Raw genomic sequence first — 144,179 nt, forward strand, 5'->3', positions numbered from 1 at the left:
AGGGAAGGAGTGACAGAGCGAGGTATCATGGGAATTTAGGCTGATAGTCACAGTCAATAGACTCTAGGGTAGGAGTGACAGAGGTGCCATGGGTGTTTAGGCTGAGAGTCACATACAGTCAATAGACTCTAAGGTAGGAGTGACAGCAAGGTGTCTTGGGAGTTTAGGCTGAGAGTCACAGTCAATAGACTCTAGAGTGCGAGTGACAGAGGTGTCATGGGAGTTTAGGCTGAGATTCACAGTCAATAGACTCTAAAGTAGGAGTAACAGATCTAGGTGTCATGGGAGTTTAGGCTGAGAGTCACAGTCAATAGACTTTAGGGTAGGAGTTACAGAGCTAGGTGTCATGGGAGTTTAGGCTGAAAGTCACAGTGAATAGACTCTAGGGTAGGAGTGACAGAGGTGTTTTGGGAGTTTAGGCTAAGAATCACAATCAATAGTCTCTCGGGTAGGTGTCATGGGAGTTTAGGCTGAGAGTCACAGTCAATAGAGTCTAGGATAGGAGTGATAGAGCTAGGTATCATGGAAGTTTAGGCTGAGAGTCACAGTCAATAGACACTAGAGTAGATGTAACAGAAGCGTCATGGGAGTTTAGGCTGAGAGTCACAGTCAATAGACTCTGGGGGTGAGAGTGACAGAGTTGTCATGGGAGTTTAGGCCGCGAATCACAGTCAATAGGCTGTCGGGTAGGATTAACAGAAGTGTCATGGGAGTTTAGGCTAAGAGTCACAGTGAATAGACTCTGGGTGAGAATGACAGAGGTGTCATGGGACTTTAGGCAGCGAATCACAGTCAATAGGCTGTCGGATAAGAGTAACAGAAAAGTCATGGGAGTTTAGGCTAAGAATCACAGTCAATAGTCTCTCGGGTTGGAGTTACAGAGCTAGGTGTCATGGGAGTTTAGGCTGAGAGTAACAGTCAATAGATTCTGGGATAGGAGTGATAGAGCTAGGTATCATGGGAGTTTAGGCTGAGAGTCACAGTGAATAGACTCTAGGGATGGAGTGACAGAGCTAGGTGTCATGGGAGTTTAGGCTGAGAGTAACAGTCAATAGATTCTGGGATAGGAGTGATAGAGCTAGGTATCATGGGAGTTTAGGCTGAGAGTCACAGTGAATAGACTCTAGGGATGGAGTGATAGAGCTAGGTGTCATGGGAGTTTAGGCTAAGAATCACAGTCAATAGAGTCTGGGATAGAAGTGATAGAGCTAGGTATCATTGAAGTTTAGGCTGAGAGTCACAGTCAATAGACTCTAGGGTAGATGTAACAGAAGTGTCATGGGAGTTTAGGCTGAGAGTCACAGTCAATAGACTCTCGGGTAGATGTAACAGAAGTGTCATGGGTGTTTAGGCTAAGAGTCACAGTGAATATACTCTGGGTGGGAGTGACAGAGGTGTCATGGGACTTTAGGATGCGAATCACAGTCAATAGGCTGTCTGGTAAGAGTAACAGAAGTGTCTTGGGAGTTTAGGCTAAGAGTCACAGTGAATAGACTCTGGGTGAGAATGACAGAGGTGTCATGGGACTTTAGGCTGCGAATCACAGTCAATAGGCTGTCGGATAAGAGTAACAGAGGTGTCATGGGAGTTTAGGCTAAGAATCACAGTCAATAGTCTCTCGGGTTGGAGTTACAGAGCTAGGTGTCATGGGAGTTTAGGCTGAGAGTTACAGTCAATAGATTCTGGGATAGGAGTGATAGAGCTAGGTATCATGGAAGTTTAGCTGAGAGTCACAGTCAATAGACTCTAGGGTAGATGTAACAGAAGTGTCATGGGAGTTTAGGCTGAGAGTCACAGTCAATAGACTATAGGGTAGGAGTGACAGAGGTGTCATGAGAATTTAGGCTGAGAGTCACAGTCAATAGACTCTAGGGTGAGAGTGACAGGTGTCATGGGAGTTTAGGCTGAGAGTCACAGTCAATAGACTCTAGGGTAGGAGTGACAGAGGTGTCATGGGAGTTTAGGCTGATATTCACAGTCAATAGACTCTAAAGTAGGAGTGACAGAGGTGTTATGGGAGTTTAGGCTAAGAATCAGTCAATAGTCTCTCTGGTAGGTGTCATGGGAGTTTAGGCTGAGAGTCACAGTCAATAGAGTCTGGAATAGGAGTGATAGAGCTAGGTATCATTGGAGTTTAGGCTGAGAGTCACAGTCAATAGACTCTCGGGTAGGATTGACAGAGCTAGGTGTCACAGGAGTTTAGGGTGAGAGTTACAGTCAATAGCCTATGGGGTGGGAGTGACAGAGTTGTCATGGGAGTTTATTCCGCGAATCACAGTCAATAGGCTGTCAAGTAGGATTAACAGAAGTGTGATGGGAGTTTAGGCTAATAGTCACAGTGAATAGACTCTGGGTGGGAGTGACAGACGTGTCATGGGGCTTTAGGCTGAGAGTCACAGTCAATAGATTCTGGGATAGGAGTGATAGAGCTAGGTATCATGGAAGTTTAGCTGAGAGTCACAGTCAATAGACTATAGGGTAGATGTAACAGAAGTGCCATGGGAGTTTAGGCTGAGAGTCACTGTCAATAGACTCTAGAGTAGGAGAGACAGAGGTGTCATGGGAGTTTAGGCTGAGAGTCACAGTCAATAGACTCTAGGGTGGGAGTGACAGGTGTCATGGGAGTTTAGGCTGAGAGTCACAGTCAATAGACTCTAGGGTAGGAGTGACAGAGGTGTCATGGGAGTTTAGGCTGATATTCACAGTCAATAGACTCTAAAGTAGGAGTGACAGAGGTGTTATGGGAGTTTAGGCTAAGAATCACAGTCAATAGTCTCTCGGGTTGGTGTCATGGGAGTTTAGGCAGAGAGTCACAGTCAATAGAGTCTGGAATAGGAGTGATAGAGCTAGGTATCATTGAAGTTTAGGCTGAGAGTCACAGTCAATAGACTCTAGGGTAGATGTAACAGAAGTGTCATGGGAGTTTAGGCTGAGAGTCACAGTCAATAGCCTCTGGGGTGGGAGTGACAGAGTTGTCATGGGAGTTTAGGCTGCGAATCACAGTCAATAGGCTGTCGGGTAGGATTAACAGAAGTGTCATGGGAGTTTAGGCTAAGAGTCACAGTGAATAGACTCTGGGTGGGAGTGACAGACGTGTCATGGGACTTTAGGCTGAGAGTCACAGTCAATAGATTCTGGGATAGGAGTGATAGAGCTAGGTATCATGGAAGTTTAGCTGAGAGTCACAGTCAATAGACTATAGGGTAGATGTAACAGAAGTGCCATGGGAGTTTAGGCTGAGAGTCACAGTCAATAGACTCTAGGGTAGGAGAGACAGAAGTGTCATGGGAGTTTAGGCTGAGAGTCACAGTCAATAGACTCTAGGGTGGGAGTGACAGATGTCACGGGAGTTTAGGCTGAGATTCATAGTCAATAGACTTTAGGGTAGGAGTGACAGAGCTAGGTGTCATGGGAGTTTAGGCTGAGAGTCACAGTGAATAGACTCTCGGGTAGGAGTGACAGAGGTGTCATGGGAGTTTAGGCTGAGAGTCACAGTGAATAGACTCTAGGGTAGAAGTGACAGGTGTCACGCGAGTTTAGGCTGAGATTCACAGTCAATAGACTCTAGGGTGGGAGTGACAGGTGTCATGGGAGTTTTGGCTGAGAGTCACAGTCAATAGACTCTAGGGTAGGAGTGACAGAGGTGTCATGGGAGATATTAACAGTCAATAGACTCTAAAGTAGGAGTGACAGAGGTGTTTTGGGAGTTTAGGCTAAGAATCACAGTCAATAGTCTCTCGGGTTGGTGTCATGGGAGTTTAGGCAGAGAGTCACAGTCAATAGAGTCTGGAATAGGAGTGATAGAGCTAGGTATCATTGAAGTTTAGGCTGAGAGTCACAGTCAATAGACTCTAGGGATGGAGTGATAGAGCTAGGTATCATTGAAGTTTAGCTGAGAGTCACAGTGAATAGACTCTGGGTGGGAGTGACAGACGTGTCATGGGACTTTAGGCTGAGAGTCACAGTCAATAGATTCTGGGACAGGAGTGGTAGAGCTAGGTATCATGGAAGTTTAGCTGAGAGTCACATTCAATAGACTCTAGAGTAGATGTAACATAAGTGTCATGGGAGTTTAGGCTGAGAGTCACAGTCAATAGATTATAGGGTAGGAGTGACAGAGGTGTCATGGGAGTTTAGGCTGAGAGTCACAGTCAATAGACTCTAGGGTAGGAGTGACAGAGGTGTCATGGGTGTTTAGGCTGATAGTCAAATACAGTCAATAGACTCTAAGGTAGGAGTGACAGCTAGGTGTCATGGGAGTTTAGGCTGAGAGTCACAGTCAATAGACTCTAGGGTAGGAGTGACAGAGGTGTCATGGGAGTTTAGGCTAAGAATCACAGTCAATAGTCTCTCGGGTAGGTGTCATGTGAGTTTAGGCTGAGAGTCACAGTCAATAGAGTCTGGAATAGGAGTGATAGAGCTAGGTATCATTGAAGTTTAGGCTGAGAGTCACAGTCAATAGACTCTAGGGTAGATGTAACAGAAGTGCCATGGGAGTTTAGGCTGAGAGTCACAGTCAATAGACTCTCGGGTAGGATTGACAGAGCTAGGTGTCACGAGAGTTTAGGCTGAGAGTTACAGACAATAGACTCTGGGGTGGGAGTGACAGAGTATGTCATGAGTGTTTAGGCCGCGAATCACAGTCAATAGGCTGTCGGGTAGGATTAACAGGAGTGTCATGGGAGTTTAGGCTAAGAGTCACAGTGAATAGACTCTGGGTGGGAGTGACTGAGGTGTCATGGGACTTTAGGCTGAGAATCACAGTCAATAGGCTGTCGGGTAAGAGTAACAGAAAAGTCATGGGAGTTTAGGCTAAGAGTCACAGTGAATAGACTCTGGGTGGGAGTGACAGAGGTGTCATGGGACTTTAGGCTGCGAATCACAGTCAATAGGCTGCCGGGTAAGAGTAACAGAGGTGTCATGGGAGTTTAGGCTAAGAATCACAGTCAATAGTCTCTCGGTAGGAGTTACAGAGCTAGGTGTCATGGGAGTTTAGGCTGAGAGTCACAATCAATAGATTCTGAGATAGGAGTGATAGAGCTAGGTATCATGGAAGTTTAGGCTGAGTGTCACAGTCAATAGACTCTAGGGTAGATGTAACAGAAGTGTAATGGGAGTTTAGGCTGAGAGTCACAGTCAATAGACTCTAGAGTGGGAGTGACAGGTGTCATGGGAGTTTAGCCTGAGAGTCACAGTGAATAGACTCCAGGGTAGGAGTGACAGAGGTGTCATGGGAGTTTAGGCTGAGAGTCACAGTGAATAGACTATAGGGTAGAAGTGACAGGTGTCACGCAAGTTTAGGCTGAGAGTCACAGTCAATAGACTCTGGGGGTGAGAGTGACAGAGTTGTCATGGGAGTTTAGGCCGCGAATCACAGTCAATTGGCTGTCGGGTAGGATTAACAGAAGTGTCATGGGAGTTTAGGCTAAGAGTCACAGTGAATAGACTCGTGGTGGGAGTGACAGACGTGTCATGGGACTTTAGGCTGCGAATCACAGTCAATAGGCTGTCAGTAAGAGTAACAGAAAAGTCATGGGAGTTTAGGCTAAGAGTCACAGTGAATAGACTCTGAGTGGGAGTGATAGAGGTGTCATGGGACTTTAGGCTGCGAATCACAGTCAATAGGTTGTTGGATAAGAGTAACAGACGTGTCATGGGAGTTTAGGCTAAGAATCACAGTCAATAGATTCTGAGATAGGAGTGATATAGCTAGGTATCATGGAAGTTTAGGCTGAGTGTCACAGTCAATAGACTCTAGGGTAGATGTAACAGAAGTGTCATGGGAGTTTAGGCTGAGAGTCACAGTCAATAGACTCTAGAGTGGGAGTGACAGGTGTCATGGGTGTTTAGGCTGAGAGTCACAGTGAATAGACTCCAGGGTAGGAGTGACAGAGGTGTCTTGGGAGTTTAGGCTGAGAGTCACAGTGAATAGACTATAAGGTAGAAGTGACAGGTGTCACGCAAGTTTAGGCTGAGAGTCACAGTCAATAGACTCTGGGGGTGAGAGTGACAGAGTTGTCATGGCAGTTTAGGCCGCGAATCACAGTCAATTGGCTGTTGGATAGGATTAACAGAAGTGTCATGGGAGTTTAGGCTAAGAGTCACAGTGAATAGACTCGTGGTGGGAGTAACAGACGTGTCATGGGACTTTAGGCTGAGAGTCACAGTCAATAGATTCTGGGATAGGAGTGATAGAGCTAGGTATCATGGAAGTTTAGCTGAGAGTCACAGTCAATAGACTATAGGGTAGATGTAACAGAAGTGCCATGGGAGTTTAGGCTGAGAGTCACAGTCAATAGACTCTAGGGTAGGAGAGACAAAGGTGTCATGGGAGTTTAGGCTGAGAGTCACAGTCAATAGACTCTAGGGTGGGAGTGACAGATGTCACGGGAGTTTAGGCTGAGATTCATAGTCAATAGACTTTAGGGTAGGAGTGACAGAGCTAGGTGTCATGGAAGTTTAGGCTGAGAGTCACAGTAAATAGACTATAGGGTAGGAGTGACAGGTGTCATGGGAGTTTAGGCTGAGAGTCACAGTGAATAGACTCTCGGGTAGGAGTGACAGAGGTGTCATGGGAGTTTAGGTTGAGAGTCACAGTGAATAGACTCTAGGGTAGAAGTGACAGGTGTCACGCGAGTTTAGGCTGAGATTCACAGTCAATAGACTCTAGGGTGGGAGTGACAGGTGTCATGGGAGTTTAGGCTGAGAGTCACAGTCAATAGACTCTAGGGTAGGAGTGACAGAGGTGTCATGGGAGATATTAACAGTCAATAGACTCTAAAGTAGGAGTGACAGAGGTGTTTTGGGAGTTTAGGCTAAGAATCACAGTCAATAGTCTCTCGGGTTGGTGTCATGGGAGTTTAGGCTGAGAGTCACAGTCAATAGAGTCTGGAATAGGAGTGATAGAGCTAGGTATCATTGAAGTTTAGGCTGAGAGTCACAGTCAATAGACTCTAGGGTAGATGTAACAGAAGTGCCATGGGAGTTTAGGCTGAGAGTCACAGTGAATAGACTCTAGGGATGGAGTGATAGAGTTGTCATGGGAGTTTAGGCTGAGAGTCACAGTCAATAGACTCTAGGGTAGGAGTGACAGAGGTGTTTTGGGAGTTTAGGCTAAGAATCACAGTCAATAGTCTCTCGGGTAGGTGTCATGGGACTTTAGGCTGAGAGTCACAGTCAATAGATTCTGGGACAGGAGTGGTAGAGCTAGGTATCATGGAAGTTTAGCTGAGAGTCACATTCAATAGACTCTAGAGTAGATGTAACATAAGTGTCATGGGAGTTTAGGCTGAGAGTCACAGTCAATAGATTATAGGGTAGGAGTGACAGAGGTGTCATGGGAGTTTAGGCTGAGAGTCACAGTCAATAGACTCTAGGGTAGGAGTGACAGAGGTGTCATGGGTGTTTAGGCTGATAGTCAAATACAGTCAATAGACTCTAAGGTAGGAGTGACAGCTAGGTGTCATGGGAGTTTAGGCTGAGAGTCACAGTCAATAGACTCTAGGGTAGGAGTGACAGAGGTGTCATGGGAGTTTAGGCTAAGAATCACAGTCAATAGTCTCTCGGGTAGGTGTCATGTGAGTTTAGGCTGAGAGTCACAGTAAATAGACTATAGGGTAGGAGTGACAGGTGTCATGGGAGTTTAGGCTGAGAGTCACAGTGAATAGACTCTCGGGTAGGAGTGACAGAGGTGTCATGGGAGTTTAGGCTGAGAGTCACAGTGAATAGACTCTAGGGTAGAAGTGACAGGTGTCACGCGAGTTTAGGCTGAGATTCACAGTCAATAGACTCTAGGGTGGGAGTGACAGGTGTCATGGGAGTTTAGGCTGAGAGTCACAGTCAATAGACTCTAGGGTAGGAGTGACAGAGGTGTCATGGGAGATATTAACAGTCAATAGACTCTAAAGTAGGAGTGACAGAGGTGTTTTGGGAGTTTAGGCTAAGAATCACAGTCAATAGTCTCTCGGGTTGGTGTCATGGGAGTTTAGGCTGAGAGTCACAGTCAATAGAGTCTGGAATAGGAGTGATAGAGCTAGGTATCATTGAAGTTTAGGCTGAGAGTCACAGTCAATAGACTCTAGGGATGGAGTGATAGAGCTAGGTATCATGGAAGTTTAGCTGAGAGTCACAGTCAATAGACTCTAGAGTAGATGTAACATAAGTGTCATGGGAGTTTAGGCTGAGAGTCACAGTCAATAGATTATAGGGTAGGAGTGACAGAGGTGTCATGGGAGTTTAGGCTGAGAGTCACAGTCAATAGACTCTAGGGTAGGAGTGACAGAGGTGTCATGGGTGTTTAGGCTGATAGTCTAATACAGTCAATAGACTCTAAGGTAGGAGTGACAGCTAGGTGTCATGGGAGTTTAGGCTGAGAGTCACAGTCAATAGACTCTAGGGTAGGAGTGACAGAGGTGTCATGGGAGTTTAGGCTAAGAATCACAGTCAATAGTCTCTCGGGTAGGTGTCATGTGAGTTTAGGCTGAGAGTCACAGTCAATAGAGTCTGGAATAGGAGTGATAGAGCTAGGTATCATTGAAGTTTAGGCTGAGAGTCACAGTCAATAGACTCTAGGGTAGATGTAACAGAAGTGCCATGGGAGTTTAGGCTGAGAGTCACAGTCAATAGACTCTCGGGTAGGATTGACAGAGCTAGGTGTCACGAGAGTTTAGGCTGAGAGTTACAGTCAATAGACTCTGGGGTGGGAGTGACAGAGTATGTCATGAGTGTTTAGGCCGCGAATCACAGTCAATAGGCTGTCGGGTAGGATTAACAGGAGTGTCATGGGAGTTTAGGCTAAGAGTCACAGTGAATAGACTCTGGGTGGGAGTGACTGAGGTGTCATGGGACTTTAGGCTGAGAATCACAGTCAATAGGCTGTCGGGTAAGAGTAACAGAAAAGTCATGGGAGTTTAGGCTAAGAGTCACAGTGAATAGACTCTGGGTGGGAGTGACAGAGGTGTCATGGGACTTTAGGCTGCGAATCACAGTCAATAGGCTGCCGGGTAAGAGTAACAGAAGTGTCATGGGAGTTTAGGCTAAGAATCACAGTCAATAGTCTCTCGGTAGGAGTTACAGAGCTAGGTGTCATGGGAGTTTAGGCTGAGAGTCACAATCAATAGATTCTGAGATAGGAGTGATAGAGCTAGGTATCATGGAAGTTTAGGCTGAGTGTCACAGTCAATAGACTCTAGGGTAGATGTAACAGAAGTGTAATGGGAGTTTAGGCTGAGAGTCACAGTCAATAGACTCTAGAGTGGGAGTGACAGGTGTCATGGGAGTTTAGCCTGAGAGTCACAGTGAATAGACTCCAGGGTAGGAGTGACAGAGGTGTCATGGGAGTTTAGGCTGAGAGTCACAGTGAATAGACTATAGGGTAGAAGTGACAGGTGTCACGCAAGTTTAGGCTGAGAGTCACAGTCAATAGACTCTGGGGGTGAGAGTGACAGAGTTGTCATGGGAGTTTAGGCCGCGAATCACAGTCAATTGGCTGTCGGGTGGGATTAACAGAAGTGTCATGGGAGTTTAGGCTAAGAGTCACAGTGAATAGACTCGTGGTGGGAGTGACAGACGTGTCATGGGACTTTAGGCTGCGAATCACAGTCAATAGGCTGTCAGTAAGAGTAACAGAAAAGTCATGGGAGTTTAGGCTAAGAGTCACAGTGAATAGACTCTGAGTGGGAGTGATAGAGGTGTCATGGGACTTTAGGCTGCGAATCACAGTCAATAGGTTGTTGGATAAGAGTAACAGAGGTGTCATGGGAGTTTAGGCTAAGAATCACAGTCAATAGATTCTGAGATAGGAGTGATATAGCTAGGTATCATGGAAGTTTAGGCTGAGTGTCACAGTCAATAGACTCTAGGGTAGATGTAACAGAAGTGTCATGGGAGTTTAGGCTGAGAGTCACAGTCAATAGACTCTAGAGTGGGAGTGACAGGTGTCATGGGAGTTTAGGCTGAGAGTCACAGTGAATAGACTCCAGGGTAGGAGTGACAGAGGTGTCTTGGGAGTTTAGGCTGAGAGTCACAGTGAATAGACTATAGGGTAGAAGTGACAGGTGTCACGCAAGTTTAGGCTGAGAGTCACAGTCAATAGACTCTGGGGGTGAGAGTGACAGAGTTGTCATGGGAGTTTAGGCCGCGAATCACAGTCAATTGGCTGTCGGATAGGATTAACAGAAGTGTCATGGGAGTTTAGGCTAAGAGTCACAGTGAATAGACTCGTGGTGGGAGTAACAGACGTGTCATGGGACTTTAGGATGCGAATCACAGTCAATAGGCTGTCGGTAAGAGTAACAGAAAATGTCATGGGAGTTTAGGCTAAGAGTCACAGTGAATAGACTCTGGGTGGGAGTGATAGAGGTGTCATGGGACTTTAGGCTGCGAATCACAGTCAATAGGTTGTCGGATAAGAGTAACAGAGGTGTCATGGGAGTTTAGGCTAAGAATCACAGTCAATAGTCTCTCGGGTAGGAGTTACAGAGCTAGGTGTCATGGGAGTTTAGGCTGAGAGTCACATTCAATAGATTCTGGGATAGGAGTGATAGAGCTAGGTATCATGGAAGTTTAGCTGAGAGTCACAGTCAATAGACTCTAGGGTAGATGTAACAGAAGTGTCATGGGAGTTTAGGCTGAGAGTCACAGTCAATAGACTATAGGGTAGGAGTGACAGAGGTGTCATGGGAGTTTAGGCTGAGAGTCACAGTCAATAGACTCTAGGGTAGATGTAACATAAGTGTCATGGGAGTTTAGGCTGAGAGTCACAGTCAATAGACTATAGGGTAGGCGTGACAGAGGTGTCATGGGAGTTTAGGCTGAGAGTCACAGTCAATAGACTCTAGGGTGGGAGTGACAGATGTCACGGGAGTTTAGGCTGAGATTCATAGTCAATAGACTTTAGGGTAGGAGTGACAGAGCTAGGTGTCATGGAAGTTTAGGCTGAGAGTCACAGTAAATAGACTCACGGGTAGGAGTGACAGAGGTGTCATGGGAGTTTAGGCTGAGAGTCACAGTGAATAGACTCTAGGGTAGAAGTGACAGGTGTCATGGGAGTTTAGGCTGAGAGTCACAGTGAATAGACTATAGGGTAGGAGTGACAGGTGTCATGGGAGTTTAGGCTGAGAGTCACAGTGAATAGACTCACGGGTAGGAGTGACAGAGGTGTCATGGGAGTTTAGGCTGAGAGTCACAGTGAATAGACTCTAGGGTAGAAGTGACAGGTGTCACGCGTGTTTAGGCTGAGATTCACAGTCAATAGACTCTAGGGTAGGAGTGACGGGTGTCATGGGAGTTTAGGCTGATAGTCACAGTAGAGTCAAGGGGTCCTTAGGGTGGGAGTAAAATTCTTGTCACTGTAAATGTCCTGGAGTTACTGCAATGATGGATAACAGAATATCATATTAAGTGATTATCTTAGACATCACATCTTAGACATTCTCTGCAAATTCATAATTTGAAAGTATTTAACATAACACATATAGAGTATCACTTGGTTTTCATTGTATAGTACAAAGGAACACACACAGAAATTGTATTCAAAACAAGTAGCTCTTCAAAATACACCAGTTATGTATAACAGTGATAACTATCTTATTTTTGTGCAGTTGCCTCAAGAGACTTTAGGCAGAGAGTGACAACACAGTCGCATGATTTTAGGAGTCACAGTAGAGTTAGAGGAATTTAGGCTAGGGGGTCACAATGAAGTCAAGGTATTTTAAGCTGAGAGACAAAGAAATATTAAATAGTGTTGAGGAGATTTTAGACTGGACCACACACTGGAGTCAGGAAACTTTGGGAGTTAAGAAAAGGATTTCAGAGGACTTCAACTGAATCAATGGGGATTTTAGGCTGATAGTCACATCATAGTTGAGGTATATAGGCTACGAGTCACAGTGAAGTTAAGAGACACAGTGGAGTCTGAGACTTTAGGGTGGGAGTCACAACAGAGTCAAGTGATTTTAGGCTGAAAGTCAGCAAAGTCAAGAGAGTCTGGGAGTAAAATGTTGGAGTAGAGACTTTAGGCTGGAAGTCAGGGACTTTAGAATGGGGGTCAGAGTCCGAGGATTTGAGTGGAGTCATGAGGAAAACAGTGGAGTCAGGTGAATTTCAGGGTACTTCTATAGCCTCTATATCCAGGCTTTCAAATAATATTTGATAAATGAGAGAATAGAGAATCTCTTTAAAAAAGTCGTAACACCCTTGCTGCTTCCTTATGGCAGTGGAGTTCAGGAAACTTTTGGCTAAGAATCAGAAAAGTCAGATATGTGTATATTCTACTGTACTGCACACAGAATTTAATGACATTATGGATCGAGTCATAAATATACCTCTTCATAACAAAACTCCAATATCCATGCATATGCTTCAAGCATTGAGGGAATATAATTGTTGGCCGAAAATCTCCTGATTGAGAATTATGGGTAATTTGTAGTACAGTGCAATATAAGCCTTACTACTGTAAAATACTTTATTTTAGCTAGAATTAATTTTTGCTTTGTTTTGTATGGAATTTATTTTCACTGATTTTTGAGGAGATGAATGTAAAATATAGGAAAAAAAGAATATTCGCTCGATTTTATTTTCACTGAATCATTCCTTCAGCGAAAATAAAGTATTTTACAGTATTCTAATTGGCACACATACAAACGTTTCATTTAATATCAACACACACTCTAAACCAAACAATAAATATGTACATTACCATATGCAGATAACCATTTGCATACAGACATTTTATTGGAAGATGGATGGAATCATTGGAATTGTACAAGTCTACTAAATCCCCAGTAAATTATATTTACCCACAATTCAATAAGATGTACATGAAATATCTTTTGTAAAGCAAGACATTAACAGTAAACAGACTATTGGCAGGAGTGAGTGTCTCAATATTTACAGATACAAGAAAAGAATATGTACAATATTTCCATGGTGGAATGTGAATATTGACTTAATTTGTATTTGTCAAGTAATTGGAATGAAGGTCTATTGCTGGGTATATGTGATAACAAAGTTAGTATTTATTAATTTGGATGGATCACTGAAAATATGCTTTTTTTAATCAGAAAATAAAGATTATCTTGTGGTAGAAACTTTATTACCAGTCACCACTAATATATAAATCTAATGAATGTAGTCTCAAAATTTAAAGTTTATTAAACGGTTAGGTCAGGATGATAGTTTGCATAACATCACAAATATGTTTATAGCCACACTAATAACAGACATATGCTGGTTATTAAGGTCAGCAAGCAGCAGGTGAAATATTACAACCTTTGCTCACTGTGTAGTATTATGGTACATGACCACTACAAAGGTTTTCTTTACATATTCCAATGTCAGTGCAGAGTTTACTACTACTGATTAATTGAATATTATTTCATACATGGGTTGACAAGTAAAACAAACACATGTATGGCAGGAAAATAACTACAGAATACAACACTTAATGATGCTACTAAAGAGCCAGATAACAACATGACTTGTTAATTTCCAAAAATTTTGTCTTCAAGAATAGTTAAATCATGAAATTCCTAGCAGGAAAAATTAAGCAGTTCACAGTACTTATTGCCAAGTTCAGTACTTGTCATGCTGAATTGAGACAATACCTCATTTGATATTTAGGCCAAACAAAAGTTGATTGGTTTCTGGTCTGCGCATGTGTCAGCTCCAAAGGCTGTGACCGCTTAAGTTTTTTATTTTGTTTTGAGAATGGAATCCGCTGGTGGTGCAACATTCTTTGAGGTTTCATCACACGTTTTTTTTTTTTATGAAACTTTGGACCATAAACAGATTATTTTATCTTGTACACTACATATAAATCAGAACAAGCACATACAAATTTTCATAAGTAATTTACACTTACAATAGTGGACCATATGCTAGACACTGCCACACATTGTACAAACTTGGTATGTCAAAGCTGATACATTATAAGAGTGGTTGACAAGTACAATATATAAAGGTATGAATAAGTAAATCAGTGCAGTAATTACAGTAACAACATAACTACATGTATGCATCATTTCAACTTAGAAAAGCAAACCAACAAATAACTAGCAATTTCAAAATTCTTGGACAGTGAGACAGAAGATTTTATTAGATGGAATAAGATTATTGTAAATATTCATGTCAAAAGTTTGCACAAGACAGATGAAATGGATGGAACAGATTCAATAATTGGATCATAAATGTTTTGTTTTGACAATCTACAAAAGCTGAAAATTGGTGGCTGCTGATGACTGCCAATTACACAAATGTTATACCTGTAGTTAACCAAGAGATACCTCAACCTCTCCTAAAATCTCACCACTACACATCTCTGCTTCTGTTAAAATACCATTAATCATGATTTTGTGAATAATTTTTGTGTGATACAAGTTAAATAAGTCAAACAATTTGTTTGGAAGTGAAAGCCTTTGGATTTCAACATTAATGATGAAAGTAAATGATACGGAAGACTGCATTTGAAGTTGGGGAAGGTCAACAATCAGTTCCGCGACATAACAAAGAGGCTACAGTATATGACAGTTTAATAACATAACAGCTAGAATATCAACAATGTACATGGTACAGAATGCGACAGTATTAGGAAAGTAAGCGATCAGTTCAATGACAGCTAGGCTATGGTACTTGATAGTTTAATTTAAATATATTTAATGCATGTCTGAATATAAAACTTGTGCCATGTTTAAAAGTGTTTCCACATGTACTTGTATTGGGTGCTTGCACACTGGATTATCTACTCACTTCCAAGCAAGCTCAATAAAATTGACAAGAAAAAATAACCATAGAAAGTTAAAATTGTTTCACACTGTACTGTCAATACTATTACATACTATATTTGGGCTGGTGTATAAACAAGTCTACAGTAATGTTACTGCCCTTGTTTTTATAGCAAAAATGTTCTTGCATCTTTATGCGATTTCCCACAATTTTTTGGATAATTTTGGACCAAATAGAGATAGTTTCACATTGGTTACAAGTTGATCAACAAGTTTAAAAAAATTATGCGAGTTTGTTTTATGAAAAGTTGATTTCAGCATTTAAAAGAATTAAATGTTATGTATACATGGCATGGACTGGGGAATCTTGAAACTAATATTACTATTTATGTCACACTGCCAATCAAATAGCGGATTATACCTGGCATGGACTGGGGAATCTTGAAACTGATATTACAGTTTATGTCACATTGCCAATCAAATACCAGTTGTACAATCCTGTGACAAATAACAAATAAATTTGATCCAATAACTGATGGAACTGCAGCCAATAAAATAGGATAATATAATCACATGACTTAAATTAGCCAATCAGTGAGAAGTAAATATATATATAACCTGTACTATTTATGACAATCATAAATAAAATATACTCTCTCTGTTCATAAGTAACAAAGCGATCAAAATATGGTAACAATAAAAAAATGCTATTTTTTTTTCTTCAAATTACTCGTTTGTATTCTAAAACTTCAGCATAATGTTTTGTTATCTAATTTCAGAATAATAACAAAAAGAAAAGACATTTTTGTATGAATGCAATATACATCGTCTTGGTGTCTGCTTTGCTGAAAATAAGCAATAAATGCCAAACAGTTGTAATTTGGTAAAGTGTAATAAGAGATTTATAGCACTCCAAGTAACGACTCAGAAACGCATATACCGTATTTTCTCTAATATAATAGAAGCACATCTCCAATAGAAATGACAAAAATCAAAAATTGTAAACTGGACATTAAAATATATAACCATCAACACACCTCTGTCATTTATGTACAGGGGTAGAAATTAAGACCCGTCCACCTGTCCTAGACAGGCATATTTTATTTTGAATAATTCATCAATTAAGACCAGTTTAATGAAGAGGCAACATTAATTGTTAATTTCAACCTCTGATGTAAGTACATGTGCTACTAGTAAAGTAAACAAGGTAATATTTTAATATGTCATTTATTAGGAGCTAAATAAATGACTCATCAGTTAGATAACAACTTTTGTATGTGTCTTTACAATTCACACATGTATCAAAGTATCTTTGTATTCATGTACCTCTACAATCTCCAAGCATTAGACAGGAATACAAACCAACAATGCTCTACTGTAGGCAAATAACAACTGTTATTAAAGCTTTGGATTAAATTCCAAATGAAAATTCAAGGTGGGTATGGAATAAAAACCTGTTTTTTTTTTTTGCAGTCTCACATCATAAATGTTTTGTCATTGCATATTTTTTGCAAATGTTGATGCATGAAATCAAAAAAAACATGACCCCAAAATGTTCGTCCCAGTAAATTCACATTTGTGAGAGTCCCACAAAAATGTTTAATTTTGTTCGTCAAGATGGTAGTCACTTCATTTCCTTGATAACATTGCATCAGGCATACAAGGATTCAAAGATGTACTTATAATAGAACAAATATTGTATGCATAGATAATTTCTGTTAAATTCTGGAAACATGAAATCAGTTGGATAGCTGGCTAACTTATATATAAGAGTCTAGCATGAGTGCAATACAAAGTACCAAAGAAACAGCACACTATTAAAATAACACTAATAAATGAAATACACAAATGAGGACATGTGGACAGTGAGGTGGAGTCAAAGCCTACTACTTACATCTAAACAACGATATGGCAGTTTGAAAACAAACAGGTTACATTCCTCATTTTTTTATCCGAATAAAACTCAAACATTTACTACATAAATGGACCTGTATAAAAACAAATAATATTATGACTTGAAAAAATAAATGAAATCCCATAAAAATTACACCAAAGAGTACATTTGTAAGCCCATTCAGTACCCCTTAATTTGGTCAAGACTCCCAATATCAGACCCTGGTGAGCTACCCTCATTGGTTGGCTGACCTTGGAAGATATAAGCAATTTTAAAATTCAGTAAGTTAAAGAGTCATCTACTTAATGTGATCCAAGCGGTTGTCTTGTTACATTTTTCTTGTTAGTTGTTGGTTTGGACGTAACCGTTGAAGACTTTGGTGATGATGGTTTGCCTCCACTCCCAGTTTTACCTGTGCTTTTGGAGTTGGGAGTGCCTGTCATTGCTGTTGCACGAGGACGTGATGATGTTTTCTGAGTTGCAGGCACTGCAGTTGAACTTGAACGACCAGGATTCTTGGGGGGTCCATTTGAAGCCTGTTTAAAAATAATGACATTTAGGACATATTAGTGGAGACACATACTCACAAGAATTTAGTAGATTTTGTCCAACAAAAAACAAGATATTCCCAAGTGACCGACTGATTCAACACCAATCCATAAACTACTATCAATGTGAATTGTCACATGACTTTTAAAAGAAAGACATGTTCAGTACTAATAACATATATTTAGCAGCCATATGACGTAATTATGGTTGACATCAGTGTCATCAATGCTTACAGAGAATGTTGCAATTTTTCTTGTTCCTTAAAGGTCTATTACACCCTTAAGTGATAAAGGTGGATAATGTACTATATGTATGTCATTCATAGTAATCACATATTACCAGAGTTTGAAATTTCTCAAAATTGTGTACCACAGTCAAAAAGTTATCAGCCCTGCATTTACACACAATAGATATCTGTGACTATCTGGTTTTCAGAGATCTATGTGTTAAAAATTATAAAATTGTTATGTTCCTATTCCTAGTAAACCCCACTGATACTTTTTGCAGGCACACAAAATGTCAAAGTTACCATTTTAAACAGTTGCATTCTTTGTATAACTAGTTTCATACTAGCTATCAGAGGAGAATGGCATTCAGCCAGTAATATTATTTATCAAAATTGCATTTTCGAAATTGTTACTGAAGCAGACTATAGGAAAATGTTACCAGATTACCAGGCATGTCAGTTTTAATTTTCATCCTATCCTAACCCAACTGGACAGTTACCTGTCTTGGGCATGTTCCTATAGTTGACATAATTAATACAAGAATAACTTACCCCAGACTTGGTAGTTGTAGATGTATGTTTTCCTGATATTTTCTTGCTTCCTGTCAATGATCCTTTTCTTGTATCACTTGATGTACTTGGACTCTTGGTACCAGTCTGTTTAATCTAAACATGAACACAATCAAATTCACTGAATACATGCTTTCTAGTTCGTTCGCAATTTTTATGTATTTTTCAATAATTTTTTGTTGATAATATTGGACCAAACGAACATAATCTCTAATTGGCTACAAGTTTTGATCAAAATTTTAGAAAAGTTATGAAGAAATTATGTAATATGTGAATTTAAAATTTGTTCATAGTGACTTTGGTAATCAAAGGTTAAACACAAATTGCTGAAACTTACATACAAAATTAAATTTAACAATTTTAGCATGGCCCTGTAACATGTATAGAAGAATAAGAATACCTTATCTGTTTTAGCATGGCCATTAGCATCAGCACTTTTCTGTGGATTATTGTTATTTTCTCCATTTACTTGACCTTCTTTTTCCAATCTCATCTCTTCCTTGAACTGATTCATGAGATCTAGGACATTGAGACGAGCGGTTCCCTCCCCCGTAATCCAATGATGATCAAGGATTTCCCAGGCACCTTTTCTATGAGCTGTGTCTACAGTCAACATAGACTGAATTGCATCTTTAGCTGTAATGTAGAACACAGATCAAGTGTTGTCATCGGGAACAAAAATCAAAATTTGTTCCCAAAATGCATTGCTATAACGTGTGATCCTCATAACTAACAACTTTTCATGTTACTGTTTATAGTAGTTTTATTTTATTCAGAAATTTTGTTTAAATTTCAGTTGTAAAAAAGTTCAACATTTGTTGAAAAAATGTTCTTGTTTTTCCCCATCACAATAGTATTATGCAGTGAATAATTCAATTTGACACACATACACTTGCATTTTGTTATGAGTAAATGTCTATGACTGTTTGTAAAGGTAACCGCATATACTGCTGGGAAGCAACAGAATGCTAATAATATGGCATTCCCAATACAGGCATCTATGTCAATTTAACACCAATGTGGTTGTTATGACACATCCCATTTGATATGCTGTATAGAACCCATGTAAAATACAAAATTTAATTTAATAAGAAATGATTACTACCGTGTTAAGGCATTTTCCTTACCTGCATCGCTTACACTTGGCCACACTCCCTGGCTGAAGTCTAATTCTCCTTTTTTAATATTGTCATACAATGAGTCTTCATCATTACCAGTGAATGGAGGTGAACCACACATGCTGTGATTACATAGATGGTATGGCAATTAGTGATAGTAACAAACTGTTAACACATATATTACACTGTTACGTATTTCTGTGTTTTTTTTAGTGTTATTTGGTTTTGGTTTTTGTGAATGGGAACGCCTTTGCCATTGAGCTACTAGTAGGGAAGCACCCATGTGTTGTCTATAAAGGGGTCATTGGACTTGGATATTCATTACAATACTTCGCGTAGTCGACAGGTGTGTCAGGGTTCTTGTGTCACCACGTGGAGTGTAGGACAATTGGGTTCCGGTTTACGGTATGGGTTTTGACGCTGTTGCGGCCGGTCGTACGTTACCAATGCTGAAGGTCTGCTATGCCGTTATGTGTGTTTCTACAACGCCGTTCCAGCATTTGTGTATTTTCGCAATACCGTAGCCAAAGGTATTTCTTATGGAACTGACTGTTTTCACAAACTGAATTAAAGTGTTTGCATACATATTTGTATTTATATGAAAAGCCTGTGCCTATGAATTGTATTTGTATGACAGCATATTGTAGTTGATCAACTGTTTTTAGGGGCAAGCATTGTAATTGTATATTATTTCTATTGAGTTGGGATGTTTTTGTGATGTGATTGTGTTAGTGTATTGGACCACAATCGAGTGTAGTTATTGTAGTAATTGATGCGGTTTGGTGGTGTGTCTGAAGCCACTGTTTAATTAGTCAAATTGGAGCTCGTTGTTGTAAACCCAGTCGTAGTCTGGTGTTAGGATAATATATTCATGGGATGTTCAGAATGCTTGGCCTTAGTTTGTAACAAATTAAAAATGGCGGGAATGTCGGTGGTATAACGTATGTTGTATTTGACCAATATTGAACGTATAGTAATTTATTGTACATTGTGTTGATAAATTTTGTGTTTTGACAGTGGAATCCTGAAAACATTTTCCTGAAGCCCAGAACTGAGCAAAATGGTGAAAATTATTGAAACTTTCTCACTCTGTACTTAGTTTTCAATAACATCCACAAGCTTTGAAATATCGTTTAATCATTTCATATTTGGAATTTGCATTTCCTTATAGGGTAGGATGCAGATACCCCTTGCTACACTGTAACATATAGAGATACAGTGACAGATATAATACTGCTACTTGGTACTTACAGTGTATATGCAATAATTCCCATACTCCAAACATCACACTGCTGTGTATATGGATGACCTTTAATAACCTCTGGAGCTATAAAAAAAAAGATAAACAGTCTTGAAAGCACAATGTAGATTTCACAGATGATATCTCAAATATATACATTGTCTTGGTTATTGATAATATTGTTATTGTCCCACTATTTATACACAATTAGCTGAAATTCACAGTCCTTATAATTACACAGATTTATTTTGTTTTGTAATTGTACTAAGCATATGAGCTCAATGGGTAAAACAATTCTAAAACTGGTTTCCCACAAGTAAATATATTTGTCCATTATATAGTTATTGTATTAATGCTTTGCATGCCAAGAGCAACTTTTGCTAACATTTCAGGAATAAATCTGAATAATTGTTGGCATCAACTACACCTGTAAAAAAGTTATATTAAGACATTGTTTTTTTCAATCAACTTTTCAAATTTTTAAAAAAAAAATACTTTTTTCTCTACAGCACACATAATAGTATGATATCTGCCTTTATTTTCATGGTTGTCAAGAGCAACCACTTTTCATTGGTTGGTTGTCCTATGACAAAAGCAGTTGTCCAGGGCAACCAGACATCTGTCATTTCAATCCCTGTTTGGTGTAACTGTGACTTACCCATATAGATTGGAGTTCCACAAAACGTTTGTAATGCACTATTAACATTGCCTTTCACCACTGATAAGCCAAAATCTGTGACCTACAGGTAAAAAAAATGTTAGCGATCAGAAATCCTAGAATACAGATAAAATAATCAGACAACCCAGCCCTAGCAATTTTGTCTACTTTATATTTCAAATTTTGTACATTTAGCACTGAATTAAACAATACAATTGAATGAATGAACACAGCTTTTTTAAAAACTGAAAGAAAACCGTTCCATTTTTCTGTTTTTGTAATATATACATTTTGTTAAATATTCATCGACATTATAGGTCTTACATCAGCACCCTCTCAATTGTTGAGAGCTTCTTTCGACTTCCATCATGTAAAGTATAAGTTTTCAACGCACATAGTTTGTATTTACCCACATAAGCCATACTCCATATTTGTGAGCATGTGGGAAGGTTATGTGACCACCTTCCCTTTATAACAGTGTATTGCAGTAATGCAGTATCACATTTCCAATCAGACTTCCACTGAAAAAATCATTCCACTGAGTTGAATCCTTTCATGGAGTTCACATAGTGAACAGCTATTGTGAATGTAGTGAACAGTGCCCTCTAGCAAGTCATGCATAATTCAACAATGTTAACTATGGGGGCGCTAATCAGATTTCTATGTAACCTGTAAACTACTAGTCAAGATTATTCTGACTTACCTTAATAAAAAGATTATCTTCTGGACATTTGGGATCTGAACTTAATAATATATTTTCTAATTTTATATCACGATGCACAATATCTGTGAAAGCAAAAACAATTGTGTTATTTCAATTTTTGTATTCAGTTGTAAAATGGAAGTGAAAAGGCCTTTTAAAACAAATTTTACACGAGACTGGCAGCTTCAAAGAACTATTAAACTGGCAACATAAATAATAATAAATAAGAATTACATTTGTATAGAACACGAACACGCAATAATTTCAAACCAAACCCAACCTAACACCATGCTGAAATTGAACATGAGATGAGACAGGGCTGTAGCTTTTCCCAACCATAGTGTAACTTAATAATTCTTATTACTGTCATTATGTCTTCCACAAATACTAATTTCAAGAAATATTTGATATGATCATATAAGATTAAAATGCAGTTCACTTAATTGCCAAATCTTACTTACAAATAGTGCTAAAAAATGTTTTCAAAAACCTCCCAATGTACAATGAAATAATGACATTTTTGAAAACAAGTAAATTTATAGAGCCGTACTTCACTGATTGAGATTTTATTTTTGAATCTGTCTAACTTATTTCAACACCTGATTACATTCAAGTGTGAAAACCACTTTTGATAAAAAGATACTTACCATGTTTATGTAGATAAGAAATTGCACTAGCCAGTCTTTTTATAACTATACGTGTATCGTCTTCTGTAAAACACTGCCTTTCTCTAAATAATGTTTGCAATTCACCACCATTGCAGAGTTCCATTATTAAATATGTACGCTGAAAAAAGTATGAACACATGAATTCAGGTATTCCTGGCTAGACAAGTGACTGTATATACTTAAACAAAGCAAAAGCCAGAATTATTAAGACATAATATATATATAAAAATGTTAAATCAAAAATAGGAATCAGCATTTTTTGATTCACTATAAAAAGCTGTAATTGTACTCATTTGAACCATATTCAGAGCCCATCCAATGTTCAAAATTTCCTTTACTGTAAAACCATTTATTTTCACTGACATTTAATTTCACTATTTTGATATTTTGAGCATATTCTCTGAGTTTTAATATCACCAATTTGTCAAGGAAACAATGAGTTTTATTGTGTATTTACATGTTCATGATATTTAATTTAGCGGATTTTACTCATCAGCGAAAATAGCGAAATTAAAACCCAGTAAATAATTAATGCATTTACAGTATTTGGGTGAATGAATTGCACTGAATCACACCATGAACACACAGACATGCATGCTATTGGTGAATGTTGTGGGACATTTCATATTTGATGAGAGAACTGTGATATTAAATAGGCTCAATTTAAAACTAGGCATGCATTTTTGTTGATTGTAATTTCCTATGATGTATAGTAAATTTTGGAAAGTGTTAAATCGATCTGTCGTTTGAAAATACTTGTGTGATTAATGAGATGCATGTATCTGGGTGAAAGTGAATGTAATGTTCCAAACGTGATGCGATAGTTTGCACTGTTCAATTTTCAACTTCTGCAAACTCATATTTTCTTAGTTGGAATACCAGCTAGAAAATAGCAAGTACAAACACAGAGTTGTCAATGGTGAGAACAATACTGAAACACACAGCGGTTGAGATTTTAATGTACATAGTGATAACAATTATTTTGTTCATGCCACACAGTCAAATATTTTGCATATTTGACTAGTCATTAGAAATTATTTTCACAAGTGATGCAGGGTTCTCCCCAGCGTATTACAGAGTAGGGGTTCCTAACTGTTAAATTTGAGATAAACAATAGAAGCAATTTAGCATAATAATGAACACAATAGAGGTAATTAACATACGGTCCATTGTTACCCTATTCTATTTTACTGGGGAGAACAATCATTATAGTGATACAGTGCATTTTCACAAGCAAAGGATCACTAATGGAAATATAGGAAAAAAGGTATATTCGCTGGATTTTATTTTCACTGAATCATTCCTTCATCCAAAATAGCGAAAATAAAGTAATTTACAGTATTCAAAGTATTCTTGAGATAAAATGACAGATGTAAGACTCACCTTTGCAGTCTCAAAGATTTCTTCTAAATGTATGATGTGTATATGATTTACTCTTTTTAAAATAGTTACTTCTCTTTCTAGTAATTTTATCGCTGAACTACCCGCCTATAACAGACAATAACAAACACAAAAACTTTGAATAACAATTTAAAATACAGTTTACTATTACACGTCATAAAACTAATTTTTAATCATGTTATCAGAATGAGCATAAATACAAGAAATATATGAATTCAAAGTTGACATGTGATCTGTGATCAAGGCGGAAAACTTATTACACAGTTATTAATCATTCATAATCAATTATCAAAAACTCAAAGTACATACATACATGTAGATAGTCAATAATCAATGCATGAAAACTGATCAAAATCAATACTGTATTTATTTTCTTAGAAACACATTACATAACCACACACAGTGATACAGTAATTTCCAAATATTATTGGCATAACTGGTCATTTACGTAACCACACATATATTTTTTGCTTTCCCCTTATCCAACCTCAGCATACTTATGCAAATATCTGTAAGTTGATAAAAAAACACCTACTTTTTCCTTGTTTATCTTTTTAATGGCCCATTTAGTCCCATCTTCTTTCCTTGTTGCTTCTCGCACAACACCAAAACTGCCCTGCCCTAGAATCTCTCCTAATACATACGTCTCTTCAATAACAGACTCATCCTCTATTCTAGTGTGTGGAATTTGACGCTCAGCACTCCCAGTTCGTTTTCCAGCCATTGAGTCAAAGGTTATGGAAAGGGTCAAAATTCACTGAGTTGTACATTAGCCTCTGTGGTATACCTGTAATATACAACAAAACGAAATAATCCTTCATTATTATGACAAGATTACACACACAAATCTAAATTGCCCATTCGCAATGAAACTTAACCTTTTCACCACCAGTTCCTTCTTTTCATCACAAAATAGTCCTGTTTATAGTCTGCACTTTCCTTTAAGATTGGGACAAAAATAGCCAAATTTTTTTGAGTAAAAACTGATAATTTACTAAAATTTTGTGTATTGGCTACAAAATTAGGGTTCATTTTGAGACATATTGAATATTGAAGAATATCAGGGAAAAGTGGAAACAAATTGAGTCTGGTGGTGAAAAGGTTAAGACTGGGAATATGTAACCATCCTCAAATTGAATCACAGAATCAGAATTTGATGCAGTATTCTTACCCAACAGCACCATTTTGCGATTAAGGAACATTTTTTGATTTTTTGGAGTAAAAAATATGAAACCCACTAAAAATTTACAATGCAATTTTGATCTCTAAATTGATTAAGATTAAAATTATTATTATTAATGAAGCATGGTGGTATTCCCAGGGTGCATCTCACCTTGAGCTTTACTTAACATTGTACATTTTTACACATGCTATATTGTCCTTAACACGGAAGTACATGTAACCTGTTTTACACTACTGAGCATGTTACTGCACATATATGCAATGCATTATGGGAATAATAATAACATACAATTGTATGTTATGGAAAACTTATCAAATTGAAAATTAAATGTTTTATTTTTTTTGTTCAAAATTGTTCGGATTGATATCAAAAAATAATAACTTTTTCAAAAGCAAAATTTCAACCACTAAAATAATTTTTTTTTGTTAACATTTTCTATGACTCTTGTTTAGGGCAAATAGTCTGGTGACCCAATTTTTTAATTTTATTTTTGGTATTCAATCGGCATCAACCCATAATGAAAGCAAAACAAAAATAATATAAAATATTCAATTCTTTAAAAGTAAGATATATACGCCATGGATACACCGCACACAGATTTACTCATATACTAGTACTTGCATAATTGAGAGGGCAATCACCTCAACACATAAACCAACACAATGTCTTTCAATTTTATTGAGTAGAAAAAAGAAAGTCAACTAATCACACTAAATCATTAGTATTCCATGCCACACCAGGTGAATACATAATTGATTGCACTCATGTAATGTTTAAGTCTGTAGGAATATAACTATACATTGTATACATTGTACATGCAATCAGGTGACACTAATAAGTAATGCAAAGAACACAGTAGGTATAATTAGATTATACTATCTAATACACTAAGGCTGTCAATAATGGTTTAGAAATTCATTAATAACCATATGCTTTGGTATAATTGCTTGAGACATGTCCTTGCAATGACCTAGCTTGCTGTATAAGGTGCATGTACTATGTGGTATATGGTAACACATCACATCAACTGACATTACTGGACAACATAGTGATTTCAAATTAGAATGGATGGATTCTGTTATGGTGATATTTGACAATTCTTATCAAATTATACTGAGTATATTATTACTTAGCAGGCTGTTTACTCATTACATGTTAATGTAAAAAATTAACATATATCTGCCAAGCAGTAAAAACTCAAATATGTGAAATTTGCTAGCAGTCCATCAACCACAAAAAAAAAAGACATCTTGTCATTAAAATTGCAAAATCAGGAAAACAAGTGTTTTACGAGACATTACTCACCAGAAACGTGATCAAATGTACTCACTGTAGCTCAACGACAAACTCACAACATACATGTAACAAAGCCTCAACCACTTTCACTACTACCACAATTGTTCCAGATGCGTAAAGTTTGTCTCTTGTGAAATGAAAGCATGGTTTAAGAGAAAACATATTTTGATATAAAGAGAAGAAAAAAAGCTGTTCATCTTTCTCCTTCACTTGCTTCCTTGCAAATTTGATACTCCTAAATTTCAACAACAATCTAGATATTTCTCTTTCAATCGTTAAGACAGTTTCATGTTAAGGTAGAGATGCAGTTTACCTGACAGGTATTTTAATTAGTTAATTAGGAAACCAAGATGACCTCCCTTGTCCACAAAACTATACATTTTCGGAAAGCTTATTGTATGAATTTTAAAATTTTGTTAGTATTTTTTTTTTATGGACACTGTAGTTTGAAATATGCACAAAAATGTGCTTTTTTGGTCAAAAGTGATTTAAAAAAAATTAGCTTCTAAACCATGCTTCTGTTTCCTGTCAAAATTGGTTTATGAGTACATCTGTTTACTATGAAGAAAGTGCCGTCTTGAAAACTGTCTACCAGTTGTTAATTTTGCAGGGCAGCAGCTCAAATTTCACTACTTCAAGTTTATGCATAAATTAACACCCAGGCTAGTTGTCTGTACAATTGTTGTAACACTGTTCAACCAAAAAAAATGCCCCGACTGCGTTTTGAAGATAAACACACATTGTCAATCATTTGTGAAAATTTCAAAACAAAAGGTCAAAGCGTCTAGGAGCTATTTTTTTTTAAAGTTCTGGGATGTGCACTAAAAAGAAGCTGAGATAATTGCTAATTTGCATAACAATTCACTCAGTAAGAAGTTTGCTAATGCTCATAATTAAAATAGCTGTAACAGTTCCAAATTTAAATGTATTATCGTTTTGTTAAAAGTTAAATATGGTGCATGATATGGAGATCCCGTCATTTCTTTTTTTCACCATGTTTTTTTTTTTTATTATTTATGTACAGCCTTGCTAAATCTTGCTAAGCATTCAAAAGAGAGAACGTTTGCACCTGTTATCTATATGTTAAAATCGTTTTTTGAGTATGTTCCACTATTCACAATTCTACAAAATTTTAAAAGTCTATAGCCAAGACTGTTTGCATAATAAAAAGCAAAAAAAAAAAAAATCACTCCCAAGTGCCCACGAACCTGCATCTCTACCTTAATTAATTTTTTTCTGCAATGCATTATGGGAGATATCCTTCCATTGTGTAAAATGTAAAAAAAAAAAAACCTGGAAACTCGCCAAACAATACCGGGTATGTCAATTTTTTAGTCCTTGTTACCAAGCAATATTTTGAAATATAAAATTTAATCACACTATAAAACCCAATGTAAAAATGCCATGTGAAAATGTTCTTGTTTATCGAAAAACTACCCATTTTTTTTTTTTTGGTATCCTGGTGGCATGAACCCAGAATGAAAGTATGACAAGCATGACATTCAATAGGTTGTTGTATAATGTACTACAGTGAAATCACTGAGATTGTAACTATAAATCACTATTCTTAATCAACAGGTTAAGGAATGCAGGACAAAGGAGTCAATTTACAACATGACATGTTATAACAACCAAGTAATGGTATCAATATCACCACTGAACAACCACCACCATTATGCTGTACTCACTTTAACAGGTCATGTCAATATCACCACTGAACAACCACCGCCATTATGCTGTACTCACTTTAACAGGTCATGTCAATATTTCGCAAACCTCTGTGAAATGATAGGTGTTATTTCTGAATAAGAAATAATTACCAAGCTGCACATGCAAGAGACTACATGTACGTTATTCAACAGAGCATTTGTAGGGTGTTCAATTACAAGATCTGCATTGCAGTCAAGGAAGTTCACACTTTTTATTGATACACTGTATCTAATGAGCTAGATTACAGCTATAACAAAGGTGTCACCACTGTGGCACCAAGTTAGATACATTCCATATGTTGATGTACACATTTGTGCATAATGTTTTATTTTAGAAACAACTCTTATCTGACTATATTTCAGCTATGTGGATCTTGTTAATAAAAATCCAATAACAGTGGCAACCCACTAGATTGGAGAACTATAAATCTGATTTTAGAGAAACGTTATTTTACATTAATAAAGCAAAAATTTTATACTGTGATGCATGTACACAATTATGATTGATGAGACATATTTATAATTCTTTGAATTTTGTTGTTCACACTCCACTGTCAGCTACAATAAAGCGACCAAATAAAAAAAATCCTTTGCTTCAGGTAACCCAACCTGCCCATATTTTTAGGGGAAATCAAAATTTATTGTAAATGGACATTCCACAAAAGTTGTATTTTTTATTTCATTTACTTTCTGGAATGACTATATATATACCAAATGTGTTTGCGCTACATAAATGACAGTGTTGTATGGCCAAAGAATTAGTATTCAAACAAGTCATTGTCAACGACACGTCCCCGTTCCGTTTCGTTCATATTTGAGTGACATATACATTCAAAGTAGATCATGACCGAAATCTCAGACCACTTTCAGTGGTCTGATCCGAAATGCACCTGCATATGTACAACACATTGTACTAAATCTGAACAAAATCCATCCATGCATGACTGAGATCCGGTTCCGGAATTGAGAAAATACGTGATTTTGATGCATTCTCGACCTTAAAATGGCCATCATTCAGCTATTGTTAAGCGGATCATGAAACAAATGCACATATCTATTTGTGACATGATGTACCATGTGTGTGTGAAGTTTGAACGTGATCAATCCAGACATGTCTCGGATACGGATCCAGAACTGAATTCTTTAAAACAAAATGGCCGCCAGTCGGCCATTTCAAACCTGATCCAAAAAAAAAAATGATGTGCATCAAGGTCCTATTATGTTTAATGTATGTACCAAATCTGAACAAAATCCGTCCATGCATAACTGAGATACGGGTCTGGAATGGTGAAAATGTGCGATTTTGATGCATTTTCGCCCTTAAAATGGCCGCTATTCGGCTATCGTTAATCGGATCATGAAAAAAATGCATGTGCATATGTCCCATATAAGGTGTGATGTATGAGTGAAGTTTGAACTTAATCGGTCCATGCATGTTCGAGATACAGGTGATCACGGACGCACACAGGGCAAAACATAAGTCCCCGTTTTCGGACTACGTCCGAACAGGGACTAATAAACCAGTTTAATGTGATTGAAGGTTTACATACAGTTCTATTGTAGATGTGCTTCTAAAAAGACAAATATGGTATGGACTATTAGTATGAAGGAAATATGAAAACTTAGATGTCATTTTTCACGTCTGTAGTTAAACTGTGATTATGTTCGAGTAATAATATATATACACCATATACTGTATACAGCTCCAATAATTAAAAAAAAAAACTGTCTAAAGTATTCTTTAGAAAACCGAAAACCGAAAACATCAAATTTTTTTATTTTTTTATTACATAAATGCTGTGTATTAATTCATTCACACAGACACCTAATACATGGACTTCAGCGTAATCAAATCATACCAAGTATAGTTGTACATTTTGAAAATTGTAATTGAAAAATAACATTCAACAAAGAGAAAATATGAAATATGAGATGAAAATAATATGAATCGAAAATTCTGAACATCATTATAAAGCTTTCTATTCATGTACTTAACACAATACATGTGTGGCTATCATCTCAGTGTTCATTCTCACATGACCCACCCCTATTATATTTCATGGCTAATTATTGATAAAGCTGCATGTTAGGTATTGTCATCATAACACACCTACATGTACAAGTATATGCTCTACTCTATTAAAAGTACATAAACCAAAAACTGCATTTATTGTATGCTTCATTATTAAAGTATAACTTAATATAGCTATACACACTTCAGTAATTTATGTAAGCAATATAAAAATCACGTACGATGTGGTATTTCCTCTATGCATATAAGTAACTTGACAACCAGCATATTAATTTTTTGTATCTAAAATGTTTATTAGCATGTACCATATTAAGCATGTGAAATAACATGTTAGTGAGCAGGATGTAACTGCTAAGATTAACATGTCACCCAAACATGGATGAAGTATACATGATACATAATTAACTTTCACTGTGATTTTAGGATTTCATAGAATTTGTGAAGACAAAATTGTGCACATTAAATCACTGACACTCATTAGTACTATTAATATATACCCCAAAGAAAATGTTACAAAATTTCTTAATTTTCACTTCAAGAAATTCAAGAAAAAATTAAGAGCTTAATATACATTCTTATTAGGGGAGAGTAGGAAATCAAACGGACGGTTCACCGCAATAATCACCGCGGCTCTCCGCGGTACACCGGGGAGAGCCGCGGACTGCTTATAATTAGGGGTCTCTACCGCGGTGGCCACTAAGTACCCGTTGCAACCACGGTCCTAGGAAAGGTGTGAAATACGTACTTAACAGTTTCCTTTGTGATTCCACGAGTTTTTGTTTCAAATAGCTGTTTTTAAATCGAGCAGGTTACGAGCATCGCTGGCATGGAAATACTGAGCATATGGTAATATTATCGGCCCACGTATTTAATTAATATAAAAGTCCAATGCTGTATACAAATTGTTGTTGCGTGAAACAATGGTATATGTTGTATTTTATGCATATATTTATGACCAATTCCAAGAGTAAAAGTCGTAACTTTCGAAGGTACGAGTATTATGACTCGTCCATACATTTCACTTACGTTTATTACACTTGAATAAAGTCTACCACTTGAAAAGAATGTTATTTACAAAGTTTTAAATAGCCGAGCCTTCCTGATTCCAGCCTCTTGTTGATTTGACAATGGTGGGTATCATTAATGTTTATTCTTTGCCTGTATCGCATTCCAGACAAAAAGAAATGGACGGTAAACAAGAAATGGACGAACTAAAATGTCTCCTGTGTTTCACGCGCGACATGATTATTAAAAAAACAAGCCATGCATGGCACAGTCCCAGTTAGTTATCAAATTTAAGATATATAGTTTTGTTTATAGTAATACAGCTGGAATATAACCATGTCAGGAATATGATTTTTTAACATTAAAATGATTGACATTTGTATCGCATTTGTTTTCGGACTGCGTCCGAACGGGGACTAAAAAAACAGAGTTAAGCGGTCATGTACGTTACGTTCTATAAATCTAACGTTGCACACATACTCTTGTATTGACGTGTTTTTTTTTGTCAAAAACGACGTTGCCTTTCAATTAACTCTTCTCGTTCATGGTATTTGTGAGAGTTTACAGATTTTTTGAACAAATGTTAAGTAACTACTGTAAAAGGATCAATTGTTCACTGGGTTTTAATTTGGCTTATTTCGCTGAATGAAAAATGCGCTAAATTAAAAACCAGTGAATATGTAAAATTTAGCATAGAATACATTATCTAAATAACAAAACCGTGAATTTAAAACCCACTGAATATACCTGAAATGTTATATCAGCGAAATTTAAACCACGTGAAAATTAGTCATTTTACAGTATATCGTTTTGCGTCAAACTGGGTGGCCCGAATTTAAATGTCAGTGCGTGAACTCATTGAGGTCATTGCCCATTGCCGCACGTAATTCAAACACGTGGTTATTAGAGTTCAATCGAAATTTACGTGAATAATGCGATCAAAGTGCGCTGCAAGTTTATTATAGAAAAAATTAACATTACGCATGATATTGTATGTTATTGTATGGTTAATATTACATATTCACTTTCTTTCGAATAAAATAATTCATCGATGAATCACAAGTATTTAAAATATTTTCTCGACTTTTGTTAGACACCTGACTCTTTTTCAATGATTTAAATGTGCCCATGTTTATATTTGCGTAATAATTACGAATGCAACGCATTATCAAGTCGGTAATATTGAAATATTCACAGACCCAATAGCTCGGGTTAGTGTCCCAACAATAATAAAAATAACTTAGTTTGCGTAATTATTATAAAAGCAATTCATTGCAAAGTTGAAATATTTAGAGCCTGTGCAATACTGTAAACATATTTGCTTTATTAGAAAAGCAGCACACTAAGTAAACGATGTTGAAATATTCAAAGCCAATACAGAGTTGGATACAAGTTGTGTTATTACAGTACCGCCGGATATAATAACAATTTTACTAGATCGACACGCGGACCAAGAAAGAAAAGGTTGCTAAGGTAACGCGCCAGTTCAGTGCGTGATTTGGGGGTCAAGCTTCGGTCAACACACACTTGATGTCGGCATCACCGCGTAGCAAGTTTCGCAAAGTACTTGAAGTTCAATGGTGCCCCAAAATGATGTCGACGATCACTCAATTGTCGCAGAGCATGTTGTACCAAGTCCATGATACACCCCGTTTCGACTTTGGCTTGCTTTTCCTTCTTAGTGCATGTTCTTGTTCACGTAAAATGCGACCTCTCACCAATGTATTAAAACACTTTGAATTTATACTTATGCGTGATTATATTTGGTCTACGCGAAACATTAATCTTTCTAAACATTTTCTGAGACCATGCATGATATATATTCACAAAATAATGCGATCATATTTTATATTATGTTGATCTCTACGTCTTTCTGGATCGTTTTGTGATTTTATTCCAAGGCTCAGGCAAATAAAATAATGTCAACTATTATAGACTAGTTTCCAAGCTTTTGGCTCAGCAAAATTGGTTTAATTTTTCATTGGAACTTTGTGATCCTTTTAATTTCTCAGTTCTTTGTGTTCATTAATGGTCTTGACAATAAGTGTGAATTGCTATGCGAGCCTACCGCAGACGATCGCGGTCAGCCGGCGTCATGGAATCTATGCATAAATTTGCATAATAAAATGCGGTCGACTGGCGAGCACCCACCACCACCGCGGTAATGACAGCGGTGCACCGCCCGTTTGATTTCCTACTCTCCCCTTAAGCATGCGAGTTAATTACGACAAAGTGCATGTAGTCATACATGTGTTTTCACTTCACTAAATGCACATGACAACAGTTACTAATCAGTAGATGGCGTGAGTCAAAGTACAATGTATAATATAATAGATAATCTTAGTTTGAACTATATACATGTAGTAGATGTAATTATGTACAAGAGATAAGTAAACACTGCATGCTAAATATAACGTTACATGGTTGAATCTAAACAAATAAAAGAACATGTAAATAAACTGACATATTATGCTGTATAGTAGTGCATGTATCTATAATCAAATCGTAATATGATGATCCAGTATTCAATAAATGTAATGTATGTTTTTTATGAAATTCTAGGGAGATATGATAGTAATGGAGCAAATATTTGCTGTATATACATGCACTTAAAGATATGACAAATAAAGACAGATTTACATACCTCACCGTAAAAGCTGCTGACAAATTTGTCTAATTTTCGTTAAGAGCTGCTTACATATATATAGGATGAATGCAGTATCTGTTTTATACTAAGAGGTTATCATGTGATATCACTTGTTTGTAGAGCTGGTTCATACGAGTGACATCATAGGCTAGTATTATCTATGAACTGAAGGTAAGCCCATTAACCAGCTCTACAAATAAATTATATCAGGTTAAAACCTTGTTATCACATGACCAACTCTGAGTGTCAAGACGACAGAAACATTGTGATTTAATGTAACTATGCTAATGAATCGTATGCTAATTAGGTGTGATGTGTAAGCATGCAAAAAAAAAATAAAATAAAAACTCACCCCTCTAAAAATGATAACACCTAATTAATTGGCAGATTCTCATAACCACTTTTAAATGCTTATCTATCTTGGATTTGTCCTCTTAAACCGCTTGTTTCATGCTAATTTAAAAAATGCGACTTTTTTGGTTTGCTATGAAATATAATAAACTTCAACTTTGATGCTTCAGAACACTTAATTGATTAAGTACAAAGCTGAGAACCGGAGTTTTTTTTTTATAGTTATTGTTTTCCGATCAGTTATGACAGCGATGTGTGACAGCGATAAGGCCAGACTTTTATTATTCCTTGTTTCACAAACCCGTCGAATGAACAGGAGCCGAAAATGAATTAAAAATAAAATTTTATTTCAGCGTAATTTCTGCAAAAATGCAAAAAATTACTAAAAAAATTTTGTTATTTATCTTCATTTTTTTTCCGCCCGCCGCATAACAAATTCAAGTTGCATCTTCGTTGGAGTATCATGATCAAAGTACCGAAGTCTCACGCAGATGAGAAACAAGATTATACATGGAATAAAATTTTATTTCATTTCTTCTCTTCGATCAATGATCTCACTTACAATTCTTTGAGAATCACACAAATCTAATGGAAAACAAAAATTAATTTTATTTTTTTTCCGCCCTCCTCAAAAAATTTACAAGGAATAAAAAAAGTCTGGCCTAAAGACACTAAAGCGATTTTGTTAAAATTCTTAGCAAACTCTCAAAGCATACACAGACTGATGGCGTTTATTGTGCATATCACACATTTCACATATTTTGCACTCAATGTTGATCACATGTGATAATTGCCGTCTATAATACTAAATAGTTGTATACTGTAATTCAAACTCCAATATTGCTGAAACCATTTGAGTTCACAAACAACAAACTCATAACTGAGGACTGTATGAATAATACTGTAGGTTAATGACCTAACATTAATTGTTGATTAATATTGATAAAATCTACTCCAAATTATAATAATATAAATGTAACCTCTTGTACGCCATAATTTGGCTATACTTGCATTTATTTTTATTTATTTTTTCTAATTATGAACCAAACTGACATTGGCTAAAGTTTTGATCTGATTTGATGAATTATTTAGATTTTTGTTGTAGTGACAAAAGTTGCAATTGATTTTAGGATTCAGAGGGGTGCCAACAAATATTTGGATTTGCAACTATAACTGCCAGGGGGTTCCAAAAGACTGTGCTGGACTATGTGACTGCATGATATAAAGGTATAACTATAATCTTCATTGTGGAATACACACTCTGTGTCATTGTGGCAAATGTAACATGAATACAGATTTACCAGTATTAGATATACATATGTACTAGTAGGTCATCAGTTGTTAAGTCAGGCATAGAACCATAATAATTAACTCTCTAAACTAAACAACCAAACAATTCACTGAGAAAATTATCTGGTTTAAGTTTACACAAGGAACTTTCAAATTATTGTATGAAGGACACCTTACTTTAGAGAAAGATTTGGAAAAGATGATTGGTTGAGACAGGTTTTTATGTTGATATTTCACACCCACCTGTGAGAATGGACTGTATTGACTGTTTACTTGGATTCCACTGCTAATCCAATATACATGAAGTGTATATGTACACATTGATAAAGAAATTGTCACAACAAATGTTCAAGTACATACAAGTGTGATTTCAAAATTTACATTCCTTAGATTAAATCAGCCTTATATACTCTCAAACAAAAAGGCTTTCTTCATTTTGATTCTATTGGTTCAAGGGCTTACTTATTAACATTCCACTGCATGTAGCAATGTGAATTCAAGGTTGTTTTAATCCCACAACATCCTACAATATGGCAGGTATACTGGGATTACTGGCATCCTGACAGGCCTACCAATTTAAAAAGCTGATAACCCAATTGGCAATACAGGGTATTATCCCACAACATCCTACAGTATGGCAGGTATACTGGGATTACCGGTACTGGCATCCTGACAGCTATACTGGGATTACTGGCATCCTGACAGGTATACTGGGATTACTGACATCCTGACAGGATGACCAATTTAAAAAGCTGATAGTCTAATTGGCAATACAGGGTATTATCCCACAACATCCTACAGTATGGCAGCTATACTGGGATTACTGGCATCCTGACAGGTATACTGGGATTAGTGGCATCCTGACAGGCCGACCAATTTAAAAAGCTGATAGTCTAATTGGCAATACAGGGTATTATCCCACAACATCCTACAGTATGGCAGGTATACTGGGATTAGTGGCATCCTGACAGGTATACTGGGATTAGTGGCATCCTGACAGACCTACCAATTTAAAAAGCTGATAGTCCAATTGGCAATACAGGGTATTATCCCACAACATCCTACAGTATGGCAGGTATACTGGGATTATTGGCATCCTGACAGGCCTACCAATTTAAAAAGCTGATAACCCAATTGGCAATACAGGGTATTATCCCACAACATCCTACAGTATGGCAGGTATACTGGGATTATTGGCATCCTGACAGGCCTACCAATTTAAAAAGCTGATAACCCAATTGGCAATACAGGGTATTATTATATAAGATAATATGTTTAATAATAAGATGCTTATTATTATTACTGCTATATATTATTATTATTAAATATTAACACAGTATATTACAAGGAAACAATAACATTATTTTTATTATAATAATAGTAAAGAAAAATTCTCCATGAATAAGCATTTAAATATGTAACCACTTCTAGCAAATTGACCTTGTAAACCAGAAAACAGCCAGAGAGCTGGCTGTCAACTCAAATCGGTTTATAGAACTATGACCTTAACCCAATATAGATAATTGTGTAAATAATAGAAACACTTCAAGTGTTAATTCATAGGTGCATGTCATGTTCAAGGTGCTATGATTGATACAATATGTCATGGTAAGACCTTGACAACTCTATAAATATATACAACCTGCAAATTGGATACTTGATCTGATTAAATTCAATTGAGATTCCCGAATTAATAAGGCAAAATAAAACAAATTCAGTGTTCTGTTAATTGTCCATTCAAATACTGAGTAGGTAGGCAGAGATTTTTATTTTATTTCTCCCAACAGGTTTTTGTGAGAACATAATCAGGGAATAACTACAAATTTGAAAGAAATAACATTCTAATTTATCTTTCTGAATATATTTCCTTAATAAGTATAAAAGGAAGTACAATGTACATGATGATGAAATAAAAAAATACAACATTGGTGGAATTATCACAGATAATTGACATAGAAATAAAAAGAAATTAAACTCATTTGCATGAAATATACTCATCACCCCCCCCCCCCCAAATGGGGAGGTAGTGGTTACCAGAAACTCAGAATTTATTTTATTCCCCTCAGGCAATCCTAGGCTGCCAGAAATTAAGTCAAGGACGAAGTAAATTTTGATATCTTGAATTGAATGTATTTCAATATTTGAGATAGCAACAACTGTATTCCTTATCCCATAGAGCATGTTTCTTCTATTGATTTAATGAAAACACATCACAAAATCACTCAATGCCATGCTGTTTTCAATAAAAAACAAAATAGATGACAAAACTGTTCTTTGTTTTGAGTGCATGTAGCAGATGATACAAAGGCACAAACATAAATTACCTGTGATGCTCTCTTGGGGGGAAAAATACTTTGAAAGTGACAACCATGATTGGTGTGGGAAACAACTAAAAAGACTCAAGAGAACAGTTAGGCATGGCTGACTGAACAACGAAAACATAAGAAAAAAGTTTAGTGAACTTACATATATGCACAGTGAGAATTCCTGAGTTAAACTGGTGTAAAAACCCAAATTAAACGACTTATGACGTTACATTGGCAGCAGTGAAGACTTTTGCAGCTGATTAGCCATCCTGGAGTAAGCATAGAATTACTGGCGACCTGATTGGACTGTGTGTAATGGTACAACAACACTCCTATTCATCTCCAAATAGGTGAATATATTGTATAGCATTGCGATCATTTCGCTTTAATGCTGAGGAGGTATTCGCTTACGTGGGAACAATCGGTAACAGGGCAATGGTGAATTGTTAGGGAATGAGGTTGGTCCCGTACTAAGTTCATATTACTTGCAACATGTATAGTAATCAGTCAGGGTCATTGCAAAAGGCGGCAATTATACTAACTTAGAAAGTTAACGTGTAGACTACGAATCTTGATATACAACACACAAACCAATACAAGAAGTTACTTTAAAAAAGACAGCAGCCATATTTATTATCATGACATGACATCTGTTGAATACATGACCTTTTTACATACAAGCCTGCTTATATATAAACACAAATGATATGCACAGGTAAAGTGTGTGTCCATAAATACACCACATAATGTACAAGGCATGTGTACTAAAGACAGTGATATGCACAGGTAAAGTGTGTGTTCATAAATACACCACATAATGTACAAGGTATGTGTACTAAAGACAGTGAAATGCACAGGTAAAGTGTGTGACCATAAATACACCACATAATGTACAAGGTATGTGTACTAAAGACAGTGATATGCACAGGTAAAGTGTGTGTCCATAAATACACCACATAATGTACAAGGTATGTGTACTAAAGACAGCGATATGCACAGGTAAAGTGTGTGTTCATAAATACACCACATAATGTACAAGGTATGTGTACTAAAGACAGTGATATGCACAGGTAAAGTGTGTGTTCATAAATACACCACATAATGTACAAAACATGTGTACTAAAGACAGTGATATGCACAGGTAAAGTGTGTGTCCATAAATACACCACATAATGTACAAGGTATGTGTACTAAAGACAGTGATATGCACAGGTAAAGTGTGTGTTCATAAATACACCACATAATATCCAAGGTATGTGTACTAAAGACAGTGATATGCACAGGTAAAATGTGTGTCCATAAATACACCACATAATGTCAAGGTATGTGTACTAAAGACAGTGATATGCACAGGTAAAGTGTGTGTCCATAAATACACCACATAATGTACAAGGTATGTGTACTAAAGACAGTGATATGCACAGGTAAAGTGTGTGTCCATAAATACACCACATAATGTACAAGGTATGTGTACTAAAGACAGTGATATGCACAGGTAAAGTGTGTGTTCATAAATACACCACATAATGTACAAGGTATGTGTACTAAAGACAGTGATATGCACAGGTAAAGTGTGTGTTCATAAATACACCACATAATGTCAAGGTATGTGTACTAAAGACAGTGATATGCACAGGTAAAGTGTGTGTTCATAAATACACCACATAATGTACAAGGCATGTGTACTAAAGACAGTGATATGCACAGGTAAAGTGTGTGTCCATAAATACACCACATAATGTACAAGGTATATGTACTAAAGACAGTGATATGCACAGGTAAAGTGTGTGTCCATAAATACACCACATAATGTCAAGGTATGTGTACTAAAGACAGTGATATGCACAGGTAAAGTGTGTGTTCATAAATACACCACATAATGTACAAGGCATGTGCACTAAAGACAGTGATATGCACAGGTAAAGTGTGTGTCCATAAATACACCACATAATGTACAAGGTATGTGTACTAAAGACAGTGATATGCACAGGTAAAGTGTGTGTCCATAAATACACCACATAATGTACAAGGTATGTGTACTAAAGACAGTGATATGCACAGGTAAAGTGTGTGTCCATAAATACACCACATAATGTACAAGGTATGTGTACTAAAGACAGTGATATGCACAGGTAAAGTGTGTGTTCATAAATACACCACATAATGTACAAGGTATGTGTACTAAAGACAGTGATATGCACAGGTAAAGTGTGTGTTCATAAATACACCACATAATGTCAAGGTATGTGTACTAAAGACAGTGATATGCACAGGTAAAGTGTGTGTTCATAAATACACCACATAATGTACAAGGCATGTGTACTAAAGACTGATATGCACAGGTAAAGTGTGTGTCCATAAATACACCACATAATGTACAAGGTATATGTACTAAAGACAGTGATATGCACAGGTAAAGTGTGTGTCCATAAATACACCACATAATGTCAAGGTATGTGTACTAAAGACAGTGATATGCACAGGTAAAGTGTGTGTTCATAAATACACCACATAATGTACAAGGCATGTGCACTAAAGACAGTGATATGCACAGGTAAAGTGTGTGTCCATAAATACACCACATAATGTACAAGGTATGTGTACTAAAGACAGTGATATGCACAGGTAAAGTGTGTGTCCATAAATACACCACATAATGTACAAGGCATGTGTACGAAAGACAGTGATATGCACAGGTAAAGTGTGTGTTCATAAATACACCACATAATGTACAAGGTATGTGTACTAAAGACAGTGATATGCACAGGTAAAGTGTGTGTCCATAAATACACCACATAATGTACAAGGTATGTGTACTAAAGACAGTGATATGCACAGGTAAAGTGTGTGTCCATAAATACACCACATAATGTACAAAGTATGTGTACTAAAGACAGTGATTAGCACAGGTAAAGTGTGTGTCCATAAATACACCACATAATGTCAAGGTATGTGTACTAAAGACAGTGATATGCACAGGTAAAGTGTGTGTTCATAAATACACCACATAATGTCAAGGTATGTGTACTAAAGACAGTAATATGCACAGGTAAAGTGTGTGTTCATAAATACACCACATAATTAATGTACAAGGTATGTGTACTAAAGACAGTGATATGCACAGGTAAAGTGTGAGTCCATAAATACACCACATAATTAATGTACAAGGTATGTGTACTAAAGACAGTGATATGCACAGGTAAAGTGTGTGTCCATAAATACACCACATAATGTCAAGGTATGTGTACTAAAGACAGTGATATGCACAGGTAACGTGTGTGTCCATAAATACACCACATAATGTACTAGGTATGTGTACTAAAGACAGTGATATGCACAGGTAAATTGTGTGTCTATAAATACATCACATAATGTCAAGGTATGTGTACTAAAGACAGTGATATACACAGGTAAAGTGTGTGTCCATAAACACACCACATAATGTACAAGGTATGTGTACTAAAGACAGTGATATGCACAGGTAAAGTGTGTGTCCATAAATACACCACATAATGTACAAGGTATGTGTACTAAAGACAGTGATATGCACAGGTAAAGTGTGTGTCCATAAATACACCACATAATGTACAAGGTATGTGTACTAAAGACAGTGATATGCACAGGTAAAGTGTGTGTCCATAAATACACCACATAATGTACAAGGTATGTGTACTAAAGACAGTGATATGCACAGGTAAAGTGTGTGTCCATAAATACACCACATAATGTACAAGGTATGTGTACTAAAGACAGTGATCAGCACAGGTAAAGTGTGTGTCCATAAATACACCACATAATGTCAAGGTATGTGTACTAAAGACAGTGATATGCACAGGTAAAGTGTGTGTTCATAAATACACCACATAATGTCAAGGTATGTGTACTAAAGACAGTAATATGCACAGGTAAAGTGTGTGTTCATAAATACACCACATAATTAATGTACAAGGTATGTGTACTAAAGACAGTGATATGCACAGGTAAAGTGTGAGTCCATAAATACACCACATAATTAATGTACAAGGTATGTGTACTAAAGACAGTGATATGCACAGGTAAAGTGTGTGTCCATAAATACACCACATAATGTCAAGGTATGTGTACTAAAGACAGTGATATGCACAGGTAACGTGTGTGTCCATAAATACACCACATAATGTACAAGGTATGTGTACTAAAGACAGTGATATGCACAGGTAAAGTGTGTGTCTATAAATACACCACATAATGTAAAGGTATGTGTACTAAAGACAGTGATATGCACAGGTAAAGTGTGTGTCCATAAACACACCACATAATGTACAAGGTATGTGTACTAAAGACAGTGGTATGCACAGGTAAAGTGTGTGTCCATAAATACACCACATAATGTACAAGGTATGTGTACTAAAGACAGTGATATGCACAGGTAAAGTGTGTGTCCATAAATACACCACATAATGTACAAGGTATGTGTACTAAAGACAGTGATATGCACAGGTAAAGTGTGTGTTCATAAATACACCACATAATGTACAAGGTATGTGTACTAAAGACAGTGATATGCACAGGTAAAGTGTGTGTCTATCAATACACCACATAATGTACAAGGTATGTGTACTAAAGACAGTGATATGCACAGGTAAAGTGTGTGTTCATAAATACACCACATAATGTACAAGGTATGTGTACTAAAGACAGTGATATGCACAGGTAAAGTGTGTGTTCATAAATACACCACATAATGTACAAGGCATGTGTACTAAAGACAGTGATATGCACAGGTAAAGTGTGTGTTCATAAATACACCACATAATGTACAAGGTATGTGTACTAAAGACAGTGATATGCACAGGTAAAGTGTGTGTTCATAAATACACCACATAATGTACAAGGTATGTGTACTAAAGACAGTGATATGCACAGGTAAAGTGTGTGTCTATAAATACACCACATAATGTCAAGGTATGTGTACTAAAGACAGTGATATGCACAGGTAAAGTGTGTGTTCATAAATACACCACATAATGTACAAGGCATGTGTACTAAAGACAGTGATATGCACAGGTAAAGTGTATGTCCATAAATACACCACATAATGTCAAGGTATGTGTACTAAAGACAGTGATATGCACAGGTAAAGTGTGTGTCTCTAAATACACCACATAATGTACAAGGTACAAATGTATGTGTACTAAAGACAGTGATATGCACAGGTAAAGTGTGTGTTCATAAATACACCACATAATGTACAAGGTATGTGTACTAAAGACAGTGATATGCACAGGTAAAGTGTGTGTCCATAAATACACCACATAATGTCAAGGTATGTGTACTAAAGACAGTGATATGCACAGGTAAAGTGTGTGTCCATAAATACACCACATAATGTACAAGGTATGTGTACTAAAGACAGTGATATGCACAGGTAAAGTGTGTGTTCATAAATACACCACATAATGTACAAGGTATGTGTACTAAAGACAGTGATATGCACAGGTAAAGTGTGTGTCCATAAATACACCACATAATGTACAAGGTATGTGTACTAAAGACAGTGATATGCACAGGTAAAGTGTGTGTTCATAAATACACCACATAATGTCAAGGTATGTGTACTAAAGACAGTGATATGCACAGGTAAAGTGTGTGTCCATAAATACACCACATAATGTACAAGGTATGTGTACTAAAGACAGTGATATGCACAGGTAAAGTGTGTGTTCATAAATACACCACATAATGTACAAGGTATGTGTACTAAAGACAGTGATATGCACAGGTAAAGTGTGTGTCCATAAATACACCACATAATGTACAAGGTATGTGTACTAAAGACAGTGATATGCACAGGTAAAGTGTGTGTTCATAAATACACCACATAATGTACAAGGCATGTGTACTAAAGACAGTGATATGCACAGGTAAAGTGTGTGTCCATAAATACACCAGATAATGTCAAGGTATGTGTACTAAAGACAGTGATATGCACAGGTAAAGTGTGTGTCCATAAATACACCACATAATGTCAAGGTATGTGTACTAAAGACAGTGATATGCACAGGTAAAGTGTGTGTTCATAAATACACCACATAATGTACAAGGCATGTGTACGAAAGACAGTGATATGCACAGGTAAAGTGTGTGTTCATAAATACACCACATAATGTACAAGGTATGTGTACTAAAGACAGTGATATGCACAGGTAAAGTGTGTGTCCATAAATACACCACATAATGTACAAGGTATGTGTACTAAAGACAGTGATATGCACAGGTAAAGTGTGTGTCCATAAATACACCACATAATGTCAAGGTATGTGTACTAAAGACAGTAATATGCACAGGTAAAGTGTGTGTTCATAAATACACCACATAATGTCAAGGTATGTGTACTAAAGACAGTAATATGCACAGGTAAAGTGTGTGTTCATAAATACACCACATAATTAATGTACAAGGTATGTGTACTAAAGACAGTGATATGCACAGGTAAAGTGTGAGTCCATAAATACACCACATAATGTACAAAACATGTGTACTAAAGACAGTGATATGCACAGGTAAAGTGTGTGTCCATAAATACACCACATAATGTACAAGGTATGTGTAGTAAAGACAGTGATATGCACAGGTAAAGTGTGTGTCCATAAATACACCACATAATGTACAAGGCATGTGTACTAAAGACAGTGATATGCACAGGTAAAGTGTGTGTTCATAAATACACCACATAATGTACAAGGCATGTGTACTAAAGACAGTGATATGCACAGGTAAAGTGTGTGTTCATAAATACACCACATAATGTACAAGGTATGTGTACTAAAGACAGTGATATGCACAGGTAAAGTGTGTGTCCATAAATACACCACATAATGTCAAGGTATGTGTACTAAAGACAGTGATATGCACAGGTAAAGTGTGTGTCCATAAATACACCACATAATGTACAAGGTATGTGTACTAAAGACAGTGATATGCACAGGTAAAGTGTGTGTTCATAAATACACCACATAATGTACAAGGTATGTGTACTAAAGACAGTGATATGCACAGGTAAAGTGTGTGTCCATAAATACACCACATAATGTCAAGGTATGTGTACTAAAGACAGTGATATGCACAGGTAAAGTGTGTGTCCATAAATACACCACATAATGTACAAGGTATGTGTACTAAAGACAGTGATATGCACAGGTAAAGTGTGTGTCCATAAATACACCACATAATGTACAAGGTATGTGTACTAAAGACAGTGATATGCACAGGTAAAGTGTGTGTCCATAAATACACCACATAATGTACAAGGTATGTGTACTAAAGACAGTGATATGCACAGGTAAAGTGTGTGTTCATAAATACACCACATAATGTACAAGGCATGTGTACTAAAGACAGTGATATGCACAGGTAAAGTGTGTGTCCATAAATACACCAGATAATGTCAAGGTATGTGTACTAAAGACAGTGATATGCACAGGTAAAGTGTGTGTCTATAAATACACCACATAATGTAAAGGTATGTGTACTAAAGACAGTGATATGCACAGGTAAAGTGTGTGTTCATAAATACACCACATAATGTACAAGGTATGTGTACTAAAGACAGTGATATGCACAGGTAAAGTGTGTGTCCATAAATACACCACATAATGTACAAGGTATGTGTAGTAAAGACAGTGATATGCACAGGTAAAGTGTGTGTCCATAAATACACCACATAATGTACAAGGCATGTGTACTAAAGACAGTGATATGCACAGGTAAAGTGTGTGTCCATAAATACACCACATAATGTACAAGGTATGTGTACTAAAGACAGTGATATGCACAGGTAAAGTGTGTGTCCATAAATACACCACATAATGTACAAGGTATGTGTAGTAAAGACAGTGATATGCACAGGTAAAGTGTGTGTCCATAAATACACCACATAATGTACAAGGCATGTGTACTAAAGACAGTGATATGCACAGGTAAAGTGTGTGTCCATAAATACACCACATAATGTACAAGGTATGTGTACTAAAGACAGTGATATGCACAGGTAAAGTGTGTGTCCATAAATACACCACATAATGTACAAGGTATGTGTACTAAAGACAGTGATATGCACAGGTAAAGTGTGTGTCCATAAATATACCACATAATGTACAAAACATGTGTACTAAAGACAGTGATATGCACAGGTAAAGTGTGTGTCCATAAATACACCACATAATGTACAAAACATGTGTACTAAAGACAGTGATATGCACAGGTAAAGTGTGTGTCCATAAATACACCACATAATGTACAAAACATGTGTACTAAAGACAGTGATATGCACAGGTAAAGTGTGTGTCCATAAATACACCACATAATGTACAAAACATGTGTACTAAAGACAGTGATATGCACAGGTAAAGTGTGTGTCCATAAATACACCACATAATGTACAAAACATGTGTACTAAAGACAGTGCTATGCATAGGTCCATCATTTGAATCTAGAAATTGTTCAGTTTGTTCATATGTGGGCAATCGATATTGATTCTACAGCCAATAACAGAACCACTTAAATTGAGGAAAGTGAATGACACATAAGAGAAGACCAATGCTCCTTTAAAAAGAGTTGCCAGTTGCCCAGAGCTATGTTACAAAACATTACTTTAGATTTAGAAAACACCTGTGAAAACAAGGACCTAAAAGATCATTGTCTGTACACTCTTCATTGACCATTATAAAGTGCCAACAGTTTGTTACAAAACATATTGCAGCTAATTGCTGTACACAGGTAATTTGTAAGCAATAGTTTATTATAAAGGGGAATGACCCATATCTTACACACTCAAAATATAACCATGGCAACACAGAAATAAGTGGTGATCTTGATTATAGGTTTGATCTAATATTTTTATATATTAAACAACAGATAGGGTTGAAAATTTCCGAGTGATAGCCTAACAACCTCTTGTTGCTAGGGGTAGAAAATAAGCACACAGTATTTTCTGATTAATGCTTCAATATTGGACAGTGTAAGCTGTGACATCCTATTCGTTATTCAATAATCTTCAATTAAAATGAGATCAGACCAAGCAATCTGATATTTAATTTGTAAACCAGTTCAAGGTCACCCTGACATATAATTACTAATCCGGGATATAGCTTAAAGTGATATTAATACCCATGTTGTGTACTTTCCATTGAGGTTAATAAAAACTATGAGTAATGTCAATGTACTCTTTCATTGTACCTAATACAAATTGTGTATGATTAGTTTTAACAGCATTTTGATTGAAAGTCGTTTCATATGTAGTGATTTACTTGTACTTCCTTCTGTATCTAATCTAGATAGATGAAAATAAATAAATAAATAAAACAAACAAACAAACAAACAAATAAATAAATAAATACTTAAGTACCACGCATTTAACTATTATGAATACATTAGTATAAAGCAGTCAGTGTGTTGGAGGTTCCATGAAGCAATCAACGAAAATAATCATCTAATGACAAAGAATGACAAAGCAAAATGATTTCCAGTAACTAACATAGTAGTCCAACATTGACTGATTCTCTCATTTGCTGGAGAAAGTGTTTTTTTTAAATGCAATTTTGATCAGAAAAACTGGTTAGGGTAACAACAGGTTCTCTATTTAATGTGATTATAGCAAGTAAAGTAAAATTATATGAACTGTAGTAAAAGACAGAGACATATTTCACTCACCACAGATTGCTGAGTGACTAGTTAAATGTAAAATATCTAATTGTAGGACTTGTCTACGTGATGTTATGCCATTAAGTTTCATTGATCATTATCAAGTTTTAAACAATTTTGAAAAATATATAATTGTAAAATACAGGTAAAAGGAAATTTGTGGCTTTGACAATGGCCTACAAACTTCAAAATATTCAATCTGCAAGTAGGTAGGTCAGACATTACTCTCTGTTTACTGTAAATAAATTTATTTTAATTTTGGATTCTATGGAAACAATCACATTGTATACAAGTATAGTTCAAATCAAAATTTGTATGCAGTTACAGATGGAACAGCAAATGTAAATGATGGCCTTCTGTTATCCATCAATATTGTGACTGAAGACCATAGTAAGTCATTGTTTACAAATAAGTGTCAACACATAAGCTTTTGCATTGTGAGCGTGTGTTGTCACTATCGCGTAGAACTGCCCCCCCCCCAATGCACAGATGCACAGGTGACAATCTTCCACTTTAATTTACATGATTTTTAGAAGTGATCAGTTTTATATGGGATGCAATTCAGTGGTGTAAAATTAAGGTCACCAATTTGACGGAGCCCACCCCTTTATGTTTCAAGCTCACAGTGAATTCATCCAAGATGTATTGTGTTGAACTCAAAGACCTTGCCCTGACAGGATATTAAAATTAGTTTTTCCTTCAGCTGTGTTATCCATTGTGAACACATACAATATGATATTATAGAACACCATAGAATAACTCAGTCTGACCTTGCTCTCAATTTAATAGGATATTTAAAAATTATTCTCATGTGTATAATCTACAACTGAATTTTCATTTAACAAACCACAGCATAAAATACACAGAAAAATATGTTTTTACTGGATTTCCACTGAATCAATTGCACTCTATAAACTGCAGAGGTGAGCATCATTAGAAAGGTATCAAAAAGTTCTCAGTTTTACCAATTCGATCACTGGCTATGCAACATGCAAGATATATCAATGATTCTGATAGTCAGACAAGGTTATTTATGAATTCCCACATTCAAGCAGTCGTTCAGTGTCAACAGGTGGTCATAGCATAGCTACAGGTGTTACTGGTATGTCTACACTCAATCTTATCATATATGTGCTTTCATAAATAAATTATTTTGACAGTCGCATCTCACAATGCGAGTACCAGATCAGTGGCTGTGATTACCCATAATCCCATATATTGGTAAATGTCATCAGTAGACAGCTATCTGTGGATATGCTTTATACATTCTGAGAACATATATATAGTTTTGCTGAGAGTAGTAGCAATTTTTGTCAAGAGTAAACCAAACAGTTTGTAACCATACTAAACAATTCTAGTACTGCCTTGGAATGGATGAAAGAATTAAATGTGATGGTGATGAGGGTGAGTACTTATGTTGATAGTTAACACCTCTATAAACTGTCTTTCACATGACAGAAAACTAAATTTAACATTCTGAACAAATATTACAAAACATACTTTTGAAAAACAAATACTTGCTCTTAATAGATTGAATACGAACTAAAATAGTATGTCAATAAAAACGTTTCAGAGAAATCAATGTCTAATTGTACAAATCATAGTGAATTGTGGGTAATCTGTAGTGCTGTGTTCTGCTTACAGGTTCTTTTAACCTTTTCAACCATCAGTTCCGTCTTTTCATCACAAATTCACAAAATAGTCCTGTTTATAGTGCACTTTCCTTCAGAAGATTGGGACAAGAAGTAAGAACTGAAAATAGACCCAATTGTGTCTGTTGGCTCCAACATTAGAGTTCATTTCCAGAAAAATTAAAGAATATAAAAAAAATCAAAGAAAGCTTAGAAAGAACTCCCGTGTGCTGAGAGTATTGAAATTAATTAAAAATTACTTGTACCTGAGATATTGATGGAAAAACTGAAAACTAATATGAACAGAACGGAACAAAAAAATTATGAATTAGAGAATTAATATGAACAAATTTTAACCCAAAATTAACCAGGCCTGTCTATTGTCCTAGAGCATTTATGTACCAAATTTTATTCAAATGTGATGATCAGTAATTGAGATATCAGTGTTAATTAATTATGTTAATTAGGTGATTAATAAGCATAAATATTTACCAAAAACTATCAGGTCTGTGCAGTGTCCTATGACATCTATGTACCAAGTTTCATTTAAATGTGATGATTACTACTTGAAATATCAAAAGCTGAAAATTAATTAATTATGCAAATTAGGTAATTAATTTGTACTGATATTACTCTAAAAACTATCAGGTTTGTGCAGTGTCCTATGACATCTATGTACTAAGTTTTATTGAAATGTGATGATTAGTACTTGAGATATCAGTGGTAAAGCCGAATATTGATTAATCATTATGTAAATTAGGTAATTAATATTGCACAGATTTTTACTAAAAACTAATCAAATCTGCGCATTAGTTTGGAGAATCTATGTGCCAAGTTTCATCAAAATCCAATGAGTGGTTCTTTAGATATCAGTGGAACAGTCATGACACAGCTAAAAATCAGCTAATTATCATGCAAATTAGGTAATTAATATGCATGGATTTTTATCAAAACCTAATCAAATCTGCGCATTGGCCCAGAGCATCTATGCACAAAGTTTCATCAAAAATCAATGTATGGTTCTTGAGATATCAGTGGAACAGATGGAAACACATACACACACATACAGACACACTAACTGCAAAGACTCCCATTGTGTGCTTCGCACACGGGAGTCAAAAAGTGCAGAAAAATTTGTGCGAGAAAGTTTGGTGCTGAAAATGTTAAGTGTATACACTCTACTGATTGCAATCAATATATGTCCAAGTGTGAAGTAATTGTAGTTACAATTTTTATACAAATATTGTAGCAGCAAAATTGAGTGATTATCACAGTTGTCTCATGTAAATATGAGCAATAAGCGTATAAAAAAATTACACACAGTCCAGTTTGATGTAGTAATCACTCCATGATTTGGACTGTCAAATGGTTATAGTAACCATAGCGACAACAACAACCACTACACTAGCAGTTCGACAAATCTAAACATGTAGTAGATACAAAAGTAACACTGAATTTTTTGCCTTGATCTGAGTTTTAGATTAATAAAGTAAATACATTACTCACCAGATATTGAATTCAGACTTAAACTAAAGCATTTGACTGCTTTCAACAACATGCCAATTAAATACAATGACTACATGGATCATTAATTTAATCAAACAATATGCAACAGTGATGACAGGCTGGCTGGTTTTTGTGTCTCCAACAATGTACACACAATCAAGTCAGTGCATAGCAGGTTAACAAAGTAATAATATAATAACGGTATTATTAACCGGATCAAATGACTTGAAATGTATGACTGTATGACTTTGTTTTATGCAGCACATGGAGCCCACAGGTTTATATATCAACCCCAGTAGACAGCAATAAGTTATTAACTTTATTAATCACTACATCTTATGTCTTCCCACAATGCAACACTCAAACATTATTCTCGGCGCATGCAATCCAAGAATGACAAATAAGGTTATATCCCATAATATGATATATAGTAGATAATATTTGGTAATCATAGTCGTAAGTAACTATTAAAAATAGCTAGATGTTTTGAGCAATGGCTCTTTATCGATAGCATAGAAGAAAATGTTTAAACGTACAGGTAGAACATAGGAACCTGTACGTTTAAACATTTTTTTCTATGCTATCGATAAAGAGCCATTGCTCGAAACGTCTAGCTATTTTTAATAGTTACTTAGGACTACAATTACCAAATATTATCTTCTATATATCACATTTATCAGTCCAAGCAGAGTTTATTAATTTATATCCCATAATTCTTTGCATACATATTCAGTATCTTGCTCAGTGAAATTTAAATTTGGCTCAAACTGCCTTAAAGTGCCTGTGCAATGCCACCCACACGCTTCCCATTTTAGATCTGTGCCCCACTGAAATGGGCAATTATTAATTTTTTTTGCTGAAAAGGATTACTAGTATCCAAGTAAGTTTGAGATATTTCACGTGCTGTAGCCACGCCCACCTATCCTGAAACGGTAGACTGTTTCCGGATTTCCGACTCTTGCCGAAAGTGCGCCACCAAATGCAAAAATATGAGAGGAAGCCATACCCCTGGGCCGTACTTTTATATCACAGTCATTCAACATACTTTTAAACGATATACATTTTTTGATCAGCGTTTCTTTTTTTTTTTTTGTCTATTTTATTTTATTTTTGAGAGCGAATTTTTAGAAGTTGTTTTCACAACAAACATTTATGATGATTAAGCGTTGTGAAAATAACGAGAAAAGGTTGGGGTGGACTTCCTCCTTACAGCGTCATATGTAGTGTCCACTTCACCTCAGATTCTTTTTTTCGAAAAACTGTCCTTGTCCATGACAAAACAACTAGGTTTTAACGAGAAACGCCGACAACTTAAACCTGGCGCAATACAACGTTTTAGAAAAAATAGATTCCGGATCAGCCCATGATCACTGAGGCGGATTTCAGAAGGGAGAGAGACGTTGGGTAAGTGTTTCAAATGATTTGATTTTTTTTTGCGATCCTGATTATCGCTTTATAGAGACCACCCGTGTTACGTAAAAGGTAGCAGTAATTTTGATAATGACACGAAAATGAAGCGTCGGACAAACAGGAAATTGCGCAGCCCTCAGATTGTTTTTATTTTCGCAGGCTAAAAGTGTCTGAATTGTTCGGTGATTGGTGTTGAATGTCGAATTCACACCTTTGTTGCCTTTACTTGCAGCTTGATCTGCGTAATAATTTATGGAATAAGAATCCGGGCTTGTTTAATACGAAGTCATAATTATGAAAATCACGCTAAATCCACTCTGAATTTGTCTGTGAGTCGCTCTCAATTATTTTTGTTATCCAATTGACCGCCACCATTCACGCACTTGTCCCCGTCATGACCCGACGCGTTCACCCATTACAACAAATTTATTTCCACGCGGCAGTCATTTATTTAGTAACTGTGTTTTGTCGTTTTTTTTTAATTATTTCTCTATTTTATTGATCACTATAATTTAATGTTTAGAATGTCAAAATATGTTCTCTTTTTATTTTAATTTTGAATGTGTTTTTTTACTCAGACGATCGATGAAATAAAACAGTGTAGTGATGTGCCTAGTAACCTGCTAAATAACAAGACGATTCAGGCGTTAAATTTGATTTTGTCCAGTGCCGGAGTCCAGCGACAGTGTACAAACGTGCGCCGGTGACTGTGACGACCATGGTGACTAGCTACACCAGACCGGACATATTTCGCATCTGACTCAACCCCATGCAACAAACTTGATACTATGTGTTCATTATGGTCCATTCTTCCTCGCCGAACAAGTACATAAGTGGCAATTTAATCAAAGACGAGAAAACAGCACAAGAAATTTGCCTTATTTACACGTACCGGCAATGCAAGCTACCCAGCAACTTCCCCATCTGACGTCACAAGGGGAGTTTCTGTATGCAAATGAGAAGCTAATGAGGAGCCTGGTTTTAAAATTCACAAAAATAAAGTTGCCGTAGACTGAGTTTAAAACGCATTTTTTCACGCATTTATGCTTAGAAACATAAAAATTAATAATATTTATGTATCAATGGATAATTTTAGGTGTGAAAATGGCAGCCATTTCACAGGCACTTTAAGGTTATTTAATACCCCAACAATGTAACTGATCAACGGTCATTAAATAAGGCTTTCAAATATAAGCATTAAAGGTTGATTTGAATCCACATTCTACTGTACATGGCACACTTTACCAGTATGCAAAACTGACAACAAATGTGTGAGATGCAGGATTAAAACTGGCCTTATTCCACACTGAATTAGAATGCTCTAGTTTGCCACAGATCAGACTTGTATGGGCTACACACTTAATCAAGGTATTAATCAAGGTTGTACAATATGAATTCTTGCATAAACAAATCTCTAGGCACAACTTTGATAGGGTGGTCATACGAGAAAATAGTCATTAACTAACCATATGTTGGCTAAAATATGCCTAACATTTCTACATGTGTGCAGCGACTGGTTGACAAGAATTTGTTGTTTGTACCAAAAGACTGTTCAGGTGTATATAGGTGTCTCAGTTCATCAATGTTATTGTCGTTACTATGGTAAATCACAAGTTTGTACATATCCATCCATGTACATAGACATTTTGCCAGACACACCTATCATGTTTGGCAGAAATTAATGATAAAGTGTATCTTGTATATGGTAATATGTTATAGATGTGTTAGGAAAGGACAGATACACTTCACAAATGGTGACATTCACATAACCCTGCTACTTTATCTGGGAATACAGTCCTATACAACATTCCTGTGTTGTGACAGGAGCAGTGGACAGTAGACATTGATGGGAACCAGCGGTACTGCACAACTCTACAAACAATACACCAACACAACACTACATTGTAACCAACCTTTGTGCATAAAAGCAAAGCTTAGTAAATAGCCTGATCTAAAAATACCACTTAAAGAATATGGCTAGGGGATGAAAACTTTGCTTGCTGAGCTGAAGTCTAAAGAAATCCCCTCTAGCAAGTTCACAAATCATCAAGATTTGCATGGATGAGGAAATCCAAAGAATTAAGAATGAGTTTTATAAGTTGGAACTATTAGAGTATCGATGATAGCCAATACATTGCTATCCACAATCCTAGCCTTGTTTTGTGACTATTATCTAAAGCATTTGTATCTTTATAAGCCCTAACACCATTTAAAAGTAAAGCATCTCATTCAAAGCATATATTCAGTAATATATATTGGTATAATTGTCTGATCAATCTTATTAATGACCTAATGTTGACCCTCATTGCAAGGTACAATTAAATACACTGCCCCAGTCAAATACGCTAGCAACTGTGTGGATCCATTCTGCAAGCACTGAGTTTACCAAATCAGGTCTTAGTATTCAAATACCCTTAAAACATGCATTAACAAACCTATGATATATGATATACAAGTACAATGTAAGTAATATTCGGTAATTGTTGTCCTAAGTAGCTATTCAAAATAGATAAGACAATAGCATATAAAGGCTGAAACATATAGGTATTTTGAAAAGTTACTTGGCACAACGATTACCTGATATTCACCGTTCTACAGAACGTCATTTGAATTATTCTGACCAATAGCATGGCTGCAGCTCACCTCAAAACTCTGACAAGCAGCATGTAGTTTTTATCAGTCACTAGTAAAAAAATGTACTATTAAGACATAACATGTGGGTTTTTGATTAAATATACTGCGAGAAAGAGTTGGTCTTATTTTATATCATTTAGCAAATATGTCAAAAATACTGCAAAATTTATACAGAACATAAACTATGTGAATATCTTTGCACATTGTTGGACATGCAACATTTGATTGTGGAAAGGTATACTGTGTATCATATTTATTGGTCTCAGCAGCTTTTATCTTTTTACTGTTTTTACTAAAGAAATTATCTAGCTTGCTGGACACACACCACCTAATGAAAGCCAAAAAGAACATGAAAACAAACTGAGTAAACAGGCAATGTATTGCATCACATTCACACATTTCTTTTTGTAAGTGTTTCACAGAAAGCACTGGTTTTTATATTCACTGATATAACTACATGTATTCGAAGTCACCTGTGATATTTAAGGTCTAACACTAGGAATAATAATAATGTTTTATTGCATCTTTAGAAATAACATTTCTATCAGTGTACAGCAATAAAGTGTAATATAATATAAAATAAAATATGAAAGGCCGATGAAGGGCGTTGGTTGTCATGCAATGGATGTTATTGTAAACAAACAAAGCATTTTACATGCATTATGCAAATACAAATAGAGTCAAATTGATTTGGAGAGTATTGTATTATAACCCAAAGCACTGAAAAACTGATGTTACTGTCCACTAAGTATTTTTTGGTGAATTTAATAACTATCTGAAAACAACCTAATAGACCCCTTGCTGAGAAATACAAGTGTGATGATAGGATATTAATATTAATTGTGTACGCGTGTCTCTTCACTGTCAAAATACTATGTACAGTAAAGTGCTACTTCTTACCATCTGTGGCACACAGCTGACAATAATCTGTATTGGTAGTTACACAAAAACATACAAGAATATTTCAACACATATTTATAACTGTACAAAATATAACAATCAAACCAGCCTATAGTGATCACCTCTATATAAAGACCACCTGCATATAGTGACCACCTCTATATAAAGACCACCTGCCTATAGCGATCACCCTTATATAAAGACCACCTGCCTATAGCGATCACCCTTATATAAAGACCACCTGCCTATAGCGATCACTCTTATATAAAGACCACCTGCCTATAGCGATCACCCTTATATAAAGACCACCTGCCTATAGTGATCACCCTTAAAGACCACCTGCCTATAGTGATCACCCTTATATAAAGACCACCTGCCTATAGTGATCACCCTTATATAAAGACCACCTGCCTATAGCGATCACCTCTATATAAAGACCACCTGCCTATAGTGACCTCTTCTATATAAAGAACACCTGCCTATAGTGAACACCTCTATATAAAAGACCACCTGTCTATAGTGACGACCTCTATATAAAGACCACCTGTCTATAGTGAACACCTATATATAAAGACCACCTGTCTATAGTGACCACCTCTATATAAAGACCATATGTCTATAGTGAACACCTCTATATAAAGACCACATGTCTATAGTGACCACCTGTCTATAGTGAACACATGTCTATAGTGAACACCTCTATATAAAGACCACCTGCCTATAGTGAACACCTCTATATAAAGACCACCTGTCTATAGTGACCACCTCTATATAAAGACCACATGTCTATAGTGAACACCTCTATATAAAGATCACATGTCTATAGTGAACACCTCTATATAAAGACTACCTGTCTATAGTGAACACCTATCTATAGTGAACACCTATCTATAGTGAACACCTCTATATAAAGACCACCTGCTTATAGTGAACACTTCAATATAAAGACCACCTGTCTATAGTGAACGCCTCTATATAAAGACCACCTGTCTATAGTGAACATCTCTATATAAAGACCACCTGTCTGTAGTGAACACCTCTATATAAAGACCACCTGCCTATAGTGATCACCTGCATATAGTAACAACCTCTATATAAGACCAGCTTGAGTGCAAACTTATTTTATTTTGATAACTAAAATAAATGTGTTTTTATTACAGCAATACCATCTCCTTATTTTCTGGACAAATATTTCAAAGATATGAATATACATCTCCATAATAAGACCACCTGTCTATAAAGACCATTTTCATGAGGTTCTTTGAGTTGTTATTATACACAGGTTTTTTATGGCATTCATGAAGACAAAATTTCCTGATTTTCACTACGTACAAATTTGTCTCTTACAAAATTAAAGTGATTTAGTGTGGCCTTGAACAAATTCTTGTTTTATTGGGAGAGGGGAAATTATTGTATGTTCACTGTATGTTGTAATTTGTCAATGCAATCTGAATGTGTCTATTGTAATTGAATAAGGATACACGTAACCAGCAACACCAACACCCACATTGTATACAAACTACAGTGACAGCGATGATTGCATGGGTAGCAACTAAAAATTTGCTGTCTCAATGTATTAAAATGTGAGAATGTTATAAGACCTGCTTGTCAGAAATTCAATTTTCACATTTTTTGTTTCAGTTTCAAAATTGTCTGGTTTAACAACAGAACAAACTAATTTATATCAACACAAAAAAACAAGTTTTATAAAACTTAAATAAATACTGTTTTTTAATTATGCATGTCGTGCCAAACAATTGAGAAACATCAAGACAATTTCATTCCAAATACCAAGCAACTGAAAAGTTTGTGTACTAAGCTACAAACAGATTCAGCAAGTCAGGTTATATGACAAAAATACCTTGGGGAAATTAGAATACGGTGGACATTTTTTGTTTACCCACCACAAATTTAAGTCATTTATTAATAATTTGTAAAACAACACATAATCAATATCAGTCTATTCACACCTACATGTATCATTGAGGGAAGATACTTTGTCTAAAACATCTGATTATATTGAATAATTACGTAAAACCATTTTTTACACATGTATATCATATTACAGTATGTCATATCCTGAATCACATAAAAAACAATGACCTTTACTACTGGGGGTATTTATGAGTTTCTCAACCTGCTATACACACATCATACTTCATAAATCGTTATCACATCTTGTGTTACAACTTAGCTTAATATTTTTCACGAAATCGAAATATTATTTGCTATTCAGTATACGACTTAATTACATGATATTTATTTATATGGATAGTTCAATATAGAGGTCATCGTACTGTAAAGTCATTTGTTTACATTTTTGACAAATAGCATGTGAATGTCTAATAATAACAGTTGCGAACAAAGTTGTTATTTTATCTTCAGATGCTGGTGACCTGTTCATACATGTACCATATGTCTACATGTACAAAACATAGCAAGTACGCCGGCCAGTAGTTCAATATTATCTGACAGGTGCTATTCCATTGGTTTCCATTGCCACTAAATATTTATAATACAATGCTCCATATATGGATTCGCTGATGACGTGGTTCCACACTATCTGTCATTACTGTGTTTGGGGTGAAATAATGGACGGGTGGAATGGAATGGTTGGGTGGATCAATGGACGGATAAAATGGAAGAGTTGGGTGGATTGATGGACGGGTGGAATGAAATGGTTGGATGGAGTAATGGACGAATAAAATGGAAGAGTTGGTGGATTGATGGACTGATGGAATGAAATGGTTGGATGGGTTAATGGGCGGATAAAATGGAATGGTTGGGTGGATTGATTGATTGGTAACATGTCAGTATGGTTGATTAAAACGCATCACTTAGTAAGAGACTAATGATAGATCATACATGTAATTACATGTAGTAATAAATTGCAATTAGGTAAGCACACTATAATTATGTCACAGTCTGCATGCCAGTACTCATTTATAATTTAAATCTAGCTGTGTTATTTGACAGGTACTAACAGTTCACATGTTTGTACATTCTGACAGTGGAAGTTTTAAAATGGCATTATACAGCAAATTTCAATTTAAAAAAAGTAAAGGATGAACTTTCATTTCCAAATATACAGACATGTGGACAATACCTTCAACACACAACCATAAAATGAACATTTTAAAAGTACAAACTTCTTTTTTCTTCTTAATACTCAGGACTGATCCGTTATACCAACCATTACCTAGTCACCAATTGTATAAACAGTACTTTACTAGACTTGTCAACAATGAATTTGATAGAAAAATACAACACTATTATTTCACTCATCAAAAACTACCAATATTTACCTATTCAGACATAGTTTGAATGGGTAGCAAACTCCAGGAGTGTACCAGACACATACCTTGAGTAATTTCTAATGTTTCCTATGGTGTGAACCTTTAGTGATCAGAGAAGTCAGACTGAACAGCAACAGGTATGCACTGGTGAGTCATTACTAGAATCAAAACACAACTGGACTGAACCAATATCTGATAGGGGTGAAGGTATGGGGATGGTGGTAGAGGGAGAAGATATGATGCAGAATTACATTGTTTTGCTTTTAGAGGAATACACCCTGATAGGATCAACAACCTTCAAGGTTTTAAAGGTGTGAATAGAAACACCAGCAAATATAACTATTTTGTGTTTGCCCCCTCACATTCATGCAGCCACCCCTACTAAGGAATGAAATATTTCTTACAGAAACCAGGTCAGGTCTACAGGAATGTGAGGCAGCAATGTGTCAAAGCAGTAAGAATATGAATATTTGCCTAGTGTTTGTGTGAAGAATTGAATATAATGCTTTGCAGCGTTACATTAATAAGATGACAGAGTACCATACTGTAACAAACAGAACAATACTTGTAACTTTACAACTTGTACACACCTTGTGATACAAAGCCCATGCAGTGATGAGGAATGTTTACATAGCAACCAATTAACAGAAACTGAGAGGAAAGAAGGGAGGTAATTAATCAGCAAGTTATATTTAAGACACACTAATTTAATAAATAATTGTCTTAACTTTTTAAGTACAACGACTAGTGATATTTTAAATTATGTCAACTAATTGGTTTGCCTGTTACCATAGCAACCAGATTGGGAGATTTTTTTTTTCTTTATTAACTTCACACTGAACATAAACTATACATATTGACAGTTACCAGGGATTCTTTTAAACAAGGGAACAGGGGCGCAGCGCCCTCATGCCATGGCCATGCGCCCCCTTACCCTAGGGAGCAGGGGTGCAGTGCCCTCATGCCATGGCCATGCGCCCCCTTACCCTAGGGAGCAGATCTTCTGGCAGCCATAACATTTTGATCGACCAGGGATCACATGTGGCCACAGTTTTCAACTTGGTGGCTCTGCTGAATTGCAGTGCTCCCTCTTGCAGTTTTTTTCTAGAAAAACCCCTGGTTACAGTATAGTTAAACAGATGTACATATTTGATACCAATGTTAACACAACAATTAAACAACATACAGCAAATGCTGAGATCTGAAATATGAACACAGGAAGGAAAACTATGATTTATAAATTTTAGAAATAATATCAATAACATCTGGTTCTTATGATCAGCAGTATAAATGTCTTCATTCTGTCCACTTATTTCTACGTCTAACAAATGTTTTATTTCAGATAAATTTTAATTGGTCTTCATTTTATAAGTGAATGATAAGGTTTAATCAAAAAGACAATTTAAGTGAAATTTTACAGAGATCCAAAAACGGTTAATAAGATATCCAAGTTTGAAAGAGATTGAATATAAATTGTTTTTGTTATCATAACCACAATTTTACACAGGAGACAACAACAATAACAAGGACAGACATTTTCCACTAATAAACATTTCCCATCTTCCCAATGATACAGGTAAGGTAACATAAACATACAGACCCACCTTCACAATCCATAACCAATCAATCAATCATAAACATTTACATGTATAGAGTGCCTGGATCCAAAATTAAGGCACTGAGGAATCAAGTTATTCAACTCTGTAGATTTTGTTGAATAAATATGTTTTCAGTCTTTTTCTAAATAAGTTTACATCAGTGATGCATATGCGATGGAAAGGTGGTCCAAAATTGAGGAGCAGCATGTGAAAAAGCATGTCGCCCATATGTTTTCAAGTTATATTTGTTGGAACAAAGAAGGTTCTTATAAGAAGAACAAAGTATATTACTGGCATATGAATAATGAAGTAGGCCGAGTGTAAATAAATGAAGAAGGTCACAGATGTAGTTTGGAACAAGACTGTTAAAACAGAATAAGTTTGTACTCAATTCTGTGATGAGCGGAAAGCCAAAGCAGTTTTTGTAGAACTAGGAACAGATGCTCTGATTTACTAGTATGGATGATAGGCCAAATGAAATAACCAAGAACATATACAGAGTACTATGAATAATATGAAAAGAAAACGGAAACTATTCTTGAGATAAACAAGCAGTGATCCAGTCAGTTTGTACATAGTATTTAAGACTAATGACTTGTGGAATTTAACGAGTAAATATTAATTTTGCTAAGCTTTATTACTCCAGGTAAAATTAATGAATTGTCAGCACTGTAATTACACCACATCAAATCATCACTCCAATAGGTTTATTTAGCAAACATGATGTACACACTTTGTCACGGTTAATTGTATAAAGTTTTGAATTTATTCTGGTAACAGTTACGGCTCAGTGAATAAAGCGATACAATGTTATGGCAACTCTAACATCTGGAATTGTAGCATCTAGCCATCAAAAATGTAAAAACAATGCTCTGTTGTAGCCCAGATGACAAATGCTGAAACTATTTAAGCACATAAAATTGATTAGCACACAGGTACATTTTGTACTAAGCAGTGAAAGTATCATCAGACCACAATGTACATAATATTGACAGTGTCACAACAATGAACTTGTTAATGTTGAGCAGGAACCCTGAAATGAAGTCATTAAAGACAAATTCTTGGGTAGCAATTTTGGTTGCATCTTTTGGTACAGAAGATAATCATTTACCACAACTGATATTATATGAAGTTGTTTATATTCAAATAGTGTGAAATCTGATGAAAGACTGATTCAACAGCTGATGTAATTAATGCAAACACCTTAGATGTTAGGTGATATTGTTAATAAATCTCTAGATGAATTCACATAGGAGGTTTAGAGTTCCGTGAAATTGGATGATAAAAGTAACCAGGCAATAACTACATTTAATTTATTGTGTTAACAACTTTATGAAAATCAATAACAATATGATGCCATTCCAGTCACCATCTACACGCCCCAGTGTTGATAATGCAGCAGTTAAACAATTTGCCAGAAGTTAAGTATATCATAAGGTTTGGATACTTTTCTGACAAGACAGGTGGAACACAAATATAAATGGCTGAATACAAACAGTGGAAAGATATAATGTTTGCTACTAGTACTAGCAAATTTCACTAATGTTAATCTTTTCACAAAAAAAAAAAAAATAGTGTATTACCGGTAGAACACCCCTAGCTACGACTAGAAAGAGAGGTATAAAATGGAATAGCTTATATTGAATTTTTCCATTTGACCGCTTTCAACTATAATTTACTCTGACCAAAAGGAATTTCAGAATAGATGAAAATGTACATGATTTAGTTAAATAAGAATGAACATGCGACAGATGGAGTCAGTGACTTGACGTAGTTGTAGCTCACCCAATGATTATTGCCTTCATAATTCCTGTGTACACAGTTTCTATTCTTTGACGCAACCAAGGATTCCATTGTGGTTTGTTTGGTCTGCCTCGATTAATGACTGTATAAATGAAAAGCCACCTGCACAACAAAGCCAACACGGCTCGGATGAGTCTATTGTTCTTCCCGTGTCCGGAAATAACACAGGAATACAGCATGAACTGTTACTACAACTCTATAATTGTTTGCAGGAAACAGACAGAGACAGAGATCAGAAATTTATACAAACTATTGAAGACAGTAATCGTTAACATGACGTACTTTAATTGTGTACACTGGGAAGCCTAACCCCAAAACACTGGCTCTTCCATGCCACCATATTGTATACGCTGGGAACCCTAACCCAACAACACTGGCCCTACCATGCCACTATATTGTGTACGCTGGGAACCCTAACCCAACAACACTGGCCCTTCCATGCCACTATATTGTGTACGCTGGGAACCCTAACCCAACAACACTGGCCCTTCCATGCCACTATATTGTGTACGCTGGGAACCCTAACCCAACAACACTGGTCCTACCATGCCACTATATTGTGTACGCTGGGAACCCTAACCCAACAACACTGGCCCTTCCATGCCACTATATTGTGTACGCTGGGAACCCTAACCCAACAACACTGGTCCTTCCATGCCACTATATTGTGTACGCTGGGAACCACCCTAACTCAACAACTCTGGTTCTTCCATGCCACTATATTGTGTACGCTGGGAACCCTAACCCAACAACACTGGTCCTTCCATGCCACTATATTGTATACGCTGGGAACCCTAACCCAACAACACTGGCCCTACCATGCCACTATATTGTGTACGCTGGGAACCCTAACCCAACAACACTGGTCCTACAATGCCACTATATTGTGTACGCTGGGAACCCTAACCCAACAACACTGGCTCTTCCATGCCACCATATTGTATACGCTGGGAACCCTAACCCAACAACACTGGCCCTACCATGCCACTATATTGTGTATGCTGGGAACCCTAACCCAACAACACTGGCCCTTCCATGCCACTATATTGTGTACGCTGGGAACCCTAACCCAACAACACTGGTCCTACCATGCCACTATATTGTGTACGCTGGGAACCCTAACCCAACAACACTGGCCCTTCCATGCCACTATATTGTGTACGCTGGGAACCCTAACCCAACAACACTGGTCCTTCCATGCCACTATATTGTGTACGCTGGGAACCACCCTAACTCAACAACTCTGGTTCTTCCATGCCACTATATTGTGTACGCTGGGAACCCTAACCCAACAACACTGGTCCTTCCATGCCACTATATTGTATACGCTGGGAACCCTAACCCAACAACACTGGCCCTACCATGCCACTATATTGTGTACGCTGGGAACCCTAACCCAACAACACTGGTCCTACAATGCCACTATATTGTGTACGCTGGGAACCATGACCCAACAACACTGGCCCTTCCATGCCACTATATTGTGTACGCTGGGAACCCTAACCCAACAACACTGGTCCTACGATGCCACTATATTGTGTACGCTGGGAACCCTGACCCAACAACACTGGCCCTTCCATGCCACTATATTGTGTACGCTGGGAACCCTAACCCAACAACACTGGTCCTTCCATGCCACTATATTGTGTACGCTGAGAACCCTAACCCAACAACACTGGTCCTACGATGCCACTATATTGTGTACGCTGGGAACCCTAACCCAACAACACTGGCCCTTCCATGCCACTATATTGTGTACGCTGGGAAACCTAACCCAACAACACTGGTCCTACGATGCCACTATATTGTGTACGCTGGGAACCCTGACCCAAGAACACTGGCCCTTCCATGCCACTATATTGTGGACGCTGGGAACCCTGACCAAACAACACTGGCCCTTCCATGCCACTATATTGTGTATGCAGGGAATCCGAACCCAACAACTCTGGTCCTTCCATGCCACTATATTGCGTACGCTGGGAACCCTAACCCAACAACACTGGTCCTACGATGCCACTATATTGTGTACACTGGGAACCCTGACCCAACAACACTGGCCCTTCCATGCCACTATATTGTGTACGCTGGGAACCCTAACTCAACAACTCTGGTTCTTCCATGCCACTATATTGTGTACGCTGGGAACCCTAATCCAACAACTCTGGTCCTTCCATGCCACTATATTGTGTACGCTGGGAACTCTAACCCAACAACTCTGGTCCTTCCATGCCACTATATTGTGTACGCTGGGAACTCTAACCCAACAACTCTGGTTCTTCCATGCCACAATATTGTGTAGGCTGGGAACTCTAACCCAACAACACTGGCCCTTCCATGCCACTATATTGTGTACGCTGGGAACCCTAACCCAACAACTCTGGTTCTTCCATGCCACAATATTGTGTAGGCTGGGAACTCTAACCCAACAACACTGGCCCTTCCATGCTACTATATTGTGTACGCTGGGAACTCTAACCCAACAACTCTGGCCCTTCCATGCTACTATATTGTGTATGCTGAGAACCCTAACCCAACAACACTGGCCCTTCCATGCTACTATATTGTATATGCTGAGAACCCTAACCCAACAACACTGGCCCTTCCATGCCACTATATTGTATACGCTGAGAACCCTGACCCAACAACACTGGCCCTTCCATGCCACAATATTGTGTAGGCTGGGAACTCTAACCCAACAACTCTGGCCCTTCCATGCTACTATATTGTGTAGGCTGAGAACCCTAACCCAACAACACTGGCCCTTCCATGCTACTATATTGTGTACGCTGGGAACCCTAACCCAACAACACTGGCCCTTCCATGCTACTATATTGTGTACGCTGGGAACCCTAACCCAACAACACTGGCCCTTCCATGCCACTATATTGTATACGCTGAGAACCCTGACCCAACAACACTGGCCCTTCCATGCCACAATATTGTGTAGGCTGGGAACTCTAACCCAACAACACTGGCCCTTCCATGCCACTATATTGTGTACGCTGGGAACCCTAACCCAACAACACTGGCCCTTCCATGCCACTATATTGTATACGCTGAGAACCCTAACCCAACAACACTGGCCCTTCCATGCTACTATATTGTGTACGCTGGGAACTCTAACCCAACAACTCTGGTTCTTCCATGCCACTATATTGTGTAAGCTGGGAACCCTAACCCAACAACACTGGTCCTACGATGCCACTATATTGTGTACGCTGGGAACACTAACCCAACAACACTGGCCCTTCCATGCTACTATATTGTGGACGCTGGAAACCCTAACCCAACAACTCTGGTTCTTCCATGCCACTATATTGTGTACGCTGGGAACCCTAACCCAACAACTCTGGTTCTTCCATGCCACAATATTGTGTAGGCTGGGAACTCTAACCCAACAACACTGGCCCTTCCATGCTACTATATTGTGTACGCTGGGAACTCTAACCCAACAACTCTGGCCCTTCCATGCTACTATATTGTGTAGGCTGAGAACCCTAACCCAACAACACTGGCCCTTCCATGCTACTATATTGTATACGCTGAGAACCCTAACCCAACAACACTGGCCCTTCCATGCCACTATATTGTGTAGGCTGAGAACCCTAACCCAACAACACTGGCCCTTCCATGCTACTATATTGTGTACGCTGGGAACCCTAACCCAACAACACTGGCCCTTCCATGCCACTATATTGTATACGCTGAGAACCCTGACCCAACAACACTGGCCCTTCCATGCCACAATATTGTGTAGGCTGGGAACTCTAACCCAACAACACTGGCCCTTCCATGCCACTATATTGTGTACGCTGGGAACCCTAACCCAACAACACTGGCCCTTCCATGCCACTATATTGTATACGCTGAGAACCCTAACCCAACAACACTGGCCCTTCCATGCTACTATATTGTGTACGCTGGGAACTCTAACCCAACAACTCTGGCCCTTCCATGCTACTATATTGTGTAGCCTGAGAACCCTAACCCAACAACACTGGCCCTTCCATGCTACTATATTGTGTACGCTGGGAACCCTAACCCAACAACACTGGCCCTTCCATGCTACTATATTGTGTACGCTGGGAACCCTAACCCAACAACACTGGCCCTTCCATGCCACTATATTGTATACGCTGAGAACCCTGACCCAACAACACTGGCCCTTCCATGCCACAATATTGTGTAGGCTGGGAACTCTAACCCAACAACACTGGCCCTTCCATGCCACTATATTGTATACGCTGAGAACCCTAACCCAACAACACTGGCCCTTCCATGCTACTATATTGTGTACGCTGGGAACTCTAACCCAACAACTCTGGTTCTTCCATGCCACTATATTGTGTAAGCTGGGAACCCTAACCCAACAACACTGGTCCTACGATGCCACTATATTGTGTACGCTGGGAACCCTAACCCAACAACACTGGCCCTTCCATGCTACTATATTGTGTACGCTGGGAACTCTAACCCAACAACTCTGGTTCTTCCATGCCACTATATTGTGTAAGCTGGGAACTCTAACCCAACAACTCTGGTTCTTCCATGCTACTATATTGTGTAGCCTGAGAACCCTAACCCAACAACACTGGCCCTTCCATGCTACTATATTGTGGACGCTGGAAACCCTAACCCAACAACTCTGGTTCTTCCATGCCACTATATTGTGTACGCTGGGAACCCTAACCCAACAACACTGGCCCTTCCATGCCACTATATTGTGTAGGCTGAGACCCCTAACCCAACAACACTGGCCCTTCCATGCTACTATATTGTGTACGCTGGGAACCCTGACCCAACAACACTGGCCCTTCCATGCCACTATATTGTGTACGCTGGGAACCCTAACCCAACAACACTGGTCCTTCCATGCTACTATATTGTGTAGGCTGAGAACCCTAACCCAACAACACTGGCCCTTCCATGCCACTATATTGTGTACGCTGAGAACCCTAACCCAACAACACTTGCCCTTCCATGCCACTATATTGTGTACGCTGGGAACTCTAACCCAACAACACTGATCCTACGATGCCACTATATTGTGTACGCTGGGAACCCTAACCCAACAACACTGGCCCTTCCATGCCACTATATTGTATACGCTGAGAACCCTAACCCAACAACACTGGCCCTTCCATGCTACTATATTGTGTACGCTGGGAACCCTAACCCAACAACACTGGCCCTTCCATGCCACTATATTGTATACGCTGAGAACCCTAACCCAACAACACTGGCCCTTCCATGTCACTATATTGTGTAGGCTGAGAACCCTAACCCAACAACACTGGCCCTTCCATGCCACTATATTGTGTAGGCTGAGAACCCTAACCCAACAACACTGGCCCTTCCATGCTAGTATATTGTGTACGCTGGGAACCCTAACCCAACAACACTGGCCCTTCCATGTCACTATATTGTGTAGGCTGAGAACCCTAACCCAACAACACTGGCCCTTCCATGCTACTATATTGTGTACGCTGGGAACCCTAACCCAACAACACTGGCCCTTCCATGCTACTATATTGTGTACGCTGGGAACCCTAACCCAACAACACTGGCCCTTCCATGCCACTATATTGTATACGCCGAGAACCCGGACCCAACAACACTGGCCCTTCCATGCCACAATATTGTGTAGGCTGGGAACTCTAACCCAACAACACTGGCCCTTCCATGCCACTATATTGTGTACGCTGGGAACCCTAACCCAACAACACTGGCCCTTCCATGCCACTATATTGTATACGCTGAGAACCCTAACCCAACAACACTGGCCCTTCCATGCTACTATATTGTGTACGCTGGGAACTCTAACCCAACAACTCTGGTTCTTCCATGCCACTATATTGTGTAAGCTGGGAACCCTAACCCAACAACACTGGTCCTACGATGCCACTATATTGTGTACGCTGGGAACCCTAACCCAACAACACTGGCCCTTCCATGCTACTATATTGTGTACGCTGGGAACTCTAACCCAACAACTCTGGTTCTTCCATGCCACTATATTGTGTAAGCTGGGAACTCTAACCCAACAACTCTGGTTCTTCCATGCTACTATATTGTGTAGCCTGAGAACCCTAACCCAACAACACTGGCCCTTCCATGCTACTATATTGTGGACGCTGGAAACCCTAACCCAACAACTCTGGTTCTTCCATGCCACTATATTGTGTACGCTGGGAACCCTAACCCAACAACACTGGCCCTTCCATGCCACTATATTGTGTAGGCTGAGAACCCTAACCCAACAACACTGGCCCTTCCATGCTACTATATTGTGTACGCTGGGAACCCTGACCCAACAACACTGGCCCTTCCATGCCACTATATTGTGTACGCTGGGAACCCTAACCCAACTACACTGGTCCTTCCATGCTACTATATTGTGTAGGCTGAGAACCCTAACCCAACAACACTGGCCCTTCCATGCCACTATATTGTGTACGCTGAGAACCCTAACCCAACAACACTTGCCCTTCCATGCCACTATATTGTGTACGCTGGGAACTCTAACCCAACAACACTGGTCCTACGATGCCACTATATTGTGTACGCTGGGAACCCTAACCCAACAACACTGGCCCTTCCATGCCACTATATTGTATACGCTGAGAACCCTAACCCAACAACACTGGCCCTTCCATGCTACTATATTGTGTACGCTGGGAACCCTAACCCAACAACACTGGCCCTTCCATGCCACTATATTGTATACGCTGAGAACCCTAACCCAACAACACTGGCCCTTCCATGTCACTATATTGTGTAGGCTGAGAACCCTAACCCAACAACACTGGCCCTTCCATGTCACTATATTGTGTAGGCTGAGAACCCTAACCCAACAACTCTGGCCCTTCCATGCTACTATATTGTATACGCTGGGAACTCTAACCCAACAACACTGGCCCTTCCATGCTACTATATTGTGTACGCTGGAAACCCTAACCCAACAACACTGGCCCTTCCATGCTACTATATTGTGGACGCTGGAAACCCTAACCCAACAACTCTGGTTCTTCCATGCCACTATATTGTGGACGCTGGGAACCCTAACCCAACAACACTGGCCCTTCCATGCTACTATATTGTGTACGCTGAGAACCCTAACCCAACAACACTGGCCCTTCCATGCTACTATATTGTGGACGCTGGAAACCCTAACCCAACAACTCTGGTTCTTCCATGCCACTATATTGTGTACGCTGGGAACCCTAACCCAACAACACTGGCCCTTCCATGCTACTATATTGTGTACGCTGAGAACCCTAACCCAACAACACTGGCCCTTCCATGCCACTATATTGTGGACGCTGGAAACCCTAACCCAACAACTTTGGTTCTTCCATGCCACTATATTGTGTACGCTGAGAACCCTAACCCAACAACACTGGCCCTTCCATGCCACTATATTGTGTACGCTGGGAACCCTAACCCAACAACACTGGCCCTTCCATGCTACTATATTGTGTACGCTGGGAACCCTAACCCAACAACACTGGCCCTTCCATGCCACTATATTGTGTACGCTGGGAACCCTAACCCAACAACACTGGCCCTTCCATGCCACTATATTGTGTACGCTGGGAACCCTAACCCAACAACACTGGCCCTTCCAGTTCCATGCCACTATATTGTGTATGCTGAGAACCCTAACCCAACAACACTGGCCCTTCCATGCCACTATATTGTGTACGCTGAGAACCCTAACCCAACAACACTGGCCCTTCCATGCCACTATATTGTGTACGCTGAGAACCCTAACCCAACAACACTGGCCCTTCCATGCTACTATATTGTGGATGCTGGAAACCCTAACCCAACAGATCTGAAAACAGACTAAGTCATGTTACACCTAATGGTATATTTAATCACTTATTTATTATGATATAAGTTGATTAATCTGTGTCTATTATTTCATAAAACAAGTTATTGTAAAGTGATGGGAAATGTGAAAGCTTTACATCAGTAATGTACAATACCAATTGAATTGAAATCATTGTGGACTTCAATTAATGTCTTCTTACTTAACTGTCATATCATGGTAGCTAACTCACTTACTCTTTGCTTGCAGTTTATAACATACATCCTGATTAGTTGGTTGCAAATTAAACACAATTATCTCGTCCACACAAGGATTAATGAAGTCAGATAACAATGATCTGTTTAGTTAAAGAGTATTTGGGGAGGTACTGAGGAGTTTGATAATTAGTATAAAATTTAGGCTAGATTATTTTTTCAGGACTATGTCACTGTAAATTTGTTGAAAGGTAATTGATAATTGTTTTTTGGTATTTTCCCTGTTGATTTTTGTTTTTTAGAGCAGTTCAAGAAAAACCTACCACCCCCAAAACGTTTAATGGGCAACCCATGACTTAAATATATCAACTGCTCACTAGCTATTATTGCCTTCCTGGCACACTTGAATATCTTGATTATATGTTTGGACGCATTGAGAAATAATAAATATCATCAATCAAAATAAAAATATTCAGAAATCTATCAAGGTCAACCTATATTCGATTTCATGAGATAACAAGTGGCATTCACTCAGCACCCCATAAAGTTGTCTCTCAAAAATTTTAAAGTCGTCTCCCAACAATTTAAAAGTTGTCTCTCAACCAGTGTTTGAACATCACTACTCGAAAAACAAAAATCTTTTAGACTACAACTGTTTTCATAATTTGAGGATTTTCAAATTTTTTTTAAACTGACTCGGATAAATTGGCAAAAATTTATCTCTGTGAATTTGAAGCAATGTGCAGTAATTTGAGTGCACCATAGCATTCAGATATCTATTATTTAGTTATATTTAGGCCAGACTTTTTTTATTCCTTGTTTCTCGAGTTTTTATAAGGCAACTTTTTTGAGGGCGAAAAAAAATAAAATTAATTCTTTTTTTCCATTAGATTTGTGTGATTCTCAAAGAATTGTAAGTGAGATCATTGATCGAAGAGAAGAAATGAAATAAAATTTTATTCCATGTATAATCTTGTTTCTCATCTGTGCGAGACTTCGGTACGATCATGATACTCCAACGAAAATGCAACTTGGATTTGTTATGCAGCGGGCGGTAAAAAAAGTGAAGATAAAAATAATATTTTTTTAGCATTTTTTTGCACTTACGAGAGAAATTACGCTGAAATAAAATTTTCTTTTTATTTCATTTTTGGCTCCTGCTCATTCGGCGGGTTCGCGAAACAAGGGATAATAAAAGTCTGGCCTTATATTTAGTTATATTTGTAATTTTGTTTTGTCATTATTTTATATATATATATTACCTTTATTGTATTGATCAATACCCCATTATGGATATGATTTCAATCAAGTTATTATTATTACTATCTACATGGTCCCCATTTATTTCAGATTTATTATTTACCCAGACAATCTAATTAAACATGTATGTGTTATGAATTAGACCGCCGTAGAATATGGACAAACAAAAACATTTGCAAGTTTCTGACAAAAAAATATCTTGTTTCTTGGTAATGTGGTAAGAAAATTTCAATATATTGTTGATTATAATAGAACATACTGTAATCTATTTAATATTCATCACTATTATTTTCACAATATTATAATTTTGTACAAAACCTCATTTTTTTCTAAATATTCACAAAAATGTGTTTATTTGCAAAAATAAAGCAGTTTACAGAACAAAAGGTTTTAAATAACAATAGATTTTTTGCTTATTTTTTAATGACACTAATAACAAATTTGAATAAAAAAAATTAAGACTAAGTTGCATAAAACAAGAAAACAAATAATTTGACAAAATTACATTACATTTCTAGTTTTTGGCCTAAACTAATGTTAGAGAGACAACTGGATTAGGCATCATAGTGACCTACATCTGTGGGTAAACCCTGTCTATCTAATCAAATCATATGTATGAAAATATAACAACATCACACGCATGAAAACATATTAATTTAACTCCAGTATGTGCACCTCTTGCCAACATGTCCTTAATATGTAGTCTATACTGAAAAGAAAAATCTTCCAATTGGGAAAATTGCATAAAAACTGAAAATCACTAAAATTGTGACTGTAATCTTTTGCATTTTTTAATTTAAAAACAAAGTCTTTCAATGTTAATTTAATGTTGGGTGTGAACATTTCTACAATCTAGTTCCTGTTCACATCCCAGCTGTGACAGAATTTTCTCCGCTGTACATGGGATTATCCACACTAACACCATTACATACCATACCAGTGAAATCCAGATCAAAAGAACCCGACGACGCTGAGCCTCAGCTGGCAAACGGATACTAGTGTTATAATTCCAAAACCCTTCAATATAATCCTGTAATCCTATTAACTACTGCTAATCAATTAAATCAATTAATCACAACCTGAAAATAAATCACTGATTGAAATAATTAAATAAAAATAAATCATTGTGTTGAGAAAAAACGAATATATTTTCAGAATGTAATGTGGTATGCTGGCTGATTGACGAGTTGGGCAATATGAATAATGGTAAACAGACAAAGTAGGGATATTAAGATATAAATCATTACAATGTAACCATAATCACACTGTTACAGTTCAGTGATTTCTAGCAGAGACAAACCTTTCAACAGCACTCCACACTGTGCAATATAGTGCCTATAATCTGAATGTCATTCAGCGGACCCCCTCATCAGGCCTATTACTCCAGAATTTTGCTGAGATCAGAAAAGGCAGCAATATGTTAACATATACAACATTCAAATTTATGTTTTGACCTAATAATTAAAATGTTGCTGACAATACCACTTTTATTACAGTCATGTGTGTGAGTGAGTTGTACCCACATTATGAAACTGAAGCAAAAATTGAGAAAGTATTCATAGGTCTCGCTTACATGTAGGTACATTCAGGATTTAAATTTTAAGGAGACATCAATGCAGTCACCTTGATGCCCATTTGTCTTGATGCCCTTTACAGGTTTATTAGCAAAGTCTTACAATGTGGTGATTCTTTCATGGTGCATCTTATTACAAGCAAAAAACTATTTATTTTTAACTTCCTAAAAGAATATTACAGTGCTGTCTAAGTTAATCTCTGGTTGACATGAATGTGATGTATCATGGGAATCGCACATTATCTATTTGTGGGAAATCAAACAATTTATTTACTCTAAATAAGCCCAACAATTATTTCTATGCAAATAAGCTATCACCATTCTACAAATGTTGTAATTTATGATTTTATTTCCTTTTCCATTTTTGGAATGACTATTTATAGAATATGAAATATGAAATCTTAGATGACACTTTTCATGTCTGTAATTAAACCATGATATGCTCAAGAAGAATAATCTAAGAGTACCAATTATTGGAAATAAAAAACCTGCCAATCTACTCAGTATTTTTTTTAGACTATTATAGGGAATCACATAATTTGTTTTATATTGCCTCAATTCCATGGCGTGCAGCATGTGTAAACAACTACTACAATTTTATTCATGGCACACATAACATAGATTAGCATGCTGTGAGCTTTAGTATTGGTATTTGGAAGTAGAATGTTACCATGGAAACAGTTTGTTAGCTCTATTTATTTTCATTTGGTCATAGTATTATGTAAACATGGAGATCTGTACAAAGATAACAAATTACAAAAGTAAAACAGCACAATTTGATGCAATTACTAAAACACACATACCATGCTTGGAAAAATACATATATTATACACCTGATGGTAAAAACAATAAATTATAGCCAAGCATAAAAATATGTACATTTAAATCAATTACAGATGTCTTCCTCATTTCAAAAATGTCGTATTTATATTATATTTAAACACTTTTCATTACTTTCAACCATTGAACACAGTAATAATGAATTCCATCACTGAACACTGAAAACACACATCTCACAAAATGTCGGTATTATGGCCATTTTATCTCATGAAAATAATAATAAATAAATAAAAATAACAGAATCATGGGGTTATATAAAGGATAATAATTACATATTATTATTATTTAATTTAATTTTATTTGTTTCAAATTTAAATTTAAATGCGTGTATTAAACTACAAGCACAGGGAAACCATTTCGAAAATGTAAGTACTTACTAGGCAGTATGTTTATGTGTTAATGGCATTTTATTTTATAGAGATCAATATAATTTCAAATAATTTTTATTACATTATCTGAGTTGTAGTTTGGCCCTGTTTGCTGAATATTGTTAGTATTACGTCAAGTTTCAGTCTTCATTTCATTGTTTTCTAGAAAAACCAAGCAAAGCCAAGCAAAGTTTTATTATATGGTTCCCACACTGTTTGCCTGATGTGGCTTCTCTGCCCTGTTCTGAAAAAAAAAACACTGCTATGTGCACGAACTATCAGTAAGTCTACAGAATTCCAAAATAAATAACTATTCCAGTAATCGTTAGGGAGGCAAAAAAAGTTCAAAGCCCTGGTTTGAGGTTTTAACGTGACCTAATTGTATGCTTACTTTCTGTTGTAGATTTGCTACAGAAACATAATCCAAAGCCCATCTAAAACAAAAGCTTGTGTATTACATTTCTTGTTCAATTTAAAACTTGACTTATAGTTCTACATACAAAAACACCTGTAATATTCTAAATAGAATAAACATATAAAACAAACTCTGTATGGCTATGGGACAGGCATAAAACATGAAATAAACGGGTCAAAAAGTAGAATTGTGTTAATGGTTCAATCCACTGTCATGACCAGCTCACCATAAAGATGACCAACCAATAAAAACAACCTTAAGTAGGAATAAGCATGACGTCAAATTACCATCCACTTGTACCCCCACATCTCGTAAATCTCCCTTTTTTGCGATTTTCTTTTTGCTTTTCATGCTGAGATAGTAAATAATTTGTGCCTTGAAGGTAATTTGTATGGCCTGTGTAGTATCGTTGCATAATACATGAACAGCCAGCAACATTAAAACCTAGCTTTCATAAGGTACACATTGTGCATGCTTTAATGGCTAAAAGTTTGAATGGTCCTTCCTGCTAAGTAACCAATGCAAAGTGAAGCATGTCCAAATAAAACTGGAACATTGTAAGTTTTCCCAATTAATTACCACACTGAGACAGTCTGTAGAGTCAAGCATGTCTAACCGGAGATGAACTGGCATGTTAGTTCATAAGAGAACTCTGACACTAGTATGATGATAGAATCCCCCAACTGTGAATGAGGTCACAAGAAAGTCTGTCAGTCATCACCTGCCTTAAGGGGCCGTTTTTTAGGAATTTGAGTGTGTGTTTTGGGATTGACAAGGCAGCTGAGATGACAATGATGGTAATAACAATGTCTACCACCTGTAGATGTGAGCAGTCATATTACTTGTGGTCAAGATTGAACAATTCTATTCTTTGTTTATAAATATGTATAAATGCAAAGAAAATCAAAAAATGTGGAAGTGGCAGCTTTTACTGAGCGCTGACAAATCAATGAACCAATGAATGGAATTCCAAAACACAAAGTTGTATTGACAACCAATTTTTGTTGGAAGCCTTTGACATGTCAATATGTGTACTGTTATAAAATGCAGCAATTACACTATTTGCAAGATATTTGCATCACAATATCTGGTCATCACCTAGCAGTCTATAGATTTGGCTGTGATCAAGTTTTTAGCATCTTAGGGGGTCATCAAATCGATGAAGGACTTATTATTACAAAATCAATATTTGACGTTAAGCATTTTTGATTAGATTTAGTTAAAGCGCAGTGGTCGTCTCACAGCGCGTGTTCGAATTTTATGTAAATAAACAATGTATTTTACACGTCGCTATGAGTCTCATATCGAACAGGACGCGGCATGACGACTGCCACTCTTTAACTACTTTACTCAGGTTGCAGTCGAGTGAACTTCAAACATGAAACATTACGTACTTAGTTAAGATTAGTTGTGTTTTAGTGCACACAAGAAGCTAAATTAAATTCAAACAGCAATGCATGATGGGATTTAATATAGTGAAAACAATAAATAGACTTAAATAGAAGTAATTTATAAACAACACAAACACCATATCTTTCAGATTTGAGTTTTGACCAAGTTAATCAAAATTGAAAAAGCTTTTGCTGTCAATACAACATGTACTGAGGACATATGGTAGCAGACAGATTTCATTATGAATGATAGAATTCTTTTGAAACTACCAGTACATGTAATACAGTATCCATATGATTGAAAACATAGTGACAAAAATGTTTCTTCTTCTAGTTGGCACAAGATTTTACATAATAATATTGTAAATGTATAAAGATGTATATCCTGTACCGATGTTCATTTGTTTATTCAGCCTTTTGGACCCAAACAATCTCTACATCAGAAAATTACCCTAAAATTAATTTTGGGTGGAGGCTGTTCTGAAGTGGCGACATCTTGTAAATTAAAATTGCAGAAAATATTTTTAGATCCATTGTATACCAGGTCAACAGGGCAGTATGCGAGTCACAGAAATACATACTTTCATTTTAATTTTATTGATTACCCAAGCAAGTATACATAATAATGCATGTTAACCTTTTTACCACCAGTTCCCTCTTTTCATCACAAAATAGTCTTTCCTTTAAAAGATAGGGACAAATAGCTAGTTTTGTTTGACTAAAAACTGAAATTTTGTCTGTTGGCTTCAAAATTAGGGTTCCAGAAATACTGAATAATACAAGAAAAAACTTCAGAAAAATTTAGGTGAGAAAATCTGGTGGTGAAAAGGTTAACTCTTTACAGGTAATACATTGTATAGTGACAAGCCCAACATGCCCTGACCCCATGATGTTAAGGTCACATGCATGACCTTCAAGAGGTCACACATCCTGGTATTTTTGGTACAACTTCATCTTTGAAAGAATTACACAACTATTTTTCCCAACAAATTATGATAAAAATGAATGTATTATATTATACATTAATACAGTTCTATAGCACAATACCCATGGAAAGTATCAGAATAAGTAACCTAGGTACAGGGATTATTTACAATCTCACTACTGGTTTCCAGTCATGGTTATTCATCAATTCTGACACCTCATATGAAATGAGTACATTTAATTTTACTGCAATGATTACTATATTTATCCATTGACAAGCACTGGCATTTACACCCAATAACATGTAAAAGTGTAGAGTCAATAGTTTTATGGGATGTTTAAAGTATACAGACAAGACATTTAAACACACTAAAATGATAGAAAACACAAAGATGACAGCAATGAATTACAACCATACAGGGATATCAACAGGATACAGTTGATAACATGCACTGTGTCTAGTACTTGTAATGCTGTCAGCATTAATAATAAATATTGACTGCATAGTTAAAAGATGTAATGACTTCCATGAACACACATAGTTACCCACATATTGATATTCTAATAGTAAGCATTACAAATCAACACAACAAACAACAGCTTTGTTCTATTTTAACAAAATACAGTCACTTGTCATCAAATCAATAATGTTGAAAGATTAATGATAGACTAATAAATTCAAGGTGAGATAGACTATAATGCATAAAATAGAGAGATGGTTTGAAACACTATAACTTTCATACAACTACTGTAAAATAAATTATTTTAGCTGGAATTAATTTTCGCTGAATTTTGGGTATTTTAAATGGAATTTATTTTTACTTACCGGTATTTTTGACGAGTTGAAGTTAAATTTAGGAAAAAAAGTATTTTCACTGGATTTTATTTTCAATGAATTATTCCTTCAGCAAAAAATAAAGTATATTTATCTAATGCTCAGATTGAATGAATATTGACAAAACAAACAAAAAATTAATTTACTGTACTAGTACTTTTTTTTCACTATTTATGCTGAAAAAATGGAAAACAAAATCCAGTGATTTTTTTTTTCTATGTTTTAAATTCAACTCACCAAATTCAGTGAAAATAAATGTCATACAAAACAACTAAAATGTCTTGTCAGTGAAAATTAAATCAAGCTAAAATCATTTACAATAAAATTGTATCACAAAAATTGGAAATAGATTTTATGAGAATCATTACATAATAATGTTTATCTTAATGTTAACAAATTCAGCAAAAAAATGTGTTACTATTTATCATTTAAAAAATAAGTTTTCAAAATAATAAATTTTAATAAAATTACAATTTATTTTACACATGGAAATGTTTTTTTTTTTCGAATACATGTATTTTATTTCACAGGAACTATATTCAGTTCTTCAAATATATTTTTTTAAATATATTTGGAAATTGTTCTATTAAATGAATAGTGAAGTATGGTCTTTAGAAATAATTTAATTTCACAGAAATTGGGTTCAGTTTTAATTAATTCAACAGAAAACAGAATATATTTTTTACTGAAAATCTGAAAGCTCTGCAGAAATTGAGTGTTTGGCCCAGGTTGAATTTGAAGAATTATCTTTTGTTGAATTCCAGAGAAATTATTTTTATTTTCTTCTACCACCCTGTGCACACAAAGGAACCAAAGAAAGCCCTATAATTTCCAGCTTAACAATATTCAGATGATCAATCCTTAATGTATTCAGTAGATTCTAACTGTATTGTCTTCTGTCTATTGTCTAAGCTAGGCTACTTGGTTTACTGCGCACACAGTTTATAACAGCCACAGTTGGAGGTTAATCACAGTGACGCCATATTAATCTCTCATTATCCGATTAGAAAATTATTTTAGCTGCTCATTATAAAGAGATCTGCCGTTAGTGATAATACACTGAATGAAAGAAAAAATGATGAAAACCAGTCAAGTCAAAATTCTTGAGCAGACAATGCTCTGTTTAAAGGCTTCAGAAATAAAACATACACAGCGACTGAATGAACTTTACAAATATGGCTCACGGTTTCATCCACTGTCAATGCTTTGACAATATCTCAGATTAAATCATATGAATTGTACGTGCACAGCACCTACCTGATACAAGGCATTTTTCATGACATAACAAAACTTAACTGGGGCAAAAAAAAATGGAATTTATAATACAGCTATGTGGGTGAACTTTAAACACAATCTCTGGGTTCTTTCACATACCTTTAAGAATTTATATGAAAGACTACGCTTCATGCATTCACACCTGTGCTTGAATATTCATGTCGTCTCTAATGTGTCCTGGTGATTAATTGAAAAATACTATGGTCTCCAAACAAGCATGCTTGTCAACAGTTCAAGCACTGACATTCTACCAACACAGACATGAGTAAAGGCAAGGTCGGTCCGAAATCAAATATGCACACTCAAAGTGGGAGAGTCGCTTTCTTTTTCTTCTCAGAGGAAAATATACAACTTTCCAAAGCTTTAGGATTTACATTATAACTGTTTGCAAGGGTACATAACTACGGTGTTGTCCCGGTGGGAATGTATTAGTGAGGACACGTTTCAGGTTAAACCCATTGCCATCACGTTTACAATAGCCGTTGATATGGTTATGAAGCATACACACACTCCTCGATATCCGATCGCTCAGCAAAGTTGGTCACTTAAACGTGTCTCGATTCCCATGGGATATTCCACCTGTACCACACAGTCAACTAAATACGTTTACTAATCATAAGTAAGGTTAGAAATGATCAGAGTGTGCAACGATCTGTCTCATTGTATAGATCAGATTGTGGATTTGCTGGCGTTCCTGGTGTTGGTTGACCTATAAACTTTGTTGTCGTAAAATTTACAGTGACACACTGCTGGGAAAAATCCAGTCTCTACAAAAAAAATTCTTAATGTACATAGCCGTATATGAAACACGACTACACATGTTGCGACTTGTAATGGCCAGATGTGAATATAGCTGTTGTTGGGGTGCGAAAATCGTCAGAGTTTCACAGCCTGTGACAGGTGTCCGCTAAACAAAACAGAGCATAACTTTATGTCGACCTACCTGCAAATGGCAACCGACTGTCAAGCTTTCGTCTACGTGTTTCGTTCAGTTATCCTCTCTAGATCAATCAAAGGAAGGTTGTGGTATACCTGACTACCATATTTAGGACGGAAATCCAGCAAGCCTGTCCAAACTCCTCACGAAAATCCTACAATTGCGTTGTTTTGCACCTCAACTTCTACAGCACTTCTTCATTTCTTCAAGATTGTTATGGTCGTTTGCGCATTGAGTCTGCGCATTGTTTTTGTGATTGGTCGACAGTTTTCAATCGCCAGAGGGCGCGTTTGTATGTGGATGCTTGTACAGATCGAACCATGGTACCTACCACTACGCTACGTCCATTAAAGGTACTAAGATATATTAATTGTTACCGCAATGGGAGGACTGGTTTCGAAACAATCGAACAAGCAAATAAATCAATACATTCTAATTCACACGTTACCCATGGTGCATATGATTGACAAACAGTTCTTCGTAAAATATATTTAATATTTATTTATTTATTTATTTATTATTTTATATATTCCAATTTGCACAGTAATATCAGTCTTTGAGCGATTACATGTGTTCGAAATGGAACATAGTTAGTAATTTATATATATACTTTGAAAATATGATAGAAATGAATCATGCAATCAATGCACCGAGGAGTACACACACAGTTCTATTTCATTTGTTAAATGTTGACTTCATTAATTCGTGTCATGCTTGTTGGAATTCTTTTTTATTTTTCTAAAATTATAATTATTATGTTTAAAAAAATGTCAACAACTTTAATAAGGTTTATTTTGTAAAACAAAAGTTGACATATTCGTATATAAACTTTCTTTTAAAAAACACGTTATATCATAAATCCCACTGTTTCATTTGTTTTGTCCCTCAATTACTAGTTAATACTAGGCATAAGGTTATACAACCCAGGGTCGCTCAGATGAAAATGCCACTGAAGACTACGTCATCGCCATATCATACAAGTCAATAGTACAATTAGACAGGTTTCTCGCATTTCTAAAATTATGTATATTTAAGAAAATACTGATCGTCTGAACATAAAATTGTAAACCGAAGAGAGCAAATGTTGCAAATTATCAACAAAGCTCAATATTTATAAACTTAAACGGCAGTTATATTTTCTATGAGCGAATGCAGTGACAAACGCTGTTCTCATTTCTGTGTGACTCACGGAATGGTGGAAGATGTCTGTCTAGCCAATCCAAACGCTGTTCTCATTTCTGTGTGACTGATGGGCGAGCGCTTCGCGGAATGGTGAAAGACATCTGTCTAGCCAATCAAAACGCTGTTCTCATTTCTGTGTGACTGATGGGCGAGCGCTTCGCGGAATGGTGGAAGACGTCTGTCTAGCCAATCCAAACGCTGTTCTTATTTCTGTGTGACTGATGGGCGAGCGCTTCGCGGAATGGTGGAAGACGTCTGTCTAGCCAATCAAAACGCTGTTCTCATTTCTGTGTGACTGGCGATCGCTTCGCGGAATGGTAGAAAGACGTCTGTCTAGCCAATCCAAACGTCTGGTTTAGATTTGAATGAGACTGATACCAAATGTAGCTGGGTTTTGAATTTATTACAAAAGTATACTTATATAAATAAATATGCTTTTACCGACTCCAGTGTACAGTTATAAAGGCATGAATTTGTTTTCATTACTACCTTATATTACAATATGTTTTGATATTTAGAGTACATTCTCACTTCCGGTCCGGTTAGAGTTGAAATATACCACGAATATTTGCTTTTGAGATATAATTTTTGGTATGTGTTGGTTCGTGGATATTTCTGCTTCGTCGTCCTGTACTTCGTTTAGTAATTTGGACTTCCCAGATTGCGTAAAAACGGAAAGTTTTGCAAATTTGACACGGAAAATGCTTGCCAGTGGGCTAAATCATTTGCTGAGGAACGACCGCTTAGGTATGTGCACACTAACTTGCAGCGCGTTAGGCAATCAAACAAAATATGACTTTGTACTAAAGTACATAAAGTACGTTCAAGGTCTTCATTTTTTCTAGCATAAACACGGTTTTCACTCTCGCTCAGGCTTATTATGACAGCCTCAAAAGCGAGTAATTTCCGTCACGGTTCCCCAAAGGTTCAGTCCCGTACTTTATGCTACGATTTGAAACAGTTTTTTTTTATACCTGAATCAAAGATTGCAGTCACACCAGAGATAACCAGAATATTGAAACGTTCATTGGGAAATTCACATGCATTGAATTGTTTTTTAGTCACGTGCCGTAAATTACGTTCCATGGTTTCCCAATGTTCTGCCTAACACAGTCCCTCTATAGTGATAGAGGGACTGTGTGCCTAAGCATGTTTTCAACGAAAGAATTACTAGTATATAGATAGGTATAAAATACAACAGATTTCACCAGCATGAGTTTTTATAAAACGGGAAATAAAATGTTGCGTTATTTGTTTATTTATCTTTGATTATTCCCTCACCAGACTGGATTACATAATGTATATTTGTTCTCCTGGAGTCTGTAATAAAAATGAATTAATGTCTTTCATTGAAATTCGTAAAGGTTTGTGTAGTTTTGAGCCTCACTGGTCACTGCGTGCCCTGAATCTTGCCAATATCGATTGGCGGGTCGAAATTACTCTCACCCCTATCACTGATTTTTCGTCGCCGAAGTGATTCACATCGCAAATTTTGATTCCCCCGGCGCTCTTAATAAAAATAACCTATCTAACCACTGGAAAGAATGGGCGAAATTCGGTTGTCTTTTGGCCTAGACATTTTTTTGCTCAGAAACACGAGGGCGATAAGACTCGATTTTCAAGGACGCAGGTCGTTTGTATCGGACGACTTCTTTTGGTTCGAGTTCGTTGTATGCCTATATAGAAACATAGCAACGTTTTGTTTTGTTAAATATAGAACATGTTCTGTTCTAATAAAGGATTACGATATGCCAATCGAACAATTTTAACAAGTCCCCACTGGAACATCTCCTGTACAAATAGTCCTCTACTCTTTAAAATTCCACGAGGGCTCGACAATGTCATATAAATCATTATCGGATATTATCGCCAAATACAATCTAATGAAATGTTGACATCATTAACTCGTGTTACGGATGTTCGTTTTTCACCGATATTATCGTCTAATAATGTCTAATAAATTCTAAGTTATACACCTACATCTAGGCCACTATTGGGGAAGATCGTTTTGCTCCGACATTATAATAAAATCTAATGAAATGTTGACAGAGAAGTCTAACTTAGACATTTTTAGACATTATTAGACGATAAGATCGATAATATCGGAGAAAAACTAACTGCCCCAATAGTTATATCAGGGGTAAAATCTTCTCCTCTGGGGTTCTCCAACGTGTCAGGGGGGAATATCGTCTCGTCTCTATATCTCGTCCCCTTGAGGTACGGGATCGGGAAAGTCACTTAAACGTTTTGAGTCAAATAAGACACACACAACGAAATACGGTTCAATAGCTAGTCTTTCGCCACATCGAGAACGCCTCGAGGCGAACTGCCTCGCCGGGGTCTCTCCCCAGCACGGACCAAGACTCTTTCGCCTCGTGGTGCTCTCTCTCTCTCTCTCCCTCTCTCTGTGACCAAGCTTGGACTGTTTATTACATATCAAAACTTAACCAATTACAAAGCAGTTTAAACACTGTAAGGCGTAACCTTCACACATTCAACTTGCACATAGCCAATCAAACTAAGTACTGAACACGTCATATCTTCTGATTAATCGTTCACTACATTAATAACTACGAATACCAACTGTCAGAAATAGTAGTCCGAATAGCGACGGTTATCTCGTAATTAGTTCCAAATCACTGAGTCGAGTTCCGTCCAGAACTCAAATGGGTGGAAACGATGACAGACATAACACAGCCATTCGCTAGTAATCAACTAAATAAGTCGGACAACAGATACGCAAAAACAAATTCATCACAGTTACCCAAAGAGAGATGTCTAACTTAGACATTTTCAGACATAATTAGACGATAATATCGATATTATCGATAATATCGGAGAAAAACGAACTGCCCCAATAGTTACCCAAAAAAGAGATGTCTAACTTTTTAGACACTATTAGACGAACTGTCTCAATAGTTGTACAGTAACGTTAAAAAGTGCAATGTCGCGCCTTCCTCCAACATTTTCAGCGCGTCTTTGATGTAATGTTTGTATGGTAACAGTAAGGAATAGACGAGACACGGTGTTATTCAGTTGACTACTAAATGGGAAGTAACTTTATTACTTAAAAGTACAGATATTGATTACATAGGAAGTGTGGGTAGTTCATTGACATGTGACGTATCACAGATGGTATTCAAGGATAACGATGATACTTAACTACATTACAATTTATTCCATCAATCATCCAGTCACCCCCAAATAAACAAATATAGTCCGTTGTCATTTAAATTATCCTACCCGTAGATCATGTGTATTGTTGATTGTACTATTTTTTTTATTCAGAAACCGTCTACTCCGATAGCCCATATAAATGTTCGACAAATTTATTACAATGAACAGTGGTTTTTCTGAACTAGTTGAGCCAGTCTCGGAATTCATGTTGCGAGAGTGATAGGGTAGATAAAAAACTTTCATATGTTTGCCTATATTATAACTTACTAGTCAAATGGTTGCGGCTGATATCTGCAATTGTCTGTCTCTTTAGCTGTAATGTATGCATTTTTATTGTGATGAAAATATGATTGGTAAATGCAAATAGAATACACAGCCAAGTAAGATTATACTGGAGACATTTTTGGAACTATTCAATTTACGCCTCGGTGATGATTCAAAAACAACCCCACTCGCAGTGCGCCCTTGAATTAGGTATGCAAATAAGCAGCCATTATGAACTCGAAACTCGGGAATTGTGGCATAGTGTATTTTATAGATACTATGAAGTAATAATAACGAAGCTGGGTATAATGGTTACCACGGAGGCTGTGACTTCCGCAATCTCTGAAAATAGATTTGAGGTTTAAAGCGTCAATATCGATTTTTTTCTCAGTCCTCTCACTGAAGATTTGTTACGTGATATTTCTCATAATAGTGCACATCGTGCATCGTACGGTTCCCATTTCAACAAAAAGGCAACTACTCGAATATTAGTTTTCACATCGATTTTCACGTGAGATTAGCTTTGTGTACTCGGCTGTCACTTTCCCTATGCAATTATATCTTAAACGATATTTCGGTAAGATTTTGTAGTTTTTATGTGGTTATATTTAAACAAAAAAAATCAAAATCACAGCTATTGCCGCTTTAAGAATTAATTACGATTTGGCAATTTCTAAATTAATTTGAAGTCACTTTAAGTTGCCTGTTGGTTTAATTATATTCACGTGATTACTAATACTAATACTAATACTAATACTAATACTAATACTAATACTAATACTAATACTAATAATATAATTAACTGGAACTATACCAGGAAATTCATGAGAATAGCTGTTTGCTTTAATTTTATCTTGACAAAATAGTACAACTTTTTGTCTGTGTCACGTTACCCTAATTCCTACCCTAATTACAGACAACCGAACTACCTATATTTACCGTTGAGGGCATTATACACACAAATCTGAACCGGTGGACCCGGAAGTTGATGTTTCCACAGCAGCCTGAGGTCGTCAGAAATTCCACTGATTATCATGGCAGCCAAGATGTCGGACTCGTTACTTCTACAGCAAATTAGCGATGAACACCTAACTTGTCCAATATGCATGGAGCGATTTAAAGACGCCAGGGTTCTGCCGTGCCAGCATCACTTTTGTTTCAACTGCCTGGTTCAAGTCAGTGGCGGCGATAGGACGTTGAAGTGCCCAACATGCCGGAAATTGCACCTGTTACCGTCGTCTTCCGGGATTGCCAGTCTTCCCAAGAATTATCAGATGAACGGATTGGCAGAACTGTTAGAAAACAGAGAGCACGGAAACGTTACGAACGAAGACACCCTTTCTTGTGATGCGTGTGAAGAAACAATTGCGGGAAATCGGTGTGTAGAATGTTCATCGTTCCTTTGTCACCCTTGCTCTAATACTCACAGAAAAGTCAAACTGACGGAAACTCATATGCAGATGACTTTAGATGAGTATATGTTGGCGATCATTGGCAATGGAACAGTAGCGCTCGAAACGTGCAAACATCACATCGGCGCCCCGTCAAGTTTCCATTGCAACACTTGTGGGATCGCCGTCTGTGTTAAATGCGTTGTTATGCGCCATGGACACCCTCCGCATCAATGCTTCCCGTTACAGAAAACTACTGATTATTTATCAACTAAAATTCGGTCAACTGAAAGCACATTGTTGGATCGATTGCACGATATCAGCGATAAGAAATCTAATGTAGAAGTCCTGACCAAGAAGGTAGCTTCTGTGTACGACTCTCAGAAGAACCAGATAGCCCTGGATCTGGAGAAGAAGAAGACGCTGATCCGTGAGACGATGAATGAAATAATTCATCACTTGGAGAAAGATGCGGAGGCGAAGGCGAAATACCTGGATGCCGAGCACCAGGAGACGTGTGACGTCATGCATCGAGAGCTGACGCAGATAGAATTGGCGGAGGAAGGCATCATACAGAATCTGTCGATGGCAAGAGAGTTGAGCGAGAAAGTGAAAAATTACAGACACGTTTCTGTCGAAGAATCATTTACCACCATTGACAAAGTCGTCGCATGTGAGACAAAGTTTAGATCAGAAAGAGAAAGTGAAGCCACTAACAACAACCCGATTGTTGGCCACAGCGTGAGAGAAACATCACAACGGACTGAGTCCTCGCCCACTTTCACTTTAACTAAAGATTTGCTTCTTCCAGGAAAGACACTGAGGTATTCAGGATTTATGTCAGACGGAACTGTACAACATACTATGCAGCAAGTCAAAACTAAACAGTACAGTCTGGGACGGTTTCATCCACGTAGCATTTTGTCGCTGTCCAATCCGCCGCCCAAGGAATCATGTGTACTTCAGTAAGCTCGCATATCGCCCTCAACGTTCAACTAAATTATGACTGCGTTTTATATAACATGTAACATTGTATTGTTTTATAGAAAGAATGATTTATAGTAATAACTTTATTGGCATTATTCATTCATACTGAATTAAAACAAAACAAAAATATTATTGATTGAAAAAAAAGAAGAAATGTGTTATGTATGTTTTAACACAAGTTTGATATCGAGTAAAAAAAATATTATTGTTTGGTGACAGAACATCCAATGCAGGTTTCCGTCACTATCTCCCAATCTTGTTGTAAGTGACATAAAATAAAAACATGATATAAAAAGTATTACAAGCAATTTGTAGATTACTGTAGTTTGAAATGTTTTCAATTGTGACTTGTATATAATACTAAATTGTTATTTTTTATCTGAAAAAATGAATGAAAAAATATTACAGTATGTATACTTAATTACAAGCTGATTTCGATACCAAATACGACATTAAAAATAAAACATTTGTAATATGAATCACCTTTGTAACAGCTTCAAGTTATTGAATTCAAAATAAAAGCGTGTATGTTATTTTTGCATGATTTTTTTTATCAGGGTTACGTATAAATGAATGCATCTTTTCTCAATACTGTTAACATTTAAATCAGCAGATGCACATTATGGACAGATGTATCTCAACTCAACTACATTCTTTCTTGGTGTAGTACATGTTTAAGACATTTCTGTCCCAACACAACATATATTTGGCAACTTTTTAACACTACAGTTTGTGAAAAAGTTAATTACTTCCAAAAACACAAATTGTTTACGCAATTCTACGACTTGGCAAGATTGGTTGCTTGTACCCTAAGTAAACAACTGATTCCCGTTTCATTGGGGGGGGGGCGCTAACATGCACATATATTTCAGATAGAGAATTGTTTTAACTCTAATTTTACCAAATTATTAACAACTTTATGGGGCTGGTATAATTTGGGTTCTGCGTACAATGATATGTAAACTATTAATGGCACTTATTTTCTCTATGGATTATGTATTTATCTGAAAAGAATACAGCAATAACAATTTCATCACATTCGGTTTAATAGGCAGTTTTGTTTTGTGTAACTCAAATAGGATATGGAATTTTGTTTGGATGACGCGCGTTCAAATGACCAGACACAGAGTTTGCCAGGTAGTGGTGCTGCTTTCAACCAATCGTGTCTTCATGTTTTGAAAATATCTCGGCTTTATGAAAATGGTAATTGCAGTCCATGTCAATCTTAACCGTGCTTGTTCACGGCTAATACAAAATATTTATTCGAACATTGCTAATATCCATATACATGTAATATGTTTGGGAAATACCAAATGGATGTGTGTTGTGTCTAAAGCTATTAGACCGAGTCAAGCTAAGTATGATCTGAGCATAGCGCAACAACAGTTTTGCCGTAAGACAGTAAAATCTCCCTCTTAATAATACGTCAAATAAACGGGGTTTCATTCGCTTAAATCCGTGGATTTAACATTGCTGATATTCACCACACGTAAAAGATACAATTTTATAAAAGCAGCCAACGAGCGATTTTACACATTTTCATTCAAATTTCTAGATATTGTTTATGTAGTTGTTTCTATCAATTTTAAATGCCATTCGCAAAAAATAGGGTAACCCTAAAGCTATTCTGTTATGCCCCCCTCTACTCAATTCAGAAAGTACCTTCCCACTATGGAATTAAAAATCTGCCCTGCCTTTTTATTTTCAACTCCCCCTTCCTACTACAGCTTCTGCTCTTGAAAATTATAGATGTAGTGTTACCCGGCTTGTAGTGTGACAAACCTTTTGTAATCCCTACGTTCGTAAGCACCTTAATCACTGCTTTGCGTGACCAAGTCCGCCGCAAAATTCCCTAATGCACTCACAGACGGTAAGTGATAACCTACTAGACGTTATATGATGGGTAAAGAGAACGGACGTGGTGTGCCGATTAAACATTGACAAACAAAATGCATATATCCAAGTGAATTTCAAGATTGTTTGTGGCTTAACGCAAAATGCCTGCTACACGAATAATATACCTACCCAAATGCGCAAAAACCTCCCCGCCCTCTCATCAAAATATTTTAACCCTCTCAAATGCGGACCCCACGCAATAACCTGTAGACAATTTCTCCACCCACACGCGAAAACTGTAAACTCAGTTTGCTGCTCAAACATGTGGATGTTTTCAAAACGAATTAGTGGGGGACGTATATGATGGAAAATCGATTGTATTTGAGTTTGAAGTATTCCTCCGACGATGCTTTACGACAATCTACACATATAAAGTCGTTAATGCCCTGTACAATGTCCATTTAGTCTGGTGTACATCCGCGGCATATACTCGCTTTACATGTCTTCGGCACAGAGTCTAGTTCCTGTCACTCCCACGTGGCTGACAGTTCTGGCGAGAGGAACTTGGCCATCAACTGCGTTGTACCAGAGGACCAACTTGTCCCATGCTTCATACGGAATAAGAATGTAATCAATTTTATCAGCTAAATTTGATTTCAAAACGTTCTCCCCTGGGTTGACGAATAATGTTGCGTTGTCAACAGGCCCAGGATGCTGTGCGAGCTGTGATTGGTCATCGTCCTGACCATGCGCAACATACTGATTCCATAGTTTGAACCAATGGGTTGACAGCATATACCGCCTATCACCTTTCCTCAGCGGAGTTTTTAAAATATCTCTGATGATGACATTTTGTAATTTTAAAGATGCAACTTGAGATGTCTCCACTTCTTGCACTTCCTCGACATGTATATGCGTTTCGACAATCTTCGATACTTTCCTCTGCTGTGGACGGTAGCCGACTTTAACTGCACGTGTTCTGTAATTTCCTATTGACATATGTTTGAAATTGTCACTCATTAGCATTTTATTCATATCATCGGTATAAAAAAGTTTGGGGAATTTCACAACTTCAATTAAATTATCTTCGACGGATAAGAGTTTCTCTGTATCTAACTTATCCATTTTAAAAACTTCACGCCCACCCCCATTTTCCGTGACCGTCTTCAGTGATGACATGGCCACGTCGATTTTTTCCTTCAACGATGTCTTGGCAGAAAGAATTCCGTGGAAGTACCCCTGTCTGGACTCGTACTCTGTTTGCAAATACCTGCTTTTCGTCACTGTGTCTTCGTGTATATTTTGCTCAATCTGTTTCATTGTTTCTCGTAGTCGGTTAATTACTCTCTTAGAGTGTGACTCCAGTCTTGTGTTTTCGGCGTCATACAGATCTTTCAGGGTGACCAATGCTGAGTGTATGTTATTGGTGACAGTCTGCACCTCTTGTTGCTTTTTATGCAATGACTTGTAAGTGTCACTTGTGTCTGCAACTTTTTTGTGCCAGGCGTCTTGTATCGGGAGACACTCGTGTTTCTGGTGTTCAATCTCAACACACATATTGCATATTTGCTTAGAACATTTCGTACAGTAGCGATCTAGTGGATGTTCGTTGTGTTTGCTACAAGGTGGCCCGAGATCAATCAACGTATGACCACTGGTCAATCGAACCCGTTGATGTGTTTTTGCACAGTTATCGCATATTTTGATAGCACACTGGATACAGTGGTTGATAGAAGGTCTGTTCTCGCAACCTTCACAGAGGAACTGACCAGTGGATCTATCAGCAATATCACGTTGTTGAAGGAGGTCCGTGAGTGCGTTGAGTTGAAGGTTCCTGGGTAAACACTTGACGCCATCTTGTAGATCAAATTCTGATCTACACGAGGGGCAGTGAATCTTCACCCCTGTCCGAGTTACTAACCTGGTTAAACAGTCCTCACAGAAACTATGCTGACACGGCAACACCCTGGCGTTTATGAACCTTTCTAGACATATCTGGCACGTCAAGTAATGCTCGTCGATTTCGTCAAGAAGTTTGGCCGCCATGGTGTGTCGTTTTATGACGTTATATCTGTACTATTTATGGTACTAGTATATCGTCCACACTGATAAGCAGGTTGAACATTAAATTGAATTAGTGACTATGCTAGACAAATTAAATATTTACAAATGCTAATCAATTACTGGCGTGTACTTTAAACCCTGTTATTAGTTTAATGACTAACAACGACAAACGTGTTCTTTTAAGGTCACGTCAGAGAATGTAAACGGTGTATTGGCGAGAGTTTGGAGTTGCTGGAAAACTATGCAATTGATCACTAACTTGAAGGAGCCGACACGCCTTTACCCGTGAAGCAGGTAGAATTACTAAACGATCAGAACGAGATTAGAGTTTGCAATTATGTTATCACTATGATGGACACGACAAGGCGTTTTTTTCCGGACGCCAAACCAGGAGTTCATTGCTGCCACGGTGAGCGAGTTACGGGGCGAGTTACTGCACTACAGTTCCATGTTGACATGTAGTGTTGTGAAGATATGGATATCGTGAGGAAGCTTTTTATCAGATTAATCTTGCACGAATTACTGAGTTGCTGGTGTGATAGATTTAGATAGACTTAATTGCATGATAGTATCATGGCATCATGTAATTAGGGATGGACCTTAGGAACTCCGGGGAGCGATGACAGAAAAATATGTTTTTCTTCTCTTAGTTTTGTGCTCATGACGAATTTACTGTAATTTTGTTTCCCACGGTGTGAAATGTATTTCTACGATTTATGCGATCAAAATTGTGTGTCTCTTATTGATCCATACAGGATATATGTCTCCCGTGCAATTTGTTTTTTAAATTTGCTCCCCAGAGTTTCTGATGGTTCATCCCTTGAAGGATTCAATATCAGTAAATCTGGGGAACCTTCGACCATTAATCTATGTTGCATATCTAGGTGGTAGTTCAAAATTATGGGTTTTCATTGAAAGTTGGATAGAAACACATTTGTCGTCAGTCAAGATAAACACATATATGGTACTATAAATAGAAAACACCTGAGTTATATATTACCCTCTAACAGAGGGTCTATGGTATAAAATAGATCATTTGTGTACTCAGTGTTTACAACTAAAGGTCGGGTCCACCTAAAGGTCACGTGACTTTCCAAACGATACGCATGCGTGTTTTGAAAATCACGGTGAAAGGATTACAAGTTTGCATACAGTGAAAACCGAAAAAGGTTGATGGGATCAGCGGAAACAGGTATTTATTGTGTTTACAAACTACAGTCGTATGCGACTTAGTTGAGTTGGCAGGGGAAAGAAAATCTGTTGCTTACGTCATAATAATAATAACATACATGGACACTCCTTAATTAGCTTTATTATCATATTTCATAAGATCTGAGGATTTCTTCACTTTCTTTCATCCAATGACTACAAACATAACAACAAACAAACAAACGCTAACAAGATTCCTTTGTCGACGTTATAAATACACGACCACAATTATTGCTCAGCTCAATACCACGTGACACTGAACACAAATCTATCCAATGGAAAATTATTAATTAATCACGTGTCATCTGACAGTCAGGCCAATCACAGATCAGTATTGTTGGCAGATTGTTTAGGCGTGTCAAATTCTGCCTTGTGTATATGCTAATTCAACTAAGGTTTTCAAATGAGTGACTATGAAACACATAATATCTCGGACTCGTCTCAAGAATTATGGTGACCGGTCATTCGCCCATTCCTCGCCATCTTTATGGAATCAATTACCAAATGACATCTGTTCTGCACCAAATGTTAACATCTTCAAAACCAAACTCAAATCTCACCTGTTTCAGCAAGCCTATCTGTGAAACTAAGCATCATTGGGCATCACTGCGATGGATACTAGGCGCTATATAAACTTGTATTTATTATTATTATTATTATTATTATTATTATTATTATTATTATTATTATTATTATTATTATTATTATTATTATTATTATTATTATTATTATTATTATTATTATTATTATTATTATTATTATTATTATTATTATTATATGAAATAGATACTCGTATAGGGTTAATGATTGAAGTAAATTCCAATTTAAAATGTTAAAATACCACTTTGTACACAATTGTATGACGTAACTATTTGAATTGTGTGCACGTGTAGCATATATTTCAACGCCATTCAAACCGACACCAATCAGAAAATAATGAACGCATCTTGTGTGACCCAGAAACAGACACGATTGGATGTAGATATAGTAGTTGATAGTTGGTATATCGTTTTAACCAAACCTTTTTAAATACATTGTATATAAAAGACATTCATTTTTCCCGCATGATAATACTATATCATACTAATAATATCAGTGTATCCTGATTTTGCGTTTGTTTTATTTGGACCAAATCGAACACGTTTTTATCTTAACAATAACTTTATTACACAACTGCACCATCGGTGGTGCTGTATGGTAAGGATACAGATCAGAAAAAACAAACACAAATAAACAAAAACAACAAAAGTTTCAAAATAACAAACAAAACAAACTAAAGGGTATATATAAAATACGTATTACAATTAGGTTTTATAAATTGTGTTTTTTAAGTATTTTGCAAGTGCAGTAATACTATTTATGATGCAAGTGAATATTAAATTTCGGTTAGTTGTACTGCACATTTCTAATTTACAATCTTCTAAGAGGGTATTTCTTTCTTGAGTGAAGAAGCAACAGTCAAGGATGAAATGTTTTTCATCTTCTACAGTACCTGTGTTGCATTTTTTACACAATCTGTAATTTGCCTCGATTCTTGGAAATTTTTATCGTTATGGAAGAGTAATATGCTGGTCAAATATAATGTAGACATTATTGCATATTCACAGTCATTCAAATATTTCAATTTCAAGTCCAAGTAATTACAATCTTCTGAATGTAACACTAGTAGTTTTCACGCTGTACCAAGTATGTACAAATATTTAAGCGAATCTCATATTTGTGTATATCAGATAGTTCACGCACGGGAGGAAACAGTGTTTAGCAGGGGGCTAAGGAACGCCCAAATCTGTTAAGAATCACATAAATCTCTCATAGTCATTTTAACAATGATTATTAGTACAGTAACTAGAAAGGTATACATGTTAGTTCTACTGCCTTATAAAACAATACCAAAGAAAATTTAGAAAGTGTAGATTGCAGAATAACGGGAAGTAGCACAGAGTCTCTAACCGTTAGTACCTTCCATGCTATAAGAAGAATCTCTCTATGTGTGTTCGCGTTTACTGTCATAAAGTAAACGGCTCACCGAAATGAACGGTTATGAATATAATAGTAAAATGAACATTAAATATAATGGCGTGTTGAGCGCTTAGCCCGAGCTAAGTTTTGACGCACACTTCGTTAGCCCATGCTAAGGATCTGGACCAGATTTTAAAAACGTGCTAGATTTAATCTGCACTTAGCATTTCTTAGTCTGTGCCAACATTTCTTAGCACAGGCTAAGGTATTTGACCTCTTAGCCTGTGCCAAGGAGCTGTGCATGAACGCTACTACTAGAAATTGTTTTTAAGCAGTTTCACTCAAACAAATTGATAATAGGATTTTGTCCATCAACAAGACCATACCAGCTTACAAACAAATCCCACCCAACTTCCGGTATAAGAACATAATGAATGCCGGGACAAATACTTTTGAGAACGATTTCCTTACCGTTCTCAAAAAGACTTGAATTGTCAATAGGACCCGGAAAATACGCTTCTTTGGCATTATTACGCACTGACTTGGAATGGTATCTCACGTACGTTTTCCATTTTTTAAACCATTGGACATTGAGTAAGTAGCACGTGATTCCTTCCTTCCAAGGGCCCTTTAGCACATCTGAAATAAGCGTTTTTTGCGTTGCGAAGTCTACAGGTTTTGGTGTTGTTATTTGTGTTTCAGTACTTTCACCAGTATTGGTTGGTGTACGATCTGGTTTGGAATCCTTGTCTGAAGTTCCGTTTTGCATACTTGTTACTATCTGTTTTTTATAGCAACCAATAGAAATATCTGAATCATTGAACGTGGATTCTAGTGTATCTTTACAATCTAGTTGTAGGAATTCTAGTTGTTCTACATTGTGACTTCCGCATTGCTGTTGCATCTCTACAACATTTGCAGCGATCCTCTTCTTCATCTGTACCAGTCGAACATCATGTGTTTCCTTGACAACCTTCACCAGAGAGGCCTGGGTTTCCAAAACCCTCTGTTCAGTCAATGTGACGTCATCTATCTGCGTTTGGATACTCTTCTGTTTGGCGTCATACTCTGCTTTCAAATACTTGGACTGAGCTTTAGTCGTCTCCTGCACCTTAACTTCAATGTTCTTCAGTTTTTCTCGCAGTTTCTCTAAAACCCGTTCAGATTGTCTGTTTAGTTTTGTGATTTCTTCGTTGTAAACATCTTGTAAAACGATTCTATCTGTCTGTAATTTCTCTTTCCCAGCTTGAAGCTCTTTTGCTATTTTATTTAATTCATTATCATGTTCTTTGAGTTCAGCTATTGCTTCCACCTTAGCGTCTTCCACGCGTACATATTGATGTTGATGGTGGTCGAACACCGCACATTCAGTGCATATTGGTTGATGACATGGCTTACAGTACAACTTCAGCCGAACATCATCGTGTTTGTCACAGTAAATGTACGCTTTCTCAAGGTCTGGATCTCGTCCCATCGCATCTTCATATTCACCAATCTTCATGATTGCATGGCTTTTAGTCAGCTTCAGCTTCCCATGAGTCTTTGTACAGCTTTCACAGATGTTTAGCTGGCACTCCAGACACCTGCCGTGTACCATGTTCTCCTCACATCCATCGCATAAATTTTTACCTAGTCTTTGCCTGTCATGTGTTTCCAACACGTCAGTGAGTGAATTGATCACTAGACTTTTGGGAAAGCTGATTTCTCGACAGATATCGTGACTAGTGCGACATACTGGGCATGTTATCTGCTGTTTGTGTGTTCCTAGTTTACAGAGACACTGCTCGCAGAAATTATGTTGACATGGTAACACTCTGGCATTTCGAAATCTCATGAAACATATTTGACAAGTCAGGTGATCGTGCTCGATATTCTTCAGAAATGTCGTTGCCATGACTACGATCAATTCGAGTCTGCAAAACTGTTCTTCCTAACTGCAAAAGTACTCCAAGTCTATGGAAAACGAATAAATGAATTCGTGTTAGATTATTTATACTTCAATAAAGAGGGTGGTTCATTGAACCAGTATGTTGTATCGTGTTCTTACTCTAGACCGCACCTGTAAAATAGTTGTACGGCATAAACGACGAGGTACGGCATGGTAATAATAAAAGTGTAATAAAAATATTATATTGTTGTTTTATCACCAAATCTTATGACGTGACCATATATTAAATACACATGTGATGACATATATTGTGTGCGGTCAAGGCTTTGGTAATTACCATAAATAATCATACGAAATAGAACACTGTCACATTAATTAGACATTGATTGGTTTTATGAGCATGACGTACAATAGAATACCAAGTCTTGGTTACCAATATCAAAATTAGAACAAATTTTAAAAACGCAGTTTGACGGAGTAGTATCAGATGTTCCCATCCCAGAAATAGATGCAACAATTATGATGCGAATTTTCGTCCGATTTCACTCAAATTTGACACATTATGTAATTATTACGTTAGTATGAATGCTTAATCCTATCATTTTGACCTAGATTACTCATATGGGTAGTAATTCACGGGGTGACAGGTCATCTCTTGATTACATATATGGGTATCAATTCACGGGGTGACAGGTCATCTCTTGATTAGACAGCTGAAGATACGATTCGTTAAAAGGACCCTGGACAAATCCTGATTGTTTTACTTCTTGGGAACTGAGCAGAACAATCAAACAGTTCCTAGCCGTGAAAAAAAAACGCATTTAAATATACAGTTAAGGTTGGCTAGCAGTAAAATTGTATATTTGTAGACCTGATATGCATATAACACTGTCTAATACCACTGCATGTAATATATGCACACATATAGATATAATCTAAAGGGTCATCTGGTCATATAGCTGCAATGTACATATTCTGACAGTTTCACAATACAACAGTGAATAAAATACTTGTATCATTCCACAACATATACAATCAACGTAATTAAAGGGAAGCGACGATGTAGATATAACATACGGTCAGGTTTTGCGAACACGGATGGCTATAGTACGTGTTTGAAAAATATAAACAAAAACAATAAAAAACTGTAAATAAAAAAAAAGATTTTTGCACCAGATAGAAAATGCGGGTTTTTATTTTAATTCGCTCCACACCATACTCGACAAAACAGCAACTTATTGAAATTGGTTTGAAAAGAAAAAAAAGAAATATGTGATGTTGTTCAAGAATAAGGACACACTTTATATACTTACCGGCATGTATGTGCTGACTAGCTATTCTGTGTCGACTCCCAAAACACTGATTGTACTATTCAAACAATGCCGACTAGTAAGTGCGCCCTCTACATACCTCAGTTGCCTGGTTACAAGTACATGGATACGTGTTTCTTATTGATACACTTCAGTAGTAGAACGAAATAGGCGACTTAGGATAAAACAACGAACCGATAATTTGACACTTGAATTTGCATGACGCCCACTTGTAACAGATATTCCAAAAATACTACAATAATCGTTTCGAACATCTTTATTACGAATTCGACACTTCATCAATATACAAAAAATGATCTATTATACTGTATCAAATCACTGTCACTATTTTCTTCCAAAATAACACATTTCAAAATATAAAAATAAATGCGACTGTGCATAAAACATATTATTATACATCTGTCACCGTAACGCCATAAGTTACAGCGTGCCGTAACTTTGCGGTATTTCACGGGGTATTTTCATCCTACCATATTAGGAAATGCGAATTCCAAATATGGAATGATTAAGCGCGTAAGCGTCCTCTAATAATAAAAACAAACATGGCTGCCACCAAAGTTTGATCGGACTACACACAAAGAAGTTTGCTGATTGTGTTCTAAACTTTTTGGATTTCTGCACCCCAATGATGATGTATAATAATAAGGTTATAACGAGGATCTGCGAAGTATGCACTCAGACTGTTCGCTGTCGCATCGACCACCGCTACGTGTCGGTCGTTAGTCCCGCCGTCCTGTCTCCGTGCATACTTTTCGGTTTCTTCGTAATAACCTCATATTACTCCATGTGCTTATTTCAATGTCAATGAATGCAGGGGCGGATACAGGATTTTTATGGGGGGTACAAACTTTAAAATCGCCAGACTAAGTTAATGATTTTTTTCATATTATACAAAATCAAATTGAAAATTAAAATTAAATTAAAAAAAAAAAAAAAAAGGCAAATTCCATCGCGGCCTTTACCACTCATGTTCCGCACCTGTTAGTATGTGTACATTGTCACCATTGTCACCGTGTATTATTTAGGTTACATAAGAGTGAAAAGGTGCTGTGTGTGGTATTGGAAATTGCTTCCCTGTACACGTGCACTTTGTTTAATTACGTTGGGGTGCAACTTATTCTTTTTTCTGATAAACATGGCATTTATTGACTGTTTGTTACCTTTAAAATAGCATATTGTGAATCGTAAATATTTATTTTTTTTTTTGGATTTTTTGGAGCAGCAGCTTTTGTTTACTGTTATCCAGGTATTTTTTTCTTTTTTTGAACTTGAGCTTTTATGTATGCGTGTTTTATACGTTTTGTGTTTGTAGTACATGTATTCATTAAATGTTATTAGTTTAAATGTAAGGGGATTAAGAGATGAACAGAAGCGTAAGGCTATTTTTCATTTTTGTAGGAGGCAGAAAGCAGATATAATTTTACTGCAAGAAATCCATAGCAGTTCAGAGGATGAACACAAATGGAAGGTTGACTGGGGAGGGCACATTTTCTTTTCGCATGGAACTCAGGCAAACTGTGGGACAGCAATTTTATTACACACAAATACAACTATAAAACATACTAAAATTGTCAAAGATGCATCTGGTAGATTTATTTTTCTGGAAATAGATATTGATAGCTTTAAGGCAGTGATTGCAAATATATATGTTCCGAATAGAGAAGAAGAACAGATTCGTTTTTTAAAAGTTGTTAAGACATCAATTAATTGTAATTTTTCTTACAGTATATTGATTATGGGAGGTGATTTTAATATACCAATAAATCCAGTAATGGATAAACGAGGTGAAAATATTGATCCAAGATCAACTTCTAGAAAGGAAATGTTATCTTTTATGAAATGTTATAATCTTATTGATATTTATCCTAATACATATAGGTTTACATGGAGAAGGGGAAATGCTGCAACACGTTTGGATTACTTTTTGATTTCTAAACATCTGAATAATCAGGTAAAACTTTGGTAAACAGGTAAAACTTTGTGACTTTCCTTGTACAAAATCAGACCATGATGCAATTGTGATTTCGATTTCTGTCGGAGGTGGTTCCCGTAGAGGCCCTGGGTTTTGGAAATTCAACTGTGGCCTGTTAGAGGACAATACTTATACGGAAAGTATTAATAAAACCATTGACGATATTCTGCGTGATACTTTATACCTTGACCACCAAACTCGTTTTGAATTCTTGAAGTACAAGATTCGTCAGGCTACTGTTGAATTCTCAAAGCGACAAGCAAAAGAAAGAAGGGATAGAGAAATTGAATTGGAAAAAGAGTTGTATAATTTAGAAAAAGAAATCGATGACAATTTGGATGAGTCTGTTTTGATGCAGTATGAAGCTTTAAAAAAAGAACTTGATAGCATTATTGATCACAAGATTCAGGGCTCTGCTATCCGTTCACGCATACAATGGTATCAGGAGGGTGAAAAATCTACCAAATATTTTTTGAACTTGGAAAAACGTAATTTTAAAAAGAAAACTGTAACCAAATTGATGGTCGATCATAACGAAATTACTGGTGAACGGGACATTCTTATGCAAATCAGAAATTATTATACTGCGTTATATGCATTGACCTCTCCAAATTTGAATTCAAATGATAAATATGGGTTCTTTAATAATAATAATATCCCACATGTTGACCCACAAAAAATAAACAAATGTGAAGGTATTCTGACTAAAGAGGAAGTATTTTCTGCCTTAAAAAAATCCCCAAAAAATAAATCACCTGGCAGTGACGGGCTACCCCCTGAATTTTATTTATTTTTCTGGGAACAAATTGGGGATGCATTGGTGGCCTCACTAAATTACAGTTTCAATCATGGTGTCATGTCTACCACACAAAAACAAGCTGTTATAACTTTATTGCCAAAACCTGATAAAGAATTGACTGATTTGCATAATTGGAGACCAGTATCGCTGCTCAATGCAGATTACAAAATTGCAAATAGATGCATGGCTAAACGGCTTGAAAATATTTTACCCTCCATTATTCATGAAAACCAGTCTGCTTTTATACCAGGTAGAAAAATTGTTGACAATATCAGACTTATTACAGATATTATTGATTACTGTGAAAATAGTGGACAACCAGGAGCACTTTTGTTTGTTGACTTTACAAAAGCTTTTGATACCCTAGAATGGGATTTCTTGCATAAAGCTCTTGACTTGTTTAATTTGGGCGATTCTTTTAAAAAATGGGTTTCTGTATTTTATAACAACATTGAAAGCTGTGTACTTAATAATGGGTATTCATCAGGTTGGTTCAAGTTATATCGGGGCATCCGACAGGGTTGTCCGTTGTCCACAGCTCTCTTTGTAATTGCCATAGAGTTGTTGGCTATTGTCATTTGATCATGTGACCAAATAGATGGTATTATGTTGCCATATGAGCATGAACAAAAAATATCTGGCGTTGCAGATGATACAACCCTTTGCATGAGAAACCAAAATTCTGTTCGTACTGCTCTATCCATTCTAAAACAGTTTCATGATTTTTCTGGTCTAGAAACAATATGGGTAAAACAGAACTACTTGTGTTGGGTAAACTTAAACATAATTGGCAAAAGATGGATGTAATAGCCTCCACCAAAAAACCAATCCGTTACTTGGGAATTTATATAGGTCACGATGTTAAGGAAAATTTAGAGCTTAACTTCCACCAAAAAATTGAAAAAATGAATATAAAACTTGGCATATGGAAGTCACGTGACTTGACTATTGGTGGCAGAGTTACACTTGCAAAGGGTTTTGGGGCTACTAATCTGCTCTTTGTAATGAACTCCATTTCTATTCCGCCAAAATATGTGTCCGAAGCCCGGGCTAGGTTATTTGATTTTCTGTGGAACGGGAAAAGACACCATATAAAAAACAACACTTTAATTGGGGATATTGAATATGGTGGTTTGCGCATGACTGATTTGGAGTTGTTAAACAAATGCATCATGGGGAGTTATTCCAAGGAGCTATTTTAGTAGATATGGGGGCTTGAAATTTTTATTGAGCTGTAATTATGATCCTGACAAAATGCTTTTTTCTTTACCAGCTTTTTATTCTGACATTTTAAGTTTTTGGTATGAACTATTCTGTCATGGCCCACCCATTAATTCAAATGAGGTCAAATCAGAAATACTGTGGAATAATAGATACATTTTAATTGGTGGAAAAACAGTGTGTTATTTACACTGGCTAAATAATGGGGTAAAGTGCATACAACATTTATTAAATACAGATGGTAATTTTATGTCATATGAACAATTTATAGAGAAATACACAATTAAGACAGGTTTTGTAACTTTTAATGGTATTCTGCACGCAATTCCAGTTTATTGGAAGTCCAAATTAGTTGCTGGAAATATCAATGCGAATTTAACTAAAAAAATAAATGATACAGTTGTTGGTGGTAAAACAAGAGATTTTTATAAGTTATTAGTTGAAAAACGTTTTGAAACGCCAACATCCATGTCTAAATATGAAGCAACTGTATATGTGAGTGATGCAATTGATTGGAGATGTATCTGTAAATTGGCGTACGTTACCACAATGGAAGAAAAACTGCGCATTTTTCAGTTCAAAATATTGCATCGAATTTTGGCAACCAACAATTATCTTTTCCAAAATAAAATCCGATTGGACAATTGTTGCCTTGTAAACAAAAAGAAACAATTGAACATCTCTTCTGGGAATGTACAACCACAATTTCGTTTTGGAAATTATTTCAAAACTATTGGGGGGCTATACCAGGAAGTGATGATATAGTTCTAAGTTGTGAACGTATTCTCTTTGGATTTCCCCAAAAATGTATACTATTAAACCATATTATTTTAATAGGTAAATATGTTTTATATATCTGCCGCTTTACAAATGTAACGCCTTCTCTTGATTATTTTATAAATATTGTCAAAGAAAAGAAATCTATTGAAAAAAAATGTCTTGAACGAAACAAAGTACGTTTTAAAATGGGGTGCGTTGGCATCGTTGTTGAAATGATCATCCCCTGTACTAAACTTTTTTGTAATGTTTGTATGTCGTGTCTGTGACGTTTTTACTGTTATGTGAACATTATTAGAAAATAAAATTTTATTTGAAAAAAAAAATCAAAAAAAAAAAAAAATCAAATTGAATACATTTTTCAACGGGGGGATCCGGACCCCAAGAACCCCCCCTCTAGATCCGCCACTGGAATGCCAACTAGATCACTACTGTCATGTTATTTTAGAGAAAACATGGACACATTCATCGCCATAGTTACCAATTGTATTCCATTATCTGGATAATATACAACTGGAAACTTATTATTTAACAGGGCTTTGACATTTGACCATTGCGCGCTGTGTATATTTCGAGGTAAAATTTTTCAAACTGTTGTTTTATTCTGAATTCGGAATATATTATTTGAAAAAAATTGTTAGTAATTTAAAGGGTTACAGGTCATTTTTTGATTATACAGCGAAAGATACGATTTTACCAAACTATGTGAACTATTATTATGCTCTAAACATGTACAAAGGCGACATGCACATTTACAACTATATGGCCTATGCCAACATTGTATTAAACTTTGCGTATCAATAATACCATTCCATGGCAAGTGTTACACAAACCACATCAACTATAACATGTGACCACATATGTAAACAAAATGTACAAATAATTAAAGTACATACCGATAAACCGGTATATGTGCCGTCCATAGTGGATTCAAATATGACTCTCGTTGTTTGTACTGATTGCATATGGTTGCTTTTTTTGCCAACAACATAATGCCATTAAATGCATTGCACACACTCATGAACACTAATATATGTCAATTACTCAACTATTGATTTATTCTAGGTAAAACTAATATTGTAGTTACTTTACATCTCATATTAATGTTATTATACACCGGCGAAGTGCGATTAGCCAATCAGAAATCGCGTTGCAGCTGATGTGTTTTTGCATTAATGAGAGACAAGCCATTGTGTTGCCGGCCATAATTCCCCGCTGCAAACTTAAAAACAGCTGGTCTAAAAGTTTGTTGTTTAGAGGATAGAGTTATTTTAAACAGTGGGGCTTAAAGCATAGCTTAGTGTCAACAGGTGATTTGTGGATAGAAAAATTATGCTGATCTTGCTAAGTACTTAGAATTAAATTATTGCGCCCTCAATCGAACGCAAACTAATGTCCGAGTCAAATTACTATAGTAGTTTGCGCCTGAGTGAATCCGTCGTCGAGGGCGCAATAACTATCGCCGATTATGTGAGACTACTGGTGCATAAGTAGCTGACAACACAGGACATCGGTGAGTTGTTTTGGGATAACACCGATACCAAAACTTAATCTCGTATGATGAGTTCACTTTGTCTGAACACAAGTAACAACCCTGTAAGTAAGAATGGCCCAAGTAGTCTGTCAGGATAAACTAATAGAAACTTTTTCGAAAAGCCGGGTAAGATAAGTTTTTTATTTCTTGGGTATATCATTGAGGATTTTAGGACTTGTATGCCCCAGGAATATACACATAAACATATATTTTAATTGTTCTCTGTAATATAAGAAGACACGCTGATTGGTGCATTTGCAAGCTGTTCAACAATACAATTTAGGCGTATTTTACAACGACTTTCTTGTGACCGTTAGATGTCGCGAAGAGACTGGGGTTTTACGACAATGCAGTTGAGATATTTCTGTAAAATAAACACACAATAGTGTGACGTCACAATTGTTGCCATAGATAGATTGACAACTTTATAACTAGGTTTACCCTCACAATACATATTTGCTACCCTAGAACCCTGGTCACGGGTTACTGTATGATAATATTGAATGCACAAAACATCAGCCTTAAGGTGGAGAGATTAATAGCAAAATGTTTTCTGAATATCGACTTGTAAGTTGTAAGTCTCTTCTGGAACCTCTCCAGTCTGCATACAGGACATTTCATAGCACTGAGACAGCACTCATCAAGGTCCACAATGACGTATCAATGTGTATTGATGCAGGACAATATGTTATCCTTGTCCTCCTAGACCTGTCTGCTGTCTTTGACACAATCGACCGTGACATCCTTCTTGCACGATATGGGCATATGTGATCTCGCCTGGCAATGGCTAGCTTCAAATCTAGCGAACTGTCAATTGTTATTAATGGTCATTCATCTAAAGAAACAACCCTTCATTAAGGATCAGTACTCGGCCCCCTGTTATTCTCAATTTACATCTCATCACTTGGTCAAATTATTAATTAAAGGCATCGTTACCTACCATGTACATCAAACAACTTGTGCGTTCAGTTCTTTGTGAATATACGTCGGCTGAGGGCGTATAGCTGTCTACCTTCCGCTATAAATGTAAAGTTCATTAAAATTCAAAGATGTTCGTTGGCGTTGACTGTCAAGCAGAGTGACCGGCAGCTACATAACGATAACACGTTATAGAAATCCAGGAGCTCAACTTAGCAAACAACTAATATTAATTTAGTCGAAATCTAACGATAATAGTACATATATTTTTTTATCACATCTCACTGCTGTTACGCTTGCTGTGATTGGTTGAGACTCTGTCACATGACATTGAATAAAAATGGATATTACATGGTATATTGCCCGCCAAGTGGATATTACATGGGTATATCACATGGATGACGTCACTGAAACTACTGCGCAACGATACTGCGCATAACAAATTGTCGTTCGCTGCACAGGTGCTGCCCCGGTCGCTGTTTTTTTTCGGGGTTGCTTTCAAGTTTTGAAGGAACTTTAGTCATCCGAAATAGACAGCGACCGTGCTTGAATGGATATTAAGTAAGATACTTTGTTTTGATGTTGAGGGTATTTAGGGTATTTTTTATATCAAGCAAAAATGTACGGCAAAGCTGCCACTGAAACATCGCTGCGGCGCGTTCTACGCTGTGAGCATTTCTACGCGTTCCACGCCGATGCTAACCGAAAACGATCTAAAGCTGTGTGACATGTGAATAGAAGGTGTACTTTAGTGAGAAAGTAATTTCAGTCACTTCCACGGCACTCTGACATTTTTATCTGGAGAGTGATCAAATAACTTGCGTTTGAGTTTCGCAATTCATTTCAAAAATGTTATTCTAAAATTGAGTGATTCACACTGCTGAAACACGGTTACTAAAATGAGTATCCGTGGCTAAAAATAACATTTAGTGAGTGTATTTCGCAGTTTTTTTCCAGCAAACATTGTATTATGTTATTAAGTAATGTGAAACTTGTTATAATAGATAAAATAAAATATTGCATACTTCAAATATAAGTGTCGTTATTTTGCGGGAGAGTGGGTGTGAGTGATGTCTGTTCGATGTCATTGTGCATGGTAGATGTCTGTTCGATGTCATTGTGCATGGTAGATGTCTGTTCGATGTTATTGTGCATGGTAGATGTCTGTTCGATGTCATTGTGCATGGTAGATGTCTGTTCGATGTCATTGTGCATGGTAGATGTCTGTTCGATGTCATTGTGCATGGTTGATGTCTGTTCGATGTCATTGTGCATGGTTGATGTCTGTTCGATGTCATTGTGCATGGTAGATGTCTGTTCGATGTCATTGTGCATGGTTGATGTCTGTTCGATGTCATTGTGCATGGTAGATGTCTGTTCGATGTCATTGTGCATGGTAGATGTCTGTTCGATGTCATTGTGCATGGTAGATGTCTGTTCGATGTCATTGTGCATGGTTGATGTCTGTTCGATGTCATTGTGCATGGTTGATGTCTGTTCGATGTCATTGTGCATGGTAGATGTCTGTTCGATGTCATTGTGCATGGTTGATGTCTGTTCGATGTCATTGTGCATGGTAGATGTCTGTTCGATGTCATTGTGCATGGTTGAAGTCTGTTCGATGTCATTGTGCATGGTAGATGTCTGTTCGATGTCATTGTGCATGGTTGATGTCTGTTCGATGTCATTGTGCATGGTAGATGTCTGTTCGATGTCATTGTGCATGGTAGATGTCTGTTCGATGTCATTGTGCATTGTTGATGTCTGTTCGATGTCATTGTGCATGGTTGATGTCTGTTCGATGTCATTGTGCATGGTAAATGTCTGTTCGATGTTATTGTGCATGGGTGATGTCTGTTCGATGTCATTGCGCATGGTTGATGTCTGTTCGATGTCATTGTGCGTGGGTGATGTCTGTTCGATGTCATTGTGCATGGTTGATGTCTGTTCGATGTCATTGTGCATGGCTGATGTCTGTTCGATGTCATTGTGCATGGTAGATGTCTGTTCGATGTCATTGTGCATAGTTGATGTCTGTTCGATGTCATTGTGCATGGTAGATGTCTGTTCGATGTCATTGTGCATGGTTGATGTCTGTTCGATGTCATTGTGCATGGTAGATGTCTGTTCGATGTCATTGTGCATGGTAGATGTCTGTTCGATGTCATTGTGCATGGTAGATGTCTGATCGATGTCATTGTGCATGGTTGATGTCTGTTCGATGTCACTGTGCATGGTAGATGTCTGTTCGATGTCATTGTGCATGGTAGATGTCTGTTCGATGTCATTGTGCATGGTTGATGTCTGTTCGATGTCATTGTGCATGGTAGATGTCTGTTCGATGTCATTGTGCATGGTAGATGTCTGTTCGATGTCATTGTGCATGGTAGATGTCTGTTCGATGTCATTGTGCATGGTAGATGTCTGTTCGATGTCATTGTGCATGGTAGATGTCTGTTCGATGTCATTGTGCATGGTATATGTCTGTTCGATGTCATTGTGCATGGTAGATGTCTGATAGATGTCATTGTGCATGGTTGATGTCTGTTCGATGTCACTGTGCATGGTAGATGTCTGTTCGATGTCATTGTGCATGGTAGATGTCTGTTCGATGTCATTGTGCATGGTAGATGTCTGTTCGATGTCATTGTGCATGGTAGATGTCTGTTCGATGTCATTGTGCATGGTTGATGTCTGTTCGATGTCATTGTGCATGGTAGATGTCTGTTCGATGTCATTGTGCATGGTAGATGTCTGTTCGATGTCATTATGCATGGTAGATGTCTGTTCGATGTCATTGTGCATGGTAGATGTCTGTTCGATGTCATTGTGCATGGTAGATGTCTGTTCGATGTCATTGTGCATGGTATATGTCTGTTCGATGTCATTGTGCATGGTAGATGTCAGTTCGATGTCATTGTGCATGGTTGATGTCTGTTCGATGTCATTGTGCATTGTTGATGTCTGTTCGATGTCATTGTGCATGGTTGATGTCTGTTCGATGTCATTGTGCATGGTTGATGTCTGTTCGATGTCATTGTGCATGGCAGATGTCTGTTCGATGTCATTGTGCATGGGTGATGTCTGTTCGATGTCATTATGCATGGTTGATGTCTGTTCGATATCATTGTGCATGGTTGATGTCTGTTCGATGTCATTGTGCATGGTTGATGTCTGTTCGATGTCATTGTGCATGGTTGATGTCTGTTCGATGTCAGTGTGCATGGTAGATGTCTGTTCGATGTCATTGTGCATGGTTGATGTCTGTTCGATGTCATTGTGCATAGTAGATGTCAGTTCGATGTCATTGTGCATGGTTGATGTCTGTTCAATGTCATTGTGCATGGTTGATGTCTGTTCGATGTCATTGTGCATGGTTGATGTCTGTTCGATGTCATTGTGCATGGTAAATGTCTGTTCGATGTCATTGTGCATGGGTGATGTCTGTTCGATGTCATTGTGCATGGTTGATGTCTGTTCGATGTCATTGTGCATGGTTGATGTCTGTTCGATGTCATTGTGCATGGTTGATGTCTGTTCGATGTCATTGTGCATGGTAGATGTCTGTTCGATGTCATTGTGCATGGTTGATGTCTGTTCGATGTCATTGTGCATGGTAGATGTCTGTTCGATGTCATTGTGCATGGTTGATGTCTGTTCGATGTCATTGTGCATGGTAGATGTCTGTTCGATGTCATTGTGCATGGTAGATGTCTGTTCGATGTCATTGTGCATGGTAGATGTCTGATCGATGTCATTGTGCATGGTTGATGTCTGTTCGATGTCACTGTGCATGGTAGATGTCTGTTTGATGTCATTGTGCATGGTAGATGTCTGTTCGATGTCATTGTGCATGGTAGATGTCTGTTCGATGTCATTGTGCATGGTAGATGTCTGTTCGATGTCATTGTGCATGGTTGATGTCTGTTCGATGTCATTGTGCATGGTAGATGTCTGTTCGATGTCATTGTGCATGGTAGATGTCTGTTCGATGTCATTGTGCATGGTAGATGTCTGTTCGATGTCATTGTGCATGGTAGATGTCTGTTCGATGTCATTGTGCATGGTAGATGTCTGTTCGATGTCATTGTGCATGGTATATGTCTGTTCGATGTCATTGTGCATGGTAGATGTCTGATAGATGTCATTGTGCATGGTTGATGTCTGTTCGATGTCACTGTGCATGGTAGATGTCTGTTCGATGTCATTGTGCATGGTAGATGTCTGTTCGATGTCATTGTGCATGGTAGAGGTCTGTTCGATGTCATTGTGCATGGTAGATGTCTGTTCGATGTCATTGTGCATGGTTGATGTCTGTTCGATGTCATTGTGCATGGTAGATGTCTGTTCGATGTCATTGTGCATGGTAGATGTCTGTTCGATGTCATTATGCATGGTAGATGTCTGTTCGATGTCATTGTGCATGGTAGATGTCTGTTCGATGTCATTGTGCATGGTAGATGTCTGTTCGATGTCATTGTGCATGGTATATGTCTGTTCGATGTCATTGTGCATGGTAGATGTCAGTTCGATGTCATTGTGCATGGTTGATGTCTGTTCGATGTCATTGTGCATTGTTGATGTCTGTTCGATGTCATTGTGCATGGTTGATGTCTGTTCGATGTCATTGTGCATGGTTGATGTCTGTTCGATGTCATTGTGCATGGCAGATGTCTGTTCGATGTCATTGTGCATGGGTGATGTCTGTTCGATGTCATTGTGCATGGTTGATGTCTGTTCGATGTCATTGTGCATGGTTGATGTCTGTTCGATGTCATTGTGCATGGTTGATGTCTGTTCGATGTCATTGTGCATGGTTGATGTCTGTTCGATGTCAGTGTGCATGGTAGATGTCTGTTCGATGTCATTGTGCATGGTTGATGTCTGTTCGATGTCATTGTGCATAGTAGATGTCAGTTCGATGTCATTGTGCATGGTTGATGTCTGTTCAATGTCATTGTGCATGGTTGATGTCTGTTCGATGTCATTGTGCATGGTTGATGTCTGTTCGATGTCATTGTGCATGGTAAATGTCTGTTCGATGTCATTGTGCATGGGTGATGTCTGTTCGATGTCATTGTGCATGGTTGATGTCTGTTCGATGTCATTGTGCGTGGGTGATGTCTGTTCGATGTCATTGTGCATGGTTGATGTCTGTTCGATGTCATTGTGCATGGTAGATGTCTGTTTGATGTCATTGTGCATGGTTGATGTCTGTTCGATGTCATTGTGCATGGTAGATGTCTGTTCGATGTCATTGTGCATGGTTGATGTCTGTTCGATGTCATTGTGCATGGTAGATGACTGTTCGATGTCATTGTGCATGGTAGATGTCTGTTCGATGTCATTGTGCATGGTAGATGTCTGATCGATGTCATTGTGCATGGTTGATGTCTGTTCGATGTCACTGTGCATGGTAGATGTCTGTTCGATGTCATTGTGCATGGTAGATGTCTGTTCGATGTCATTGTGCATGGTAGATGTCTGTTCGATGTCATTGTGCATGGTTGATGTCTGTTCGATGTCATTGTGCCTGGTAGATGTCTGTTCGATGTCATTGTGCATGGTAGATGTCTGTTCGATGTCATTGTGCATGGTAGATGTCTGTTCGATGTCATTGTGCATGGTAGATGTCTGTTCGATGTCATTGTACATGGTAGATGTCTGTTCGATGTCATTGTGCATGGTATATGTCTGTTCGATGTCATTGTGCATGGTAGATGTCAGTTCGATGTCATTGTGCATGGTTGATGTCTGTTCGATGTCATTGTGCATGGTTGATGTCTGTTCGATGTCATTGTGCATGGTTGATGTCTGTTCGATGTCATTGTGCATGGTAGATGACTGTTCGATGTCATTGTGCATGGTAGATGTCTGTTCGATGTCATTGTGCATGGTAGATGTCTGATCGATGTCATTGTGCATGGTTGATGTCTGTTCGATGTCACTGTGCATGGTAGATGTCTGTTCGATGTCATTGTGCATGGTAGATGTCTGTTCGATGTCATTGTGCATGGTAGATGTCTGTTCGATGTCATTGTGCATGGTTGATGTCTGTTCGATGTCATTGTGCCTGGTAGATGTCTGTTCGATGTCATTGTGCATGGTAGATGTCTGTTCGATGTCATTGTGCATGGTAGATGTCGGTTCGATGTCATTGTGCATGGTAGATGTCTGTTCGATGTCATTGTACATGGTAGATGTCTGTTCGATGTCATTGTGCATGGTTGATGTCTGTTCGATGTCATTGTGCATGGCAGATGTCTGTTCGATGTCATTGTGCATGGGTGATGTCTGTTCGATGTCATTGTGCATGGTTGATGTCTGTTCGATGTCATTGTGCATGGTTGATGTCTGTTCGATGTCATTGTGCATGGTTGATGTCTGTTCGATGTCATTGTGCATGGTAGATGTCTGTTCGATGTCATTGTGCATGGTTGATGTCTGTTCGATGTCATTGTGCATAGTAGATGTCAGTTCGATGTCATTGTGCATGGTTGATGTCTGTTCAATGTCATTGTGCATGGTTGATGTCTGTTCGATGTCATTGTGCATGGTAAATGTCTGTTCGATGTCATTGTGCATGGGTGATGTCTGTTCGATGTCATTGTGCATGGTAGATGTCTGTTCGATGTCATTGTGCATGGTAGATGTCTGATCGATGTCATTGTGCATGGTTGATGTCTGTTCGATGTCATTGTGCATGGTAGATGTCTGTTCGATGTCATTGTGCATGGTTGATGTCTGTTCGATGTCATTGTGCATGGTAGATGTCTTTTCGATGTCATTGTGCATGGTTGATGTCTGTTCGATGTCATTGTGCGTGGTAGATGTCTGTTCGATGTCATTGTGCATGGTAGATGTCTGTTCGATGTCATTGTGCATGGTAGATGTCTGTTCGATGTCATTGTGCATGGCAGATGTCTGTTCGATGTCATTGTGCATGGTAGATGTCTGTTCGATGTCATTGTGCATGGTTGATGTCTGTTCGATGTCATTGTGCATGGTTGATGTCTGTTCGATGTCATTGTGCATGGTTGATGTCTGTTCGATGTCATTGTGCATGGTAGATGTCTGTTCGATGTCATTGTGCATGGTAGATGTCTGTTGGATGTCATTGTGCATGGTAGATGTCTGTTGGATGTCATTGTGCATGGTAGATGTCTGATCGATGTCATTGTGCATGGTTGATGTCTGTTCGATGTCATTGTGCATGGTAGTTGTCTGTTCGATGTCATTGTGCATGGTAGATGTCTGTTCGATGTCATTGTGCATGGTTGATGTCTGTTCGATGTCATTGTGCATGGTTGATGTCTGTTCGATGTCATTGTGCATGGTTGATGTCTGTTCGATGTCATTGTGCATGGTAGATGTCTGTTCGATGTCATTGTGCATGGTAGATGTCTGTTCGATGTCATTGTGCATGGTAGATGTCTGTTCGATGTCATTGTGCATGGTAGATGTCTGTTCGATGTCATTGTGCATGGTAGATGTCTGTTCGATGTCATTGTGCATGGTAGATGTCTGTTCGATGTCATTGTGCATGGTATATGTCTGTTCGATGTCATTGTGCATGGTAGATGTCTGTTCGATGTCATTGTGCATGGTAGATGTCTGTTCGATGTCATTGTGCATGGTTGATGTCTGTTCGATGTCATTGTGCATGGTTGATGTCTGTTCGATGTCATTGTGCATGGTAGATGACTGTTCGATGTCATTGTGCATGGGTGATGTCTGTTCGATGTCATTGTGCATGGGTGATGTCTGTTCGATGTCATTGTTCATGGTTGAAGTCTGTTCGATGTCATTGTGCATGGTTGATGTCTGTTCGATGTCATTGTGCATGGTTGATGTCTGTTCGATGTCATTGTGCATGGTAGATGTCTGTTCGATGTCATTGTGCATGGTTGATGTCTGTTCGATGTCATTGTGCATGGTACATGTCTGTTCGATGTCATTGTGCATGGTTGATGTCTGTTCGATGTCATTGTGCATGGTAGTTGTCTGTTCGATGTCATTGTGCATGGTAGATGTCTGTTCGATGTCATTGTGCATGGTTGATGTCTGTTCGATGTCATTGTGCATGGTTGATGTCTGTTCGATGTCATTGTGCATGGTTGATGTCTGTTCGATGTCATTGTGCATGGTAGATGTCTGTTCGATGTCATTGTGCATGGTAGAAGTCTGTTCGATGTCATTGTGCATGGTAGATGTCTGTTCGATGTCATTGTGCATGGTAGATGTCTGTTCGATGTCATTGTGCATGGTAGATGTCTGTTCGATGTCATTGTGCATGGTAGATGTCTGTTCGATGTCATTGTGCATGGTAGATGTCTGTTCGATGTCATTGTGCATGGTAGATGTCTGTTCGATGTCATTGTGCATGGTTGATGTCTGTTCGATGTCATTGTGCATGGTTGATGTCTGTTCGATGTCATTGTGCATGGTTGATGTCTGTTCGATGTCATTGTGCATGGTTGATGTCTGTTCGATGTCATTGTGCATGGTAGATGACTGTTCGATGTCATTGTGCATGGGTGATGTCTGTTCGATGTCATTGTGCATGGGTGATGTCTGTTCGATGTCATTGTTCATGGTTGATGTCTGTTCGATGTCATTGTGCATGGTTGATGTCTGTTCGATGTCATTGTGCATGGTTGATGTCTGTTCGATGTCATTGTGCATGGTAGATGTCTGTTCAATGTCATTGTGCGTGCATGGTTGATGTCTGTTCGATGTCATTGTGCATGGTAGATGTCTGTTCGATGTCATTGTGCATGGTAGATGTCTGTTCGATGTCATTGTGCATGGTAGATGTCTGTTCGATGTCATTGTGCATGGTAGATGTCTGTTCGATGTCATTGTGCATGGTAGATGTCTGTTCGATGTCATTGTGCATGGTAGATGTCTGTTCGATGTCATTGTGCATGGTAGATGTCTGTTCGATGTCATTGTGCATGGTATATGTCTGCTCGATGTCATTGTGCAGGGTAGATGTCAGTTCGATGTCATTGTGCATGGTTGATGTCAGTTCGATGTCATTGTGCATGGTTGATGTCTGTTCGATGTCATTGTGCATGGCAGATGTCTGTTCGATGTCATTGTGCATGGGTGATGTCTCTTCGATGTCATTGTGCATGGTTGATGTCTGTTCGATGTCATTGTGCATGGTTGATGTCTGTTCGATGTCATTGTGCATGGTTGATGTCTGTTTGATGTCATTGTGCATGGTAGATGTCTGTTCGATGTCATTGTGCATGGTATATGTCTGTTCGATGTCATTGTGCATGGTAGATGTCAGTTCGATGTCATTGTGCATGGTTGATGTCAGTTCGATGTCATTGTGCATGGTTGATGTCTGTTCGATGTCATTGTGCATGGCAGATGTCTGTTCGATGTCATTGTGCATGGGTGATGTCTGTTCGATGTCATTGTGCATGGTAGATGTCTGTTCGATGTCATTGTGCATGGTAGATGTCTGTTCGATGTCATTGTGCATGGTAGATGTCTGTTCGATGTCATTGTGCATGGTAGATGTCTGTTCGATATCATTGTGCATGGTTGATGTCAGTTCGATGTCATTGTGCATAGTAGATGTCAGTTCGATGTCATTGTGCATGGTTGATGTCTGTTCGATGTCATTGTGCATGGTTGATGTCTGTTCGATGGCATTGTGCATGGTAGATGTCTGTTCGATGTCATTGTGCATGGTAGATGTCTGTTCGATGTCATTGTGCATGGGTGATGTCTGTTCGATGTCATTGTGCATGGTTGATGTCTGTTCGATGTCATTGTGCATGGTTGATGTCTGTTCGATGTCATTGTGCATGGTTGATGTCTGTTCGATGTCATTGTGCATGGTAGATGTCTGTTCGATTTCATTGTGCATGGTTGATGTCTGTTCGATGTCATTGTGCATGGTAGATGTCTGTTCGATGTCATTGTGCATGGTTGATGTCTGTTCGATGTCATTGTGCATGGTAGATGTCTGTTCGATGTCATTGTGCATGGTTGATGTCTGTTCGATGTCATTGTGCATGGTAGATGTCTGTTCGATGTCATTGTGCATGGTAGATGTCTGTTCGATGTCATTGTGCATGGTAGATGTCTGTTCGATGTCAGTGTGCATAGTAGATGTCTGTTCGATGTCATTGTGCATGGTAGATGTCTGTTCGATGTCATTGTGCATGGTAGATGTCTGTTCGGTGTCATTGTGCATGGTTGATGTCTGTTCGATGTCATTGTGCATGGTTGATGTCTGTTCGATGTCATTGTGCATGGTTGATGTCTGTTCGATGTCATTGTGCATGGTAGATGTCTGTTGGATGTCATTGTGCAGGGTAGATGTCTGTTGGATGTCATTGCGCATGGTAGATGTCTGATCGATGTCATTGTGCATGGTTGATGTCTGTTCGATGTCATTGTGCATGGTTGATGTCTGTTCGATGTCATTGTGCATGGTTGATGTCTGTTCGATGTCATTGTGCATGGTTGATGTCTGTTCGATGTCATTGTGCATGGTTGATGTCTGTTCGATGTCATTGTGCATGGTAGATGTCTGTTCTATGTCATTGTGCATGGTAGATGTCTGTTCGATGTCATTGTGCATGGTAGATGTCTGTTCGATGTCATTGTGCATGGTAGATGTCTGTTCGATGTCATTGTGCATGGTAGATGTCTGTTCGATGTCATTGTGCATGGTAGATGTCTGTTCGATGTCATTGTGCATGATAGATGTCTGTTCGATGTCATTGTGCATGGTAGATGTCTGTTCGATGTCATTGTGCATGGTTGATGTCTGTTCGATGTCATTGTGCATGGGTGATGTCTGTTCGATGTCATTGTGCATGGTTGATGTCTGTTCGATGTCATTGTGCATGGTTGATGTCAGTTCGATGTCATTGTGCATGGTTGATGTCTGTTCGATGTCATTGTGCATGGCAGATGTCTGTTCGATGTCATTGTGCATGGGTGATGTCTCTTCGATGTCATTGTGCATGGTTGATGTCTGTTCGATGTCATTGTGCATGGTTGATGTCTGTTCGATGTCATTGTGCATGGTTGATGTCTGTTTGATGTCATTGTGCATGGTTGATGTCTGTTCGATGTCATTGTGCATGGCAGATGTCTGTTCGATGTCATTGTGCATGGTTGATGTCTGTTCGATGTCATTGTGCATGGTAGATGTCTGTTCGATGTCATTGTGCATGGTTGATGTCTGTTCGATGTCATTGTGCATGGTAGATGTCTGTTCGATGTCATTGTGCATGGTAGATGTCTGTTCGATGTCATTGTGCATGGTAGATGTCTGTTCGATGTCATTGTGCATGGTAGATGTCTGTTCGATGTCATTGTGCATGGTAGATGTCTGTTCGGTGTCATTGTGCATGGTTGATGTCTGTTCGATGTCATTGTGCATGGTTGATGTCTGTTCGATGTCATTGTGCATGGTTGATGTCTGTTCGATGTCATTGTGCATGGTAGATGTCTGTTGGATGTCATTGTGCAGGGTAGATGTCTGTTGGATGTCATTGCGCATGGTAGATGTCTGATCGATGTCATTGTGCATGGTTGATGTCTGTTCGATGTCATTGTGCATGGTAGATGTCTGTTCGATGTCATTGTGCATGGTAGATGTATGTTCGATGTCATTGTGCATGGTTGATGTCTGTTCGATGTCATTGTGCATGGTTGATGTCTGTTCGATGTCATTGTGCATGGTTGATGTCTGTTCGATGTCATTGTGCATGGTTGATGTCTGTTCCATGTCATTATGCATGGTAGATGTCTGTTCTATGTCATTGTGCATGGTAGATGTCTGTTCGATGTCATTGTGCATGATAGATGTCTGTTCGATGTCATTGTGCATGGTAGATGTCTGTTCGATGTCATTGTGCATGGTAGATGTCTGTTCGATGTCATTGTGCATGGTAGATGTCTGTTCGATGTCATTGTGCATGATAGATGTCTGTTCGATGTCATTGTGCATGGTAGATGTCTGTTCGATGTCATTGTGCATGGTTGATGTCTGTTCGATGTCATTGTGCATGGGTGATGTCTGTTCGATGTCATTGTGCATGGTTGATGTCTGTTCGATGTCATTGTGCATGGTTGATGTCAGTTCGATGTCATTGTGCATGGTTGATGTCTGTTCGATGTCATTGTGCATGGCAGATGTCTGTTCGATGTCATTGTGCATGGGTGATGTCTCTTCGATATCATTGTGCATGGTTGATGTCTGTTCGATGTCATTGTGCATGGTTGATGTCTGTTCGATGTCATTGTGCATGGTTGATGTCTGTTTGATGTCATTGTGCATGGTAGGTGTCTGTTCGAAGTCATTGTGCATGGTATATGTCTGTTCGATGTCATTGTGCATGGTAGATGTCAGTTCGATGTCATTGTGCATGGTTGATGTCAGTTCGATGTCATTGTGCATGGTTGATGTCTGTTCGATGTCATTGTGCATGGCAGATGTCTGTTCGATGTCATTGTGCATGGGTGATGTCTGTTCGATGTCATTGTGCATGGTAGATGTCTGTTCGATGTCATTATGCATGGTAGATGTCTGTTCGATGTCATTGTGCATGGTAGATGTCTGTTCGATGTCATTGTGCATGGTAGATGTCTGTTCGATATCATTGTGCATGGTTGATGTCAGTTCGATGTCATTGTGCATAGTAGATGTCAGTTCGATGTCATTGTGCATGGTTGATGTCTGTTCGATGTCATTGTGCATGGTTGATGTCTGTTCGATGTCATTGTGCATGGTAGATGTCTGTTCGATTTCATTGTGCATGGTAGATGTCTGTTCGATGTCATTGTGCATGGGTGATGTCTGTTCGAAGTCATTGTGCATGGGTGATGTCTGTTCGATGTCATTGTGCATGGTTGATGTCTGTTCGATGTCATTGTGCATGGTTGATGTCTGTTCGATGTCATTGTGCATGGTAGATGTCTGTTCGATTTCATTGTGCATGGTTGATGTCTGTTCGATGTCATTGTGCATGGTAGATGTCTGTTCGATGTCATTGTGCATGGTTGATGTCTGTTCGATGTCATTGTGCATGGTAGATGTCTGTTCGATGTCATTGTGCATGGTTGATGTCTGTTCGATGTCATTGTGCATGGTTGATGTCTGTTCGATGTCATTGTGCATGGTAGATGACTGTTCGATGTCATTGTGCATGGGTGATGTCTGTTCGATGTCATTGTGCATGGGTGATGTCTGTTCGATGTCATTGTTCATGGTTGATGTCTGTTCGATGTCATTGTGCATGGTTGATGTCTGTTCGATGTCATTGTGCATGGTAGATGTCTGTTCAATGTCATTGTGTGTGCATGGTTGATGTCTGTTCGGTGTCATTGTGCATGGTTGATGTCTGTTCGATGTCATTGTGCATGGTTGATGTCTGTTCGATGTCATTGTGCATGGTTGATGTCTGTTCGATGTCATTGTGCATGGTAGATGTCTGTTGGATGTCATTGTGCAGGGTAGATGTCTGTTGGATGTCATTGCGCATGGTAGATGTCTGATCGATGTCATTGTGCATGGTTGATGTCTGTTCGATGTCATTGTGCATGATAGATGTCTGTTCGATGTCATTGTGCATGGTAGATGTCCGTTCGATGTCATTGTGCATGGTTGATGTCTGTTCGATGTCATTGTGCATGGTTGATGTCTGTTCGATGTCATTGTGCATGGTTGATGTCTGTTCGATGTCATTGTGCATGGTTGATGTCTGTTCGATGTCATTATGCATGGTAGATGTCTGTTCTATGTCATTGTGCATGATAGATGTCTGTTCGATGTCATTGTGCATGGTAGATGTCTGTTCGATGTCATTGTGCATGGTAGATGTCTGTTCGATGTCATTGTGCATGGTAGATGTCTGTTCGATGTCATTGTGCATGGTAGATGTCTGTTCGATGTCATTGTGCATGATAGATGTCTGTTCGATGTCATTGTGCATGGTAGATGTCTGTTCGATGTCATTGTGCATGGTTGATGTCTGTTCGATGTCATTGTGCATGGGTGATGTCTATTCGATGTCATTGTGCATGGTTGATGTCTGTTCGATGTCATTGTGCATGGTTGATGTCAGTTCGATGTCATTGTGCATGGTTGATGTCTGTTCGATGTCATTGTGCATGGCAGATGTCTGTTCGATGTCATTGTGCATGGGTGATGTCTCTTCGATATCATTGTGCATGGTTGATGTCTGTTCGATGTCATTGTGCATGGTTGATGTCTGTTCGATGTCATTGTGCATGGTTGATGTCTGTTTGATGTCATTGTGCATGGTAGATGTCTGTTCGATGTCATTGTGCATGGTATATGTCTGTTCGATGTCATTGTGCATGGTAGATGTCAGTTCGATGTCATTGTGCATGGTTGATGTCAGTTCGATGTCATTGTGCATGGTTGATGTCTGTTCGATGTCATTGTGCATGGCAGATGTCTGTTCGATGTCATTGTGCATGGGTGATGTCTGTTCGATGTCATTGTGCATGGTAGATGTCTGTTCGATGTCATTGTGCATGGTAGATGTCTGTTCGATGTCATTGTGCATGGTAGATGTCTGTTCGATGTCATTGTGCATGGTAGATGTCTGTTCGATATCATTGTGCATGGTTGATGTCAGTTCGATGTCATTGTGCATAGTAGATGTCAGTTCGATGTCATTGTGCATGGTTGATGTCTGTTCGATGTCATTGTGCATGGTTGATGTCTGTTCGATGTCATTGTGCATGGTAGATGTCTGTTCGATTTCATTGTGCATGGTAGATGTCTGTTCGATGTCATTGTGCATGGGTGATGTCTGTTCGAAGTCATTGTGCATGGGTGATGTCTGTTCGATGTCGTTGTGCATGGTTGATGTCTGTTCGATGTCATTGTGCATGGTTGATGTCTGTTCGATGTCATTGTGCATGGTAGATGTCTGTTCGATTTCATTGTGCATGGTTGATGTCTGTTCGATGTCATTGTGCATGGTAGATGTCTGTTCGATGTCATTGTGCATGGTTGATGTCTGTTCGATGTCATTGTGCATGGTAGATGTCTGTTCGATGTCATTGTGCATGGTTGATGTCTGTTCGATGTCATTGTGCATGGTTGATGTCTGTTCGATGTCATTGTGCATGGTAGATGACTGTTCGATGTCATTGTGCATGGGTGATGTCTGTTCGATGTCATTGTGCATGGGTGATGTCTGTTCGATGTCATTGTTCATGGTTGATGTCTGTTCGATGTCATTGTGCATGGTTGATGTCTGTTCGATGTCATTGTGCATGGTTGATGTCTGTTCGATGTCATTGTGCATGGTAGATGTCTGTTCAATGTCATTGTGCGTGCATGGTTGATGTCTGTTCGATGTCATTGTGCATGGTAGATGTCTGTTCGATGTCATTGTGCATGGTAGATGTCTGTTCGATGTCATTGTGCATGGTAGATGTCTGTTCGATGTCATTGTGCATGGTAGATGTCTGTTCGATGTCATTGTGCATGGTAGATGTCTGTTCGATGTCATTGTGCATGGTAGATGTCTGTTCGATGTCATTGTGCATGGTAGATGTCTGTTCGATGTCATTGTGCATGGTATATGTCTGTTCGATGTCATTGTGCATGGTAGATGTCAGTTCGATGTCATTGTGCATGGTTGATGTCAGTTCGATGTCATTGTGCATGGTTGATGTCTGTTCGATGTCATTGTGCATGGCAGATGTCTGTTCGATGTCATTGTGCATGGGTGATGTCTCTTCGATGTCATTGTGCATGGTTGATGTCTGTTCGATGTCATTGTGCATGGTTGATGTCTGTTCGATGTCATTGTGCATGGTTGATGTCTGTTTGATGTCATTGTGCATGGTAGATGTCTGTTCGATGTCATTGTGCATGGTATATGTCTGTTCGATGTCATTGTGCATGGTAGATGTCAGTTCGATGTCATTGTGCATGGTTGATGTCAGTTCGATGTCATTGTGCATGGTTGATGTCTGTTCGATGTCATTGTGCATGGCAGATGTCTGTTCGATGTCATTGTGCATGGGTGATGTCTGTTCGATGTCATTGTGTATGGTAGATGTCTGTTCGATGTCATTGTGCATGGTAGATGTCTGTTCGATGTCATTGTGCATGGTAGATGTCTGTTCGATGTCATTGTGCATGGTAGATGTCTGTTCGATATCATTGTGCATGGTTGATGTCAGTTCGATGTCATTGTGCATAGTAGATGTCAGTTCGATGTCATTGTGCATGGTTGATGTCAGTTCGATGTCATTGTGCATGGTTGATGTCTGTTCGATGTCATTGTGCATGGCAGATGTCTGTTCGATGTCATTGTGCATGGGTGATGTCTGTTCGATGTCATTGTGCATGGTAGATGTCTGTTCGATGTCATTGTGCATGGTAGATGTCTGTTCGATGTCATTGTGCATGGTAGATGTCTGTTCGATGTCATTGTGCATGGTAGATGTCTGTTCGATATCATTGTGCATGGTTGATGTCAGTTCGATGTCATTGTGCATAGTAGATGTCAGTTCGATGTCATTGTGCATGGTTGATGTCAGTTCGATGTCATTGTGCATGGTTGATGTCTGTTCGATGTCATTGTGCATGGCAGATGTCTGTTCGATGTCATTGTGCATGGGTGATGTCTGTTCGATGTCATTGTGCATGGTAGATGTCTGTTCGATGTCATTGTGCATGGTAGATGTCTGTTCGATGTCATTGTGCATGGTAGATGTCTGTTCGATGTCATTGTGCATGGTAGATGTCTGTTCGATATCATTGTGCATGGTTGATGTCAGTTCGATGTCATTGTGCATAGTAGATGTCAGTTCGATGTCATTGTGCATGGTTGATGTCTGTTCGATGTCATTGTGCATGGTTGATGTCTGTTCGATGTCATTGTGCATGGTAGATGTCTGTTCGATGTCATTGTGCGTGCATGGTTGATGTCTGTTCGATGTCATTGTGCATGGTAGATGTCTGTTCGATGTCATTGTGCATGGTAGATGTCTGTTCGATGTCATTGTGCATGGTAGATGTCTGTTCGATGTCATTGTGCATGGTAGATGTCTGTTCGATGTCATTGTGCATGGTAGATGTCTGTTCGATGTCATTGTGCATGGTAGATGTCTGTTCGATGTCATTGTGCATGGTAGATGTCTGTTCGATGTCATTGTGCATGGTATATGTCTGTTCGATGTCATTGTGCATGGTAGATGTCAGTTCGATGTCATTGTGCATGGTTGATGTCAGTTCGATGTCATTGTGCATGGTTGATGTCTGTTCGATGTCATTGTGCATGGCAGATGTCTGTTCGATGTCATTGTGCATGGGTGATGTCTCTTCGATGTCATTGTGCATGGTTGATGTCTGTTCGATGTCATTGTGCATGGTTGATGTCTGTTCGATGTCATTGTGCATGGTTGATGTCTGTTTGATGTCATTGTGCATGGTAGATGTCTGTTCGATGTCATTGTGCATGGTATATGTCTGTTCGATGTCATTGTGCATGGTAGATGTCAGTTCGATGTCATTGTGCATGGTTGATGTCAGTTCGATGTCATTGTGCATGGTTGATGTCTGTTCGATGTCATTGTGCATGGCAGATGTCTGTTCGATGTCATTGTGCATGGGTGATGTCTCTTCGATGTCATTGTGCATGGTTGATGTCTGTTCGATGTCATTGTGCATGGTTGATGTCTGTTCGATGTCATTGTGCATGGTTGATGTCTGTTCGATGTCATTGTGCATGGTAGATGTCTGTTCGATGTCATTGTGCAGGGTAGATGTCTGTTGGATGTCATTGCGCATGGTATATGTCTGATCGATGTCATTGTGCATGGTTGATGTCTGTTCGATGTCATTGTGCATGGTAGATGTCTGTTCGATGTCATTGTGCATGGTAGATGTCTGTTCGATGTCATTGTGCATGGTTGATGTCTGTTCGATGTCATTGTGCATGGTTGATGTCTGTTCGATGTCATTGTGCATGGTTGATGTCTGTTCGATGTCATTGTGCATGGTTGATGTCTGTTCGATGTCATTGTGCATGGTAGATGTCTGTTCTATGTCATTGTGCATGGTAGATGTCTGTTCGATGTCATTGTGCATGGTAGATGTCTGTTCGATGTCATTGTGCATGGTAGATGTCTGTTCGATGTCATTGTGCATGGTAGATGTCTGTTCGATGTCATTGTGCATGGTAGATGTCTGTTCGATGTCATTGTGCATGATAGATGTCTGTTCGATGTCATTGTGCATGGTAGATGTCTGTTCGATGTCATTGTGCATGGTTGATGTCTGTTCGATGTCATTGTGCATGGGTGATGTCTGTTCGATGTCATTGTGCATGGTTGATGTCTGTTCGATGTCATTGTGCATGGTTGATGTCAGTTCGATGTCATTGTGCATGGTTGATGTCTGTTCGATGTCATTGTGCATGGCAGATGTCTGTTCGATGTCATTGTGCATGGGTGATGTCTCTTCGATGTCATTGTGCATGGTTGATGTCTGTTCGATGTCATTGTGCATGGTTGATGTCTGTTCGATGTCATTGTGCATGGTTGATGTCTGTTTGATGTCATTGTGCATGGTAGATGTCTGTTCGATGTCATTGTGCATGGTATATGTCTGTTCGATGTCATTGTGCATGGTAGATGTCAGTTCGATGTCATTGTGCATGGTTGATGTCAGTTCGATGTCATTGTGCATGGTTGATGTCTGTTCGATGTCATTGTGCATGGCAGATGTCTGTTCGATGTCATTGTGCATGGGTGATGTCTGTTCGATGTCATTGTGCATGGTAGATGTCTGTTCGATGTCATTGTGCATGGTAGATGTCTGTTCGATGTCATTGTGCATGGTAGATGTCTGTTCGATGTCATTGTGCATGGTAGATGTCTGTTCGATATCATTGTGCATGGTTGATGTCAGTTCGATGTCATTGTGCATAGTAGATGTCAGTTCGATGTCATTGTGCATGGTTGATGTCTGTTCGATGTCATTGTGCATGGTTGATGTCTGTTCGATGTCATTGTGCATGGTAGATGTCTGTTCGATTTCATTGTGCATGGTAGATGTCTGTTCGATGTCATTGTGCATGGGTGATGTCTGTTCGAAGTCATTGTGCATGGGTGATGTCTGTTCGATGTCATTGTGCATGGTTGATGTCTGTTCGATGTCATTGTGCATGGTTGATGTCTGTTCGATGTCATTGTGCATGGTAGATGTCTGTTCGATTTCATTGTGCATGGTTGATGTCTGTTCGATGTCATTGTGCATGGTAGATGTCTGTTCGATGTCATTGTGCATGGTTGATGTCTGTTCGATGTCATTGTGCATGGTAGATGTCTGTTCGATGTCATTGTGCATGGTTGATGTCTGTTCGATGTCATTGTGCATGGTAGATGTCTGTTCGATGTCATTGTGCATGGTAGATGTCTGTTCGATGTCATTGTACATGGTAGATGTCTGTTCGATGTCATTGTGCATGGTAGATGTCTGTTCGATTTCATTGTGCATGGTAGATGTCTGTTCGGTGTCATTGTGCATGGTTGATGTCTGTTCGATGTCATTGTGCATGGTTGATGTCTGTTCGATGTCATTGTGCATGGTTGATGTCTGTTCGATGTCATTGTGCATGGTAGATGTCTGTTGGATGTCATTGTGCAGGGTAGATGTCTGTTGGATGTCATTGTGCATGGTAGATGTCTGATCGATGTCATTGTGCATGGTTGATGTCTGTTCGATGTCATTGTGCATGGTAGATGTCTGTTCGATGTCATTGTGCATGGTAGATGTCTGTTCGATGTCATTGTGCATGGTTGATGTCTGTTCGATGTCATTGTGCATGGTTGATGTCTGTTCGATGTCATTGTGCATGGTTGATGTCTGTTCGATGTCATTGTGCATGGTTGATGTCTGTTCGATGTCATTGTGCATGGTAGATGTCTGTTCTATGTCATTGTGCATGGTAGATGTCTGTTCGATGTCATTGTGCATTGTAGATGTCTGTTCGATGTCATTGTGCATGGTAGATGTCTGTTCGATGTCATTGTGCATGGTAGATGTCTGTTCGATGTCATTGTGCATGGTAGATGTCTGTTCGATGTCATTGTGCATGGTAGATGTCTGTTCGATGTCATTGTGCATGATAGATGTGTGTTCGATGTCATTGTGCATGGTAGATGTCTGTTCGATGTCATTGTGCATGGTTGATGTCTGTTCGATGTCATTGTGCATGGGTGATGTCTGTTCGATGTCATTGTGCATGGTTGATGTCTGTTCGATGTCATTGTGCATGGTTGATGTCTGTTCGATGTCATTGTACATGGTAGATGGCTGTTCGATGTCATTGTGCATGGGTGATGTCTGTTCGATGTCATTGTGCATGGGTGATGTCTGTTCGATGTCATTGTTCATGGTTGATGTCTGTTCGATGTCATTGTGCATGGTTGATGTCTGTTCGATGTCATTGTGCATGGTTGATGTCTGTTCGATGTCATTGTGCATGGTTGATGTCTGTTCGATGTCATTGTGCATGGTAGATGTCTGTTCGATGTCATTGTGCATGGTTGATGTCTGTTCGATGTCATTGTGCATGGTAGATGTCTGTTCGATGTCATTGTGCATGGGTGATGTCTGTTCGATGTCATTGTGAATGGTTGATGTCTGTTCGATGTCATTGTGCATGGGTGATGTCTGTTCGATATCATTGTGCATGGTTGATGTCTGTTCGATGTCATTGTGCATGGTTGATGTCTGTTCGATGTCATTGTGCATGGTAGATGTCTGTTCGATGTCATTGTGCATGGTAGATGTCTGTTCGATGTCATTGTGCATGGTTGATGTCTGTTCGATGTCATTGTGTATGGTTGATGTCTCTTCGATGTCATTGTGCATGGTTGATGTCTGTTCGATGTCATTGTGCATGGTTGATGTCTGTTCGATGTCATTGTGCATGGTAGATGTCTGTTCGATTTCATTGTGCATGGTAGATGTCTGTTCGGTGTCATTGTGCATGGTTGATGTCTGTTCGATGTCATTGTGCATGGTTGATGTCTGTTCGATGTCATTGTGCATGGTTGATGTCTGTTCGATGTCATTGTGCATGGTAGATGTCTGTTGGATGTCATTGTGCAGGGTAGATGTCTGTTGGATGTCATTGTGCATGGTAGATGTCTGATCGATGTCATTGTGCATGGTTGATGTCTGTTCGATGTCATTGTGCATGGTAGATGTCTGTTCGATGTCATTGTGCATGGTAGATGTCTGTTCGATGTCATTGTGCATGGTTGATGTCTGTTCGATGTCATTGTGCATGGTTGATGTCTGTTCGATGTCATTGTGCATGGTTGATGTCTGTTCGATGTCATTGTGCATGGTTGATGTCTGTTCGATGTCATTGTGCATGGTAGATGTCTGTTCTATGTCATTGTGCATGGTAGATGTCTGTTCGATGTCATTGTGCATTGTAGATGTCTGTTCGATGTCATTGTGCATGGTAGATGTCTGTTCGATGTCATTGTGCATGGTAGATGTCTGTTCGATGTCATTGTGCATGGTAGATGTCTGTTCGATGTCATTGTGCATGGTAGATGTCTGTTCGATGTCATTGTGCATGATAGATGTGTGTTCGATGTCATTGTGCATGGTAGATGTCTGTTCGATGTCATTGTGCATGGTTGATGTCTGTTCGATGTCATTGTGCATGGGTGATGTCTGTTCGATGTCATTGTGCATGGTTGATGTCTGTTCGATGTCATTGTGCATGGTTGATGTCTGTTCGATGTCATTGTACATGGTAGATGGCTGTTCGATGTCATTGTGCATGGGTGATGTCTGTTCGATGTCATTGTGCATGGGTGATGTCTGTTCGATGTCATTGTTCATGGTTGATGTCTGTTCGATGTCATTGTGCATGGTTGATGTCTGTTCGATGTCATTGTGCATGGGTGATGTCTGTTCGATGTCATTGTGCATGGTTGATGTCTGTTCGATGTCATTGTGCATGGTTGATGTCTGTTCGATGTCATTGTGCATGGTTGATGTCTGTTCGATGTCATTGTGCATGGTTGATGTCTGTTCGATGTCATTGTGCATGGTAGATGTCTGTTCGATGTCATTGTGCATGGTTGATGTCTGTTCGATGTCATTGTGCATGGTAGATGTCTGTTCGATGTCATTGTGCATGGGTGATGTCTGTTCGATGTCATTGTGAATGGTTGATGTCTGTTCGATGTCATTGTGCATGGGTGATGTCTGTTCGATATCATTGTGCATGGTTGATGTCTGTTCGATGTCATTGTGCATGGTTGATGTCTGTTCGATGTCATTGTGCATGGTAGATGTCTGTTCGATGTCATTGTGCATGGTAGATGTCTGTTCGATGTCATTGTGCATGGTAGATGTCTGTTCGATGTCATTATGCATGGTAGATGTCTGTTCGATGTCATTGTGCATGGTTGATGTCTGTTCGATGTCATTGTGCATGGTTGATGTCTGTTCGATGTCATTGTGCATGGTAGATGTCTGTTCGATGTCATTGTGCATGGTTGATGTCTGTTCGATGTCATTGTGCATGGTAGATGTCTGTTCGATGTCATTGTGCATGGTAGATGTCTGTTCGATGTCATTGTGCATGGTAGATGTCTGTTCGATGTCATTGTGCATGGTAGATGTCTGTTCGATGTAATTGTGCATGGTAGATGTCTGTTCGATGTCATTGTGCATGGTAGATGTCTGTTCGATGTCATTGTTCATGGTGGATGTCTGTTCGATGTCATTGTGCATGGTAGATGTCTGATCGATGTCATTGTGCATGGTTGATGTCTGTTCGATGTCATTGTGCATGGTTGATGTCTGTTCGATGTCATTGTGCATGGTTGATGTCTGTTCGATGTCATTGTGCATGGTAGATGTCTGTTCGATGTCATTGTGCATGGTTGATGTCTGTTCGATGTCATTGTGCATAGTAGATGTCAGTTCGATGTCATTGTGCATGGTTGATGTCTGTTCAATGTCATTGTGCATGGTTGATGTCTGTTCGATGTCATTGTGCATGGTTGATGTCTGTTCGATGTCATTGTGCATGGTAAATGTCTGTTCGATGTCATTGTGCATGGGTGATGTCTGTTCGATGTCATTGTGCATGGTTGATGTCTGTTCGATGTCATTGTGCGTGGGTGATGTCTGTTCGATGTCATTGTGCATGGTTGATGTCTGTTCGATGTCATTGTGCATGGTTGATGTCTGTTCGATGTCATTGTGCATGGTAGATGTCTGTTCGATGTCATTGTGTATGGTTGATGTCTGTTCGATGTCATTGTGCATGGTAGATGTCTGTTCGATGTCATTGTGCATGGTTGATGTCTGTTCGATGTCATTGTGCATCGTAGGTGTCTGTTCGATGTCATTGTGCATGGTAGATGTCTGATCGATGTCATTGTGCATGGTTGATGTCTGTTCGATGTCACTGTGCATGGTAGATGTCTGTTCGATGCCATTGTGCATGGTAGATGTCTGTTCGATGTCATTGTGCATGGTAGATGTCTGTTCGATGTCATTGTGCATGGTAGATGTCTGTTCGATGTCATTGTGCATGGTTGATGTCTGTTCGATGTCATTGTGCATGGTAGATGTCTGTTCGATGTCATTGTGCATGGTAGATGTCTGTTCGATGTCATTGTGCATGGTAGATGTCTGTTCGATGTCATTGTGCATGGTAGATGTCTGTTCGATGTCATTGTGCATGGTAGATGTCTGTTCGATGTCATTGTGCATGGTATATGTCTGTTCGATGTCATTGTGCATGGTAGATGTCAGTTCGATGTCATTGTGCATGGTTGATGTCTGTTCGATGTCATTGTGCATGGTTGATGTCTGTTCGATGTCATTGTGCATGGTTGATGTCTGTTCGATGTCATTGTGCATGGTTGATGTCTGTTCGATGTCATTGTGCATGGCAGATGTCTGTTCGATGTCATTGTGCATGGTAGATGTCTGTTCGATGTCATTGTGCATGGTTGATGTCTGTTCGATGTCATTGTGCATAGTAGATGTCTGTTCGATGTCATTGTGCATGGTAGATGTCTGTTCGATGTCATTGTGCATGGTAGATGTCTGTTCGATGTCATTGTGCATGGTAGATGTCTGTTCGATGTCATTGTGCATGGTTGATGTCTGTTCGGTGTCATTGTGCATGGTTGATGTCTGTTCGAAGTCATTGTGCATGGTTGATGTCTGTTCGATGTCATTGTGCATGGTTGATGTCTGTTCGATGTCATTGTGCATGGTAGATGTCTGTTGGATGTCATTGTGCAGGGTAGATGTCTGTTGGATGTCATTGTGCATGGTAGATGTCTGATCGATGTCATCGTGCATGGTTGATGTCTGTTCGATGTCATTGTGCATGGTAGATGTCTGTTCGATATCATTGTGCATGGTAGATGTCTGTTCGATGTCATTGTGCATGGTTGATGTCTGTTCGATGTCATTGTGCATGGTTGATGTCTGTTCGATGTCATTGTGCATGGTTGATGTCTGTTCGATGTCATTGTGCATGGTTGATGTCTGTTCGATGTCATTGTGCATGGTAGATGTCTGTTCTATGTCATTGTGCATGGTAGATGTCTGTTCGATGTCATTGTGCATGGTAGATGTCTGTTCGATGTCATTGTGCATGGTAGATGTCTGTTCGATGTCATTGTGCATGGTAGATGTCTGTTCGATGTCATTGTGCATGGGTGATGTCTGTTCGATGTCACTGTGCATGGTTGATGTCTGTTCGATGTCATTGTGCATGGTTGATGTCTGTTCGATGTCATTGTACATGGTAGATGGCTGTTCGATGTCATTGTGCATGGGTGATGTCTGTTCGATGTCATTGTGCATGGGTGATGTCTGTTCGATGTCATTGTTCATGGTTGATGTCTGTTCGATGTCATTGTGCATGGTTGATGTCTGTTCGATGTCATTGTGCATGGGTGATGTCTGTTCGATGTCATTGTGCATGGTTGATGTCTGTTTGATGTCATTGTGCATGGTTGATGTCTGTTCGATGTCATTGTGCATGGTTGATGTCTGTTCGATGTCATTGTGCATGGTTGATGTCTGTTCGATGTCATTGTGCATGGTAAATGTCTGTTCGATGTTATTGTGCATGGTTGATGTCTGTTCGATGTCATTGTGCATGGTAGATGTCTGTTCGATGTCATTGTGCATGGGTGATGTCTGTTCGATGTCATTGTGATTGGTTGATGTCTGTTCGATGTCATTGTGCATGGGTGATGTCTGTTCGATGTCATTGTGCATGGTTGATGTCTGTTCGATGTCATTGTGCATGGTTGATGTCTGTTCGATGTCATTGTGCATGGTAGATGTCTGTTCGATGTCATTGTGCATGGTAGATGTCTGTTCGATGTCATTGTGCATGGTAGATGTCTGTTCGATGTCATTGTGCATGGTAGATGTCTGTTCGATGCCATTGTGCATGGTTGATGTCTGTTCGATGTCATTGTGCATGGTTGATGTCTGTTCGATGTCATTGTGCATGGTAGATGTCTGTTGGATGTCATTGTGCAGGGTAGATGTCTGTTCGATGTCATTGTGCATGGTAGATGTCTGTTCGATGTCATTGTGCATGGTAGATGTCTGTTCGATGTCATTGTGCATGGTAGATGTCTGTTCGATGTCATTGTGCATGGTAGATGTCTGTTCGATGTCATTGTGCATGGTAGATGTCTGTTCGATGTCATTGTGCATGGTAGATGTCTGTTCGATGTCATTGTGCATGGTATATGTCTGTTCGATGTCATTGTGCATGGTAGATGTCAGTTCGATGTCATTGTGCATGGTTGATGTCTGTTCGATGTCATTGTGCATGGTTGATGTCTGTTCGATGTCATTGTGCATGGTTGATGTCTGTTCGATGTCATTGTGCATGGTAGATGTCTGTTCGATATCATTGTGCATGGTAGATGTCTGTTCGATGTCATTGTGCATGGTTGATGTCTGTTCGATGTCATTGTGCATGGTTGATGTCTGTTCGATGTCATTGTGCATGGTTGATGTCTGTTCGATGTCATTGTGCATGGTTGATGTCTGTTCGATGTCATTGTGCATGGTAGATGTCTGTTCTATGTCATTGTGCATGGTAGATGTCTGTTCGATGTCATTGTGCATGGTAGATGTCTGTTCGATGTCATTGTGCATGGTAGATGTCTGTTCGATGTCATTGTGCATGGTAGATGTCTGTTCGATGTCATTGTGCATGGGTGATGTCTGTTCGATGTCACTGTGCATGGTTGATGTCTGTTCGATGTCATTGTGCATGGTTGATGTCTGTTCGATGTCATTGTACATGGTAGATGGCTGTTCGATGTCATTGTGCATGGGTGATGTCTGTTCGATGTCATTGTGCATGGGTGATGTCTGTTCGATGTCATTGTTCATGGTTGATGTCTGTTCGATGTCATTGTGCATGGTTGATGTCTGTTCGATGTCATTGTGCATGGGTGATGTCTGTTCGATGTCATTGTGCATGGTTGATGTCTGTTTGATGTCATTGTGCATGGTTGATGTCTGTTCGATGTCATTGTGCATGGTTGATGTCTGTTCGATGTCATTGTGCATGGTTGATGTCTGTTCGATGTCATTGTGCATGGTAAATGTCTGTTCGATGTTATTGTGCATGGTTGATGTCTGTTCGATGTCATTGTGCATGGTAGATGTCTGTTCGATGTCATTGTGCATGGGTGATGTCTGTTCGATGTCATTGTGATTGGTTGATGTCTGTTCGATGTCATTGTGCATGGGTGATGTCTGTTCGATGTCATTGTGCATGGTTGATGTCTGTTCGATGTCATTGTGCATGGTTGATGTCTGTTCGATGTCATTGTGCATGGTAGATGTCTGTTCGATGTCATTGTGCATGGTAGATGTCTGTTCGATGTCATTGTGCATGGTAGATGTCTGTTCGATGTCATTGTGCATGGTAGATGTCTGTTCGATGCCATTGTGCATGGTTGATGTCTGTTCGATGTCATTGTGCATGGTTGATGTCTGTTCGATGTCATTGTGCATGGTAGATGTCTGTTGGATGTCATTGTGCAGGGTAGATGTCTGTTCGATGTCATTGTGCATGGTAGATGTCTGTTCGATGTCATTGTGCATGGTAGATGTCTGTTCGATGTCATTGTGCATGGTAGATGTCTGTTCGATGTCATTGTGCATGGTAGATGTCTGTTCGATGTCATTGTGCATGGTAGATGTCTGTTCGATGTCATTGTGCATGGTAGATGTCTGTTCGATGTCATTGTGCATGGTATATGTCTGTTCGATGTCATTGTGCATGGTAGATGTCAGTTCGATGTCATTGTGCATGGTTGATGTCTGTTCGATGTCATTGTGCATGGTTGATGTCTGTTCGATGTCATTGTGCATGGTTGATGTCTGTTCGATGTCATTGTGCATGGTTGATGTCTGTTCGATGTCATTGTGCATGGCAGATGTCTGTTCGATGTCATTGTGCATGGTAGATGTCTGTTCGATGTCATTGTGCATGGTTGATGTCTGTTCGATGTCATTGTGCATAGTAGATGTCTGTTCGATGTCATTGTGCATGGTAGATGTCTGTTCGATGTCATTGTGCATGGTAGATGTCTGTTCGATGTCATTGTGCATGGTAGATGTCTGTTCGATGTCATTGTGCATGGTTGATGTCTGTTCGGTGTCATTGTGCATGGTTGATGTCTGTTCGAAGTCATTGTGCATGGTTGATGTCTGTTCGATGTCATTGTGCATGGTTGATGTCTGTTCGATGTCATTGTGCATGGTAGATGTCTGTTGGATGTCATTGTGCAGGGTAGATGTCTGTTGGATGTCATTGTGCATGGTAGATGTCTGATCGATGTCATCGTGCATGGTTGATGTCTGTTCGATGTCATTGTGCATGGTAGATGTCTGTTCGATATCATTGTGCATGGTAGATGTCTGTTCGATGTCATTGTGCATGGTTGATGTCTGTTCGATGTCATTGTGCATGGTTGATGTCTGTTCGATGTCATTGTGCATGGTTGATGTCTGTTCGATGTCATTGTGCATGGTTGATGTCTGTTCGATGTCATTGTGCATGGTAGATGTCTGTTCTATGTCATTGTGCATGGTAGATGTCTGTTCGATGTCATTGTGCATGGTAGATGTCTGTTCGATGTCATTGTGCATGGTAGATGTCTGTTCGATGTCATTGTGCATGGTAGATGTCTGTTCGATGTCATTGTGCATGGGTGATGTCTGTTCGATGTCACTGTGCATGGTTGATGTCTGTTCGATGTCATTGTGCATGGTTGATGTCTGTTCGATGTCATTGTACATGGTAGATGGCTGTTCGATGTCATTGTGCATGGGTGATGTCTGTTCGATGTCATTGTGCATGGGTGATGTCTGTTCGATGTCATTGTTCATGGTTGATGTCTGTTCGATGTCATTGTGCATGGTTGATGTCTGTTCGATGTCATTGTGCATGGGTGATGTCTGTTCGATGTCATTGTGCATGGTTGATGTCTGTTTGATGTCATTGTGCATGGTTGATGTCTGTTCGATGTCATTGTGCATGGTTGATGTCTGTTCGATGTCATTGTGCATGGTTGATGTCTGTTCGATGTCATTGTGCATGGTAAATGTCTGTTCGATGTTATTGTGCATGGTTGATGTCTGTTCGATGTCATTGTGCATGGTAGATGTCTGTTCGATGTCATTGTGCATGGGTGATGTCTGTTCGATGTCATTGTGATTGGTTGATGTCTGTTCGATGTCATTGTGCATGGGTGATGTCTGTTCGATGTCATTGTGCATGGTTGATGTCTGTTCGATGTCATTGTGCATGGTTGATGTCTGTTCGATGTCATTGTGCATGGTAGATGTCTGTTCGATGTCATTGTGCATGGTAGATGTCTGTTCGATGTCATTGTGCATGGTAGATGTCTGTTCGATGTCATTGTGCATGGTAGATGTCTGTTCGATGCCATTGTGCATGGTTGATGTCTGTTCGATGTCATTGTGCATGGTTGATGTCTGTTCGATGTCATTGTGCATGGTAGATGTCTGTTGGATGTCATTGTGCAGGGTAGATGTCTGTTCGATGTCATTGTGCATGGTAGATGTCTGTTCGATGTCATTGTGCATGGTAGATGTCTGTTCGATGTCATTGTGCATGGTAGATGTCTGTTCGATGTCATTGTGCATGGTAGATGTCTGTTCGGTGTCATTGTGCATGGTTGATGTCTGTTCGATGTCATTGTGCATGGTTGATGTCTGTTCGATGTCATTGTGCATGGTTGATGTCTGTTCGATGTCATTGTGCATGGTAGATGTCTGTTGGATGTCATTGTGCAGGGTAGATGTCTGTTGGATGTCATTGTGCATGGTAGATGTCTGATCGATGTCATCGTGCATGGTTGATGTCTGTTCGATGTCATTGTGCATGGTAGATGTCTGTTCGATATCATTGTGCATGGTAGATGTCTGTTCGATGTCATTGTGCATGGTTGATGTCTGTTCGATGTCATTGTGCATGGTTGATGTCTGTTCGATGTCATTGTGCATGGTTGATGTCTGTTCGATGTCATTGTGCATGGTTGATGTCTGTTCGATGTCATAGTGCATGGTAGATGTCTGTTCTATGTCATTGTGCATGGTAGATGTCTGTTCGATGTCATTGTGCATTGTAGATGTCTGTTCGATGTCATTGTGCATGGTAGATGTCTGTTCGATGTCATTGTGCATGGTAGATGTCTGTTCGATGTCATTGTGCATGGTAGATGTCTGTTCGATGTCATTGTGCATGGGTGATGTCTGTTCGATGTCACTGTGCATGGTTGATGTCTGTTCGATGTCATTGTGCATGGTTGATGTCTGTTCGATGTCATTGTACATGGTAGATGGCTGTTCGATGTCATTGTGCATGGGTGATGTCTGTTCGATGTCATTGTGCATGGGTGATGTCTGTTCGTTGTCATTGTTCATGGTTGATGTCTGTTCGATGTCATTGTGCATGGTTGATGTCTGTTCGATGTCATTGTGCATGGGTGATGTCTGTTCGATGTCATTGTGCATGGTTGATGTCTGTTTGATGTCATTGTGCATGGTTGATGTCTGTTCGATGTCATTGTGCATGGTTGATGTCTGTTCGATGTCATTGTGCATGGTTGATGTCTGTTCGATGTCATTGTGCATGGTAGATGTCTGTTCGATGTTATTGTGCATGGTTGATGTCTGTTCGATGTCATTGTGCATGGTAGATGTCTGTTCGATGTCATTGTGCATGGGTGATGTCTGTTCGATGTCATTGTGAATGGTTGATGTCTGTTCGATGTCATTGTGCATGGGTGATGTCTGTTCGATGTGATTGTGCATGGTTGATGTCTGTTCGACGTCATTGTGCATGGTTGATGTCTGTTCGATGTCATTGTGCATGGTAGATGTCTGTTCGATGTCATTGTGCATGGTAGATGTCTGTTCGATGTCATTGTGCATGGTAGATGTCTGTTCGATGTCATTGTGCATGGTAGATGTCTGTTCGATGTCATTGTTCATGGTGGATGTCTGTTCGATGTCATTGTGCATGGTAGATGTCTGATCGATGTCATTGTGCATGGTTGATGTCTGTTCGATGTCATTGTGCATGGTAGATGTCTGTTCGATGTAATTGTGCTTGGTTGATGTCTGTTCGATGTCATTGTGCATGGTTGATGTCTGTTCGATGTCATTGTGCATGGTAGATGTCTGTTCGATGTCATTGTGCATGGTAGATGTCTGTTCGATGTCATTGTGCATGGTTGATGTCTGTTCGATGTCATTGTGCATGGCTGATGTCTGTTCGATGTCATTGTGCATGGTAGATGTCTGTTCGATGTCATTGTGCATGGTTGATGTCTGTTCGATGTCATTGTGCATGGTAGATGTCTGTACGATGTCATAGTGCATGGTTGATGTCTGTTCGATGTCATTGTGCATGGCTGATGTCTGTTCGATGTCATTGTGCATGGTTGATGTCTGCTCGATGTCATTGTGCATGGTAGATATCTGTTCGATGTCATTGTGCATGGTTGATGTCTGTTCGATGTCATTGTGCATGGTTGATGTCATTGTGCATGGTAGATGTCTGTTCGATGTCAATGTGCATGGTTGATGTCTGTTCGATGTCATTGTGCATGGTTGATGTCTGTTCGATGTCATTGTGCATGGTTGATGTCTGTTCGATGTCATTGTGCATGGTAGATGTCTGTTCGATGTCATTGTGCATGGTAGATGTCTGTTCGATGTCATTGTGCATGGTAGATGTCTGTTCGATGTCATTGGGCATGGTAGATGTCTGTTCGATGTCATTGTGCATGGTTGATGTCTGTTCGATGTCATTGTGCATGGTAGATGTCTGTTCGATGTCATTGTGCATGGTAGATGTCTGTTCGATGTCATTGTGCATGGTAGATGTCTGTTCGATGTCATTGTGCATGGTAGATGTCTGTTCGATGTCATTGTGCATGGTAGATGTCTGTTCGATGTCATTGTGCATGGTAGATGTCTGTTCGATGTCATTGTGGATGGTAGATGTCTGTTCGATGTCATTGTGCATGGTAGATGTCTGTTCGATGTCATTGTGCATGGTAGATGTCTTTTCGATGTCATTGTGCATGGTAAATGTCTGTTCGATGTCATTGTGCATGGTAGATGTCTGTTCGATGTCATTGTGCATGGTAGATGTCTGTTCGATGTCATTGTGCATGGTAGATGTCTGTTCGATGTCATTGTGCATGGTTGATGTCTGTTCGATGTCATTGTGCATGGTTGATGTCTGTTCGATGTCCTTGTGCATGGTTGATGTCTGTTCGATGTGATTGTGCATGGTTGATGTCTGTTCGATGTCATTGTGCATGGTTGATGTCTGTTCGATGTCATTGTGCATGGTAGATGTCTGTTCGATGTCATTGTGCATGGTAGATGTCTGTTCGATGTCATTGTGCATGGTAGATGTCTGTTCGATGTCATTGTGCATGGTAGATGTCTGTTCGATGTCATTGTTCATGGTGGATGTCTGTTCGATGTCATTGTGCATGGTAGATGTCTGATCGATGTCATTGTGCATGGTTGATGTCTGTTCGATGTCATTGTGCATGGTAGATGTCTGTTCGATGTAATTGTGCATGGTTGATGTCTGTTCGATGTCATTGTGCATGGTTGATGTCTGTTCGATGTCATTGTGCATGGTAGATGTCTGTTCGATGTCATTGTGCATGGTAGATGTCTGTTCGATGTCATTGTGCATGGTTGATGTCTGTTCGATGTCATTGTGCATGGCTGATGTCTGTTCGATGTCATTGTGCATGGTAGATGTCTGTTCGATGTCATTGTGCATGGTTGATGTCTGTTCGATGTCATTGTGCATGGTAGATGTCTGTACGATGTCATTGTGCATGGTTGATGTCTGTTCGATGTCATTGTGCATGGCTGATGTCTGTTCGATGTCATTGTGCATGGTTGATGTCTGCTCGATGTCATTGTGCATGGTAGATATCTGTTCGATGTCATTGTGCATGGTTGATGTCATTGTGCATGGTAGATGTCTGTTCGATGTCAATGTGCATGGTTGATGTCTGTTCGATGTCATTGTGCATGGTTGATGTCTGTTCGATGTCATTGTGCATGGTTGATGTCTGTTCGATGTCATTGGGCATGGTAGATGTCAGTTCGATGTCATTGTGCATGGTTGATGTCTGTTCGATGTCATTGTGCATGGTAGATGTCTGTTCGATGTCATTGTGCATGGTAGATGTCTGTTCGATGTCATTGTGCATGGTAGATGTCTGTTCGATGTCATTGTGCATGGTAGATGTCTGTTCGATGTCATTGTGCATGGTAGATGTCTGTTCGATGTCATTGTGCATGGTAGATGTCTGTTCGATGTCATTGTGGATGGTAGATGTCTGTTCGATGTCATTGTGCATGGTAGATGTCTGTTCGATGTCATTGTGCATGGTAGATGTCTTTTCGATGTCATTGTGCATGGTAAATGTCTGTTCGATGTCATTGTGCATGGTAGATGTCTGTTCGATGTCATTGTGCATGGTAGATGTCTGTTCGATGTCATTGTGCATGGTAGATGTCTGTTCGATGTCATTGTGCATGGTTGATGTCTGTTCGATGTCATTGTGCATGGTTGATGTCTGTTCGATGTCCTTGTGCATGGTTGATGTCTGTTCGATGTCATTGTGCATGGTTGATGTCTGTTCGATGTCATTGTGCATGGTTGATGTCTGTTCCATGTCACTGTGCATGGTTGATGTCTGTTCGATGTCATTGTGCATGGTTGATGTCTGTTCGATGTCATTGTGCATGGTAGATGTCTGTTCGATGTCATTGTGCATGGTTGATGTCTGTTCGATGTCATTGTGCATGGTTGATGTCTGTTCGATGTCATTGTGCATGGTTGATGTATGTTCGATGTCATTGTGCATGGTTGATGTCTGTTCGATGTCATTGTGCATGGTAGATGTCTGTTCGATGTCATTGTGCATTGTAGATGTCTGTTCGATGTCATTGTGCATTGTAGATGTCTGTTCGGTGTCATTGTGCATGGTTGATGTCTGTTCGATGTCATTGTGCATGGTAGATGTCTGGTCGATGTCATTGTGCATGGTAGATGTCTGTTCGATGTCATTGTGCATGGTATATGTCTGTTCGATGTCATTGTGGATGGTAGATGTCTGTTCGATGTCATTGTTCATGGTGGATGTCTGTTCGATGTCATTGTGCATGGTAGATGTCTGATCGATGTCATTGTGCATGGTAGATGTCTGTTCGATGTCATTGTACATGGTAGATGTCTGTTCGATGTCATTGTGCATGGTAGATGTCTGTTCGATGTCATTGTGCATGGTAGATGTCTGTTCGATGTCATTGTGCATGGTAGATGTCTGTTCGATGTCATTGTGCATGGTTGATGTCTGTTCGATGTCATTGTGCATGGGTGATGTCTGTTCGATGTCATTGTGCATGGTTGATGTCTGTTCGATGTCATTGTGCATGGTTGATATCTGTTCGATGTCATTGTGCCTGGTTGATGTCTGTTCGATGTCATTGTGCATGGTTGATGTCTGTTCGATGTCATTGTGCATGGTAGATGTCTGTTCGATGTCATTGTGCATGGTTGATGTCTGTTCGATGTCATTGTGCATGGTAGATGTCTGTTCGATGTCATTGTGCATGGGTGATGTCTGTTCGATGTCATTGTGAATGGTTGATGTCTGTTCGATGTAATTGTGCATGGTAGATGTCTGTTCGATGTCATTGTGCATGGTAGATGTCTGTTCGATGTCATTGTGCATGGTATATGTCAGTTCGATGTCATTGTGCATGGTAGATGTCTGTTCGATGTCATTGTTCATGGTGGATGTCTGTTCGATGTCATTGTGCATGGTAGATGTCTGATCGATGTCATTGTGCATGGTTGATGTCTGTTCGATGTCATTGTGCATGGTAGATGTCTGTTCGATGTCATTGTGCATGGGTGATGTCTGTTCGATGTCATTGTGAATGGTTGATGTCTGTTCGATGTCATTGTGCATGGGTGATGTCTGTTCGATGTCATTGTGCATGGTTGATGTCTGTTCGATGTCATTGTGCATGGTTGATGTCTGTTCGATGTCATTGTGCATGGTAGATGTCTGTTCGATATCATTGTGCATGGTAGATGTCTGTTCGATGTCATTGTGCATGGTAGATGTCTGTTCGATGTCATTGTGCATGGTAGATGTCTGTTCGATGTCATTGTGCATGGTTGATGTCTGTTCGATGTCATTGTGCATGGTTGATGTCTGTTCGATGTCATTGTGCATGGTAGATGTCTGTTCGATGTCATTGTGCATGGTTGATGTCTGTTCGATGTCATTGTGCATGGTAGATGTCTGTTCGATGTCATTGTGCATGGTAGATGTCTGTTCGATGTCATTGTGCATGGTAGATGTCTGTTCGATGTCATTGTGCATGGTAGATGTCTGTTCGATGTAATTGTGCATGGTAGATGTCTGTTCGATGTCATTGTGCATGGTAGATGTCTGTTCGATGTCATTGTGCATGGTATATGTCTGTTCGATGTCATTGTGGATGGTAGATGTCTGATCGATGTCATTGTTCATGGTGGATGTCTGTTCGATGTCATTGTGCATGGTAGATGTCTGATCGATGTCATTGTGCATGGTTGATGTCTGTTCGATGTCATTGTGCATGGTAGATGTCTGTTCGATGTAATTGTGCATGGTAGATGTCTGTTCGATGTCATTGTGCATGGTTGATGTCTGTTCGATGTCATTGTGCATGGCTGATGTCTGTTCGATGTCAATGTGCATGGTAGATGTCTGTTCGATGTCATTGTGCATGGTTGATGTCTGTTCGATGTCATTGTGCATGGTAGATGTCTGTACGATGTCATTGTGCATGGTTGATGTCTGTTCGATGTCATTGTGCATGGCTGATGTCTGTTCGATGTCATTGTGCATGGTTGATGTCTGCTCGATGTCATTGTGCATGGTAGATATCTGTTCGATGTCATTGTGCATGGTTGATGTCTGTTCGATGTCATTGTGCATGGTTGATGTCATTGTGCATGGTAGATGTCTGTTCGATGTCATTGTGCATGGTTGATGTCTGTTCGATGTCATTGTGCATGGTTGATGTCTGTTCGATGTCATTGTGCATGGTTGATGTCTGTTCGATGTCATTGGGCATGGTAGATGTCTGTTCGATGTCATTGTGCATGGTTGATGTCTGTTCGATGTCATTGTGCATGGTAGATGTCTGTTCGATGTCATTGTGCATGGTAGATGTCTGTTCGATGTCATTGTGCATGGTAGATGTCTGTTCGATGTCATTGTGCATGGTAGATGTCTGTTCGATGTCATTGTGCATGGTAGATGTCTGTTCGATGTCATTGTGCATGGTAGATGTCTGTTCGATGTCATTGTGCATGGTTGATGTCTGTTCGATGTCATTGTGGATGGTAGATGTCTGTTCGATGTCATTGTGCATGGTAGATGTCTGTTCGATGTCATTGTGCATGGTAAATGTCTGTTCGATGTCATTGTGCATGGTAGATGTCTGTTCGATGTCATTGTGCATGGTAGATGTCTGTTCGATGTCATTGTGCATGGTAGATGTCTGTTCGATGTCATTGTGCATGGTTGATGTCTGTTCGATGTCATTGTGCATGGTTGATGTCTGTTCGATGTCATTGTGCATGGTTGATGTCTGTTCGATGTCATTGTGCATGGTAGATGTCTGTTCGATGTCATTGTGCATGGTTGATGTCTGTTCGATGTCATTGTGCATGGTTGATGTCTGTTCGATGTCATTGTGCATGGTTGATGTCTGTTCGATGTCATTGTGCATGGTTAATGTCTGTTCGATGTCATTGTGCATGGTAGATGTCTGTTCGATGTCATTGTGCATTGTAGATGTCTGTTCGATGTCATTGTGCATTGTAGATGTCTGTTCGGTGTCATTGTGCATGGTTGATGTCTGTTCGATGTCATTGTGCATGGTAGATGTCTGGTCGATGTCATTGTGCATGGTAGATGTCTGTTCGATGTCATTGTGCATGGTATATGTCTGTTCGATGTCATTGTGCATGGTATATGTCTGTTCGATGTCTTTGTGCATGGTTGATGTCTGTTCGATGTCATTGTGTATGGTTGATGTCTGTTCGATGTCATTGTGCATGGTTGATGTCTGTTCGATGTCATTGTGCATGGGTGATGTCTGTTCGATGTCATTGTGCATGGTTGATGTCTGTTCAATGTCATTGGGCATGGTAGATGTCTGTTCGATGTCATTGTGCATGGTAGATGTCTGTTCGATGTCATTGTGCATGGTAGATGTCTGTTCGATGTCATTGTGCATGGTAGATGTCTGTTCGATGTCATTGTGCATGGTTGATGTCTGTTCGATGTCATTGTGCATGGTTGATGTCTGTTCGATGTCATTGTGCATGGTTGATGTCTGTTCGATGTCATTGTGCATGGTTGATGTCTGTTCGATGTCATTGTGCATGGTTGATGTCTGTTCGATGTCACTGTGCATGGTTGATGTCTGTTCGATGTCATTGTGCATGGTTGATGTCTGTTCGATGTCATTGTGCATGGTAGATGTCTGTTCGATGTCATTGTGCATGGTTGATGTCTGTTCGATGTCATTGTGCATGGTTGATGTCTGTTCGATGTCATTGTGCATGGTTGATGTCTGTTCGATGTCATTGTGCATGGTAGATGTCTGATCGATGTCATTGTGCATGGTAGATGTCTGTTCGATGTCATTGTGCATGGTAGATGTCTGTTCGATGTCATTGTGCATGGTAGATGTCTGTTCGATGTCATTGTGCATGGTAGATGTCTGTTCGATGTCATTGTGCATGGTAGATGTCTGTTCGATGTCATTGTGCATGGTAGATGTCTGTTCGATGTCATTGTGCATGGTATATGTCTGTTCGATGTCATTGTGGATGGTAGATGTCTGTTCGATGTCATTGTTCATGGTGGATGTCTGTTCGATGTCATTGTGCATGGTAGATGTCTGATCGATGTCATTGTGCATGGTAGATGTCTGTTCGATGTCATTGTACATGGTAGATGTCTGTTCGATGTCATTGTGCATGGTAGATGTCTGTTCGATGTCATTGTGCATGGTAGATGTCTGTTCGATGTCATTGTGCATGGTAGATGTCTGTTCGATGTCATTGTGCATGGTAGATGTCTGTTCGATGTCATTGTGCATGGTATATGTCTGTTCGATGTCATTGTGCATGGTAGATGTCTGTTCGATGTCTTTGTGCATGGTTGATGTCTGTTCGATGTCATTGTGTATGGTTGATGTCTGTTCGATGTCATTGTGCATGGTTGATGTCTGTTCGATGTCATTGTGCATGGGTGATGTCTGTTCGATGTCATTGTGCATGGTTGATGTCTGTTCAATGTCATTGGGCATGGTAGATGTCTGTTCGATGTCATTGTGCATGGTAGATGTCTGTTCGATGTCATTGTGCATGGTAGATGTCTGTTCGATGTCATTGTGCATGGTAGATGTCTGTTCGATGTCATTGTGCATGGTTGATGTCTGTTCGATGTCATTGTGCATGGCTGATGTCTGTTCGATGTCATTGTGCATGGTTGATGTCTGTTCGATGTCATTGTGCATGGTTGATGTCTGTTCGATGTCATTGTGCATGGTTGATGTCTGTTCGATGTCACTGTGCATGGTTGATGTCTGTTCGATGTCATTGTGCATGGTCGATGTCTGTTCGATGTCATTGTGCATGGTAGATGTCTGTTCGATGTCATTGTGCATGGTTGATGTCTGTTCGATGTCATTGTGCATGGTTGATGTCTGTTCGATGTCATTGTGCATGGTTGATGTCTGTTCGATGTCATTGTGCATGGTAGATGTCTGATCGATGTCATTGTGCATGGTAGATGTCTGTTCGATGTCATTGTGCATGGTAGATGTCTGTTCGATGTCATTGTGCATGGTAGATGTCTGTTCGATGTCATTGTGCATGGTAGATGTCTGTTCGATGTCATTGTGCATGGTAGATGTCTGTTCGATGTCATTGTGCATGGTAAATGTCTGTTCGATGTCATTGTGCATGGTATATGTCTGTTCGATGTCATTGTGCATGGTAGATGTCTGTTCGATGTCTTTGTGCATGGTTGATGTCTGTTCGATGTCATTGTGTATGGTTGATGTCTCTTCGATGTCATTGTGCATGGTTGATGTCTGTTCGATGTCATTGTGCATGGGTGATGTCTGTTCGATGTCATTGTGCATGGTTGATGTCTGTTCAATGTCATTGGGCATGGTAGATGTCTGTTCGATGTCATTGTGCATGGTAGATGTCTGTTCGATGTCATTGTGCATGGTAGATGTCTGTTCGATGTCATTGTGCATGGTAGATGTCTGTTCGATGTCATTGTGCATGGTTGATGTCTGTTCGATGTCATTGTGCATGGTTGATGTCTGTTCGATGTCATTGTGCATGGTTGATGTCTGTTCGATGTCATTGTGCATGGTTGATGTCTGTTCGATGTCATTGTGCATGGTTGATGTCTGTTCGATGTCACTGTGCATGGTTGATGTCTGTTCGATGTCATTGTGCATGGTTGATGTCTGTTCGATGTCATTGTGCATGGTTGATGTCTGTTCGATGTCATTGTGCATGGTTGATGTCTGTTCGATGTCATTGTGCATGGTTGATGTCTGTTCGATGTCATTGTGCATGGTTGATGTCTGTTCGATGTCATTGTGCATGGTAGATGTCTGTTCGATGTCATTGTGCATTGTAGATGTCTGTTCGATGTCATTGTGCATTGTAGATGTCTGTTCGGTGTCATTGTGCATGGTTGATGTCTGTTCGATGTCATTGTGCATGGTAGATGTCTGGTCGATGTCATTGTGCATGGTAGATGTCTGTTCGATGTCATTGTGCATGGTATATGCCTGTTCGATGTCATTGTGGATGGTAGATGTCAGTTCGATGTCATTGTTCATGGTGGATGTCTGTTCGATGTCATTGTGCATGGTAGATGTCTGATCGATGTCATTGTGCATGGTTGATGTCTGTTCGATGTCATTGTGCATGGTTGATGTCTGTTCGATGTCATTGTGCATGGTTGATGTCTGTTCGATGTCATTGTGCATGGTAGATGTCTGTTCGATGTCATTGTGCATGGTAGATGTCTGTTCGATGTC

At 38.6% G+C, this 144,179-nt stretch overlaps 1 protein-coding gene across 3 annotated transcripts; it reads right to left on the reverse strand.

Annotated features, from left to right (window-relative positions):
- Nucleotides 1-12,687: 12,687 nt before the first annotated feature.
- Nucleotides 12,688-80,098, reverse strand: LOC100366873 (serine/threonine-protein kinase 33-like). Of its 3 annotated transcripts, none has more exons than XM_002739052.4 (11): nucleotides 79,878-80,098; nucleotides 24,283-24,534; nucleotides 23,730-23,834; nucleotides 22,326-22,464; nucleotides 21,679-21,761; nucleotides 20,976-21,057; nucleotides 20,329-20,404; nucleotides 19,087-19,199; nucleotides 18,360-18,595; nucleotides 17,942-18,055; nucleotides 12,688-17,150 (listed from the first exon to the last, which is right to left on the reverse strand). In XM_002739052.4, exons 2-11 carry the CDS (start codon nucleotides 24,469-24,471, stop codon nucleotides 16,917-16,919), a joined length of 1,371 nt encoding a protein of 456 aa, XP_002739098.1. In that variant the 5' UTR covers nucleotides 24,472-24,534; nucleotides 79,878-80,098; the 3' UTR covers nucleotides 12,688-16,916. The 3 variants fall into 3 exon arrangements, with proteins under 3 accessions (XP_002739098.1, XP_085362463.1, XP_085362464.1); XM_085506337.1 differs by lacking the exon at nucleotides 79,878-80,098 and adding an exon at nucleotides 58,690-58,799; XM_085506338.1 differs by lacking the exon at nucleotides 79,878-80,098 and adding an exon at nucleotides 37,727-37,855.
- Nucleotides 80,099-144,179: the final 64,081 nt, after the last annotated feature.

Source organism: Saccoglossus kowalevskii, chromosome 12, assembly GCF_978046115.1.
Source record: "Saccoglossus kowalevskii chromosome 12, keSacKowa6.1, whole genome shotgun sequence".
Classification (NCBI taxonomy): domain Eukaryota; kingdom Metazoa; phylum Hemichordata; class Enteropneusta; family Harrimaniidae; genus Saccoglossus; species Saccoglossus kowalevskii.

What these genes read in the sequence shown, in the direction of transcription:
- LOC100366873 (XM_002739052.4), bottom strand. Translation starts at nt 24,471, where the DNA reads ATGGCTGGAAAACGAACTGGGAGTGCTGAGCGTCAAATTCCACACACT. An exon ending in AAGATAATCTTTTTATTAAG is followed by an intron (nt 21,058 to 21,678) that starts GTAAGTCAGAAT and finishes TTTTACCTGTAG; the next exon opens with GTCACAGATTTTGGCTTATC. An exon ending in GCCATGCTAAAACAGATAAG is followed by an intron (nt 18,056 to 18,359) that starts GTATTCTTATTC and finishes GTTCATGTTTAG; the next exon opens with ATTAAACAGACTGGTACCAA.